Source organism: Argiope bruennichi, chromosome 5, assembly GCF_947563725.1.
Source record: "Argiope bruennichi chromosome 5, qqArgBrue1.1, whole genome shotgun sequence".
NCBI classification, from domain to species: domain Eukaryota; kingdom Metazoa; phylum Arthropoda; class Arachnida; order Araneae; family Araneidae; genus Argiope; species Argiope bruennichi.
The window spans coordinates 9,547,041-9,679,398 of record NC_079155.1 but is presented as its reverse complement, the minus strand read 5'-3'; the positions used below and the strand labels follow the sequence as shown (position 1 = coordinate 9,679,398).

General features: G+C 27.8%; 2 protein-coding genes across 5 annotated transcripts; both read left to right on the top strand.

Annotated features, from left to right (window-relative positions):
- Positions 1 to 12,384: 12,384 nt before the first annotated feature.
- On the top strand, positions 12,385 to 53,005 carry LOC129969099 (pancreatic triacylglycerol lipase-like). Its single transcript, XM_056083508.1, has 8 exons — positions 12,385 to 12,479; positions 20,007 to 20,257; positions 29,642 to 29,788; positions 33,450 to 33,558; positions 34,166 to 34,273; positions 36,157 to 36,279; positions 39,464 to 39,636; positions 52,739 to 53,005. The coding sequence occupies exons 1-8, from the start codon at positions 12,410 to 12,412 to the stop codon at positions 53,003 to 53,005; spliced, it is 1,248 nt and encodes a 415-aa protein (XP_055939483.1). The 5' UTR covers positions 12,385 to 12,409.
- A 5,147-nt stretch (positions 53,006 to 58,152) lies between these two features.
- On the top strand, positions 58,153 to 75,806 carry LOC129968167 (pancreatic triacylglycerol lipase-like). 4 transcript variants are annotated; one of them, XM_056081988.1, is made up of 9 exons: positions 58,153 to 58,234; positions 60,288 to 60,429; positions 61,372 to 61,509; positions 66,209 to 66,456; positions 68,105 to 68,251; positions 68,906 to 69,014; positions 71,789 to 71,905; positions 72,977 to 73,099; positions 75,390 to 75,806. In XM_056081988.1, the coding sequence occupies exons 3-9, from the start codon at positions 61,410 to 61,412 to the stop codon at positions 75,647 to 75,649; spliced, it is 1,104 nt and encodes a 367-aa protein (XP_055937963.1). In that variant the 5' UTR covers positions 58,153 to 58,234; positions 60,288 to 60,429; positions 61,372 to 61,409; the 3' UTR covers positions 75,650 to 75,806. The 4 variants fall into 4 exon arrangements, with proteins under 4 accessions (XP_055937963.1, XP_055937964.1, XP_055937966.1 ...); XM_056081989.1 differs by having other exon boundaries at positions 61,320 to 61,509; XM_056081991.1 differs by having other exon boundaries at positions 60,288 to 60,442.
- The last annotated feature ends 56,552 nt before the right edge of the window (positions 75,807 to 132,358 follow it).

Sequence of the window (132,358 nt, the reverse complement as noted above, 5' to 3'; positions counted from 1 at the left end):
TGCGCAATGACATTAGCATAGCACAATGTACAGAATGATTGCTAGCCTAAATCATTATAAAGTCGAAAAAGCATCTAATGATTTGAAATTCGTTGACCCACTAGTTAATTAAACTGAAATATCTAATAATTTTTTTCTGTCATACGAGAGATATTAAAACTTTCAAATTGATCATTCTAGTCTTGTTCTTTTGTTGCGCAAGATTATGTAAAGGTGAAATTTATTAAAATTCATCAAATATTTTAGTGGAAGTGAAAAAATTATATTGGAACAGACGATTTCTCGAATTTTTTGGTAAGTAACTACGTAAAACGTCGATTTTTGAAAAAAAATTGAAATTATTTTCATTTAAGATTTTTAATGTTTGAACAGTTTTCTTTATAAAATCGTTTGGATTTTTTTTTTCTAATTCCATTTTTTGAGAAATTACATTAATTTTTATATTTACAATTATATAATGCTATTTTACACCTTTAAATGTTATTTTTTCACGTTCTAATCTTTGATAATTTCTTGTATAAGATTTATAAATTAAAGCGTGATATGATAATTTGTCCTAAGTTGGCTGTAAAGAATGTTATCGAAATGCTAAAAAAACTTTAGCATTTCAATTAACGTTTAATTATTTAAAAAATATATAAATACATTTTTTTATATCAGAATTTAGAGTCATTTGAAACAAAATATTCTAATTTCCTTTTCTCGCTCTTTTTTTAGTATCTTTATATTTTGTTATTTCGATTTTTATCGCTTATTGTTCTCAGAAGTTAACCTTATCATGACAAACAATAAGTAAAATTATAATATTTTGCATTATTTTGATGGTTTTATTTTATATTTTTCTTGTTTTAATTTTGATAACATATATATTGTTACTGGCATGGTCAAGCGGGTCTTGATAGTTATTTATATTTTTGCAAAACATTGTAACAAAAAAAATGTATATCTAGAAAATAACTTTATTTTAGACATTCAATTTAAGCTAATGTCATTTCTTTTCAAAGGAGAAAATGGCAATTTAGCTCCATTTTATTATACTTTCAAGCACGCCCTGTAACATAAAATAGTTTTAGAACATTGCTTATTGTATTCCTTTTACTTAGGGAATTATTGTTGAATAGTATCAAGGACTCATTTTTTGAGATACTTTTCATTTATTGCCATGATCAAATAACTGAATTCATCATCGAACTCATGATGGTGAATTAATTCTGTGTCGCCATGCTAGATGCATATGTGAAACCAATCATCGTTGAAAATAAGTGAAATAAAAAAATCGGTGTTCTAGCAGGAAAACGTATCCAATTTTCCCACCAATTTCATATGAATTGCTTTTATAAAATTATTTGAAAAAAACCGTAAAACAAATTCGTCTCTGTAATGTGTAATAATTCACTGTAAAAATGCAACGTAACTATTGATTATAAGGAGAATTTATGATGTGTAATATAATCGTCTATATCATGATTCTGCATTTTTTTTTAATTCTTTATTTTTCGTTTGGCGCGGAATTGAGACAGTAAAAGAAAATAAAAATAATACCTCTTTTTATTGGTAATATTCTGCTCAGAATTCTTTTTCGGGAATAAGTGAGATTTGAGCACAGAAAAAAAAATGTGTTAAGAAATTAATGCAATAAAAAAACGCATGATTGAAATGCAAAGATTTTACGCAACTTATATATTTGTAACATAAATGTTATTTTTTAATATTTCATTTGAAAATACGACTGGAATGTTTACTTATGAAGAAGCCGATTTTTTTTTAGGAATCATCACTAAGCAAATATTTTAAAAGTCATTAATAAGCGATGTAGCATAAAAAAAAAAAAAAAAAAAAAAATGCACTCTCCTTTAAAGGTAACAAAATTTAATTCAACAAAAATGCATAAATGCGATTTATTTTATTAAAATTAATTTATTTATTATTTTAAATACATGATACCATGTTAATACATGATCAGCGAGCATTATTTTATGATCAGCGAGCATTATATGATTAATAGTAAAGGTTTGTTTCAGCAACATAATATTGTTTCAATTATTTTATCAAATATGTGGGTACAATCAACAAATGCAATGTGTACATTGTATTTTTTGTAACTGCTTGAGCATATCCGCGTAATCATCAATATGAGAGAAAGGATTCATGACCTCATAGAAGTATTTTCTAAATCAAAATACAAAAATTTTATATAGCTGCCGATATGATTGAATATAAATTTCACTACGCATAACGAAGAAATAAAATGGCTGATGTGAAATGGATAATTGTTAGCTGTACAAACATCTACCCGGTAAATACAACAGTTGTAGAACCACGTTTTTATCGTTATATTGGAAAGCTGACTTGATTTAACTTCGATAACAATCTTAGCATATTTGAAAAATAATGGAAACCGAATACCTCAGCAATCATAATTTTATCGAATTCGTTATAAAATCAAAGTATTCTATTCGTTCTTATCTAAGATTGAAACTAAGGTTTAAGGCAATCGCAAAATGTTCAAAGTTCACTCCTAATCAATTTAATAAGGATTGGAAATGATTCAAGACTAAACAACAACAAACTATTTCGATACTATTATAGAAAAACTGCAGTATATATATTTACAATTCCAACATCAAATATCACTTGGAGAAATTAAAGCTTCGAAACCATAATAATAATAAGCAGATGAATGCAATAAAGGTGCGTTTGTAAAAGGCAATACACAACTTTTATTCAATATATATATATATATATATATATATATATATATATATATATATATATATATATATATATATATATATATATATATATATATATATATATATATATATATATATATATATATATATATATATATATATATATATATTCATAAAAGAGAACATATATATATATATATATATATATATATATATATATTCATAAAAGAGAACATATGAAAAAAATACATGCTTTATGATAGGAGAAGCATTTAGAACAAAAAAATCTGTTCCGAAGTCAGATCCTTTACAGAGTTCCATCTAAATCAAAAAGAGAGGTGCAACCTACATCAATAATTTTTTTACTACAATAGAAATGCAACTTACCTAAAAGGCAAAATGTTTTTAAAGAATAACCATGCAGAATAATCCAGCATAGCAACAAAAGAGTGACCTACAGATATAGATGAAAAGTTAATCTGAATTGCACACATTGGGGAGCTGCCGCATTACATGTGAAGGTTCAGGCCTGCGATAAAAAAAAAGGATTCCATGGTCAACTGCCAAAAAAAGGATGATCTTATATGGTGCAAGTACATAAACACTTATACAAAATAGAGCCTTTATGTAGGGAATAAATAAATGACCTTTATATAGAAGTCTTTTATATACCACCGACTATGATCGAATCATTCCCTTAGCAACTTGTTACCGTTACTTTAGTATTTCATACATCTAAAATTATATTGAAAATATTCCATTTTAAACAACACCGTTTTTGACACTTCGTAGATATTCATCTCCAACATCTCAATTTCTGGAAAGATTCAAGAGTGACATTTCAATCTGTCGCCAAAGATTTTATGTGTGGAACGGCTTATAACAGCTCTAAAAATGACAAAAATGCACAAGATAGTTTTATTAAAATACTCGCTTTTGTCCGTTGACTGCCGCCTTTATTCCCGTTTTTCTCCGAAGACAAAAGATACCACAATCGATGGGAGTTTTAGGAAAGAGAAAAGAAATTGACATTTCTTTTTTTTTAAAAGAGCATACGATAGAGTTATAAGAAAAACTTAGCCAATAATAAAATCTAAAAAAAATGGAAGGAGGAAGATCACATGAACAATATATTCCCACACAAAATTTCCCTTCTATGTATCCGTGTTTAGTTCCCGAATCACATCAAAAAATGAGTGAAATGTTATATAAAATGTTTAGAATGCACATATAAGGGTATTTTGAAAGAAAAGAGCTATCTCAGTTTATCAAAAAAGAAAGGAAACGAAGAGAGAGGAAGTGGCACGGATAATTTGAAACATGCAGATAAACATAGTCTTCTTAATTTGTTGCTCACATAAGCACGATTTGAAGAAATTCCCTTTAGGTGTATGTACACACTTAAAACTTCGAAAATCGTTCAAAATATCGAATATTTTTTTATTGCTTCAAAATGTTCTCTGATTTTTTAGCTTTCAAACGATACCAAGATGTTGTCAATATTCGAAATATTTCTCGAATTATAATTGGTTTTCTTGAAGTAATTTCACTAAAAACTCTAGTTTCGGTGTTTTTTAAACTCATTTTATGAAGAATGATATTTTTCCATTATGTTGCTTCATTTAAACAATCATAAGTCAACAAAAAATTAACCAAATGCAATTATTTATGTATCAAAATAATTTGTATAAGACAGTGGATGTTTTGTGCCTCAATCAAAATTATATTTAAAGAAATACATTTTTAATAGCTATTTAAAAGTTAAAATAACAGAAAAAATCTCGCTTTTTCTATTCCTCGTTGGCAGAAAAATTGTTAAAAAAAACTATATATTTTTATAATTTGATTGAGGCAGACAATATAATATTATGCCTAATATAATAATATTAGGCATACTTTTCAACTAAAATTGAGTGTCTGTACATATTAGAATTTAAGATATGTTTCAAAAAATATGCTAAGTAGCTCATTAAATATTATTTAATTAATTAATAATTAGTGTAATATGGTTTTTTTCTCACTGAAATGAGTTTAAACATATATTAATGACCTACTGTAAAAAAAAACTGGATTTTTAAAGTTTTAAAAAAAAAATCTTCTAGTGTGTACGTATACCTTAAATTGCAGTGTTTCTTCATCTGGGTGAATGATACTATGATTTTTAGAGACTAATTTTCAATAAATTGTTAAAATGTTTTTCATATTTTTACTGTAATAAGAAAAAAATGAAAGGAACAGTAATGAAAATGCATGAATGATTTTGAAACTGCAGCTGAATGAACATTCACAAGGACTATATTTTGTCACAAGTAATATACAATGCAAAATTGTCTATTTAAGAAAAGAAAAAAGATTATTTCAAGCATGAGTATAGAAAATTTGATTTAAGTCGAAGTAAAAAAATTGCATGTCTACAGATACAGGCGAAAATATTGTACCTTTGACAATTTCTTTTTTTTTAATTAGTAGTATTGGCTGCAGATGGAAGCTCCGAATTTTTTTTTGGGGGGGGGATGTTAAACGAAAGGCATGAATTAATGGCATGTTTTATGAGACCAAAACTTTTTACCTCTGGTAATGTAGCTTTGACTTCAGTTACAATGAAAGCCAAAGTAAAGAAGAATTTTTTTATCACCTAAAACAATCGGATTTTTTTTTTTTTTTTTTTTTTTTTTTTTTTTTGCTAAAACTGAAGATTTTATACCTATGAATAAAACTAATGACAAGATTCCATAGTTTTTAAAAGGTTAGTTTCTTTTAAAATATATTCATTTTGATACTATTTAATGGATGGAGGAAAATCTCTACTCAATTTATGAATATAAAAAAAAATATGCAATTACTTTTGCATTTTTTCTTCGAATGCAATACTTTGCAATTCGAAGGAATGAACCCTCATTTTCAGATTTCATACTTTACATGGAAAAAAAAACTCTTTTTGGAAAAACTGCAGAATTTTTTTTGTAACCTTTTCAAATTTTTTTGCATTTATGTGCATCGATTGATTTCCAGATTTTCAGGTTTCTTATTAAAAAATCTCTGCTTTACGATCTGGCCTTTGATTATTTATTCCCTTTTTGATAAATCACTCAGAAGTGTTTGGTATTTTCCAATAATATAACTAAAGAGGTCGATAACATATTTAAACTGGCAGATTATTCATTCAGAATCTGTGTAGTAGTATCTATAATGGCTGAATCCAATCTTGAAATTTTAAAGAATCATCATTCTATTAAACATGAAAGCTAAAAACTATCATCATTTAAATTATCTTCATAGAAAGAAACAAAACATATAGCAATGAATTCTTTTATTATGGTATTTAGAGTCATTGGCTTATTAAAAGCAAATCCAGGCGATTTATTTACATCATGCATGATGACTGGTATACAAATGTTAGTTTTTATATCCAGTTGTTCATTGTTTTATAACAGAAATATTAAAACGGAACAAATAACTCCTGTAACTCGTTTGCATTGAATAGACATGAGAATTAAAGAAATTAATAAATACGCAATTTTGTTTTTTTCATCCCAATAAAAGAAACGGTGAAGCGAGTTTCATGATTTTTAAAAATGTGTAGCAGATGCAACAGGTAAGAATCTTCTTTGAAATTGAAAATTCCTTTAATGGAGGCTATGGCTTCAGTAAAATTTGTTGCTGTCTTAGGGAAAGTTGTCCTTCTATCGCTTCTTAAATTCTAGTGGCTATTGTTTCCCAGACCTTCTGTTTGAAGTTCATGATGTATCTACTTTTATCGTATCTTCAATGGCAAACTCATAAACAAAATACTCTGCTTAGGATTTCTTCAAACAAAAGTCATGTTGGAAGCGATGAATGCCTAATATGAACTCCTCATCCTCGGTGATTAGTCCTTTTGTTTTAGTAAGACAGCCAAAGTATATTAAAATTTAGTAAACCTAATTGTTATATTTCGTTTAAAAGGAAGATTAAAGTTGGTATTTTCATCTAAAAATCTTTTGATATCTCATCAATGGCAATTTGTTTTTCTTGTAAAACTTTAAATGCAGTTATCATTAGTTTTTGATTTATTGCCATTATAGTCTTTCTTCTAGGAATGATGGTGAAAGACTTCAGTAACTCTTAAAATATCATTTTTATAGATTCTGCATAGTTTTTTTTTTAAAATACAGATTGATAAATATTACATTCACTAATACCAATTATTTCTTTTATACTACTCTTATTTGAATTGTCACTTGGTATTTAATTAAATAATTTATTCTATTCAGACGTTAATAAAATTAAGTATCCACTAAACTTTAGCAGACAAGACAATCATACAGCGCTGCTAAACTATAGCATATCATCTGAGTAGATAAAAAATACTTCGTTGACAAAAAAAAATGACCTAAAACGTTTTAAATGTCTATAAGAATTATTAAATTATCCAAATAATAGAAGATTTATATTTTTATTAGTTTATGCTTACCTTGATTTATATGACAAATGAAAATGAATGCAAAGAAATAATATGATATGTAGTTCAGTATTCAGAATTACAACATCAAATTATAGAAAAAGTATGTCAAAATTTTGAAATTTAGAAAATGTATTTAAACCCAAGAAATGGTATTTAAAGTTTTGAAAGAACAAGGTCAGCAAAAAAGTAAGCATATGCGACAATTTTTAATAGGCATAAGAATTAAATCTGTTTTAGGTGGGCCTTTTAGATGTACATTTATTTCTTAATTATAATTTCAGTCAAGTTCACTTGATAAAAGAAAAAAATGATTTCATTTCATTTGTATCCAAGTTATATTTTAAGACACACAAATTAAAACATTTTTTTTTGTGTGTGTAAATGTGAAATTCCTCAATATAACGCTTGAGTCACTTTTTATACAAGAAAATCTCATCTGACAAGCTAAACAAAATGCGTTTCAGTAATACAAGGCACGATACAAGGAAATGGAATTAACCACAACCTGCACTGACACCCTTATAAATTTACCACAACCCCTAATCAATTTCTCACCTGGGAAACAGCCTAGATTCGGCTAAACCCTTTTCCCAGAAGCTAATAAATCAAGGTCGGTCCTGAACTCAACGATTTAATTTCGGACTCGACTCTGAGTCGCTTCTAAAGTTTGTGCTTGCCTCTTGTCACTCTTAACACTTCCAGTTAAATTTGATGCATAGTCAGACTCCTTTCCCAGTTATAATGCAGCCTCGTCGAAACCCGTATTTCATAAAGTCGTGAGATCTTGTTAAGGAGCTTTCGACTTTTCCATTGCGATGTTGGAAGAGAGAAATAAATAATACCATGGAGTACGTTGGTGTGTCACACGTAAATTTTAAGTGTTGTTTCGAGAATATATAGCTCCCCTTGAATTGAGTATGAACAATTCTTCTGCGAAATCAGTGGGCGAAGATATGTACTTATAATTGTAGCTCATTAAAGGAGTTTTATTGGTTAAAACAGTCTAACATAAAACCATTGTACTTTGCTCACTTATTTAAGAAAAGTAAGTTTGTTTTACATTAAATTATTTAACTACGAAAGAGATAACCGATCAAACGTTTAAACTAGAGCATATAGTTTCGTGTAAAACTTAATTATTAACACTTAACTAAACTTAATTATATTATTTTTTGCATTATTATTTCATATGCTTTTAAATAATATTTGGTGGAAATCATAATTGACCACACATTATCTGCACAAAAATACATTGTTCTCCAAAACGTATCATAGTTTATATTAACATTCTGAGAGCTATAATTCTGATTGCCTTGAAAAATATACATTTTTTTGTAATATTGTTATTTATTCTCCATTTCAGAGATTAGATAATTAAAGTTACATACTCATTATTTTATATTTTATAATTAAATATAGATAAATATCAAAATGATTTATTTCAATGTTTAATGAAATGGATTAATATGGAACGATTTCTCAATACTAGTAAAATTAATAATTGAAAGAATATATGAAAGATATATTATGTATGAAATAAATTTACGAACGAATGAATAGTATAATGTATTCAGTCCAGCATATTAAAAATAATATTCATTAATCTATAATAAAATTTTTCTAGTTAATATCGAGAAAGATAGTAAAAAATACTGCGAATCATCGAATTAGATATGCCTTTCTTTATTTGCGGAGTCTTCAAAATGCATCCATGACAATATGAAAACTCTTTTCATTAGTAAACGCATTTGCCGTTGTACTGTCTCTCTACAGACAATATATATATATATATATATATATATATATATATATATATATATATATATATATATATATATATATATGAAGAATATTTAGTCATTCCTGCTTGTTTTGTTTTCTTAAAAGAGATTTCAAAAAACTTCTAGACTAAAGAGTAGCTTCAAAGGAGCGCTAAGGCCCATCGTACATCACTAACGGTATATGTTTTCTAAGAGGGTAACTATGTAATTTTTTTTATTATCTACGGGCAAGTAAATCTTTTGACAGTAAATTAATCTGGTTTTCTGCAATTTTTTTTTCATTCTTATTCTTCAATTGCTGACATTTTTTTGAAAGCTTAATTATTTTTACCTTTACTTATATATTGTCTCATAGAAATTCAGTTACAATGCTCTATTAGAGAAAATGGTGTCTTATTAAGAAATACCAATATTACTTCTTAGTCAATACCACACATGAAATCTTATTCAGCTGAAGTAATTTTATATAAGCATATAACTAATGGAATGATTTAGAGCATTTTTTTTTTAAATTAAGAACTAACATAAGTGAAATTTACATAAACCTTTATTTAAATTAATAAAAAATGAAGCGACCTCTAGTACTACGAACTTGAGTCATTTGAGCTGGTAGACCCATGCTATAATCATTCAGTTACAGTGCAGTTAGCGTAACCGCGACATTTCTTTCTCCTTATTAAGCACAGTGACCAGTTGTTTAAAATAGTTTATGAGACAGATCTCAAATTTATAGAAGAAATAGAATATAATGCAGTTTTCTATTTTCTTAACGTACTGTCACATGTGTCAATATCTTTCATCATAACGACTTTAAACTTTGTCCTGTTCCTTCGTTAAATGGACGTTTTTCCAATTGTCTAGCTTTTTCTGCATTCGTAATCAGATTTTGGACATAATCATTAGCATATTCATCAAGATGAAAGTGCAAAATGAGTTCCAACGGTCATTACATCACGCCGATGAACTAGAGAGAATGACTTGTACACCGTCTGTTATACTTGGAGAACTTTTTCGCAAAAATAACAAAGCGAAAATATGCTGCTTTAGTTGTTTCAATCAACATCAACGTATATGCCTAGTAGGATTTTCTTTTACGTTTCTATGAGAAGACTCTCATCCTATGATGGTATGGTGTAATGAGCAAATAACATGTAATGAATAGGTTGTTTAACTTTTTTATGATGTTTGACAAGTATGATCGACCGCTATCTCTGAAAATGTTTTTGAGAGATGCATGCTTCACCATCACGTCTTTTATAAGGAGCTTTTCTATTTCTAAATCTTCAACATTTGTTAAATCCTCTGTGACTGCAAATCTAGTAAGGTAAAATGTGCAAACATTAATCCATCTATTATCTTGTGATGTTAATGGAAATCGTCCAAATTAATTCATGCCTATATTAGCGAACAGAATTTCTGCCTGGAAAATCTTCTGAAGCAATTCAAAATTTGAGGTGATGAGTTTCTCCTTTTACACTACTTGTAGTGTGATACTTAATGACGAACGCTACAGTATAATTCAGGCCGGAATAGCCTCCGTCGGATTCCCTTGGAAAGTATCTTGGAAAACTTTAAATGCCAAAAATTATCTAGAAGTTCCTAAGATGTCTGTTCAAAGATGCATTAGTACAATTAAGAGCCATTGGTTTTCCAAATAATTTTTTCCGCTTTAGATTCCATTGAAATCTATGAATTTTGTTGAATCTCTTCGCCCATTAATGAACTCCCAGTGTCTTTTACTTTTAGGTCTTTACTTTGGTTGTCTTTGAAATTGGTTATGTTATTTAGGAATAGTATATCTTTAGAACTTTCTTCCTCATACCTGGGCAATGGGCTCCTACATAAGCAGTTGGCGTCTTTGTGCTTTCTTACATTCTTGCACACCACTTTCTAATTGCATTTCTGAAGAAACAGAGCCTTCTCGACAGCCGTTTGGAAGGCTCTTTTAGATTCCCCAACAAACAAAATGAGTGGTTAGTCACTGCGACTGCAAATGGACGACCAAAGGCGTATCTTCCTATTTCTTACCACACTGTATGTAGACAAGAATAGTCCTAATACTACGTCCATTTACGTCTGTATGTATATGGTATTTAATTCCTGATTTAAATGAGCTAAACGCGATTCTTTCGTCAATATAGTTTTGAGAGATAAATGTCAACTGATTTTCTTTTTTCCATTCAAATTTTATGTCTTGCTTCAATAATCCATTCAGTGTTTTCGTTCAGTCATCAAAATTATGTATTAATGAGTGGCAATAATTGCATATATATATATATATATATATATATATATATATATATATATGTGTGTGTGTGTGTGTGTGTGTGTGTGTGTGTAAAATTAAGGCCCACATGGCCCTCAAGTTTATCAGAGTTAAGTGTAAAACCAGTTTTAAGGAAGCAAAGAATTCTCGAGTCAACCCAATGTACGGTGTAGATTTGCTTCAAAATAACTCGCAAGATGTTTGCCCAAAACAAGGGCAGTATTTAGTTATATGTACTTGTTGTATATAATTTAACAGTGTCTCAACCTACAATTGTGGGGAGGAAGTACATACAAATCCCCATTATTTTGCAAGAATACTTTATTATTTTCATAAAACATATAAACACACACAAAAACGCTGGCCGTGGAGGAGGTGGAATTACCGTCGGGCTATTTGCTTATGGTCGATAATATACGCACATAAAATTTCTTATTTGAGAAACACTTTCCGAGGAAAAGGGATTTTTAATGGCCAAAACTTTCTGTGGAATGGATGGATCCCGTCTCCGTATATTAAATGGTTTAAAAATGTTTGTCTGCTTAGAATAATACAACAATGATCAAGGTTCAAGATCAATCCTGTACTTCATATGAAGGTATTACAATATACGACACATTCTTCAATAATCAAATTTAATTTTTCTTAAATATCCATTGAAGAAGAGAGGGGAATATGAAAATTAAAATTATGAAACATTTTCATTCTAAATATATATTTATTTAAATTGAAGATTTTTTTCCTTTACTTCGAATTTACATCCTAAGTATGTTTAACTGAAAAAAAAGGCACAGGTTTGCAGGTGCCTGTTCATAACAAGCTTTGAAAAATATTTTTGTTTTTGAGTTATTTATCGATATAGATAAAAAAAATCACGACATATATCTTTTAAGATTATATCCTTTGAAATTTATATGAGAGTCTTACATTTAAGTGCAATATCAGCACTTAAAGATTTATCAAAATTGTAGCGAAATTAAATAAATATCGCTTCAAACTGATGATTCAGTAAAAACAATTATTTTTTATGAGTTTTCTGAAAAAAAAACTTCTATTCTTATGAAAAGTCGATAACATTTGCCCTTGAAAAATAAAATATGAGTTGGGATTTTTTTAGATCTTAAACTCAATTTATAATATAAAAACATTGCTTGCTTTTTTTGACTTCATTGCATTGCTTTTCATTTTTTAATACTTAAAAAAAATCTCTTTAACTTTGCAGACCATGGAACCTAAAAGATTAATGTCACTAATATTATTTATGAACTTAATGGCGATATATGGAACCAATTCAGGTAAGCAATTATATTTGATTATGTGTAGCACTTGTTATTTTCTCAGATATGAAATTTAATTAGATCATATGCAATAAAAATTAAAGAATTTATTTTGAATTTTTCATTATTAAATTAAATATATTTTTAATATTAATTTAAGTAAATTTTTATAACTTGTATTTTTAGTCAGTATTCGATTTTGCTTTAGTCGCTGTACCTTTTAATCTCCAAAAAAATTTGTTTTGCAGCCCTCAATTTTATTCCATTTATTTCGTAGATGTAATATTTTAGTTTAATTAGATGCGATTAGAGCAAGCACCCTACTATTTTATAAGTACTTTGCAATGCACATGTAATTTCTTTATGTGGAATATATTCGAATAGAAAGATCCAGACAAATTAGAAATTACGAAAGTATAATCTGACATATAGTAGCAAGATGATTTATCCTGGATTCTTCTCTCTTGCTTTTGTTTTGATTCAATCAATCATTGCATTCTGAGCGCAAAGTGTAATATTCAACCTTTATTATATGTATTAAGCCTAAAATATCATAATGGTGTGAAAACATCCTAAGTTTTGAAACATAGTACAGGTTTGGATATAAAAAAATAAATTGTATTATATATATATATTTTTCTTAGTCGTACGAGATACACTTTGATAATTCAAAATATAACAGTTTTAATGCATTTTGCTATACACAGGAAAATTATAATTACAAAATTTTATTTATAATTAATTTGTAAAACCAATTTTAAAGAAAATACTGTAAGGAATTGAAATAATTTAAATTTAAATTTAAATATTTTGAATTTTAAAGTGATGTAAAAGAAATTTCAAGTGAATATACACTTCAAACATATTGAGAAATACATTAAAATATATCAATTTATTTTCATTTAGTTAAACTGCCGAATACAATTTTGGAAACTATTTCTTAAGTATAGTCGAGAACATGAGAATTAAAAATTTGTCATATTTAACTGCCGCATATCCAACTAATTGCTCTGTGAACATTTCGAAAAACTTTGAACGATTCATTTGTATAATTTATGGATACAAACGCAGATTCAAAGTATTATCAAATAAAGAAACTCATTCCTCTTTTGTATATATACTTGCAAAAATTTAATTAATAAAATAAATATTAAGGCAAAATTTAATACAGAATTTTATTGATTTTAAAATGTGCATAGTGCTTATTATCGCTTTATTAGATACTTACTGCCTTTGGCAACCAGTGATTCGCCGGTATTAATAATTGCTAAAATTTAAACTACGTGTTTTCTGCAGCTTGGTCTTAAAAGTTCGGTTAAAAATGTATCTATTTTTCAAATTGACAGAAATATAACTCATACTATTTTAGATTTTAGAATCATGGCTCTATTCTCTTCAATCGATTTACCCTGCCTCTAATTTTCAGTCCATATCCTTATAATACAATTATCTCAATGGGGGGGGGGTCAAAAGTATTTCCGGCATGTGGTTAATATTCGCCGCCTGTTCAGTACAAAAATGCTGAGTGGTTGGTTACCCACTAACGATGACGGAATGTACTTTATATGGAAGGGTGAGGGCACATAGGACTCAACATTGTTTTCTACAAATTCTGTCGTGGTATTCCGATCATTCAGGTTTATCCAAATGTCTTCAGATGGTACGAAGTAAAAGTTCGTGGTTATACTTATAATTATATTGTATGAAAGAACAACCAAATTTAAATGGACTTGGCATAGCACTCTTTAAAATATAAAATTTTTGTAAAAATCTTTCCTAGATGCAAATTTCCATCTTATGAAGTATGTACATGAAACGTTTGGTAGCTGCAGATTAATTGGACTGGAATACAGAGCGCCAAGGCTACATACACATTCATCTTTATTAATAGTATGGATTAGTCGCCTCGGGTAAACTTCCGATTCACCGAGTTTATTGGTTATATTTGATTCAGATAAATTGTTTTGATATAACTTAATTTCCATGATTCCGCCAAATTGTCTGATATTAATACTGTCTTATTTTAACTGTCTTACTTACGTTCCCTTTATTGTGCACATGAAACTTTCTAATGGAGACCAATCTCATGACATAATGATGTCATTAAAGATCAAAATAATATCTTTAGATCTTATAAATTTCATGGTACTGTAATTTTATTTTCTTTTACTTCTGTTATACTACGCATATATTAAACAAAATCCTTCTTCTTTAGTTTTGAACAACGGAAAGAAAAACATGCGATCAAACAGTTTATAAAGCAATGATAAGTTTAAGTTTAAGTTTCAGTTAATTTATATATATACATACACTCATGTCCAAAATTAAGGTCACAAACAAAAAATATGCGAAAAATGAAAAACTATTCACTGTGTTGCCACGAAATGTGGCACAGAGGTACACTACAATGGAAGAAAGAACATAGATACATAACAACATGGAAAAGATTATTATCGGGAATTAAGAAACAGGGTATGTCAAAAAGTGTTACATTATGAATCAGAGATATAGCATTTATCTCGGGAATAGTCTGTCTAATATGGAGTGTGACCATTGTGCACTGCTATACAGGCTTCATAACAAGCTTTCATACTGTTTATGAGGGTGTCCATAAATGCTTGGGGCAACAAAGCCCATTCTTCCAAAAGCGCGGCTTTTAACTCTTGGAGGGTTTTAGGAGTGGGGTTACGCTGTGCAATGACTCTTCCTAGACCATCCCAAACATGTTCAATAGGATAGAGATCCAGAGACCTCGAGGGTCTGTCCATACGTCAAATAACCTCTTCCTCAAGAAAATCATAAACGATCTGGCTCTGTGTGGACGCGCGTTATTGTCCATAAACGTGAAGTGTGGGCCAAAATCGCCTCGTAACAACCTCACATAGGCTTCAAGGATATCATCCCTATAACGATGAGCATTGACAGTACCCGCATCGAGGGCGTGCAGTGGTGTACGATTGTCTAACATTATGCCACCCCAGACAAGGATTCCTCTGCCACCAAATGTGTCGATTTCTTTTACTAGGTGGGATGATAGCGAGTTCCTCGCTCTCTCCAGATGAAGATTCGATGAGTGTCACTCTGTGATGTAAATCTCGACTCATCACTAAAAAGAACACGCCCCCATTCTTGCTGTGTCCAAGTTTGATGTGTTCGGCACCACAACAACCGGGCTTTCCTGTTGGATTTTCTATTTGGAATTGAAGTCAAATTGACGCCCTCAACTGGTCTCCGGGCAAAAGGGCCCTCACTGCTAGATGTCTGTATACTGTTTGTCTGGAAATTCTTATTCCAAAGGTAGCAGCAAGGTCACGAGCAAGTTTGGGAGCTGTTGTCAGCCTATGCTATCGTGCGCTTAATGCCAAATAGCGATCCTGTGCAGGCGTCGTTGTTCTGTGACGGCCTTGGCCGGCCTTCCTGGTTACAGTACCACTTGTTTGGAATTGATTCTACAACCTGGATACCACTTTCGGTGCCACTTGTAACCATCGAGCCACCTCCGCTTGAGACTGCCCAGGTTCAAGCCTGCCAACGGCTCTTCATCTCAAGGAATCGTCTAAGCGATTATGAGAACTCCTTCTCACTGGAAACAGTTTACATTCTTTGCTTTAATGCAATATTCATAAAATTGCAGGCAAAAATCCTAGATGCCTAAACGGTCTAATTTCAGTAGATCCTCAAAAACTAATGCTAAACCACATTTTTTCCCACAACAAAGATTAATATCGTGTTACCGGACCTTCACAATATATAATATATTTTTTTAAATATATATATATATTTAAAAAAATACCAAGATTCTGCATAAATTCCCAAGATTATTAAATTTTGAGACGGTGATGATTTCATTTTTGTGCAGTAATATTTTAAAATGCTAACGCGGAAAACGCCAAAATTAATTTTCATTTTTAATTAATTAAATTTTTGAAGAAAATCGTACAGAGGTGTGTATTTCCATCCATTACGGTATATGAGTACAAAATTTGGTAATTGCAGATCAAACGGTCTAGCCTATAGAGCTTCATTATGCACAAACTCACATTCATCTTTACTAATTATATAGATGATAATAAAATCAAGTTTTCATTATTTATTGTTTGAGTGATTGAAATAACTCAAAGTAAATTATGCACTCATGTTTCAGTTATTAATAATAGATGTAACTTCTTTAATCCGTGCAAGATGTTTCAGTTTCAGAAGATCACTCTATCTCATTAATACACGAATCATTCCTCTGCAAATACTACTTTCTTCCAGCAGATTTTTTAAAAAAAATATTAAATTGATATTATCGAAAAATGATTATTAAAATTATTTTTTGCATCATAATGTTTACAATTCTGAAATTCGTATATTAAATTACGATAGAAATAATCGAACTTCATGGACTTTTGCTAACAATGAATATTTTTAAGAAATGATTGCATTAATTAAAATAAATCATAAATGCAATAAATTTATCAATGTTGTTTTGTAATACAAATTTTTATTTATTTCAAAACAATTTGTCAAAATTAAAATAACTTCACAGAAGTTCATATTTTCTTTATTTTCTAAAATTATTAATATTTTATTATCATAAAATGATTTTATTCATAGGATATTTAACTTTGTTATATGGCTGTAAATAATCGCATTATGGGGAAAAATAATTTTATTTTTTTAAAAATACTAATATAAATAAGTCATTGCGGATATGTATATAATATATAAATATTATATACATGTATATGTATATAAATATGTATGTCCCATATCCCATCCTCGTCGACTGGGCAGATTTCAACCAAGTTACCTTATTTAATCTTCAAGATAAGGGAAAAAATATTGTTTACTTTTGAAAGTGTTTTAAAAATTTAAATTTTATTTCATTAGGATTTGACCGAAATTTCACCATTTTTCTGCTATATCATCTGAGCAAAATATTTTGAAAATGAATAATTCAATATTTTTCGGAAATCCAAAAAATCCTAAATTTTGCTATTTCAATTATACCCTTTCCATTTTAAAATGGAAATTCGTTCAATTTTTATTAACTTTAAAATATTTAAAAGCATTAAAATTAATGTTAACATTATATTATTTTACCACCATTTTTTTTTAAATTTCTGATCAATTTTAAGGTTCTAGTGTAGATTTGGGTGCCCCTTCGACTGGCGACAAATTTCAGTGATGAAGCACTACTTCTGGTTTCTATAATATTTTGTTTCCAATGACGTTACTGTTGGGTTACCGACCGAAAATCCCCTTGGCGCCGATCTTGGCGTCAAAAAAATTGACAAAAAAATGAAGGGGCACCCAATTAATAAACTTTTACCCAATTTTAATATATATATATTTTCATCAGGTTTTAGTTTGTTTCAGAATAGTGGAAAGCAGGCATCGCTCAAATAGTGACGAGAAAAAAAAGTCCTTAGTAGTAAATAAAACAGATATACGCTGATAGCAGCTACTTCAGGCTATAAGAATTTAAACGATATTTTGTCTTTATTCCGCAGCCACTTTGAATGAAATTATCCAAAAACAAATTGTGTCATCACAAGGTTAAAATCTTGGTCTTTTAAATGAGCCTTTATTATTATTTTTTTTTAAATTTTGCATTTTAAACGAGTTGAACTTTCAGTTCAACTTTCTGTTTGAAATTTGTTTCTTGAACTCTTTAATATTTTCCTTCCTCTAGCTGAATTCAGTTTTTGGATGAATCGGCGAATCATCTTCAGAATTTTATAATATTATTCTGTATCTTTATCTGAAACGTTGAATTTAATGTAGCTGTAGTTTAATAAAACAATCTGAAATTCTTATATGATTTATTTACATTTAACTGTTGCCATACGTTAATAAGAGCGGTTTTTGAGCTCATATGATAGCGTTTTCTAAACGGACTGAAATGTTTTCTGTAATAAATGGAAATGCAGAAATGAAGTATCATGCATTTACCAATCTTTTCAAATGAATTTTTCTGCACATAATGGCATTTCTCTTATGAACGAATTAAAAATTTGAAGAAATTATATGTTGCATAATCAATAGTTTGCAAAAACAATTGGAATTTGATTATAAATTAATTGATTCGCGCAACATTTAGTTGTAATGTCTCGGTTTTGGGATTCAAAGCCCGATTCCTTTAAATATATGCTTGTACTCGATTCGCTTATCTAGTTGCATGGTGTGGAAATTTGGACAGAGGACGCTAATTCAGACCTCTCCCTTTGGTTAGCAGGGTTCAAATTTATTAGCTCCGTCTAGTAAGAACCTTCGTATTGCTTCAATTTGGTTAATTTATATAATCAAAATAATCTTTCATATTCACAAAATCTTCAAATTAATAATCAGCAATAACCAGAAAGCCTAAAAGTGCTGTATTAAAGACCTATACAATAGATTTTAATCTGCCTACTGGTTATCTATCTATCAATTATATTGCGAATAAATTAAGGTATTATTGATATATTGATTACTGTAATGTTAGGTTAGACTACTAAAGTTTTGAATAATGATTAAACCAACGATGCTATCACAATTGCCGATATTCAGAATAATTTTCTCTAACCATGTATTATAACTTAGTTCTGTTTAATGATAATAAGTCTATCGAATTTAAACCTGTATTATGGTATAATAAAGCTGTCATTTACCGTAATTAAGATAGAAATTGCCATGTGTTTACTTTTAAAGTATTATCAATTCCTAGCATTAAACTAAATATACCCAAAATAATGTTTCACCATTCCAGAATTTCGCAATTTTATAGAACCTGCAATTTTATATGGTAGGAGGTTTTGAAGCAAAAATGAAAATTTTCCTTTAAGCAACGATGAAGGAAAAGTCACATAATAAAACTGCCATTTCTCTTTTGTTGTGACTTGACTCAAGGTGTGTTTTTTTATTGGATTCATAATATCTGGTGAATGAAGATGATTTTTTTTCTTCAGATTGTAGTTATTTTCATGTCAGTAGCCACTTATTGCACCTTTGCAATTCCAAATGTTGCACATTTCTAAAAAAAAACAAGAAATCAGTTAAAAATAAAGCGATTGGTAAACTCTGAATTACTGTGTCAAATTCTTGGGATACGTAATAATTCTTTGATTTTGCGATTCTCTAAAGAAGAATCTCGATTGTTTATCCGGTAAAAAAATCAAACACACGATCATTATATAGTTAAATGCTTTAATATTTTTAAAATGATTAGTTAAAGGATTTAAAACAATAGCTTGATATTTTTTAATAATTAATTAAGCACTGTATTCCTTTCCTTTTATAGAAATCGTATTGCTAACAAGACTCCAAAAGTCATACATAGAGATATATTCGCTTTAAAAGTTGAGTTAATTTTTTAAACAAATGACTTGATACAGACTTGAAAGTAAATGGATGTATTTCAAACAATTCTTGAATAAAATTTTAGTTTTGAATTTCTGAGAATGTGCATTTTATCAGTTTATAAAAATATTTTATCACGATTGTTCCAGACCGAACGTATATGTTAATCTAAAAGGATATGATAAATATGAATAATAATTTTTAATGTTGTTTTCCTAGTTTTGCAGATTCTTGGAATAAATGGAGAACAGAATGCAAGATCTGAAGTAGAGAACTTCGCAAATGCTTCTTTTGTTCCTTCAAATAATAACAATTCCATTCAATATCTACTCTACACTCCAGAACAACCCGAAGAAGTCTGTTACTTCGAACCCAACGATGCAAACGAATGTGTGTTTAATGTGACTTATGAAACCAAAATTCTGGTACATGGTTACACTGTACAGTTATTACCAGGAAACTATTTCGAGGTGAGTAATAATAATTTAATTCATAAACATTAATTTTTGTTTGTTCGTATTTTATGCGCTGCCGTACCATTCATCCGATGGCGATAAAATGTAGCCAACGTATTGCTTGCATTTGCACAAATGTTATAGACATCACGCAATTATTAGCATTTATGTTGAACATAATAAAATTTTCCAACGAATCGTCTCTTACGTTTCTATGATTCAACATTATTTTTAAATTGTCATTCGACAAAACACAAACAATAAATGGCATATGTCATTTGGATTTAATCGCATATACAGTGTCACACAAAAGTGATGGGACACTTGTGCTTCACAAAAGGAAACTGTAATAAAATAAATTTTAAAAAAAATGTACAAATTTTTTGTGGGTATGTTTCTCACTTAAATTTAGTAACAATTATTACATAACATACATTTTGTCAAAATATTAAAATATTAATTTAATAAAAATACAATTGTTTAGAACGGAGCAAAAAATAGCTCACATAAGTGATGGGACACCATTATATATGCTACAAAAATCGTCTCAAAAAAGCAATAAAAATATTTTTGGTGGTTCTATTTTTACTTAAAAGCAATTGGCAATAATTTTTAAAATTGTCTGTAGTATTTCTTTCCAGTTTGTTTTGGAATTTTGGTGTTTCTTAGCTTTGTGCAATCATGAATGCTAAAGGAACAGAAACTTCGCCTGAAATTCGAAAATTATTTATTAATTTGCATATTGAACATGGAAAATCTATTAGAAAACTTCTGAAACAGTTAACTTGTGTCATTCAACAGTTTTCAATATTATTAAACGATATAAAAAGAATCATATTATTCAGGATAAAAGAAGACCTGGCCGACCATCAAAGCTATCCAATGGAAATCGTTCGGAATATTAAAAAAAAAAAAAAAAAAAAAAAATACAAGAAAGAGTGCTCCTAAAGTTGCTGCTGATTTACAAGCATTATATGGAATAATTGTTAATCCTGAGACTATTAGAAGGGCAATTCGATCTGCTAGATATCACGGTAGAGTAGCCAGGAAAAAATTCTTCGTAAGTGATAAGAATAGAAAACTCAGACTAGCTTTCGCAAAATCCAACATAAATAAGAATTCTGATTACTGGAATAAAGTTATATTTGCTGATGAGAGTAAATTTAATATATTTGGTTCTGACGGTAGAATCTTGGTGTGGAGAAAACCAGGGAAGAATTTCGCAAACAGAACTTGGTGCCAACAGTAAAAAATGGTGGAGGAGGAGTTATGGTATGGGGGTGTATGTCATCCGCTGGAGTTGGTAATCTTGTTTTTATTGACAGTATAATGGATCAGTACAATTATATTGACATTTTAAAGCAAAATTTGAAATCCTCAGCACGATAATTGAACCTTCATAACGATTTTAAATTCTACCAGGACAATGACCCCAAGCACACTGCTTTGAACATTAGACTCTAGCTGCTGTATAACTGTCCTGAAATAATAAAAACACCACCACAATCTCCAGACTTAAATCCCATAGAGAATATTTGGCAAGAATTGAATCAAGAATTCGCAAACACACCATTTCTTCAAAACAACAATTAAAATCGGTGCTTCAAGAAGAATGGGGTAAAATCACTCCAGAAGTCACAAAAAAAAATTAGTCGAATCCATCCCACGAACATTAAATCATGTTTTAAAAGTAAAAGGAAATCCAACAAAATATTCAAATCTTTTAAAAAGTAAAATTTTTGGATAAATATTTGATGGAAAAGTAAGTGTCCCATCACTTATGTGAGCCATTTTTTGCTCCATTCTAAACAATTGTATTTTTATTAAATTAATATTTTAATACTTTGACAAAATGTATGTTATGCAATAATTGTTACTAACTTTAAATATGAAACACACCCAAAAAATTTTTGTACATGTTTATTTATTTATTTTATTACAGTTTCCTTTTGTAAAGCACAAGTGTCCCATCACTTTTGTGAGACACTGTATATCAAACAAAATAAAATTATTGCCATCGATGCCAATGAATATGAGTGACATGAAATGGAAAATATTTAGTACAATCACTAATTTTTTCTCTCTTTTCGTTAATGTATAGTCATCTACACAAGATATCGTCATTTAGCATGCGCAATATTTCGACCGCACATATTATTCATAGTTTATCACACAAATATAAAATATAATTATAAGTACCGATGCCAATCAAGTTTAGTTATATTGATATTTCGGTTATGCAAAGTTCATCGTTTAGTAGATCTGCCATCGCAGCTTGTAGAAATAAGCGAATTCGAGCTTCTCAAACAAACGAGGAACTATCAAGAAGAAATAAAGCATTACGTTTACAAATCGCAAATTCACGTGCTTCAGAATATCAAGATCAAAGTTCAGGTGCTACCTGATCAGGAACTACAGAATCCGAAAAACAACATACGGTAAGAATCTATGCAACTACCCTTAACGGGAACTTGAATGAAGAAAAGGTGCTCATTCCATGCATTTCCATTATTAACACCGACATGTATTTTGATTTCAAACGACTACAGTTCCCCATTGGACTTGCATTCTCGATGACCATCAGCAAGGCTCAAGGTCAAGCATTTCAAATATGAGGATTGAACCTAGAAAATCCATGTTTTTCACATGGCCAGTTGTATTTTGGATGCTCATAAGTTGGACAGCCGAGACATTTATTCAGTTTTTTTGAAAGCGGAAAAAAAAAAAAAAAACGACTATCTTAAAGCACTTGAATAATAAGGTAAAAAAATGGAATAAATATTATTTATACTTCTCCTTTATATATCATTCAATTTCAGTGAATGTATTCATTTGCCACTCAGAAAATAAATATCATTCCTAACTAAACAAGATAGTAATTTCAAATTTCACACGAATTTCCAAAAATATTTCTTCTACGGCAGCAATGTACCGGGTAACAGTTAGTATATTATATAAACTTAAGGGAGGGAAATACAAGCTACATCTGCATACCATTTGAAAAGTATTTAATTTTCTCTTTTCTCTGATGCTTTTCTAGAGTCTATTCGACCTGAAACGGTATTGAACAGCTTGTGAAAGGTATCAAATTATGTTATAGATACTTCCTGAATTTGCTGAAAATGTGTTATTTCTCTAACGTGCTTCTTTTACTTATATATTTTCTATGAATCTTTTTATGTTGCAAAAATGTATTGTTCGGAGATGTACGATCGGTTATTGTTTTCTCTTTAGAAATTGTACTGTATTTCTGAATTCCACTAAAAAAGATAAAAATTGAAGCAAAAGAATTGTAATAAGTCTATTCATCAAGAAATAAAGTCACATAAATAAACTTTCACATTTTTGAAAATATTGGCAAGGAATCCAAGCAAAAATTTTTGTTATGCATATGAAAATGTTATTATTGGTGAACAATTAGTTCTTTTCATAGCTGGTTTCGTCTTGATATTAATATAAAATTAAGATATTGGATTTGTGCGATGGTAAAAATTCATTTGTTCTAAAAGCACACACTTATACAGGTTACGAACCCCGATCAAAACCAGAAAAATACACAATCGGTAAGTGATCTAACATACATTTTTATGGTACGTAAAATTCACTTCCAAGAAACTTCGTAAATTCCCGCTAAAATGAAATGTTACTATGCCTATACTTCTAAAAAAAATAAACCAGATTTTGTTGATAAAATAACAAAGAAAGATATACATAGTGTAATTTAAAAATGCGCGAATTACATTGCAGAAAATTACAACAACATACGAAAGCACAATGGTCCATAAATCAGTTAGTGAAATATCATACCATAACCAAAACATATTACTAAATTATAACATTATAACATCTTGATGTTATAATGTTATAATTTAGTAATAAATTATTTTTGAATACATACCTTTTGAATACATACACATGTAAATGGAGAAAAAACACCTGATCTAAGATAATATTTTATAATAGTTTTGATGAAAACTCATTTAATTTTTAGACATCCATAATTACCAAATAAAATGAAAGCATATTCACAAACTAAAAGCTGTTTTTAAAAGAATTTGGTATTCAAACAATGACAATACATAGAATAAATTGCACATAATTAAGTTAATCATATTTGATAACTCCAATATGGAGTTATCATAACTCCATATTGGATAACTATGTGTGTGTGTGTGTGTGTGTGTGTGTGTTTAATGATATTTTAAACTTTTAATTTAAACCAAATTAATTTCCAAAGCTTATCTTCATTTAGCCCACAGTAATTTCATTTTCTTATTTCCTGATACAATTCCATTTTCTTTAATTCAATTGAAACTTGTAAAAATTACTGCGCATTCACTTCTAAGTATCAAATGAAAGTGATCCCTTCGTTGCCCTTGTCAAAGGTCACCACGTGTATTGAATTGGCTCTTGGGCAGAAATTACGCAAATTACACGTGTGGCTATATTACACAAGTGATCATTTGTTTCTTCCCGTTTTCCATGCCTGCCACCCGGAATAGAATAAAGCGAAATTAAAAATACAAAGTCTCTTCACTGCTTGTCAAGAAATTTTATATTAAAATTTTAATATTTTTCAATTATATCTCGATTTTTCATTAAACTATTTTTTGTTTATCTTAAAATGTAATATTTTTCTGAAAATAGAGCAAAAGTTCAAAAAATTTATACTTGAAGCAATGGTTATATTGATTGAGATGAATTTACATTCGTATATTAATTGCGAACAGAACAACAGGTCTGTGCACTGCAATTCTGAAAAGTACCACTCACGATTTATATATATTTATATATATATATACACTGCTTGATAATTACTAAGGAACTGTTACGTTTCTCGGAATAATTAAGTATAAACAATGATTGAACAAATGAAACTAAGTACATATTTAGTAGAAGTTATTATAGTGCAAAATGGTGCAGATATCGACACATCGAAGGATTAAAAACTTTAAATTAAAAAAAAAAAAATATGCTCCTTGAATGATTTCCAAACAGCCCCACAAAAATTGTTCTTCAGATCAGAATGATGCAGACATGATTACCTTAGTAAGATGTGGGATGACCACGGACACTAATGCACATTTTGCATCTGTTCTCTATTCTCTCCACTAAACCATCAAGGAGATCTTGGGGGAAATTGTCCCACTCCTCTCTCAAGGTGATTTTGAGCTCTTGCACTGTTTGGGTAGTGATGATTCTTTGTGAAACACGTCCGCCAAGAGCATCCTAGCCATGCTCAATGGGATTTAGGTCTAGAGAGTAAGCAGGCCATTGCATACGGACAATATTTTCACTTTGCAGTGTGCCCGATACCTCAACGCTTCTGTGTAGCCGTGCATTATCGTCCATAAACAAAACGTCTGGACCTTCAGTACCCTTAAAAAGATCAACATGATCCTGAATAACCTCTCTGCATTACCTTTGAAATGTGACGCTTCCTCGCTCAAAGATGTGAAGCGGTATTCTGCCATTGTGCATGATGCCTGCCCACACCATCATGCCTGGGCCGTACCGAGCACGTTCACTAACAAACTGTTGGGCATAACGTGTTCCACGCTCTCTTCACAGTAATTGGTGGACAGAATCACTTGTCACACTGAAACGAGATTCGTCTGAGAATATAGCTCTGGACCAATTTTGGATATCCCAACCAACATGTTTCTTACACCAGCGTAATCACTCATGCCGAAGGCTTGCAACGGCCTCTTGCAACGAACAGGCTTTCGTGCATACAAACCAACTTGATCTAATCGCCGTGAGATGGTTCTTGCAGAAACATGCGTACCGGTAGCAGTTGCAAGGTTTGCAGCTATCTGGCCAAGAGTTAAATTTCTGTTCCTTTTGCTACGAGGGCTATATAACGATACTCTAAAGATGCGGTATTACTTCCACGACCCCGGCAAGCTTTTACAAAGCATTTCCATCTTTAACGGCCTTCTTTAATCGCGAGATGACACTCTTTGATACATCCACTGCAGCAGCTACAGTGGTGACACTTTGACCTGCTTCTGGTCATCCAACTGCTCACCCACGATCGTAGGCAAACAAATGATGCCTTGCTGACATTTTACTTTTTATTATTGAAAGAACCAAACAGAATTTCAGAGAAAAAACTTATAATATCCTGCACTACTTTGGGTCAAACATCAAGCAGCATGAATTTTAGTATGAATAATGAGCTTGTATGGAATATCTTTTACACAGATAACGAGTCCTGGTCTACCACGCCCTCTCAACTTGAATTTATTTTTATTGGTCAGCTGTCTGAGACGCAATTTTGCATAAATCACTTGTTTCTAAGCAATTGTCAAGCAGTGTGTGTATATATATATGAATAATCGAGGGTGATATTGTGATCGTTTTTCTTGCGTTTTCATTAAGTACTACTAATATAACTTCGACAATCAACTACAAGTGGCAGCTGATTAAATATTTTTAATCGTTAATGAAATTATTTTATCGATTTAAAATTTAAAAAAAAAAAAACTAATTCTCTGCTTTGGGATCTCCTATATCAGAACTTTTCACGATGCAAAACTTAATTCAATGTATTAAAGGTAAAAAGAAGATATTTTCATATTTTATATAGAGCAATGTTCAGAGAATACATATAAAACTGCATAAGAATAGATCTCATAAATTCGGAGGTAGTTTTAGCAGATCATTTTATAATTGCACGAATCAGATTCCTCTAGGATAAAAATTGGAATATTTCCAAGTAAAGCTTTGCATGATTATACTTTTTTTTCTTTTTCTTTTGTGTTGAATTTGTTTATCTTTTTTTAAACAATAGGCTTAATTCACATAAAAAATAGAGTTACAAGAATCTTTTATTTTAAAAATTTAACTTTGTTAATTTTAAAACAAATGCTTTGATAATTTTTATTCCCAATAATGTTTTACAATATACATGTTTCCAATTTTTTTAGTAAATACGTACTTTTACGGTATTTTTTATATTAATAATATGCGTTTTTCCGTGCTTCCAGATCGCCTCCGTTTGTTGATATCATTTTTTCGAATTAATCATTATTATCACTGTTAACATCATTTTTCGAATTTTGACTTGGATTAAAAAAATGTTGAAATTTAAAGATAATTAGACAGTCTAGATTCTCAATAGTTAGAGGCATCACAATGTTTATTGCAAAGATGACATATAATGAGGTCATTAGTTTTTAAAATTATATACTGAAATCAACTGAGTGTTATATTTGCAGGCCCATTAAACGCCAAAACTCAAAATCATTATTTGTTTTCGATGCAAACAATACAAGTTATTATTTTGACCACTTATAATAGTAATTTAATGTAAAAGTAAGGAAATTGTATTTACCTTTAAAAATATAGGGTGTTGCGTTGGCGCAACGTCAGCAGGAAAAGAAATACGAATGTTGATCGTTATCACAGAGCACTACGCCGCATTTTCTTCACGTTTTAAAAACTAGAAATTTTTGTGAACCTATTAAAGGGTGTAAAATAGTCAAAACACTTCTTTAAAAATTTTAATTTATTAAAAACTAACAAATAAATGTAGTTTACAAGCTTATTATGTAAGAATAAGGTGATATAAATTTCAAGTATGATATGATTCACTACAATTGTGGTGTAAAGTAACTTCACAAACATTGCAGGGATAAAAAGTTTGGATGTGGCAATACTTGCAACGTAGTCTTCTACTGTCTGTAGACTTAACAATAAAATGTCCTTCGGATATTGGTTTTGTAAGGCTGAATTTGCTCGGACGCCCTGTAGCTGATCTTTTCTTATTTAACTCACTATCCAAGGGTGTCTGTAACAGATGAAGCACAACCTCTCGTCTAAAATCCAACAGTGACTGTTTAATTCCTTCTTCAGAAAATCTTGATATTCTCCAAGCATTTGTTATTGCAACATCGACGAAATTTGAAAATATCGGCCACCACCATCTTTTGTCACGGACCCTTATTCTGTAATTGGAAACAAAATTGTCACACAAATCTACAGCACCTATTTTCTGATTATATTGCTCAATCCAGTGAGGTTGGGCTACTAATATTTTCTTCTGATTTTCCAGTACGGAGAAATATTTTTTAGTGGTTCAATTTTTCCAAACGTTGACCCTATTGTCACAACAGAGTTGTCGTTCCACCGAACAAGTATCTTTTTGTTTTCTTCATATTGAAAAAAAAAGATTGAAAATATCTGCACTAGTTTTATATTCTATGATTTGTTTGGTACGATCAATTAAAGCTTTTTCTTCATTTTTTGGTTGAGACCGATCAATTGGTTCCTTTCTTTTCCATCTTAATTCTTCCTTTTTCCGTTTTTGTTTTTGTTTTTTTAGCAGAACTTTTGGGAGGATCTAATTTCATCTTTACATGAACTTCAACTTCCCCTGCAATATCTCTAAGTAAAACTTCATTATCGTTATTCAAAATATTTTCATTACCTTCTTCATCACTAGCATCTACTGTTTCTGGACGTACGACAACAATATCGGTCTCATCTGCATCTTCGTCATCGGAATTTTGTTCGAAAACTTTTTCCAAAGCTTCTTCAACCGTAAGATATCTTGTTCTTCGCATTTTAAACCACAGAGGATAAAAAAGTTGCTACCAATAATACGCACAGTACTGAAATGAAATCTTTCAAGGAGGATAACAGTCTACCCCCTTTCCGCTGACGTTGCGCGAACGCAACACCTTTTTTTTATTTTCCCCTCCTCCCCCACAGAAACACATGCTTTGTGGAATGTACTGACAAAGAGTGACCTTGTCTAATGTATTTCACAACCAAACCCCAATTTGTTTTTATTTTTTATTTTTTCTAAGAAAAAATGAGTTTGGAAATTTGAACAAAAAAAAATGCTTAAAGTAAAACATCGATTATTAGGTGTAAAATAATTTATTTAAGACAATTTTTTCACTGATTTGTTAGTAGTGCTATTCTTTAACATAAAACTGTAATTTATTCAAGAATTTCTTTGTTATTTTTTATATTTATTTATATTGACCGTCGCGTCAACGCAACACCAGCGGTTAATGGGTTAATTAGTGTTCCATAACCTGTACAGAAGAGTACTTTTTTGCCGCATCAGAAAACAATAAATTCAATTAACTCACTCTTTGCTTTATTTTAGAAATTACTTCTGGTCAGTTATTTATATCATTGAAGAAATTATATTGTGAAATGAGGTTGGAAATGTTTGAATTAAAATTTCTAGCATAAGGCATTTGTACTATTGCTAATGAGTAAAATATGTTCAAAAATGAAACGCGAAAAGATTTTACTCAAAAATAATGATACAAAAAGTCGGTTATGCATCTATAAATAATTTTTTATTAGATGATTTATTCAATATCACTCTTAAGTTTTATGAGGTTGTATAAAATTTTATTTTAACATTTTCTTTAGCAAATCAAAAACAAATTATTGAAATATAACAGCTATAATGTCATCATTGTAAATTGGACCAACTATAATGGACCTTCATATCTTTTGGCCAAAGCAGAAGCCTATCTAGTGGGAATCAATATTGGAACAATGATAAACTTCCTTGTGGTAAGTTTTTTTTTAATCGCATAAGGGATTATTGCATAATAATTTAAATAGAATTATTATCACAAAATATTTGGTCTGCATGTTTCTAATGAACACATTATTTTTTAAAAAAAGCCTTAGTACTGAACTAGTATGATGTATTTTCTTTTGTGGGCCGCTGTGATCTGGTGGGGATCTGGTTTCGGTTTCGGAAGCGAATGGTTTCAGGTTCGAGACACGATTCGACTCAAGAACCGTCGTATAAGTGGGTCTGGGGAACGTTGACGTCCAAACGTCCTTCCACTGATGTGGTGCTCAAGTTTGGAGAGAAAAAGCCCATCTGAGATCCGCTTCGTCGTCTGATTGCGGTTCAAAATTACGAGGTTCATCCCAAAATAGCTGTAGTGTTGCTTTAAAAACGGACCTTCATATAACTAAACTGAATTGAGTAAACTGAAGTAAGTAAACTAAGTAAACTGAATTATGAATTGAGTGAATATAAATAAAGTTACGATCTCAAAAATCGACAGTTTTAAAGCTGTTGGTCAGATTGACTTGATATTTTAGCAGAACAATTGTGAGGCAATGGGACTTTGTTTGGCGAAAGAAAAAAAAATAATTCCAAATGTGCCAATCAGGGTTAATAACTAGAAGTGGATTCGGGAAATAAAGGGATATTTTGTAACCAAAAGAAAACAATAGAGTTCAGGGGTTTACTAAAAATTTAATAGTGATAAGACAAGAATACATGTTTATAGCGACTACAGCAATAATTCCAAAAAAAAAAAAAAAAAGAGTTTCAAGGAACAAACACCTTAGTGAGGGGCGGTTAAGGCATAAGTTGTTTGGTACGCCTTCCGCCTTGTTCTGCTACTAATTGGAAGTGCAAAACGGATTGCTCTATAACAGATCGGAGAGTATCAGTACTGATATAATGGATGTTATGTGTGATGCTTGCCTTCAAATCTGCTAGATTCACAATCCACCAGCTGTAACCATAATTTTTCAGATGCCTCCAAATCCAGAAATAACACAGGTTTACAGAGGATCATGGCGGCCACGTTGTTAGAAAATGGGGGCTTATAATCCTATCATCTCCGCAATGAGCACTCAGCAACTGTTTCCGAGGAGTAGCAATGTGCGAAGGAGCGCCATCTTGCATGAATGTTGTGCGATCCACACATTGACGCTGCTGAAGGGCTTGATGGAAATGGTTACGCAAAAGTTCTTCATACCGCTTACAAGTAACGGTGCAGGTAACGGGAGCCGCACATGGGATCTTCGCGAAGAAAAACGAACCGAAGATAAACGCAGCCGTTATTCCGCGCGACAGAGTGACCTTTTAAGACTGAAGAAGTAATGGTTGTAGCTGGAACGGATTCTCGGTCGCCCATATATTGCAATTTAGCGTATTTACAGAACAGAGCAAATGGAAGTGACCTTCGTTAGATCACTTCCATGGCCATCCGTTGTCCACTTCCCTCCGGGCAAGAAATCGTAGTGTAAAAGATTCACATGCTTACAGGTCAGCAGATAGCAACTGCTGCACATGAGTTATCTTGTACGGATAACAGTGCAAGATGTTCCGTAGCACCATGCTGATCGGCATATCTAGCATTCGGACAACTCCACGAGCACTGCTGATTCCAGCATGACTTTTAGTCTATTCTTGTAACTTTGTAGCCACATCTCCCACTGCTGCAACCGAAACTGGTTTCCTTTCTCTATCCCGTTTCACGTCAAATGAACCTTCTTCGAATTTAACAATCATTTTTCGCAGAATATTTGTGGTTATTGGCCGGAGTTTATGGATCTTAATGTCCGAAATTTCTTGATAAATGTAGGTGCACAATCATCGTTCTTATAAAAAAAGCTTCAAGAGCAGAGCGCGATCCTTCATAGCCAGAGTCATGATGAAGTATTCAAGAAAAGAGCTAGTGCTCTGCATTTTTATGGCAATTATGCCTATGGTGCGAACGTCGCGTATAAGTTATTCGCATATATCCAGACAATGTGAATCCTGACAGTGCAATCTATCAGCACATTTTGAAACTATTTTTTTTTTTTTCCTTCACCAAACAAAATTCCATTGCCTCACAATTGTTCTGCGAAAATATTAAATCATTCTGACCAGTAGCTTTAAAATTATAGGTTTTTGAAATCATAACTTTAATTATAATCACCCTGTATTTTCTCTTGGTGATTAAAACTGCTATATTAATAGTGTCCGTTGACAAGAAAATATAAATGCTGGGAATTTTGTACAGTGTGGTTTCAAAGCCTTGAAAGCAGAATATTAAATAAATTATAGTAGAAATGGATTTGATTTGATGTAAAATATAAAATATTTCTTTATTAAAAATTGAATATTGTAATAGAAATAAAAATAATAAAATGCAATCCGTGATGTAAGTTCAAGGGTATAATCTTGAAACTAATTTTAAAATCTTTATATATACTTTCAAAATCCCAAACAAGGTAAAATTCCTTTTATAACTAAAATAAAAATGTAGCTTTTAATAGTTATAAACTCATAAAATAAACTTTATAGAATAATATAAGTTGTTGAAATTGTCAAAGGATACATAAATGATTGAAAATGTAATAGGCAACACTGACATTCCAAAAGAAATCTAAATTCTACTACTTTACCTGTGTTGCTGCCTTGTTGGTGCTTTTTGTGAAGAATGTAGCAAACTTACGCTGGCTTCGCTTCAGCGATAAAATTATTGTAACCCTGCTGACATGGGATCAGCTTTCAAAAACAGTTTAGTACTGAGTAGTCGTTGCGGGGTCGTCGAACCTCGTTGAAATAAAAAGTTGGCTTTCGAATTGTCGTTTGATTTTAAATAAGAATATAGTCCACTTATTAAAAAATTGAAATGAACCAGCTTAAACTGATGGTAAATTCGTACCAACCTGCTTTCCACTATTTTACGTATTTTTCACAAGAATTCTTAATCCGAGTTAAAGCAGTTATTCAAATTAAGAATATCGTATCGATTCTTAATCAGGGATATACTGTGAAAATAATCTATTCCCATTACTAAAGGAATAGATTATTTTCAATAATCAACAATTTCTAAATAATCAATAATTTCAATAATTTCTAAAATCAATAGAAATCACACTATACATGCTGAAAGCGAGTTTTCAAAACAAAGTTAACCTTTTAAACTCGGAAAAATAATTTGATGTATATTTATTCACTTAAGACATGGATTTGTCCATCACTCCAAAAAATAAATATATATGAAATCGTTTTAATTTATATTTTCTAGAAATATTTTACATACCTTCTTACAATTTTATAGGTATTTTTAACAATAAAAATTTAAAAAATAAAGAAATAAAACGTCAAACGTCTTGAATGGTGAGTAAGATGCCACATCTGAGTGCAAAGGGTTAAATATTACCTAAATTTATTCCAATGAAAATGGTTTTAACTTTTATTGAAGAACAGTTGATATTTTTTTTGATCATGCTTATAAGAGTTTCTTGAAAGTACGCATGGTTAGTTATTTACCACAATTAAGTAATTTTCGAATTGTTTTAGTTTTGTTTTTATCACTGTATATAAAGAAAATGATGCTTATTCATTAGATATAGGTTGAAACTAATGGTACTATTCAAACTAAATAAATTATGCTTTATGGCATACTATATTTCCTGCTGTTTTCAGTCTAACAAAGGAATGAATCCATCAAATGTTCACATAATAGGTCACAGTTTAGGAGCGCATGTGGCTGGAGTTGCAGGAAAGCAAGTGCCTAATTTAGGAAGGGTAACAGGTAAATATTTTATCGGACAAATATTTTTTAAAATATTATATTTTAATTCTTCATAAAATTAAAAAAAATTATCTTCAATTATAAAATAATATTTTAGGAAATAATACGTCACGAGCTGTTTGAAGATAATGGAATCATTATTAACGCCAGCATACTTAATTATTTATGATATTAGCATCTTACGAATAAAGGCACAAGCATACAAATAAATTAAATATTGCAGAAAATATAATAGAACAAATTTTTTTACAAGTACGTATCTTGTAGTTCTTTAATTTACTAAACGTCATTTGAGAAATGAGGCGGATAGAAGTATTTAGTGGAATTGGCTGAAATGCAACAAATGGGATTTCATGAGCATAGTAAAAAATATATATATAAAAAAATAATATAGCAGCATTATGTTACAAAAATGTATGAAAAATTACAGATTTCTGTTCATTCTTTTCTAAATTTTAAAAATTACTCTGATTTAATCTTTTGAACAATATAAGAATATGCATTTTGTCTTCAAACAAATATACACTATATTCTGCATCAAAATATAGTGTAAACAAATATTTGTATCATGAAACTATTTGCAATAAAAAAGTTATTTTCATTTCAGGTTTGGATCCAGCAGGGCCATTCTTTACTACATTTATAGAGTTTAACAGATTGAGCGTTACATCAGCGAAATTAGTAGATGTAATGCATACCAGTAATTATCTAACAGGTAAATCAGTTTTCCCATTTTAGAGATCACATTAATATTGTGATGTATGACTATTTATAACTTTTCCGATAACTTCCTCCAGAGAATATTTTAATTTCGAAGTTTTATTTTCTTTCAGTTTGCTAGTTATTTAATTATTCTAATGCAGTCATTTAGTAGAGAACTAGGAAATGAATTTTTCCCTCTTAGGTCTAATATGATTGTTCTTACTGTATATTTTGTTTTAATTTCACAGGTAATTAATCACAGTTATGACTAATTCCATTTTATTAGTATTGTCAAGAGTATATGCATCATCTTTTACGATAAGAAGTCAAATTACATGATAAATTATGGATATAAATTGTTTTAACCGCGAAGTAATTGAAAACTCTGTCAGTTTACAACCATATTGGAACATGATATTTGTCTAAAAGACTCATGCGATATGTGGACCCCTTTAAGTAGTGCTTCTAGGAATTCTGGATTGCACTTCGTTGAAAAATGAATAAATATATGAACTTATGAGAACCTAGTTGTAGGTCGTATTCAGTAATTCCAAAATAAAGTTCTTAAAAATTAATTTTATGAAAGATCTATGCACTTAAGTCTCATTGTTGCCTAAAAAGACCAGTACCGCTATTAATTCGGAAACTTTGCATATAAATGTAAGTTGAGGAAAGCAATAAATTTTCTTTTGAAGTGCTTTTTAATGAATCGTATGGTTTTAACTTTAAGATTCATTTAAGTGTTTCTGTGGGCAAAATATCAAATATCCTGCACAATATAATGCTTCTCTTCGTTTAATTTCATTTTTCTATTATATGAGGCTTGTGATTTTGTGTGGTTCTAGAGTTTAATGAAAAATTATTAGTCTCTTAATTAATTTAAAATTAGTTTTAGCTTATGTAAATTCAGATATGTAAGGGAATTATATTTCTTACGCTAATTGTTTCCAATTTGATCAAATTTTGTATCTTTTCTTAATATATTTATACATATTATTTATAAAGGAAATCATTAGATAATTTGATTATGTAGTAAATCTAAATGGCATTCACATTTAGGGTGCAATTGTCTCTTTTTTTTATGGTTCCCATTGGAATATAAAAGCTAAAATAGAAGTGTTTTTAATAAGTGGTGGTTTATTTGAATTCATTGGGACAGAAATCAACATAAGCCTTATACATATTGTTAAAACTATTCTAGGGATTTTCCAATGCGCGTTAAAAGTCAAATTATAAATTTGGATTTGAAGAAATGAAATATTAAAAGATTTATAAGTGGTGCAATAGTATGGGATTATTACGAATCTGGCCAAATTATTGCTTCAAAAATTGCTGTAGTTATAATTCTATAACTTTAAATGAACAATTCTTGTGCATATATAAATTTATTTCGTGCATCTAAAAAAAAAGACTCTAATGATTTAGATCAAATTTTATATTTAGATAAGATTTTGCTTTTTTAGTTCATATAGATGCGTTTTTTCGAAAAAATGTGATTTTACACACACATAGTTTTTTTTTTGTTTATATATAATTAAATATTGACATTGTGCAATACATAAGGCGCTTCGGTGTATCGTCGGTGGAGAAGTGGTTAGGGCCTCGGACTCCCATGTATTTTTCTCATGTTCGATCCTCTGTTTGAAATTTAATTAGATTTTATTTTTAACTTTAAACGAGCCATAGGAAAGGATTTCATTTACGATCTTACAAAAAAAATGCAAAGTGAATCTGGGACTCCCAGGTACTGAGTAAATAATAGTAAGAGCATTTAAGTTTACGTTGTATTTAACACGGAAGTTTCTATTATACACCACTTTCTTCAAAAAATTTTTTAAAAAAATCATTTTTTTATTCCTGTAGTAAATTTATGCAATGTACAATTGTCTTTTTCAGGCGTAGGCTTAGGCATGGGCGATGCAATTGGTTCTATCGACTTTTATCCAAACGGTGGAAATGAGCAACCTGCTTGTCAAATGGGAAAGGAATTCCGCAATGCGGATGCACAAGTTAATGTAGGTGAGGAAATTAATTTCATAATGCAAATATTCAAGATAAAAAGAAGATTTTGGATATTAAGTGAAATATTCTATTTTAATACCTTGATATACTGTATATACTGCTTTCAAAAGTGATATTTTAAGACGAGAAAGACATCGATTTTTTTTCATATGTAGTTGAATAAATGTAAATTAGTTTTCATAATAGTATAAAACTGTTTAAAAAAGTAATATTTTAACATGAGAATGGCATCGAAATTTTCGTTGTTTTTTTCCGTATGCAATTGAATAAATGTAGATTAGATGAACATAATATTTTCCTTACCACACTAGAAACTTCTTTCATTCTTTTAATGCTCAATTTATAGCAATTTTAAAAGAGAAGAACGATGCTGCTATGAATAATAAGAAATTCCATTGAGAATTTTCTCTTTTAATAATTTTTGCCTATACACTCAGAAACATTTATTAACCGACAAAAGACTATTAACCATTTTTCTTGTCCTTTTTTACTCTAATCATTTTTAACGAAGTATATAAATGAAAAGAATTCTTCAAATAAACGAAATTGATACAATATATGCTGCTAATGCAATATGTTAGATGTTTTTTTTAAATAATGTAATTATTACATTCCCTTCTATGTTTTTAAATAATTCCCAATACTTTAAACATGTAGTCAATTTATTATGCTTATTTTCAACAAAACTAAAATAAACACAATATTATAATATTGTTACGAACCTGTGATGCGGCTTCCCAGCATAGCTGGTTCCATAGAAGGCCCCATAGCTTGGCTACCATTTGGCGACTTTGGCGCCAAAATAGATTATACTCGAAACATCGAGAATTTTCCCGACCCGTCGAGTAGGAACGGAGATACGCCTCGAGCGTTCCTGATTGGTTGAGAGGTGTCTAGCCCCGCCTCCTGAGACCTATAAAAGGAAGCAGCCACAGCTGCCGGGCAGTCGTGAACCGGGACGGTGAATTGAGAAGAAGTCGGAAGCGGCAGAGCAGAGTAGTGCGAACCAGTGTTGAGTCGATTGGTGAATTGAGTAGTCGGAAACGACAGAGAAGAGTGGTCGTGGACCATTGGAGTCGGAAGCGACGGAGAAGAACTCGTCTTCCAGGGACTAGCGGAGCAGCGACGGAGTAGAGCTGCTGTATATACTGTTGTATGCTGCACGTCTCGGCTGAAGATAATCGCCTTCTGTGCTGTATATAGTTGTCGTCTTTGTGCTGTCCTGTGTGTATTCGTGTAAATAAACGTCGTTGTTTTATTTTCTACTGCCGCCTGCTGATTGAGTGTTCTCCACACCATATAACTCCCACTATCCAAACGAACCCCGGAAAATTCCATAACAATATCAAGACAACTTTCTATTATTTTTTACTTCATATTAAAATCTTTCTATTGCTCAAAAACAAAGTGATAGTCAAACAGTTTTATTACAATGTGTTAAATATTATTAATCTGTGCTTATTTATTGAGTTTAATTTATGTATACATTAAAAAAAGATTAAATTCAAAAGTGAAAAATTCAAACAACATGATAAAATAAAAATTGCCTAGGTATCACGAATGACAGAATTTACTCTAGCTGTTTTCTGAGATTGTTTCAACAATATTGAAATTTTTCTACAATATTCTAATTTAAAATAATTTTAAATGAGGTTGGTTTAACATCTAGACTGATAGTTAGGGTTTATAATGTTGAAAGTGGGAAAGAATCAATGTGCCATAAAAATAATATAAATCAAACCCAGTCTCTATAAAAAGTATTAATATGCCTGGTATTATGCTATCTGCCTATAAAAAGTATTTTCTAGTTCCTTCTTTTCCAAAGCTTTTGGAAAATATTCAGCTTGATTTTTCCATAAATCTGTAAAGAAAATTTGAATGGATGATTTGGTTTAATTCCGGATGTAGCTAATTAATAGAATTGCTTTTCGGTTTTTATTATAGCCATATTAGCAGAGGCATTTCGTTGAGATGTTTTTAAATAATTGTTCTTAAAATATATTCTTTTTTCATTAAGATAGGACGAAGAAAGGATATGATAGTGATTATGATTAATATATGATGATGATAATGATTTGATTGATAGATGAGAAAAATTGATTGATTTGATGATTGCATTTACATGATTATATTGATTTGATGATTAGCGTGATGATTATATTTACATGATTGTATTAATGATGATTGATTGATTGATATTTTGATTATTTTTTCATGATTAGATTGATTTGATGATTGTATTTATTATATTTATGTGATGATTTATTGATTGATGCGGTGATTATGTTTACATGATTAGACTGATTTGATGGGCGAGTGATTTATGAGATGATTCAGAGGGGAAAACGCTGATGCCAATTGATTTAATGTGCATTAGTCACACTCTCATGGCTGAGTTTTGGTGGGAAAAATTGTTGGATCAAACACGGCTGTCTAAAAACAGTAGAAAATCTTACCAGAAAGTAATAATTGCAAAAAAATCTAGATAGGTAATAATGGTCTTTGCACAGGCAAGAGAAAACATCACATACCATCCCAAAGCCAATCTTTCTTCTGATGATGCTCAGCCTATTGCATCTATATTTTTCATAAATATCCAGTTAATGTTACGCAGTACCTAATAATTTTTTATTCATTTATATTATTCTATATATTAAATAAGCCGAAAATTACACATACTAGATATTTTTCAGAGTAAAATGCAATTCTCATGAAGATGCATCATATATACAATGTTTATGAAATAGTACTATACATGCAATTTTCAATCCTCTGTTGAAAGTTTTTTTTTCATTCTTACCGCTATTCACTTCTATAACCATAACTAAACTAGATAGCTTACGACAACATCAACATACGAGCATTGATAAATTTTCGTAGTAAAGTTTATTCATCCAAATATATTCAATGTATGGCAAAGTAAAATAATTTTACACTAAGTTATTTATGGCTGGTACATTACAGAACATTATTGAATACAAGGATGATATCTACAAATTGATAATACATATCAAATATACATCTGTCAAAATATAGCATTAAAAATAATGACTGTAAACTCAGTTAATTAGACCCGAGAAAACAAAGTTAATTAATTTGTAATAATTAAGCAGTATATTAAAAATTTTATGACTTTTTGTGTTTATGGGTTATTATTTTGAATGTATGCTCTTATTTTCAGTTACATCACTGCTGACATTGGCGTCTTGCTATCACAACATAGCTCTTCCTTATTTTATGAACTCCATTCATGAATGCAAATATCTCAGTGTGGAATGTGAAAATTACAAATTTTATTCCGAAGAAAACTGTGATTCTGATACAAATCCTATTAATAGAATGGGCTTGTATTGTGTAGAGATTCCAGGTCTTCCATCTGAGTCAAAATTTTACCTGAATACAACGGCTAACTCGCCATACTGTGAAAATGAATAAAAAATTAAAGACGTGCAATTTTGGGACAAAAATAATGAAACGTAGCTCTTTAAGTTGGAAGATAGTATTTTACCAGAAATAATTTTTCATGTTTACTCTCGATTTCTTTTAATACATATTTTTCATGTATTTAAATGTATAAAATTTGACTTGGACTTGTACATTTGATAGATAAAATTACACCAACAATAGTATCGACATGTTAAAAGAATTAGAAGCAATTTGACTGATTCAGCATTAATGTGTGAACCATTTAAAGGAAAAAGACGAGTCCCATTAACAAATATATTAAATTCTTTACTGCTTTATTCTACAATTTTCTTTTTAAAACTATAACATCCTCATTCGAAAAATTATTCTCCATTTAAATTATAGGGAATTCATTAGCTGGAGCTTAATTAGATGTCCTACAGGAACAACCTAAATTGAGTAGGAAAATTATATAGTTCAACATTTTGTATAAATGTCTCGAATGTTCTGCTATTTAATTTGAACAAATTAAATGATTTAGATTCTCAAAGAAAATTGATCAAGTAATAATGCTCATTCTATAATCTAGCGAACATATCGACGTAGTGTGAAGAGAATTCTTGCTGAGCAATACTGCGTTTTCAGACAAAATTTTTACTTTCAACTGAAATCCAAAGGGTAGCAATAAATGTTCATGTCATAACTAATTTTATTTTATCCTTTATGTTCATAAATAAAGCTGTTTTATCCTGTAAATAAAAGGCAGCTCCTTTGTGTCATTGTGGATGATTTGTTTCTTTCACAGTCTCTTCTGTGTCTCTCATTTTGCTGAGGATTTCGTATTGTAATTCTTAACAACAGTGAAGCTTCTATTATTATCTCAACATTTTCACTTCTCATCCACTTCTGTCTCAATTTCTCGTCCATCTTCTTTCTAACAAAACTAACGGAAATTCAGATGAATGTTAAAGAAATTGCGACAAAAAAAAAGATAAATGTATTATGCTTGAATAAAAAAGGAATCTCAAGAAGACATAAAAAGAAATAAAGCACAGTATTGAGAGTAAAATAATAGGAAGAGAAAAATAAATAGTACTGCAAGGATGAATAATAGTAAAATCAACATGGAAGGAGACAATACGTAATATTTAAATCATAAAGTTGAAAAAATACACTAGTTGATTTATAAGAAGAAATTAAAACAAAAGCTTAAAATATGCACATTATATGAATTGTAACACTAATTTCAAATAATGCACTAAATATAGTTTGTAACAATAAAATGAAATACAATTTGAAAGTAGATGCCATTTTAAAGAATGTGACTTTTTAAATCTGTGTTTTTTCATCTAAATCAATTTTCAATATTCATTTTATCAAATGGAAATTGTGATTTTAAAAAATAATTTCATACGTACAACAATCTAATATTCCTAGTAGCTGACAATATGGGATATTCTTCATAATGTAACTAGTTTTAAGCCAATATTATAAATAAAGTTTTCCAAAATAAATTTTGAAACATTACTATTAATATCATAACATTTTAGGAATCAAATATTTATCTTTATCTCAGGCAAATAATGTTAACCATCAAAAAATTGTCATATTTTAATTGATTTTATTTCATGTTTTATAAATATGTTTCTGTAATATAACTGCAGCGACAATATCAGTTTTGAAGGTTCCGTCAGATTTCCACTATAACATATCAATATTAGCTTCTTATTTTTATTTTAAAGAATTCCATCATGACAATCATAAGCTCAAAATTAAGTAGAAATTTGAACCAAATACAGTTAAAGGAATTTGGAAGGTGTAGAAAAGTTATTACATAAATACATGAACTCCAATGTACTCTATGCATAACGGACTCTTCCTTCTTATTCAAGGTTGTTCAACATAGAGCTTAACTGAGCAACCATTTCGCAGCTAGAAACAGATTCCTGCATGATAATCATCATGACGAATAAAAATAAACCTGAATTTTTCCAAATGGAGATAATTACAATTTTATATCTTTGAAACAAATTTAATATGATATTTTACCATAATAACATATAACTTATTACCATAACAACGTAATAATTCTATGAAAACTATCTTTCCACTTCGGAAATAATTCTCCCAACATCTCAGAAATTTGATGCTAATTCGGCAATTATTTGTTAGCAATAAAGGGACTTGCGAATCTCTTTTTTCATTTGAGAGAACATTTTTTTAAATGTTATCTTATATAGAAATTGCAGCAAACTAAATTCTTCTGAATTACGAATTTCACTGATTATTTCTTGTTTATTTATTTAGTTTATGTATGTCTTTTCCATTTCCATGTTCTTCTAATTAAATTGGCAATAACTTGAAATTTTTACAAAATCAAGCATAAAAATATTTTTAAAAATTATTGTCATTAAAAATAAATAATTGCTGCATATATATTTATTTTAAAGAAAGAAAAGAGCTTCTTGGAACATTTTAATAATATATGCTTTTGTAACAGGATATGAGGTGTGATGCCTTTTCATATTTTAAGTATTTATATTGGCAATGCTATGTAATTATGTGAATTATGTTAAGTACTTTTGCAATGTCATGTAATAAAGTATTTTAAAACTTACAAAATGAAGTATATTATTTAATTTATGAATTTAATGTAATTAATTGATATAAACATTGGAAGATTTCTTTGTTGATGAATATCAGCATTTAGTATAAATTATAAAATTAATATATTTTTATTCAGTTAATTTGGTCCTCATGGATACATTAAAATTTTATACTACACTATATGGTCATTAATGCTATAAATTTAATTTCTCATACTTTTTCAATGTTTGTTTTCAAAATACTTCTGTTTTACTTTATCGGTTCATTTTTTTTCAGATGTGCACCCTTTCTGGAATAATTAAAAAAAAATCACATCTCAAATAACTTTATCATATAATAAATCCAGTCAATTTATTTACTTTTAATTCTACAGATAATGTTTAGTTATTTTTAATAAATGCAATCTGTTTTTCTCAAGGTTTTTTCAGAATATCTTTTTTTTTTTATCTGTAAGCAATTGAGAAATAATTATAAATAAAACGTTTCTGTCATTATTAGCGTCTGCATTGTTTAAAAAAATAAGTACTAATTCGTCTTCGCCAAATGTTTTTTTTTAATTAATCAGTATTATCCATTCTTTTATCAGTATCCGCACATCTAGATGAAAAAGTTTGTCACAATATGAATATTCGACGATATAACTAAGAGGACTCATTTTATTTCTATCTTTTGTTTCCATTTTCACCCCATGTCACTTCCTGTGTTTCCTATTTTCCGCTTCCGATATATCAATAGAGCCATTTTCCTTTAAAGATAGTTTTATATATATATATATTGTAAATACTGTATATAACATTCCATTCATTTTCTGTTTAGAACTAATGAATTTCTAAGCGGAAAGCGGAATGTGGTAGAAAACTGCTTCTTTTCTTCCATCTCTATTTTTTTTTATTATGTTGCAGCTTTAATATTTATACTCTTTTTTTTCCTTTACTGTAATGTCAGTTTCTTTCCTTTTCCCAAAAGTCATATCGATTGTCATGTCCTTTGTCTCTAGAGAAAAGCGGAAAAAAGAGATACATTGAAAGGACCCGTTTGAAGAAAGTGATAAAGTTTAAAAGTGCTCTCTTGTGCTTTTTCTACCTTTTTTATGACTGTCATAAGCAGTTCAAATGTATCTTACATGAAAACTTGAATAAAGTGTTAAAATGCCATACTGGACATTCTCGGAAATTGTGATTTTGGAGAAATTGATTTTACCAAAAAATATCAAATGAATAATTTACTAACATTTTTTTTTTGTTTTGTCTTCATTGCGCACGGTTGAATTTTTGAAGATATCTATGTGTTTTTAGAAATAAATGTGTCCATATTAAACAAATAATAATATCGATTAGGAAATCAACTCAGGAACATCATAGCAGAGTTATGTTTTATTTTTATCAATATAAAACATAATCATGCTATAACATATATTTATAATATCAATATACATAAATATTAATACATATACATATGTTAAAGCATTCACTTTTAAGTATATTAAAGATAGGAGGCTCACAAAACTGTGTCTAATAAGAGGAATTCGATATTTTATAAAAGCAGTTATTAAAACAAATGAAATTATTCTTTTAAAGTTAAATGAAATGGAGATTAGAAATAGCAATGGAATAAATGTATCACTGAAAAAATATTCAAATTTTAAATTTATGTAAGGTTCATTTTTATGTGAAAACAACATGTTTATTGATGAAAACGTTAAAATATGGATTTACTTTTAATTTTAAATTTGACACAATTTTAAAAACTCTTTTTTAAAACACACATAGAAAACTAGAATGAATTTCTGTTTAAATTTGAGAGTTCTTAAAAACAATCTGTCGTGTAGAAAACTGTGCAAATTTTTAATACTAATACTATTGTATCATATTGCAATTTGCAAATATTATGCGAGCCTACATATACCGCTATGGTAAAAATTATCTTTGATACTGTAATATTAGAAGCATACAGTCATGTTAAAACCTGCTGAATAGATTTGTTTCATACGAATTGAAAACCCATACAAATTTCTCTTTTTATTTCATTTTTCATCTTTTCTTGATGAATATATTTTGAAAAACAAATTTTTTAACACTTGTTGCTTAGAAGCTTTCATTATATGGCTTTTCCATCAATGTATATTTTTAAGTTGCTAATTTCCAAAAAAAAAATATATTATTACTTTCGCATTTGAGAATATATAAAGAATATGAACTAGAAGGTAGTGTCTCTAATGAATACGAAATGCATAAATTATTAAAAGCCATTTTAATTAAAAAACTTTGCTAATTTTTCGTAATAGTAATTTGTTTATTTCCTTCATTCGCAAATATTAAGTTTATTAAAAGATGTATTCGGTAAAAAGTATGATCACTTTTACCATTTTATTGTCTTTGATCTTTCAAACAGATGTCTTGCTAGAACTTTCCAGTCGAATTGTAATAAAAAAAATCGTATCTGCCTCTCTCTGCATAAAAATGAAGACCTTGAGCAAGGTCAAAAATTCCAGAAGTATTCAGAATTTAGTTTTCAGGGTCCCATACTTAACATTTGTGAGATTCCTATTACAGGGTGATTTTAAATAAAGAAGCTATCTTAAAACGCTTAAAAAAGAACCATTGATCAGAAAAACTTGAGATTCCATCATAGTATACCTGAAGATTGGAAATGTGTTTTGCTAAATAAAAAATAGTTCAAAATTTGACAGACAGATGACAAGATACTCGTTATAAGATGCTAAAAAGGATTTTATAAAAATGTGTTAATTTTAAAATGTTAATTAAAAAAGTGACCATACCGCACATCATACTTGTGATAAAAATACTGAGAATAAGACGTTCCTATTATTTTGCGTCTCAGAATGTATTCCTGACTTTATCATTAAAGGATCCGGCAATCTGCTTGATAATATTTTTACAAGAATACCGTCTGTGCGGGAATTTCTTTTAAGAAATTCTAGGCGTTAAAGGTTTAAAAAAGAGGCTCTGTTTCGATGACTGTATTCAGTTTGAAAAAGGTGATTAATACATTCCATAAGATGGTTTCATTTGATGTGAAACTTGGCAGAAGGAGGAAAGCAATTGGTTCAACGTCAGTGTAGGATATGGCTACAGTTTGACTGGAAGCATAAAGCAGTGCTTTGAGAACGCCCTCTTGACTACAAATATCTCAAACATTAGACATAGCACGGTTAGCGTGGGTCGTAAAATTGTATATAACATCTTGCGATTGTATCTAATCAAAATTGCACAAGTTCAGGACTTCTTGGTATATCCGGCATATCCATTCAAGTAGTTTTTGACCTGCACTTTCTTGATCGAATAATAGTGGACAATACAATGCCATGGAACACTTTGTGGAAGCTCATTTCCCTCCCCAAAGTTCTGTTTATATTCAAAATTGTACAAAAAAATAAACATATTCAAAACTAAGGATAAATATTTTAAATCAATTTTTCTATAAATATGGTTTTTCCAAAAAATTTTGTTTTTCAAAGACGATTACTAAAATTCTATTTAAAACATAGAATGAAATTTGGTATATATTTCGTTATGAGTCTATCACCATAGTTTTTTTTTCAATGGAGTGGACCAATATGTAAGTGCAAAGATGCACTATTCTATCTTCATGCACCTTTTAAGCTTGATAAAAAAATTTAAAAAAATTAATAATTTTACAAAATTTTGAATTTTTTAATAAACATTTTTAATGATTATACCTACAGAATGATATACTTTTTTTGGTTATTTGTTTATGACTAAAATTATTTGAAAAATGTCAAATTTAGGACCCAAAATTTTTAATTTTCTCAAATATTTAAAAATATAATTAAATGATAATTTATTTCTATAGATATATTAAGCTGTTGCTTTAATATTATATGAAAATAGAAAATATTTCTTCCAAATATTATAATGTAATAAAACGCCTCAGAACATATTCGAATACCTGAATGCAAATAACATATTTTAAGGTATAAAATTCAGTATATTATTATAATACTGTAATCCATTCCATTTTCGACACATGAATAAGAAAATTGAATTTGACGCATAGAGTGACAAATTAAATACTAGATGACTTAGACAAAAGCGTCAAGTAATTTTGTAATTAAAGAATGTCTTATACATTATAGGTCAATGTTTAAATAGAGCATGATATAAATGTCAATCAGAATTTAAAATTAAAAAAAAATGTTTGTAAACAAATTATGAATATATCCATAAGATTATGAATAATATCCATAAGATCCAATGAAATTAAAATCAATCCCTATTGATAGCAAAGAGTTGATCACCAAATTCTATCAAAAGTTAAGTTATTTAATATTTTTAATAACGAAACCGACATTCTGAATACATTTAATATTGATTAGTTAAAATTAAAGAATAATAATTATAATTTTTTAAAATATCAGATCATAAAGATCATAAAATATTGATTGCAAAGTAAAAAATTGACTAAGATATCATTCAAAGATTTGTAAAAATGAAATTTTAAAAAGATCTGTTGAATTTTTTTCAGATAAAATTAATTTGTTCAGATTATTTCAGATGAAATTATTTTTTTTCTTTCTTTCAAAAATATGTTAATAACACTCTATTTACTTTCTGTTTCTACTACGTACAAATGAAAATTACAAATTTAACGAAGGGGAAAAATTCTTGATAAGAGTTTGACAAAAAATTGCACATCATTTTTGTCGTCATTTATAATCGACAGAGAAAGTCGTTGTAGTTTTATGTTACTGCATGATTTTGTCCTGTTTACCATATTTCTTTTCTTTTTTCTTTAAGAATTGATTTCATTTTATGATAAATGCAATTCCAAAAAGACTGCAAAGCATATTTATGAAAAACATGTATTGTAAAATTACAATTGCAAGATGTCATTTTTTATTGCTGTGATTATATGTAAAATATGTTTCTATTAATACCGTTTCTCACAAAAGAGATAATTTTACTTTTTAAATTCATTCTAGAGGGGTTCCTATTCTCCATCCCTCGCATAAAATTATGGACCGCGGATAAGAAAGTGGACACCTCACAGAACGTTCTTAAACGACATATATGAAATATAGATCCTAGGCTTGAATCTGATATTTTTGCTCAGTTTATCACGAGAATATATATTTTGGTAGAATATATATCTGACAAAAAATTTGACACGAGATTATTGTTGTAATCATCAAATAAAATCGATTTTCATTTATTAAGCAGTGCATTCATGAGTGTTTGCTTTATAAGCATATGAAAGACATGACATTACAGACAAATGACCAACCATTTCAATTATTTTTAGATTTGATATATCTATATTTTAGATGTTAAATCTGTGCACAAAATTTGATCTACCTAACCCTTTTGTTTTATAGTTAAAAAGTTCACTTGTACCCGGCTTGATATACATGTTTCTTGTGAATGGATTTCGCCCAAAATTATATATATATATATATATATATATATATATATATATATATATATATATATATATATATATATATATATATATATATATATATATATATATATATATATATATATATATATATATATATATATATATATATATATATATATATTGGGTTGACATTTTATTTCTGCTGTCTAGCTCAGACTGTGTTTGCTGTAGTGTGCTCACAAACAAATTGATAGAGAGTCAACGTGTTTTTTGGACAAAGGGAGACCTGAAACATGGGGATTTGTCAAAATATAGAGTTCGCATTTTTTGAAGATTCTCTGCTTCTTCTAGATTTCGTGTACGAGAAAGTATAAAAAAATTAGCCAAATTAATAATTTTATTGTATAAGAATATTAGTAATCTAATTATTCTTGCATCATAAGAAATATTAAATCTAAATATTATTATGATTATGTAGAAATCACAAATAATTATCACTTTAAGTAATGTGCAGCTTTTAAATCATCTAAATACACTTTTTTGTAGAATTTTGAAATGATGAAAATGTAATTAATGCATTTGTAAAATTTACGTGACTTAGTGATAAATTCTTTATCAAGATGGTAATGATAATATGTCCTTAACATTTACACGAATTTCAAGTAACACTTTTTTTTAAATCAGCATATAATTAGAGGACTACAATTATTGTATGCCTTTCTTAAACTTTAATACCGATGCATGCTTCTGTGCATGATAATGGAAAGAATCATCATCATCAATAAGGATGGGCAAATATGTGATAAAAAAGTGAATCTTGTCTTTTTGAAAATGTATAACAAAAACCTACCAGTAAAATAAAAAAAGAGATAAATTCATGATCGTATTTGGACTTTGCCCATAAAAAAATTATGGAGCCAAGAGAAAATTTTTGATTGCGGAATAAGCGTGTATGTGAAATTTTAAGAAAATGGTCATAGGAAATATAATTTAAAAAATAATGAACATAAATGCACTCTAAATAAATAGGGAATAGCGTTGAAAAAATATTTCGTAAATTTCAATCTAGAAATACTCAAGGAATTTTTTCATAGGAGGTGCAATATTTTAGGAAAAGACTAAAAAACTTTATGGATATGAAAATAAATGTATAAAGGAATAATCCATCATATTGAAGACAATCTCTCAAAGTGGTATCTTTAATGAAAGCAATCGCCCAATTGTAGAAAGTGTTATGAGATGGCTTTGTCGCTTAGGAAGAACTCTTCATGTCTTCAAATCAGCTTCTCTGAGGAATTGTATCACCGTCTTAGCGAATCTGCTAGCAATTAGTCTCACACATTATGTGGTTTATAGGCCCAGAGTTGATTGTCTCAGCTGAAAGGAGACGATAAAGGCACAGGTGGTAGCTTAATGCACAAGATCCCCAGTTCCACCACATCCAGTTCCGAACTTCCCTTACCTCTACCACTGCTTTGTCGGTCAGGAATCTTTCTAAAAGCGGAGATGTATTTTTTCCCCTGAAGTATTTGAATTCCATTCCATTTGCTATACATTAATGGAAAATTGTGTGCATTTTTTGTTAAAGTTACTGCATGAAGTAGGACGATGTATTTAAATACCGTCTGCGGTACATTATTCAGCTAAATTGTCGTCAATTTCATTCCCTCGATATCTAATTTACGGCTTTATCCATTCTAGGTGAATATTTTTACTTTTTTTGAGTAAGATCTCACTTGATTTGACTTAGGTGAAATGCCGTGTAAGATTTCAGGCCTTGTAATCTTGGTTCGTTATCGCTCCAAATATTACCTTAATTCATCAGGCGGCTTGTCCATTCAACTTCGTGTTGCAGTGTAAAGAGTGTGGATTGCAAAACTGAATTATTTATGCTAAGTCGCGTCTACTGCTGCTAATTCTATTTGCTAAGTGTGTTGCCACTGTAAATAGATTTGCATTATTTGAAAACATAACAAGATTTTCCTAAATCTTGTCTATTTTAAAACCACCCTCAAGGAATATTATAAAATAAATGTTTAAAAATTATTACTTATTGTTATTCTTTTCTGCAGCTCAAAATGAAATGTCTCATTTTATTGGATATAGTTTTATTGTTAAGTATTCTTGATGTTGAATTATATTCTCAGATATCTTCTGAATTTTACATTTCTAACTACTTTGGCAAAGTCATCTCTTGCTGTCCTTGGAGCAGAAGGAGCAATTTAAGGTTTTAAAAAGTGTTGTTGCGGAAACTGTGCGATAGCATTCTATAGCTTTCTGGAAAAATTCCATCTGAATTGAATTACTGAGCCGTTTTTGCTATATATGAGAGAATAGACTTTGCACTTGAACACTGCAGCATGGAGAACACTTCTGGAAACGATGTCTGATGTTTTTATTTGATATTTAAATGAGTCTATTATCTTAATTAGATTTCGATACGTAAAGGTTATTTTGAGTTTAACCCTTAACTGGGGAGATGCATTACTTTAGATCGCTAAGGACTTACTTTCAGTTACCCCTGTTCTATTTTTAGCTCAATAGAATGGATTGACATTGCAGCTTCTTGTTTCGTGACTTTCACTACACGTTCAATTTTTCAACCAATTTCAGAGGATGATTTTTAAAAAATATTTCCACTATTTCTTTGCGTGACATTTATGAGACCGCGTCTCCCTTTTAGTGTCCCAGTATTATACAAGGTTTTGGTGATAGCTCTTAAACTTGGTCCTCGAAATATTCTACTGATTCCCTTATAAATCAGATTTCCGGAAACCTTTAAATGAAGCAGAATGTAATTTTAGTGATAAGGATAATTATACAGATTTTTTTTTCGATAAGCGTTTGCATTCCACTGATTCTGATATGTATGTTCAAATATAATTAATATTTTTAGTAATAATATATTTTGAAAAATTTCTAAAATATATTTATATATAAAGAAAAATATATGCAGATTATATTGGTTGACTTTCATACTAATAATTTCATTACAAAATTCCATTTGAATATAAAGAAAAAGCGGTCTCGCAGACCGCACCTCCCCAGTTAAATCCTAAATTTTCACCCCCTCTCCCAGTTAAGAATTAAGATTTTGGTGATGTGCAACCAATTTAGAATTTCGTCAAAGGTGGTAATTTGATATTTAAATGAATTTATTTTATTTCATCATTCTAAATATTTATTATTTTCTCATTCTAATGGAAGATTTCTTACAGTTTCCTGATGCGTAAACTGTACTTATTTGTTCAATTCCTTTAAATCAAAAGGATTTTCTAACTTTTATTGTTCAGATTTTCTCCTCGTGAAAGCTCTGGTTATAAAGGAAATGTCAACCGTTATGTCTACGCTTAAAATTCAACGATTTTTTTTTATTCAGATCCTACATACATTATTTAAAAATTTTCTACTTGTAAAACACAAATTTCTCTCACCATGTCATGACATTGAAAGACTGGAGATTGAAATAAGATAAATGTCTTCATCAGCTTCATTTAAATTAAGAATTTTAAATGAAATAGGTATAGAACGTGACAATGGATACTATCGATTGAATTATTTACATACGCAGACTCTAAAATCATGATATTACATAATATATGGTTTCATGCATGGGCATTACTGCTCTAAAATGATTATCCTTCTCTCTGCAATTCGCCGGCGCCAAAGAACTTATTTGTTACTTTAATATTTAGAAATTGAAACAATTATCCTACTCAAATTCCATAACATCATTCTAAGGCTATATTATAAATTTATAGATCAATAACTTATCTTTTGATTGAATGATGTGTAATTTCTGCATAAAGACTTTCAGAGCTTCATTATATAGCATCAGCTATTACGGCAAAAAGTGATCTCAAATGGTATTATTAATATGTGCATTTCAAGGATAAATAAATTATCTAAGGGTTTTAATTATATCGTTAAAACATCTATTAAATTTAAATTGTTAGAATTCTCAAGTTTATGCAAAAATTGTGAAAATTTATTTTTATAATAATTAATAATCTAACATTTTATTCCGATATTTTTTCTTTAAGTATGCAAGGGTTATCAATATATTGAAACATCTAACATTTCAGTTGAACTATTCAAAAATTGAAATTATAAAAAATCATTTTGGGGGAACCAAACTCTTTTTATTTCACAAAATATTGTAACGAACGCAGAGCGAGGAAATGTAGTGTTTGGCGAGGTTTTGCCGAAAAATTAAGCGACAGTCGGGATGATTTGGCGAAAGGAATGTTCGATGCTTTTCGCGCAGGCTCCTGAAGCGCCTAGTTTTTTCTCCACCTCTATATAAGCCGTAGGGCTACCTCATCGGGCGTTTAACAAATCCAAGAACTAGAAAGCTGGTTCTCAAAGTGGAAAATCGCAAAAAAATACCTAAAAAAATAGCAGTGTTTTTCACATAAAAAAGGAAAACTACCCCAAACCTAATTAAAATTAATAAAATTGAAATCCCATGGTCTCAGGAAGCTAAATACCTCGGTTTAATATTAGACAAAACCTTAACTTGGAATCCTCATCTTAGCTATGTCAAACAAAAGTTCCGTGATAACGCCCGTAAATTATATTCCCTAATTGCTCGGAATTCAGAAATGACTATGGAAAATAAGTTACTTGTTTATACAGCCATGCTAAGACCTGTCCTAACGTATGCTTGTCCAGTGTAGGCATACGTAGCAAAATCCAACATAAATATCATAGACAGTTGCCAAAATATAATCCTTATACAAATAACAAAAGCGAGATGGTTCATGAGAAACGACGATATAAGAAGAGCCCTCAATATCCCTTCAAAAAAAGATTTCATTAAAAGCATTGCAGAAAAATTCTTTCACGACATAATCCAAATTAATAACGAAGCAATAAAAGAGATAGAAATTTATCAACCAAACAAAAATAGTAAAAGACCCAGACTAATTCTTCTCTAATGTAACCAAATTTAACCTAATGCTAATACTCACAAACCAACCTTCTCATCACGACTACATTAATTTTAAATAAATATTAAATTAACATTCGATCATAAAATCCCCCTTACATATCGCAATAGCATAATCAAAGTTCTCATCAGCTGTACCGTAATCCTTCATTGGACAAAACCCTAGACAATATTCCAACCCCTGGACACATCCCATACCAAGGCAAGATGCATTTTCGCTCCTCCTCTGGAAAATCCACCAGGATTGGACCTGCCTCCTACCAAAGACTCAAGACTAAATACACTCCAACATCGAACCAAGTTTACACTCAAGAACCAGACTTCATGTACTCCAGCGAATCTACCAACCCAGAACTCACCATCATTGATTGTAGCTAACAGCGCTTCGTGCTGTGGAGATCACAAAATCTTTCGGCTACGTCATCGGGAGTTTAATCGCGAAGTGTTCTTTCGCGCTGTGTTCGAGTTCGCTGCCGCTGAAAAGCTATCTGTTGCGGCATACGTTTACATGTCTTTGCGTACTGTGTTTACTGTGTGCAAGTCTGTATTGCGCTGTTAGTTGTCGCTGACTGCTGGATTGATTTCTTTGAGGTTTTCCTTCGTAAACTCTTCCTGTAAATACCTGTATATAACTGTAAATACATTTGTTTGTGCTGTCCTCGTAAAAAGTCCGTTCAATTTGAATGCACTACAGTAAAAAGGTAACAATATCAATTCAGTGAAACTCTAAGGGGAGAACTGAAATTCTCTTTATAGATTGAATTCATAGATTAAATAGATTAATAGAGTTACTTAATATATAGATTAAATACATTGATAGATTAAATACCATACATATTCTGACTAAACAGTGAAAATTCCCATATGTTTAAAATCGTATTTCAGCCAATCTTAAGGCAGAATACGACTAATAATGGTCTTCATCCATAAAATATAATAGTATTTAATGTAATCTAATATTATATCGATTGCATCTCTAAATTCAAATTTCTGCATTCATTAGCCGCAGTAAACATGGTTGAAGCTATTTATTGGGAACCATTTAAAGGCAATGTTAGTTAGTTTAAAGGCAATTGCAATAAGGCAACTAGCGAATTCTTATCCCAGATTTTTGATTTGTAAAAATGGGTGAAATGTTTTTCTGAAAACAGAGATAGTTTTGAAACGTTCCCAGAAATGGAAAATTGTGGTGGAAAACTTCACAATTATTTTAACAGACTCTGTTCGAATAAAGTACATTTGTAATAAGTGCAGTTTCTCTCTATTCACGATATAGCTATTTTCTAATCAAGTAAATTCAAACTAAATTTTAGTTTTGATTTCTGAATTGAATTAGGTTTTATTTCTCATTCTTAAATTCTCACGCTTTGGGAAAAAAAAAAAAAAACTTTATTTAGTTAAAATTAATGGAAAACCCACTCAACCTTTTGGGAGTTATGAAACATGTAATTCTTTTTTTCCCTTCTCTCTGCCACTTTGTTCATACTTCTTCCTGTCTGTTGTTTGAAAATTGAACTAATTTTTTTTTTCATAATTTTGTAAGACACAAAATAAATCATTTTAGAAAACTCATTGTTATAATTCTTTGTCAAAAAATATATCATGTATCACAAACTGACCACTCCAACTCACCGGAAGGTACACGGAAAAATTTGAATGGCCGGACAGCCGCAACAGCAATATTGGTGGGAACTATGTTTAAATCCTAAGGGCCATCCCCGCCCATGATACAAAAGGAAGTGCAACCCGTTCATCGATGGGCGGAAAAATATATCATGTATATGATATATTCTTTAATACTTGAGAAAACAACTATATGAAGTTTTAATATAAATTCTGCTCAAATTCCATAACATATTCTGCAAATATGTACAGAATATGTGATAAACCATTACATATTCTGTAAATATGTGATGGTTTATCTATTTGAAGTTCCACTACTTCTTTCCCCTTGCAGTTTAATTAGTTCATTTATTTCTAAAAATTAGGATCAACAATTAGATAACACAAGAAAAAACACAATTAATAAAAGAGTCTCATTGCATAACAGAAAAAGTTGAGTATTTTCAATACAAGTAGAATCATCCAAAAGGTGTACATTCTTTTATATGAATTGATTATGATTTTTAAAAGCATAAGAATCAATAGAATTGGTTTATGTAAAAAATTTAGTCAATTCAAAAATACATTTGGAAATGCTATTATTAATCAGTGTTAAACAAAGAAAAAAAAATTCAATTTTCATATAAGTAAGAAAAAAAAACTGATACTTAATAATTGTTTAAATTTTTCACAGATACAACTTAACTGTAAACCAATGGAATAATTTCACATATATATTCTAATTTTTGGTCTGAAAAAGTAGGAAATTCTCAACAATTTAAAATATTTTATATTGTATCATTTGCTATATAAATGTGTTTAAGTTTTTTTATGCTTTAATGAATGTAAGCATACATGATTTGATATGATGTTTTCTCAGTATATTTTCTAATTTTGTTAAGTATATATTTAAAATAAAAGCATGCGGATACAAAGACTGAAAAAAACTAATAAATTAAGTTTTTAAGATAAAAAAAATAGTATTCTGAAATACGATTTCCATTAAGATCAAAATTCATTGTAATGAGAGAAGAAACATGTTTGTAATTTCAAGAAATACTTTCTTTTTTTTCAAAGCTAAAATATTTATGCGTCGTTCTTAATACAAGGTATAAATTATCTTAAAATCATGCACAAAAATTGTATGGACGCCTTAAGAATTCATTATCATTGTCTTAATGTGAATGTTCCTGTCCACTAGACAATTACTGAAAGTAATTTAGACAGAGTTATAATATAATGAATTAATTTTATTATTAAAAATATTAAATTATCTATAACTCCTTCCTAAGGAAAAAAAATTGAACCTGTTCAGCATTTATGTTTATTTGAACTCTTGTTTAAGCATCTATGATATCAGAAATTCAGCACATACATTTCATTCCCAATATGCCCAAACGTTCACGAAAAAACGTGAGTGTTTCAATTCAGTATACGCAGTTGACTGATAGACATCTGGTATCCAAGAAAATGGCTTTTTGGATTCATATCGAAACATAAAGACGCTTAAAAAAGATTATACAATTCTTTATTATGATTCTTTATTAACTTATTCATATATAATTTACAGTGTAAATTAATGCTGATTATTCTTCAGTCTTCCAGCAGATAACAGAAGATAAAATGGTTATTGTAATTTAATGTTAAGAAAACTGATCTTAGTAAAAAATCATTTTCTTTTTTAAACTTTTAACTTTTTTCCTAATAATACTTTATTATCTTTCAATTTTTATTCTAGGTTTTCAGCGTTATTTTTATATATACAGGGTTGTTATAATTAAATTTTTCATACTCAGAGGGTTGAGCGAAGCGTTCTAAGATCCAGAATGACATGAAATTTGAACCACAGATATTTGAGATCATGCATTCGAGATTTATTAAATAAAGTAAAAGGCACAGCAATCGTTGAAGGGAGCATTGATTAATGAGTAGGCGACTCTCTCTGAGTGTTTTGTGATGTTACAGTTATTTATTTTAGATTTGTTACTTGCATGCTGCTGCTTACTGCAAGTGCAGATCTTTTGTACACTACAATTATGATTTGTTGTCTATGTGCTCATGTTTCCGTATAGAATAATGAAGCATTATTTGTTATTGAAACTGTTGACCTGTTTCACAATACATCTGTTGCAATTAACTCTGATTTTCGGATTTTGATTTCCGAACCCCCTTCACCATTAGTTCATGGACTTTTGAAGGACAATATTTGGAATTCTGTTTCTGTTGTCAAATATAAAAAAAAATATATATTTAAAATGTTTAAAAATGTGTCTGGAGAAGAATAAAAAAGTTTTCTTTTTAAAAAGGAAGCTTTAATGGTTTAATTTATGAAATTTAAAGGGTAAATTAAAAACTGATAGATTTTCTGCTTTTTCACATTCTTCGGGCAAATACTTCTCCATCCAAGAGCTGGTAAAAATTTCGGAAAAGTAATTGCATACAATGAAGTGAATATACAAACCATCACAGTGGCTATAAAATTGAGAATCAGGAGGAAAGGACTGCGCTTCTGTAAAAATTAAAAAGAATACCATAGAATGAATTTGAATAGAATGAATTACAAGGAAATACAATTTTATACAAGGTTATGAGTTTTTTTGTCCAATTAGAGCATATGTCCCATGTTATTGCATAAAATTCAAAGATACAACATTGGATCATCTTTTTTTTTCCGAAATATTATAATACCAAATAATAGGAAATAGTTGAAATATAATTTTATATGTTTAATTGAATGGATTAATTGTTTAAGAGATATTATATTGTCATATTTTTAAGATTATATAAAAATATTCTTATTTATTTCTCTCGGAAAAACCTGATAGTTTTCTCCAAAAAATTAGGAATATTTTATTTATTTTAGAAGTATATTCAAATATGTAAGATTTTATGCAAATTATGCAAAAATAATCTCCTTTTTATTAATGTGCATACCTATTCATTCATACAAATAAAATTTAACTATAATTAATGTAAATATTTTTTATACTGCCAAGGACTTAATTACAATTGTCTAGTTTTCTATATCTCTTTAGAAACTTCTATATTAATCCCTAATTTTTTTATCTTAGTTTTGAATTTTTATTTATGTTTAAAGTTTTCAGATTTTGAGCCAAATTAAAGGAAAAACTATCCAATATAATTCGATAAATAATAAACACTAAAAAATGAAGAGAAAGAAAATTTATAAAAGTATATAAATTTACCTTTTTCTTAACAAGTATGATTTCTACCTTATCAGCAGAAAAGATCCAATTTTATTACGTATATTTTGCTGATGTTCCTTATTAACTTACTTATGATATTAAATATTTTATACATTATAATGAAAAAAAATGTTCATATAAAAATGTAGCAATTTAACTGTTTATTGCCCCTAAAGCTAATAGACATTTTTTTTATATATATCCAAGTCATTTCTTAACCCTTTTTAAGACTTTTATAACCAAGAATAATTATCTCCATTTTATTTATCTGCCTTAATCTCTTGTTGAAAAACAATATATAAAATTACATAATTTTAATTTCCTAAACTAATTTCTTAAAAAAATTAATATTGGATTGCAGTTATTTTTTTATGATCAATGCTTTTATTCATAAGTAGGTGACACTATTTAGTGATAATTACCTGAAATGAATTGCTAGTAACTCAATCTAGTATAGTTTGAATACTCTTGCTTAATATATTTTTCGTTAGTGATGAGAATTTTACGTAAATATTTTCTGTGATCAATACACATTGATAAGGTCACTGCCAATGATAGCTAACAACCTCTCATTTGAATTGATTTCTGCTGACTTTATTTGCTAGTCAGCAATTTACCCATTTTTATGCAATATCATCTTATTTTTTTCTCCATCTTACTTCCACTACTACATTAAGTTTTTAATTTTTTTTTATGAAGATATCTTTTATATGTGACTGAAATTCATAGTGTGCTCAATTTCTTATTATTCCAAGTGACAGAAATAAACATGATAAATCGTAAAGAATAAACCACATTCGTAAGGTAAATATAAATTTCTTACAATTCTATATGAATTTCATAGCAATGCTTTATATACTTTGGATCCTAACTTCGGTAAAAAATTTTGGAATTTCTAAGTTTGCTATTTCCATATGCAATAGTAATTTTTTATTCTTCATCATTTTTTTATACTTCATCATCAATTTTTATAATTCATCAGCCTTCTTATGAGAATATATTTCATAGCATATATTCCATAATAAATACAATTCTGGCATCCATAATAAATACAATTCTGGCATCCATAGTAAATACAATTCTGGCATTTAAATCCATCAAAATTCGTAATGAATCTTGGAAGTACATGGGTAAGACGAATTCAATTACATTAAAGTTTCTACATTTCGCATTTGATTATAAAGTACCCATGATAATAGTTTTCATGCTAATATCGTGCCATTATGTCAAGCGATTGTTTTAACAAAAATTTTATTAAGACCTCAATTAAAATTTGCTTAAAGTTATTGTTAATTCAGATTCCAATCAGTGGAGTATTTTAAGCATATAATTCTGATTGCATAGTAAATAATACACACACACACACACACACACACACACACACACACACACACACACACACACACACACACACACACACACACACACACATACACACACACACACATATATATATATATATATATATATATATATATATATATATATATATATATATATATTTCAATTTCTAGTGCAATAAACATTCTTGGTAATTTTCATTGCATCATTAAAAAAAGTAATCAATCATCTTTTTCATTTTCTACTGTCAAAGTACAATTTCTGTAACTTAAAATTGTAATGCATATATGCAAATCAGAAAATGTGTGTTTCGGAAAAAAAGAAACTAAATTTTTAATGATAAAAATTAAATTTAAGAACAAATTATATTCGTAAAATTCTTATTTAGTTTTTTTATAATGTGCATTTATAAATCGTTTAATATGACGGCATTAAAAATGTTGCATATTCGAAGTATCTAAAAAGTGTGCATTTTTTAAAAGTACTTTGTAAAAGTAATTTTATCTTCATTTTTATTAAAATCATTGTTTAAATGTATGTCGATTGACTTTTTCTTATGTATCATTACATATGGCAGAGTTAATGTAATAATGCTAATATTAATGTGTAAATTAATAATACTAATACTAATGCTAATATTTGAAAAAATAAATTAAATTTGTACATTTAATACTTATAGAATTACATTTTACAGTTTGTCACTTATTTTAATGTATAAAGTTTTTTTTTTTTTTTTTTTAAATTTTAAAGGCTTAAAATAACCGCTGAATTTCCTGTAACATTTTTATCAAAAGCTTTTCATTTATGAAAACCGTTATTTTTTCTGAATAAATTAAATTATTTAAAAATATTTGGAATTTTAAAATAATTAAATATTTTGAAACACATGTTAGTTGTTATGATAAATCAAGGAGAAAAATTGTAAGCACCGTTATGCCATTCGATAAGAATAAATAAGCAAGCCAAATTTTTAAATTAAAAATCGTAAAATTTAGAGAATAGAATGTTTGTTTATTTCAATAACTGTCAATAACTCTGTATGCAATTTTTTGTTACTATATGTATACAAATTTTGATATTCATTGCCATACAAATTGGTAAAATAGAAACAACGTCATATTAGTAGATAAAAACACAAGTAGATTTTAAATTAAAAATTCTTCTTGAAAAGGCATTTATAAACATATCTAAAATAACATTCATATTTTAAGCGAATTTCATGATTTCCATGATCCTACTTTTACCCTTTTACAGCTGAATGAATCAGACATAATATAAAGAATAATTATTCCAAATTATTTTATTACAATTTTTTTGAAAAAATATTTCTCCAAGATCTGATAGTTTAAATCTTTTTTCTTTAGTTTCTTTTTTCCCTTAAGTTTTATGATCTTTTATTATTCAAAAAACAAGGAACCAGTAAAAAAAATGCTTTCTTTTATTAACTGCTGTTTATATGAATTTATTAAACTTGAATGACATAATCATTCTTATAACATTCATTCTTTCAGCTAAAAACTTAACTGATTTCAAAAGCAATTACTAGTTAATTTAACTCAGATGTTTCCGTCTCCTCTACATTGTTGTATCAATGCAGTAGTTTCAGGTGCAGTGTATGGGGCAGGATTTAGTATAGAAGAGGAGATATAGTCGGTAAGCATCTTAAGTATGTGATCATTGTAATTAGTATTTCGAATGCAAATGATTATAAAATATAAACATAATTGTATTCTGAATGTTTGTATATTTGTTAATATTGAATAATTAAATGAATTATTTTATAGAACTTTATGTTATTTCTTATAATAACCATTTTATATTAGTAATACTGATCATGATTTATTACTTGTTTCATAGCATATTTATTCCATGAAACAAATAATTTATCATGATCAGTAATTCTCTGAAATAACTAATTTTCCCATTTTAATAGTCCCATATACGATATTATATAGCGCAGATGATTTCAATTCAGATATTTTACAATCTTTATTTTTGGAAAGAATTAAAAAAAATAAACAATAACTGTTTAATATTTATAAAAGGATTCTAAAAATGAAACAGTATACATTGAACTGGTCGCTGTTTGTCATGTATTATTTATTGTTTTGAATGTTAGTCCGCTTTTTAATATACTCGAATAACTTATAAAATATATCTTTAATTATGTTGAAATTTGTTTATTGTTTAATGTTGTAACAAAAATTAATTAATTAAATTATTTATTATATATATATATATATATATATATATATATATATATATATATATATATATATATATATATATATATATATATATATATATATATATATATATATATATATATATATATATATATATATATATATATATATATATAAGATTATTTACCTTTAATTTTTCTTTAACTTTTATTTCATTTATTAAAGCACCGAACATCAAGGGATTAATCTTTACTGCGTGCAAGGAACATAAAACTGTATTTTATGATAAGGCTTCTTTGAAATTTACTTAGCTGCGTTGATTTTACTACATGTGCATAAATATATGCCCATTCACAGGCACTTGTGGTTTATTCAGAAAGAGCCAATTGGAATTTTCTTTCATTTGCAGCAATCTTCAATGCCACACATTGGTAGAGAATTTCGTCAATGAGAACAAGAGGAATTAACATGAGGGTGTTCAAATTTCTGTTAGCTTTTTTCATTATTGTGGATAATATTTTCTTTTCCTATGGAGCTTGCTGTTACGGTAAAGAATATTTGTATCGCTATAAAATATATAATATAACCGTTTATTTTTAATTTTTCTATCTTGTTATGTGGAGTTTGATAGACTATTTGATGTCAATATATGAATTATATTCATGATGATTTGGAAAAAAGTTTGGTGAAATCATAAATATTTAAAGAATTAATTTTATGAATTCTTGCAAGATTTTTAAGTAACATTCTATGATAAATTTAAATGAAATTTCTTCGTCAAATTTATTGAAGAAACAAATTATGTATATTTTTATTTTTAATAATGAATAAATGTAAATTTTTTTTTTAAATAAATGTTAAAAAAAAAAAAGAAATTGTATTCTGTCAAACATTTAGCTGCAATAAGCAACCAAGATAAGAAAATTATAAAAATTGTGTTTAGTTATTTCATTTTTAGTTCTAATTTCAAGATTTGAAATTAGTTTAAACTTTAACATATCAACAGTAAGAATTATTATATCCTCATTCTTTTCGTATGTAATCATAATACGGTTTCAGCTTTTAAAAAAAAGTAAAACCAATTATTATTTTACTAAGGAATAACTTTTCTCGTTATGGAATTTGAAATTCATCTGCTATTTTAAAAATAAGAATAATATGTAAACATTTCTTGAATTTACATTTTTTTCCTGTCAAATAAACAATTATTTTTCTCTTGATGAATTTACTCCAAAAAGTTACTATTTTTTTGTAAAAGCACTAAGTTTTAAAGCTTGTAAACTGTGTCTTTCAAATATCATCTTCACTCGCAAATCGATTGTTCTTCTAAATGAAATAAATTATAATATACGTATATTTTAAAATATCTTAAGTAAATTGTTTCGTGATTCATTAAAACCCTTTTTGCTAAGCTTTGAAATTTATGTTTCTTTTTTTTCTTTAATCTAAACTATTGAATAAAATACAAGATAAATAAAAGAATTACTCGAATATCACAGAATATAGAGTACTGCATTTATATGTTGGATCTTTGTTTTAGCTGTTTTGGAATCACATTTCAAAGATTTTAGTTTTCATAAATAGAAATTTAAAAATATATGAACATAGTTTTATTATTTTTTTTTAAAAAGTGCTGGTTTACTGTCATTATAAATTTACTATTAATTTACTATTATTTCATAATGTTTACTATTAATTGCAATTATGAACATTATAAATTAATTTTAGTATTGATTTGCAATGTTCATTTCTTTCCCCTAACTGAATTATTTGCCCGAATCTTTAAAACTGAAAATCATCATGATTTACATCAGCAAAAATATTTATATAAATATGACAATTTACTTTATTCTGTAAATTATAAATTAGCTGTCAATTATAAATTACATCTGCATTTTTCTTCTCTTATTTCGACATATTTTAACACCATTCATTCGATACAAGATATATAACAAAATAAAAAAAAATTGCATCATATTATCAGTTATTTTATTACGGTTTACATAAAAAAAAAAAAAAAAAAAAACCATTTTTTAAAGATTTATTGAAATATCATCTTTTATCGAAATGGGTTCCAATTATATCTTCAAGATTTAAAAATATATTGTATTATCTATTTTTTAAATTTTCTTTCGAGTTGAGAAATAGATTAGGGTAAACGCTTTTTTAAAATTATGAGACAAATGTCATAAAACTTCTAAGGTCTCTTTTTTTTTAATATTTCACCACTGAATTTTAATGAACATAATTTTTTGCGATACTTTTGATTGTGCTATTACAAGATGCTTCCAGGTACTACTTATTCGAAAAATGAGTATGAATTGAATGGATATGCACAATAATTATGAATAAAGATTATTATCTATACTTATAATAAAGCTCAATGTGTGTGTGTTGGCGCTCTACAAGCCAGGTCATTTGATATACAGCTATCAAATTTGGTACATGTATACCTTAGAGGTCGGGAATGTGCACCTGGGGTCCCTTTTTTCGAAATTTTAATTAGAATTTTAATTATTAATTAAAACCTAACTTTCCCGCCAAAAAAATCTTCCATTTTCCCCACCGACAACTTTTCCGCCAAAAAAAACTTACATTTTCGCCACCACCAAATGAGCAAGGCTTTCGTTTTTTTTTTCTCCCAACAGTAATGAGACTAGGGTTAGTATTTTTCGGCGGATTATTTCAAACGATTCTGTTTATTTTCTTAATGTTTGATGCATTTAAAATTAAACATTCTTAATTAATCGATCCTTCAGATTCATTCTGAAGTACTTTTGAATTAAAATAAAACAGAATAAAGGAAATTAAAAATTTCTAATCCGCATAGCGTTACCCCAACTGGCGTAGAAAAAAACCCCACGTATTTGCGTTACGTAACTGGCATTGAAAATTCACGCATGTGGTTTGTGTTCTGAATTCCGCATTGTGTTGACGAATTATTATAACGGATGCGGACTGGATTTAAATGTTTTTTAGGTTCGTTGCATGCTTTTGTAAGTAAAATGTATTTATGTTAGTTATATTTTTTTTGTATATGCTTATAGTTTTAAGTGTATCGTTTTTTAAGTAGTTTTCTTAAAACCTGTTTTAAACCGTCTATTTTAAACGATTCGTTTCATTTTCTTAGTGTTTGATGCATTTAAAAGTAAATATTGTTAATGAATCGATCTGCTCATGATGAATCTAAGAAAATTTTGTTGACAAATTCTTGAGATAATACGTAAATTGAAAAAGATATTCTTTAGTGTCCATAAAGTTTAAACGCTGAGTGACTCTATTTTCATTAATCAGATTATAAAAAAATTCTTTGTTTCAGTAAAAAATATTATTATATTAATTGTAGATTAATTCTTTCCACTTTAATTTAAAGCATAAATTCTACGGGTGCTAACAGAAAATTAGAGAGATACATATTACGTTATGACTGAAGGCCTTTATAATATTATGAGTGAATTATAAGATTATCAAAATTTGAAGTTTTAAAATATTTTGATGAAGAAGCTATTAAAGTAGGAATTGCATAAAATATTTAAATATAAAAATTTTAACGAACATTAAGATTGGCGAACCGGCTGGTCGACAAATTCTTGAGATATTACATAAATTAAGAAAGATATTTTTTAGTTCCCATAAGGTTTAAATTCTCAGTGACTCTGTTTTCGTTAATCATGTTATTAAAAAAATTAACATTTATTGACGAACACGAACACACTGATTTTCACCGTTACTCTGATTAGATGTTATAAAATCTGAATAGATAAACATAAACGTGTAAACAGCTGTGCGCCGGTTTCTATGGCAACACAGCTGGAAAGGGAAAAGAAGTTCCTACGACAGAACATCTGCTTTACACAATTTTATAGAATAACTTTTCCCCTTTTTCGTTTCATTTTTTTTTTAAATTACTTATTTAATAAGAACACCTGCTTTACCCAATTTTTTAGAATAGTTGTTTTCCCCTCTTCGCTTGCTTTAAAAAAACATCTATACTTATATATAAAGTTCAATGTGTGTGTGTGTGTGTGTGTGTGTGTGTGTGTGTGTGCGTGTGTGTGTGTTGGCGCTCCACAGAAAAGACCATTTGACCTACAGCTACTAAATTTGGTACATGTATACCTTACAGGTCGGGAATGTGCACCTGGGGTCCCTTTTTTTGAATTTTTAATTAGAATTTTAATTATTAATTAAAAGCTAACATTCTCGACAAAAAATTATTCATTTTCCCTACCACCAAATGCGTATGAGTTCAGTTTTTTCCCCCCCAACAGTAATGAGGCTAGGCTTAAGATTTTTCGGCTGATTATTTCAAAGGATTCTGTTTATTTTCGTAATGTTTGATGCATTTAAAATTAAACATTGTGAATGAATCGATCTTTCAGATTAATTCTGAAATACTTTTGAATTAAAATAAAACAGAATAAAGGAAATAAAAATTTCTAATCTGCATAGCGTTACCCCAACTGGCTTAGAAAAACTCACGCATTTGCGTTACTGTAACTAGCGTTGTAAATTCACGCATGCGCATTGTGTTCTGATTGTTGACATGACAACCAATATCAACGGACGATTTAAATTATTTTTAGATTAGTTGCATGCTTTTGTAATTAAAGTGTATTTATGTTAGTTATATATTTTTTGTGTATGCTTATAGTTTTAAGACCATCGTCTTTTAAGTAGTTTTTTTTTAACCTGTTTTCGACCGATTATTTTAAACAATTCGGTTTTTTTTGTTTTGTTTTTTAGTGTTTGATGCATTTAAAATTAAACATTGTTAATTGATCAATCTGGTCATGATGAATCTTAGAAAATTTTGTTGACAAATTTTTGAACTATTACATAAATTAAGAAAGATATTCTTTAGTGACTGTTTTCAATAATCATATTACAAAAAAAATACTTTGTTGCAGTAAAAAATATTATTATATTAATTGCAGATTAATCCTTTCCACTTTTATTTAAAGTATGAATTCTATGGGAGCCAACAGAAAATGAGAGAGATACATATTACGTTATGACTGAAGGCGTTTATAATATTATGAGTGAATTATATGCCTATCAAAATTTGAAGTTTTAAAATATTTTGATGAAGAAGCTATTAAAGTAGGAATTGCATAAAATATTTAATTATGAAAATTTTAACGAACATTAAGATTGGCGAACCGGCTGGTCGCCAAAGGCGGCTAGTAAGTAATAATATAAGTTTTCAAGATTCGTTTGATTGTTTATTTACACAATGATTTCAGGTACCAAGGATTTGAAATATGGCATACCTGCTGGATGTTATTCAGACTGCAATGAAACGTTTGCAAAACCAAACAATAATATCTGTTCCGTTTCTTATCTTCTTTACACCGGAGATAACATTGACTCGCCATGCTACGTAGAGCCTAAAAATGAAGAATTTGATCACTGTGCATTTGATCCAGGTATAGAAACTAAAATTTTGATTCATGGATATTCAACAAAATTATCACCTGGGAATGTCTTTGATGTAAGTATTATAAAAAATTTTGAAGAAAATTATCTTTCTTGAAAATTTAATATTGGAATTTTAAATGCGTGTGGGTCGGGATAACCTGGTTGATAGGGCGTTGGGTTCGCACCCCTTGGGTTGTGAGCTCGAACCCGGCCGGTCGAAGACTCTCCGCGTGTGCAGTGGCTGGCGCACGTATAGATCTGTTGTGGGCATAAAGTCCTCCATGTAGAGAGTAATACCACTGGGAATACTGATTCAGAGGTGATCTTCCTCTGATTCAGGTCTAAATTACGATCTGTGGATGAGTGAAGGAAATGCATGAATGAAGTCCGCCCCGTCAAAAAGGTTGTGACGCGTGAGTAGCTAATACGTACTCTTGACCATAGATACGGCTACAGAAAAACAAGAGACGTTCTCTCGGCGTAAAATCTCTGACTTCGTCAGCTGAATTATCTATGGCAAATGCCATTAGAAGCAGCAACAATAAATGCATGTATGTATATATCGCGAGACTCATAACAAAAATTTCTTCTAGTTATTCATATTTAAGGAAAAAAAAACTCTTTTAATCTCTATATCTGCACTATTAAATTTCGACTAAAATTTTTATTTCCAAAATGATTGTTCTGCCAAGTGTCTACCATGTAAATGACTATGATCGTCCACAAAACAAAAGTCACTGTAGCCATAAAATTAAAACCATCAAAGATCGACTATGTCATTTGAAAATCAAAATCAAATTTTTCACTTTAAAACATTTAAAAAGACTCTGCCAAATTATCACTGACCACACTTCCCACCCACAACGGTAATTTTCCGATATGTTAAACGGTACATATAATGTAGCAAAAATGGAGATTCACTTGCAAAGAGAATTTTATCATCATGGAAAGAGGCTCAAGTTGATGAAGTCAACTCACTAGTTGGTCCTTTCAATTCGTTTGAATGATCATGATGAAATGACGAGATTTTGGAATACATATCATCATGCATCTCCCTAATATATTCTGCGTTTCAAATGTTTACGTTTAATTTTATGAATGATAGCTAAGTAGGGTCCGCCTTTTTGATGATTAATACAGCGAAATTAAGAAAATCCTACTAACAAATTTGATAAACCAAAGATTCAAACTTAAATCTGCTGAACATGCCATGAAAGCTCTTAAATGTATAACTGTAATTGATCATGTTGTTACGAAAGTCTTTCAAAAGTTGGGAAATGCGCTGTTATAGATCTATATACAAAATACAAGTGATAATTTTTGCTATACGGAATCGTAACAGTCGTAACTGTTAACACTTTGAACATGATGTTTGATCATTCATCCGCAGAAGAAATCTTCCAATGATTATTGATTCATTCCATTAATGATATAAGAATAATTTTTCTCTTACATATATTGGAAGAATGCAATCAGAATATTTCTAATTTTTTTTTGAGAATTTGAAGATTTATTGATTAATTACTACTTTCTTTGATTACTTACTACTTTGATTAATTAGTATTACTTTCGATAAACATAATATCATTTTGTTTAAAGAATAGTAAGAAATATTATTGAAGATAAGCAATGTTTATTTTATCCATTATATCAGTGTTTTATTTTATGGAAATGTCTGTTTTCAAGCCTAATATGCAAACTATTATTTCTTTTTAATTTAGCGGATAAAGAATAGTTTATTGTCAATAGATCCCTACAATGTTATTATTGTTAATTGGACGAATTATAATCAAGGAATATACAAACATGCTGTAGAAAATGCATATTTAACAGGAATCGAAGTTGGAAAATTCATTAATTACCTAACGGTAAGTTAAACATTAACTTTTGCTTTCTATTTTGAGTATTTTTTTGAAAATGAGGCATCAATTTTTATCTTGCCCTAAAAGATATAAAATAAATAATAAAAATAAAAGTAAATAATTAGTTAACGAAAAGTTAGTTAATTAGTTAATGAAAATATAATTAGTTTCTCTCTTCTACTAAAATTAAAAATGTCATTGTTTCAATTTCATTGCTTGTTTCATTGGAAAAACTTAGTTCAGTTTAAATCAAATATATTCTAAAATATTTTATATTATCAAAATATAAATGTTTTATACTTGGATAATATTAAATATTTTATCAAAGTATCATATAACTATAATTTTTAACACTATAAATTCTTTAATATCGAGAAAAGAAAATTTAAAAGGAGAAATTATGAAATTATTTATGTATTTTACTTTGTTGTTTAAGATTTTTACATTCAAAATTTTTAATTTAGAATTTAATGCTTTTAAATATGTGATATCATATATATAGAAGATACCGATTTAATACATAGTTTAAATAACTTCATTAAAAAAATAACGAATTCATAGCTACTAATATTTTTTCAAATAAAACATGTTTAATGAAAATTTATTTTTATGTCTTAATTATTTCATATTTACGCATCACGATTAAATTGACTTTTCTAGAAGGAAAAAGGACAAACTGCAACAAGTATTCATGTTATAGGACACAGCTTAGGTGCTCATGTAGCTGGAGTTGCAGGAAAACGAGTTCCTTATTTAGGACGAATAAGCGGTAATGCGATTAATAAAATTTTTATTTAGACATGCGCAGTTGTAAAGTGATTCACTTATGTTGGAAAACAAAAACTTTGATATCAATAAAAGAAAAAACAAAACTTTCAGGATTCTTGCAAAGTAAATAAATAAATAAAAAAACAGATTTGCAACTTTACTTGATATGTTTTTTTTAGATTTATGTGATACCCCATTTTTCGAGAATCAATGTAAGACTAAGACATGAGTAAATGAAGCAAAAATGACCAATGAAAACTTCAGCCAATAATTTTTTAAGAAGCAAAGTAGCATAAATAAAAGCATAATTTTCATTTAAAGATATATATTTAGAATATAAAATAAATTAAATATAATTTTATTTTTATTTTCAGTTTTATCCCGTAACTAGAGACTTAGATATCCTCACGCGACAAGAAACATGGAGTCAAAATGACTCCATGTTTGACTCCACTGTTATTTTTCGTTTTTTTTTTTTTTGTATGTAAATATCATTGGAATTTTTTGGAAATCTGGAAATTATGTATTTACTAAATATATTACAGATTTTAATATTAAAAATTTCAAATGTTATAATATTAAATGTTGGAAGGACGTTATAAAAGAAACCTAAACAATCTTTTAATGAGTATTTATTTCGTTTAGGTATTACGGAATTACACTATTGTTAATAACTATTAGAATTTAACAAAAAAATGAAGAATATAATATTTTAAATATTATTTTAAGAATATTTCCTTATTTCTTTTACTTTATTGAAATTAAAAGCAGTTTCAGAGTCATGGAGTCAATAACTCCCTAAATAGCAACACAAACTTTGAAAAAGAATAACGCGGTCATATGTATGTGTTCATACTTAGACTTTTGCCAATATACTATTGAAAAAACAACTTGAAGGTACTGAGGTGATGATGGTATACAAAGACAAAATCTCATTTGATCATCAGAGCAAATGAACAACGAGGAGTCATTTTGATTCTTCGTTACGTCTCCAGTTACGGATAAAGCACACTGCACCCCTTTCTTTTGTGTTTAGTAAGAAAAGTTCTCATCTTTAATAAATTAATAATAACTGAAAAGGTTTAATTTTTTAATGTATGAATGGAATTAGGAGATATACGTAAGAAAGTCAGACCTTCCATTTTGGTTCAAAACCTAGTAAAATACTAAAATTAAAGACTAAGGAAATTTTCCTGAAAAATTTTAAGTTATTGCAAAAACGTATACAAGTATATATTCGAATTTACATTTCTTGCTGTTAATTTTTAAATCCTCTTCATTCTCGTAAATTCTGTAATTTTTATCATTTAGTCAGACGGATATAGCGATTAAGTCTAATAAACTATTAACTTAACATGCTGCATTTATTTAAAACTTTATACTATGCTTAGCATTTAATTTTTTTTTTCGGAATTCTTTACCAAATAGTATTTTACGGTTTTTCCGTTGAAAGGCATTCCTAGAATATATGCAAATGAATAAATTTTAAATTTCGTAACAACATACTCGAAAACCTGTTCTTTATAATTTAATTACCTGCTCCATATCTATGTTTACTCGGCTTTTGCAGATAAAGTATTTATTTTCGTACAAACTCAAAATTTGGAATAATACTACATAAAATAAAATGCTACATTTTACTAGGAGGTATTATTTTGTGCCAATATTGACATTTCGATCTCTGCGAGGAGTTTCAGAGTTTTCTTCTTGATTAAAAAATGTATATATTCAATACGAAAAAAGTAAACACCTTAATTATCTTGAAGAAGTAGTCTCGCACTTGCAATTATCTTTTTATAGCATGAAAATCTGTGTAATGCTTGTATATTATGTACGAATTTCTAAAATGATATTGACAATGTCAGCAAAACGTAACAAATATTTGTTCTTTTAAATACAAAAACAAAACGAATTTTTGCGTTTATGCGATGAAAGCGATAGGAAAAGGGAAATGATAAAAGCGATTGTGTATAGAGATTTTTTTCATTCCGTATCCATGTTTGAATCCGCTTCTAATAATTATATTTTTGGTTAATTATTTTCAGATTTTAGTTTAAATAATTCTTTAAAATCATGTCATAAAACTATTAACGAACTTTTTTTTTTTCATTTCAATTACCAACTCGATAATTTTTTTTTCACCGAAACTAATACACTTACTATAACATGGAAAATTAATTTTACACATTAAACTGTAATATGAAATATTTTAATACACCATTTTAAATGGAGCTTGGAACCTTAGATAACACGTTGAAATATAATACATAAATTTTTGCATAATTTGCAAATTCCATGTACTTTAATTTTTTCTTTATATTTTAATTAGGATGAAATAAGCTCTGAAACATTATTCTATAATGTTGATCATACTAATAATTTAGAGGAACTCACTTTATTCTTAAGCATCGATAATGATAAGTAAATCAGACAATTCATATTATATATATCAAAAGCAAAATGCTGAAAAAAGAAAGTGAATTATTTTTGAAAGTCCGTAAATCTTAATAATTCATCTTATTAAACACCAGTACAGTAAATTATCATCTTAGAATAACTGAAATTCTACTTTAAACAATTTTTTTGGAAATTCGTCTTACATTAAAAACTATCAGCATATACTTTCCCTTATTTCTGAGAATCTACATGAGACTATATTACGCCATATATTTTATTTAAATAACGAGAATATTTATTAACATTTTATATTTTATATTTTTAGAAGAGAACTATGTTAATCAATGTAATTACATAAAAACTTTTTTCTTATCATAGGCTTGGACCCTGCTGCTCCGTTATACAAATTAAATGTTACGTATAATCGGTTGACTGGTTCAGATGCACTTTTTGTGGATGTAATTCATTGCAGCAATGGAGTGATTGCAAACGGAGGTATATTAGTTTCACACTCATTTTAGTTAAAATTATTTCATTTGAATGGCGATAGAATATTATGTTGACAGAAACCGTAATGTCTTCAATTTGATTGTTCTCAAAAATTCGTGATAGCATTATCATCATCCATTATTTCAAAATATGCAAGATCGGTAGTGTTAATTATTTCTGTTTTATTAAACTGCATAAAATATATGAATTCAACTGCATATAGTTACACAATGAATATCATATTTGCATATCTACAAATAAAACAAAGAAAGTCAATCAACTAGCAAGATCATTATTCATTAAACTTTTATCAAATTATCAGTTATTCTCTCTCACTCTCTTATTAAAAATAAAAACTGTAACAGTTTATATATATATATTTGAAGAAGCATAATTTTCATTTATATAAATCAGTCAAAAGTCGGTCAAAAAATAAACTTTAATCGCTCAAAAATAAACTTAAAATTAAAATTAATTATCAATAAGCAATAATATTTATTGCTTATTACTACATAATTGGTATCTGAAAATATATAAGTTCAAAAGGTTGCACTAACATTATTTGTTCAAATAGTCAATGTCATAAATAATCCAGAATAGAAGTTTTGAAAATATATAATTTAGTATAAGTCTGAAAATATTTTTTTCGATAAAATGCTTTTAAAATAAAATTGTTATTTTTGTCTATTTTATACTTTCATTTAGAACAATGGATTTTTAACACACAAATAATCAATTGTAATTTAACTTTACATTTAATGACCCATTTATTTTCAAAATTCATCATACATTCAAATTTTAGTTTTAATTTAATAAAAAAAATAAATTTGGATTAATTTTATTAAATTTGATTTTGTGTGATATAAAAATACATACAGTGCAAAATTTGAAGAGCAAAGATTTTTATGGAATTTTTTAAACATTTTATTTAAGTAATCAACACGATTTTACCACAAAATTGTCTTAAGTCTCCAGAAAATAATTTCTATAAAAGATAAAGATTTCTAAGATAAACTATTATATCTACTAAAGACTTGAATTTTATATCTGCCATCATTTTTTTCTTTTATTTTTAAGGGGTAGGATACGGAATTCCGTATCCCATTGGCAATATCAACTTTTATCCAAATGGTGGAATTAATCAGCCGGCATGTGTATTAGGAAGAGATTATGCAACTGCTGATTTGGAAGTTAAGAAAAGTAATTTTTTTCACTGTGTTTTATGCTATAAAAATAGAATATATTAAGAATTGATAGTACGTTTTAATTTTCACATATTTTTAAGCTTGTTAAAATTTGTTATGCCCTGTGAAATATTTATGACAATATCTTAAAATAATATTCTAATGTCACTACAAGTTGAATTGGAAAAAAAAACAATTATTTTTTAACTATGCGAATAGATATTATATTTATATAGTGCAGTTTTTAAAAGTAAGTTGAGCTATAAGCTTCTAAAACCTAATATGTATTCATGAAATGCAAAATGCGATCACAGTCGCCAGAAAGATTGTTACCGTTTAACACTAATTTTTTTATATAAATTTATTTTTAGAAAAAAAAAACTATTTTAAACACAAAATAAATAAAAAAATCTTTTTTTATATTTATTATAAGCTTTGAAATATTTCTGAAAATATCTTAAAGATTCCATTATATAGTATTAATTGCGGAATTAAAATAAAAAGCATTGTCTTAAATTTTATGAATTTTTAATTGTTTCCAAAAATAAGTTGTCCTCTAGGATTTTAAGACCAAAGTGTTAGATATAAAACGCAAAAAAATAATAGCAGTTTCTAAAGCAGCAGATACTTCTTGGTTTTCAATTTTTATTTTATTAAAATCTGCTTATATTAAAAAAAAGCCCTCCTTCTAAAAATGTAATAAAAAATGTTAAATCTTATCTTTTCTCGAAAGACACTTAAGAAAATATATCTTAAAATATCAACTATTCAACTCTCGACTTGAAACAAAGCTTTCTTTAATACATGAATAGGATAATTTTGGATAGTCTTTGTAATAATAGAATATTCTATAACAGAATTGATTTGAACAATCCATTATGGAGAATTTTTCACTGACATTCTATGCTTTAAATAACCTTGGTTGATATTGTGCATATATCTGAAATAATAAATTGACTTTGGTAGCATCCTATTCCACATTTCAATTAAAGTTTTGAAATTATTGTTAAGTATCTCACAATTAACAGCAATTTATTTAATCCTGCACACGAAAAGTGTAAAACGTAGCGAGACTAGCAAATAAGGAGGTGCATCTTGAAGCAAGCAAGTAATTGGGGTTTCTGAAAAGTGCACATTTTGGAGAAAAGAAACGGGCTTATTTGACTTGATTAAATTTAATATATTTATGAATAATTTTTTATGGAAGACACAAATATATTTTTAAGATTTTTTTTCGTGAATAATTTAGTTTATGACTATTTTTTACGAATATTATTTCTTTTTTTAGAAAATTTTATTAAATTCAAAATGATTTTAAGCAACAAAAGATTTTAAAAATATCTTGGAAATAAGAATTTTAGCAGTTTTTGAAAACTTATTGCGAATATTGGTGTACATATGCATTTTTTAATTAGTAAGCATTACCAAACAGAATAGGAAAAATACTTTGCGTTAACGTTTAGATATAGAAGGCTTAAAAAATATTAAAAACGGTTTAAAGATATTGATAAACAGGCTTCAATAAAGTCATTTCAAATAATATGAAATAAGGTTAAAAATTTCAGAAAAAAAAAGGATTGTATATGTACAACAGAAATTATGAGTATAAATAATAAGAATACAAGATGGATGGCTTTATAAAATATTTTCGCTCTTGAAATATATTTCCTTATTGATATTTTTTGCATTTTAGACATTTATTATATTTATCGATAATCATCGCATTTTTTTTTTGATGTTACAATATTGTATACAACTATTGGAATAATTTTAGATGGATTTTAGAATAATATTGGGATCCATTCAATCTTAACTTTTTAGAACTGTAATACTAAGTGAGAAGAATTTTTGTGTGTGTGTGTTCTGAATGTTTAAGTTAATATTATGGTTTACTCGTCTGTAAATTTTATTTCAAACTTGTAATGTATCTCGTAAGTGACGTCTATAACACTTTCCACAAATAATTTCTGAAGAATACAATAGCCATGCATGAAAATAACGATAAAAATTGAAAGAAAAGATTGGATCTTTTTTAAGGGCATACTTAATTTTAAAATATAAAAATAAACCATCGAAGAATTACCAATATAATAAATATTATTTTCCATTATTTTCAAAATCAGATAATGTTTTACAACTGTAATATTAGTATTGTAGTATAATTTGGTGATTGCAAAAGACTGATTGATTTTTAAAATATTTATTTACTTGCTTTATAAGTTATTTAAAACATGCACACATTCCTTAAAATTAGAGGCATAAACATTATTTAAATTTCAAAAATGTTGTTCTGTATATTTTTTTAGTTAAGTCAAACGATGATTTAATCAGCTGTCGGCACGACATATGTCCCATATATTTCTGGTATTCGATCCAAGACTGCGTGTTCCTCAGCAGAGAATGTTACAACTATAAAAGATACAACATGGAAGAATGTTTCTCGGAGTCACATCCTGTAGCTGTAATGGGACTGTACGCAAAAGATATACCAAACATTCCCAATCATTCTAAGTTCTATTTGAATACTACTGCAGATCCACCGTATTGTTTAGAAAATTGTGACTGAATCCAAAATGCTTAATTTTGGAATAAAATGATGAAGCAAAGATACAAGTGCCAGAATCTATGTGGCATGTTGAAATTAAAATAACAGAACTAGTATGCTAATTTTGCTATATGATTCAAATGATTCATTCTAAAAAAATAAAAATAGGATATACTCATACGTTGTCATTTCTTTTTGAAATCAAAGCCATTTTTTACAATTCTTTATTCTACTGTTTTCAATATATTTCCAAAGATTTATCTATCTGTATAGTTATTGCAAACAATTTCATTTTCTGACGTAATAAGTCAACGTGTATGTACAATCGATAATAAGACCTTATACAACCTTTTATTAAATTCCTATTATTTTCTTCTTACTGTATCGACGCCATAAATGTTGAATTTTAAAATCTTTGATACATCAAATCTGGAAATCGAGAATGGATATAAGTAGAAAGCGCTTTAAAATATTTTTAACGGTAGGAAATAATTATCTTTGAGCTGTTAGATGTTTTTGTATTATGGAAAAGATGGGCATAGTTTTAAAATTGCACCCAAGTTAACTCAGTTTTTGGATAACTATAGAATAATCTGCATTATGAACTCTTATAAAGTTTATTTTGCAGAATGTAAATAAAGATAAAAATTAAAGAATAATTCTTCTAATCCTACATTATAGTTACGTTTTATTCACTACAAATTTTATCAATTAATGATACATAGTATGATAATAGTAATTTCAGAACTTCTAGCATTCCTACAATATTTATTATATATTGCAAATTGTCAAGTAAGATTTTATTTTCTATAAAAGCCTCGGTACCATTGAATAATTAGTATTTGCAAAACGAAGCGCTTGAATTCAACGAAAGAATAAAGATGCAATTTATCAACCAAAAATTTTAAGATTCCTCGTGTTGTGGATAATTCTTAAGAGGAATAAAACTTGTTATGAATGGCATATTTTTCTTTACATGTACGGGTAATTTATAAAATAAAATTATTATATCAAAGTGTAATAGAATATATATATATATATATATATATATATATATATATATATATATATATATATATATATATATATATATATATATATATATATATATATATATATATATATATATATATATATATATATATATATATATATATATATTATATATACATTCTTCATAAATAGAAACGTTTGCTCATAATCACTTCCACGTAAACGTTTGATTAAATGTAAACGTTTGCCTATGATCATTTCCAATTGGATAAAGTGTACTATTTTAGAAACAAATCTACCTTTAAAATAATTTACTGAATAATGATTGACTTGCATAAGTAGTCTCAAAAATGATACAATGAATAATAAATGATGTATTATGAAAAATAAATTTCCTTCGCATTTCTTTATGTAACTTTCCTAGGCACTTTCTTGCATAAATTGAATGCATATTCATTTAATGGAAAAACTGTATAAGAATTGATTTATTCATACATTTTTCTTTGTCTTTTGTGAACTGAATAAAGTCTTGAAATAAGTGTCTCGTTTCCTTACCTAAATAAAAGGACAATATTTCAAATTTGAAACACATTAATGTATCAATGCTTTTTAAAATTCAGTTTAAGCTAATCTTAATTTATGATTGAAAAACGGAAAATATATCTGAAATGAAAAAAAAATTATTAATTTTAGATAACCGAAATTAAAAATTCTGATAAAAAATATGGAAACATCTATCTGATTTCAACGTTTGTGATTGATATTGAGACCTAAAATTGGATATATGGCAATTAATTCTAAATTTCGTTAAATACATTTTCAAAAACTTATTTTTAATTATATCATTAAGTAAATTTCGGAAATTTATTTGCAATAAACTTTTCAAATAAATATTAATTTTGCTCTCTATATTACCATAATATTTATATTTTTCCATAATAAATATTCAAGAGGAATATTTTATGGGGAGAGCTTTTTTTATGTTTTCTATAAAACAACATTCAGATTTCGTTCCATATTTTAATAATGACTGTATCACACTTATTCATTCCTAAACATTCTTAAACAGTTTCATTTATCATTTTTCTTTATTTTAATTGCTTTTAGAAAAAAGAAATATTATTATTGCACAACTAAATGCATACAAGCGTTGTTAGACTATATTAAATTCCATAAAGTTGAACTTTCCATAACTTTTGATAAAATAAGAGCGTGAAAGGTGAAAGGTCTTTCATGGTATACTTATATTGCTTGCAAGCAACGGTTAATAATTTTTCTGAAGCAGTTATGGATTCTTTTACATATTACAAAAATTATGTTGAAAAAATTTTTCTTTGGAGTTCTTAATGTAAATATTTTGAAATTTTTAGGCTTACGAATTTTTTGTAAATTGCAAGAAGCAAAAATTGGAGAACGCCCCTTATAAGGATACCAATTTCGTTCCATTGTTAATACTTCTACAGTAAATACTTTAGAATTTTTATCGAAAAATCGAATGTTGACTGTTCGAAAATATTTATTGATATTTTCTCCTTACATAAAAAAATCTAAAAGTAAACTTTCTAACACTTTCATATTATTTTTCCTTTTTTTTAATTAATGATTTTTTAAATTTAAAAATAATTTGGGGCATCAATTTTAATGATGACTGAAGTAAAATCAATTTTATTGTTCCATTAAATATTCTTTAATCCAATAGAGGGATAATTTCGAGCTTATATAAAAAAATACTTTAAATGCGTGAATAAATATACTTATTTGTATATTTGTTAACGAATCATATATTCATCAGCTAATCATAAAAGAAGAAAGAGACTGGGGGCAATTTTCATTAAGATATAATTTTCAACTTAAAAGATATATTAAATTTTATCTTTAGGATGAAAATAAAACATATCAGCCAATGATGATGGAAATTTTCTTAATTACATTTCTTTAAACTTTGACTCAAAAGTGTAAAATTCTATGCATGATTCTGGCGCATTTATGTTTCTGAATTTTCCTTCATTATTATATTATAAAATACTTTTGAAGAGAAAATTTGTGACCTATGCTTTTTCTTTTAAAAAAATTAAAATAAAGGAAGATGTGCAATAATCATTTTAATTGTGTAAAAAAATTTAACAGTTTAAGTTTGGAAAATTGAAACTTTCAGAATTAAAGATTCGGTTATGAAGCAGGATTTTTTTTTCTTGTCATCCGAGAGGAGGTGTTCGAATAACAGCATTGTAATCGGAAGGTTTAATTAGGGAAGTGCAATTTGATTAAATGACAAAAAAATTATAGCAAAGCGGGAGAACAGTCAGTCAATGATGATAACACGGTAATTATAAGCTTTAATTTTATCTTTTATAATCGGACCACCTGCAAATGGGAATGAAGGGATGGAACACCTCTCCTTTTTTTATATTATCTTGTGTGAAACGGATATTTATTGTTACTTTTTGCCACATATATATTAATTGTAGACAAGCTAAGAAATTAATGAAAAATACAAAAATTATGCAATTTCAATTATAAAAATTATTTATAAATTTAACTAAAAAAATAAGAAAAAAAAATATGAAAATGTATTTAGAGAGCGCTAATGCTGCTACTACTAAAATACAGATGAAATTAACCAAATTTGTAAAAATATTAAGTTAAGCAAAAAAACAACAACAAAAAAATGATGAATCCGGCCTGAAGACTTTCTCAAGGGTTACTCTCCCACAGAAAAATTCCCTTGTTTGAATCCCTTCCTGAGAGTGACCCTTGAGAAAGTGTTCAGGCCGGATTCATCATTTTTTTCTTATCTTTTTTTATTATTTTGCTTAACTTAATATTTTTACTAATATGGCTGTAGAGAAGCTAGTAATACGTTGATAGTAATAAAGCGACACATATAATATATATTATTAACGAAAAAATTAATTTATTCTGAAAAAAAAATGTTTTCCACATGTTCCAAAGAGTTTTTTGCCGATCTAGTTTTATCGAAAGTAAAAATATAGTAACTTGATTATAAGAAGTAATCCTTTGAATTGACTCAGTTGCAAAGATTTAGTCCATTAGGAAAGAAGCAGGTTTGATATCCGAAGTCTCGAATAAATTATCTTTAATTACATAATTTCTTATGATATATCACTTTAATTGGAGAAAGAAAAGACATTTCTAACATTACCTGATATTAAAAATACACTGTTCAGAAACATCACGTAAATAGTTTGGTTAATGATTTTGATCACTGTTTCTAAATTATCATTAACAAATAAACAAAGTAACTTTGCTTGCATAATAATGCATGTCATTTTCGGTACACAATGGCCATATCCTCGAGTGGTTGTAACAAATTGCAGATTTCGCTTGCAGTAAAAGAGCATCAAGACTTTCAGTGAAACAAATGAAAAGTATTATTCTAATGATAAAAAACATCAAGCTCAAAGGGTTTTAGCTTTAGATGTTAGAGAGCTTTTAGAAAGGACAGAAAGGAGATTTGTTCGCCCTGATATCCTCTTCCTTAAGAGATCGGTGAGAGAGCACTTGAGTACATAATACTGAATATCATCTTTATCATTACCACAAAGGCAAACGCAATTCCGAAGATTGAACCTTCTAAGTTTATTTGGGATACAAAGCAAGGTTGATTGCTATATGAAAAAGATTATTGTTTATATATTTAGAATTTTTAACTTGTTAAAAATTCTGAAAAGTAAATATAACTTTCTCTTTATCACCTCAATGATTTTACCATGCGTTTATTAGAATACTTTTAAGTAATATTTTAAGTGAGGTATTCGAAATAATAAGGTGTTATCTACTTCTATTTTAGTCTAAATCTCTCATTCTTTTTTTTTTCTTCCATTGATTTTTTCTTTCTGTCTTCTTTCTATCGTTTTTCCTTCTTATTTTCTTACTTTTTTAATTATTTTGTTTAATATTTTTGTCCGCATTTTGCTTTAATGTCTTTTTCTCTTATTTTGCAATGCTTAATTTACCAGCAAAATTCTAATTTTTATTTAAAATAAATATTATTGAGATCTTTACCAGTGTAATGCCATTGTTTTACATATCCATTAATTATAATATAATTCATACTCATTAAATAAAATAAACGCATACTCATTAAATGTTTAGTAATTTTTTTAATTTTCATAAGAAATCTGAAATCTTTCAAAAATTTAATCTCTTTTGAATTAAAAACATTTAAAAATATAATATTGTATTTATTTTAACCATCTAGGCTGAATTTTAGCTTTAGATTAATTAATATTTTGAAAAAAAAGATTCTTGGGGAATATTAATAGATTTAAGGCTTTACAAAATTAAATATCAACTGTGTTTTAATAATTAAATAATAATTTAACATAAGTACGATTATTCTATTCCGTTTCCTGTTTAAAACAGAAACACGTTTGAGAGAAGTTCATATTTTGCATGATCAGTTTCGAATCACTTACTTTTAATGAAAACGTAAATTCATTATTTTAAAATTAATCCTTTTGTATTGTGTACAAACATTAATTACGAACATTTATACGAAAATTTAATTAATCATTCAATATATTGTAAAAACACTTTTCATAATTTGAATAAAATTAAATTAGGGCAATTAATTAAACCTATTATTAATTTTAGTATATATATTTAAACTTACATCATGTCGAATTATTTAATTTGGAAAATATCAGCACAAATGATACAAGACCAAAACTATGAGAATTATTATGGTCATTTTTTATAATTTTACGAAGATCCAGTAATTTGCAAGATAAATGAAAGCAGACTGTTTATGTTTGTTCAAGACGTCTTCTGCTTTCAACATTTATATTATTATAAATTTCTCTACATTTTTAAAGATATTTTTATTAATTCTACTTATTAAATGTATTTTTTTATCTAAAATAATTCAATTTCATTTTTTTTCTATATCACAGATTTTTTTTGGACCATTATATTTTAATTTATAATTTCGATTTGGATATTTTAACGAATATTACATCAAATTTCAGGAGTTCAGAAGTATATCTGTCGCCAACAAACTAATTTGTTTCGCTGTATATCGGCTTTTCACTCAAGTAAATCGATGCTCACCATGCTACTTTGTAATTAAAATCGATGAAATTTAGAAGAAGAGAAGCGAAAATTTCAATTCACGATTGTCTAATAAAAAATTGAAGTACGGGAACCAAAGTAATAGCAAAAAATTTCGTTTTAAAATAATTTAATAAATAAATAGTTAAGGCCTCGGATGAAAAACAGCCACCCAGATTTATTCAGGCAATGTTCATTTTCCAGTCAAGAAAAGGTATAATTGGAAAGTAATCAACATACTCTTAAGAATTTACCAATTCAAATTTTCAGAAAATGTCTATGTATTTAAAAAGAAAAGTAAATTTTAAATTTACAATGCAAAACTCCACTTCTTCCCCCGAAATGATTTTTCATCAAATTTCAAAACTACATGAAAGTTTTTGGGCGAAAACAAAAATTTATTTATTTAGGTCTGTTTGTTTCGAAATTATGAGCTAGAAAATTTATACTATCTAATAGAATAAAAATTTGAGTTTTTTTCATATCTTTCAAAGTATTGCATTTAATGAGCTGGATTTTTTTTTAGTTGGAAAAAAATTATTCTACATATTTTGCACATATATGTAATAATTAGAAATTAATTTTTACTAAGCATTATAAATTTTGAAATTATAATTTATAGTTTTGGTTTCGCAAAAAATAAAAGAAAATGGGCAAAATTTTATGAAATTTTAAATCATTCCTGCCAGTAGTTTTCCAATATTTAAATTTTTTTGTATTGTCCTTAAAACGATGCAATTATAGACGCATTCACAAGCCTCGAAATGTCTATAGTTTTTTTTTATTTATTTTATTTGCCATACAAAAGCTACTGATGATTCAAATATTATTTTTTACCATGTTGTAATTAAAGAACATAAAAAAAATTCAGAAAATGTCAAAAAATATCAAGTTAAAGTAAAAGGAAAATGTTTTCGAGTGCCATAATACTTATTACTAGTTTCTAATTTGAAAACAAACTATTAATAAAATATTAATAGTAAAATATAATTAAAATAATAATTAAAATTAAAATAAGTAAAGTAAAATATAATTTAGTTTATCAAACATACTAATCAAAAATTTCTATTTATAATGAATACAAAATGAACTTCATATTTTGTTATAAGAAAAATATCAATTTTGTTTATTTCATGCATTTATTAAAAATGACTTAAATCTCATAAAATCAATCTGATGGAATTGTAATTATTTTACTATTGTTTGTAATCATAAGGTAAATAAAAAATTCATATATTAAAACTTTATTGGATCTTGCATTTATTATTATTTTTTTTAATGTAAAAGTATCTCATCTTTATTTCATATCCATGCGAAAATGAAAAAAAAATAATAATAAATAAATAAATAAATAAATACATATTTTCATGATTCACTGAATATTGAGGAACATTTCAAATTATAACTATATTTTGTTATAAGAATTAATTCCTTTATTATGACTTTTTCAATTTATATTGAAATGAAGGATAGAGCTGATGAAATAAAATTTTAAAATGTTAAAGTTGAATCGACATGAAAGAAGAAATAAATAAGCTTCTAGGATAATGAATCTTTGTTTTAACGTTATTTTTATATTTAAAAATATTTTGTCACAAATTAATACACGGAATTCCGATTAAAATTCATTATTAAATTATTACAATTCTGATGATTTGATACTTACATCGAAACAAGAGATTATAAGTGACTTTTGGATGTTGTTTTAAATGTTAAATAAACGTTTAAATTTGGAGTTATTCTTTATTTCACTTCAATTATATTAATAATTATGATTAGTGAAATAATTACATTACTTGAATTTAAACGCTATTTTTTGTGTTTTTGAAAATAATTTAAAAATTTAAAGAATGTATGCAAACATTAACTTATATATGTTCTTAAACTTTTAAATAATTATAATATATTTAATAAATTGCATTTAGATTTATTATTACGATTGTTAACTCATTTCTTTTCTGCGGAATGTTATGCCATCAGTGTTTGTACTTTCAATAAAAGATGACTTTGCTTTTTTTTTTTTTTAATATTACATAATATAAATTGTCAGTGGATTATCAACCTCTAATTCAGCAACACAGCTATCATATTAACATGCATCATTTCTTTCGATTTGGTAAACACTTATCTTCAAATAGTATCTTTCAACATGCTCGTCTTAGCCGCTTTGTTCAGTACACATTTGACTTCAAGAATCCCCTCAGTCAAAAGTAAAAAGGTATAATATAAAGAAATCTGGAAAGCCATGAATGTGGAAATGACTGGCTAGAAACATGCTTATTTCATATTTTAAATGTTGTAGGCGTAACACATCACCAGTAAAATGGCGACTGTCAACAGGGGCAATATCTAATATTATTTCAACATTCTTCCTGGCAGAGAAATTGTCCATTTAAGTAATTACGGTATAAGTCATATATGATTTATGCCGTAAACTGTTTACGGTATAAGTTTAACTGTTTAACTGTTTGCTGACGAAGAAACCCTTTAACAATGTATTTGAGATTTTTTTTCGTATACAACAACTGTGAGCTTTATCAGTTACAGAAAATGTGGAACATAATTTATATATACAAAAACGTTTTCTAAAGCGAATCGTGCTGGTATTTTGTCTTGAATAAAATTAAAAATTTGGTGTACAAAGAAGTCACCAGTTTGAGTTTTTGAATGCATTACAACTTACACAAATCTATATTGAATGTATATTGACTTACATAGATCATCGAATAAAATTCAGAGGGCTAAGATAATATTAATAGTACTGGCCATTCTACTATACTATATATTTACTATATCTACTATGCAACATCTAATATTACTATAATATTCTTCCTGGCAGAAAAATTATCCATCATCACGGTATTAGAAATCGCGATATAAGCCATATCAAGTTTTAACTCTTGGCTGATAGAGGAATCCTTATGGTTAGTGGTAGGTTAGAGGATAGGGAAGGCTGACAGAGGAGGATAGAGGAGACTGATAGAGGAGGATAGAGAACTGGCTGTTCTACTATGCGATTAGCAATTGAAGATACTTAAGATTGGGTAGCTTTTCAATCTGAATTTAAAAAAAAAAAATAGCTAAAACTTTTACTACGTTTCGTTAAAAGGTTGAGCTGTCAGATCCGTTCCCTTATTTATGTTTTTAAAAAATTAAATATTTCGTTTTTAAGATGTAGGAACGCTTCATGAGATGTAGGAACAGACATAACACAAATAAAAAAATTATGGATTACGAATAAAGCAATAGATATGATAACACGATTACGACTGAAAGGATAACATGTTTAGTTCACTTTTGCCCTGGTAAAGAAATGTGTGCCCAAAAATGCAGTTATATAAGAAAGATGTAAAAAAGATCAGGAGCTATTATTGATAAAAAAGAAATAATTATGACCAAATATATTATAAAAAATCCATCCCATTTTTAAAGCCTCTTGCATTTTATTACATATGTGGTCTATGTTATAAATATAATAATTAATCCCATAAACATTTATTTATAGCATTTACGACGAAACAATCTTTTTGCTAAGAAATAAAATCCATTTAAAACAATTAATTTTCTTAATCATTTTTCACGTCGTTTATTTTCCTTTTCAGAAATATAACAACTTTACACGAAGCAGAATCTATTGAATATGAAGCGTTATCTGCAGCCGTGATTGAAACGATGTGAAGAGTGGGCAAAGCCAGTGCTGAATTTTAAATTCTTTGGATTGATTCGTGTATTTAAAGTACGCATTATGTTTGGTGGCAATATTTGATACACACTTTTATAATTTTAATATATCTGCAATGATATATTTCACAAAAAGTTGATATTTAAATTTTGACTTTATAAAATTATCGTATATTTTTCCACCAAAATTTCTCAATACAATATCTTAAAATTTTAACCATAAACCATTTTGCTGTATCCATCCAGTCCATCACAATTATTTGGGTGACGAATTGGCAGTCACAGAGACAAGATACATACGATGTTTTCATAATCATTAATCCTCGCCAGAGGAGAATGAATGACATTAACATTCATTCTCCTCTGGTTTTGTTGAAATGTCAAGATCATCAGTAAAATCTTTGAACCTTTCCTTTTCTGTGAAATATCCATAAATCCACTTCCAATTTCCATGCATTGTCTGGGGATTTCTAAGGGTCTCACCTAATTTGATTTCCAGTTTATCCCCTAAGTTCAATCGTCGACAAGAGTGAAACAGGTGAACAAATACAAATACCCTGCTTTTATGTGTGAGCATATATTCACGGTTTGAAGATTACGTCTCTCAAGTGATTAATTACGTCGCCAACTGAGCAAAGAGTGCACTTGGAAAAGTATAATTTCAAGGTCCTATTTTAGTGGATTGGTTGGTGCATTTAAAGAATGGACTATGTTTGATGCATACTTTAATAATTTTAATCGATCTGAGAAGATATAATTTTGCAAAAATAACTGTTTAAATTCTTACTTTACAAAAGCAGCGTATAATTTTAGTTTAGTCATGTGCGCAACACATGAAATTTATTATTAAATTTTAACAAAAATATGTAGATAAGAAAAATTAAGGATGAAATTAAGTGCTCAATTTTGCTTTTATAGTATAAGGAAAATATTCCAAACACGTAAAAATTTCTTTTCAGGTTCAGAAATTTTAATAAAAAGAATGAAATGAAATATACAAATACGAAAAATATACAACATTATAAAGACTTATGTTTTTGAAATTTAATGAATTGAGTTTTATTAAAAATAGTGAGAACAATATATTAAATTAGAAATAAAAGTATTTAAGAGTGGAAATAAAGAAAATCGGGTAAAAGACAATATCTTGCGAACTCTCCTAGGATACACAATGTATTTCGAAACTCCTGTACTTTCACACTTTCATGGAAAAAGGCATGTCATTTTTTAACTGAGAGAAAAAAATAATATACATAGTCGCATTTCAGATTAAAATTATCACAAATTTGAGCAGATGAGTTTTTAACGAATGCAAATTGTATGGCACATCAGCAGTATATGGCATTTGTAGACTCCCAGTGACCATCTAGTTAGGCAAAATTACTGCAACCACAAAAAAAATTCCATAAATTCTATATTATGTAAGTTAAGCAGTTCATTGGTTCAAGTAAAAGACAACCAAAATTTATCTTTTAAGAAGTAAGCAATAAAATTGGGCTTATGAGATATATGTCGAAAATGGAAGGATTTTAAGGCAGAAGAGCATATATGACATATGATGATCATGAGATTTCATACAAAATGACGCGTCGTATAATTAATTCACTTTCTCTAGCCTGGTGTGATGAAAGGTTTAGAGCTCCAAGGTACACATAAAGATGTTGCCAATTCTTTAAATGATCATGGATGTGTGTGCCCAGCTGCGATTTTTCTCCCTACTCTCGCAATTCTATTCCACATTTGCGATGCCCGATCAAAATGGAAAAATGTTAATCCATAAATAACGAAAATTAGAAAACTCTTGTATGCTTTGTATATTTTCAGTTTCCAAAAAGTCGATACCTCAGCCACAAGTCAAGGGTTACGCGTTATTTACTGAGAACATAAATCAAGGACAGACAAATAAAATGTAAAAGGAAACATTTTCTTAAATTGTATAATGTTTATTTTGAACTTTTCTATTCCTATGAATATTTGTGCAGTGAGAAAAGTTACCCGAACGATGACTATGGGACGAAAAAATTATATATTTAAATAAATTTTAGAAAAATATTTTTAAAAATTGTTCGAGTAGCAGAAGAGAACAAAGTTGCTTATATTACTAGAATTGCGGTAAAAATATAAGCTATCATTACATTTATTAAGATATATTAAAATGATCATCCTTTATTAGGAAAAAAAAATAGCAAATTTCATTCTCACTATCTGCAAGTTATAAACTTTTGTATTTTACATTATTCTGGCAGCGAATTATATTTTGAACTCAAAAAAGTATAAATTCCTTAATGGAAAGAAATAAAGGAAATATATTAAAAAATTCGTGATTTTTTTAACTAAGTATGTTAATATTTCAACAAACAGGTATTAAATTTGTAGAAGCACATATTTGCAATTTATAGGCATTTTATTTATCAGAATTTACCTAAGTTATTTATTTTCACGTTCAGTTCTAAATTTTTCATCACTATGAAAGATTAACATGAAATTGTAAAGGATAAATAAGTAGTAATCTACCTATTCTCCCTGCTGTCTGTTTTTCTGAAATAAAACTTTTAAACTTTAAAATAGATAAACTTTTTTTAAATATCTTACTTTCACTAATAGTTAACTTTTGCTAGATGGCAAACCTCAGTTATAAGGCTCAACGTAAACTTTGCATCAAAATTTGATATTTAAAATCTTATCGACAACAAATGATTCATTTTTTTCTTAGTAAATTTGTGCGTTTACTCTAGATATACGCATTAATATATATATTTTTTTCTAGAGCTCTAAGTTTAAATGCTTAGTGAAATATTTATTGCTATTTTTATTTAGAAAATTTTTAAATGAATGAGTATTTTATAAACAGCGCATCTAAATCAACATTTCATTTTTAAAATCACTTTTATTCAATGATAGTTATTACGGATTTTCTATTAATGAAAAATTATACGTAGAAATACTTGAATTTTAGACCATTATTTTTAATTCCATTTCTTTGCATGTTGTCATAAAATTATCTAATAAAATGTATTTATTGATCAAATGTTCATTTTCTCCCTTTCCGCTTTTGTATTTTACAGTTAAATCAATGTGAAATTACTTTGGAAGTAGCCATAGAAACTGGGGTAAGATTATTTTCTTTTAAGAACAAGTTCCAATACAATATGAACTTTATTATTGTTATTAGGAAGCTCCAGCATCCCTCAGCCAGCTTTCAGTGAAATACTAGGTAAACCCTAAACGCTTCCCTCGCTACAGTGATGACACCATGCGGTTCAGTACATAAACTATAAGAAAGCAATTACAACTTAGCAGAATAGATTTGCTTCTAAGCATTGGCTTAAACTAGCAAAGAATAAGATATTTTAGTCCTGTAATTGATATTTTTTTTGCTTTGCAAGCATTTACAATTTAAATGCAGCAGTGAACAGAAATTATGAAAAAACTGGATGAATAAGAAAAAAAAAAGAGTTGTGAATGATAATTTAATTATATAAAGAAATATTTCTAAAAAAAACTATTTAGCCCTATTAATAAAAATATAAATATACATTTTATCACAATTATCATGGGAAAAGAAAATTATCGTTGATCAAACCAGAATCAAATTTGTCAGTACTTAAAAAGGTCTTATAAGAAAGTTATTATGAAGACAATTTCAGCAGGCAAAAGAATATAATTAAGAAAAATGACAAAAATGTATGAATAACAGTAAATACGGAATTTTAAGATAACAATTTGATTGCATTTGCATAAATGATCTCTGTCAATTTCCTAAAACAACTGATAATTTATTGTTAAAACATATACAGTGATATGCTTATATGTGAATTAGAGGTTTTATATATCCTATAAGTTATATTCAAGTATTTCTCCATTCACAAATCTGAGAAACCACTTTAAAGTATTAAGTCACCACTAATAACATCAATTTAACCTATTAAGTTTTCTTGCATAGACCAACATAAAGCTGGTCATGCACAAAAACTGATTGATATTTCAATGTCGTTTTATCAAAATTTTAATTTTGGGTTAATTTTTCAATATGTGATGAGGATTTCCTTGATATGAACTCCTTACCATATGTAAAAAAGTTAATAATAGATAAATTAAATAATGAATAGTCTTGTCGCGGTTCTATAATTGGCTGTTTGAAGCTATAAAGTATTTCAAAGTGCGACAGAAAATATGACTATTAATTTTATTTTTATTTAGCCTTAACAATTTTAACCTTGCCTCATTGATTTAACCGCTTAACTGTGGACGTGTGGTCTGTCAGACCGCTAGCGATGGATTTTCACGCCTATTTTATTTTTAGTCAATTGAATGGATTGATCCTGTAGTTTCCAGTTTTGCGACCTTCAAAACATGTGCACTTTTTCAACTGATTTCAGAGGATGCTTTTTAAAATAATTCATTTTTTTTCTTCGTGGGAGGTCTCTAAGACCACATCTCCCTATTAGTTTCCCAGTGATAAACAAGGCTTAGCAGATGGCGCTAAAATTTCGGCCCCGAAATATCATCCTACTTACTGATCCTATTATGAAGCAGTGCTCCAGACACTTTTAAATGAAGCAGAAAGTGATTTTAGTGATAAGGATAATTGCACAGAAGAGTTTTTCGATGAAAATTCGCATTCAACTGATTCTTATATGTATATTCAAACATAATTCATTTTCCTAGTGATAAGGTACTTTGAAAAATTTATAAAATATATTAATACACCAAGATATATATATATATATATATATACAAAATTTATAGGTTGATTTTTATATTAATTCTTAACCTGTATGTTTAAAATGCCCTAGAAAACCGTGCTATAAAAGTCGCACAAACCTATTAAAAAAGGGTCATTTTTACCTATTGTCATTTTTTTCATATAATTGTTGAATTTTACATTATATTATCTTCTATATACCTTCATATACTGTAAAAATAAATATGATTTAAAAAGTCAAAAGTAATATGATATTTCAAGAGTGTTATTTATTGTAACATGTAATTTGAAAAGAAAATGTATGTTCCAACGCATTTACTTTTTTCAATGATAATATATTTTGAAAAATTTCTAAAGCATATCTATATATCCAGAAAAATATCTGCAAAATATATTGGCAGTTTTTTATACTAATACATTCATTAGAAAATTTAATTTGAGTGTAAAAAATGAAATGCGGTCACGTAGATTGCACCTCCCCAGTTAAGTCCTAAAATTTCACGTCTCTAGTTAAGGGTTAAATACAGGTATTCACTAAATAAATGCTGCAAAATTTGTGCAGTATGTAAAATTCATTTCTAATATCAAACATGAGCAAATATAATTTACTGGAAACTCTACTATCTTCAACCAATTTTGAAAATTTCACTCAATATTTTACGATAAATGTTATATCCAGATTTACACTCTCCTTGGACATCATCTTCACATTCCTTGCAAGATTGTTAAGAAAATTCTGATTCTAGTAAAAAAAGTACAAATGGATTTATTCATGACAAAAGATAATCGTGATTTTAGTTATTCCTCACTCATTAATCATGTTATCAATTTAATAGAGACAACATGTATATGCGGCTCTTAGGTAATTTTTCTATTTAACGATGATATTTTATGCTGTATTTGATTACAGATTTAAAGTAATAAGTTTCCATTCCGTTTAAAGTATTAATTTATATGCTTATAGAAGCGAAAGCCATTATAGCATTATGAATTGGATATGTAACGGACAATTGCGGGATTCATATGAAAAACATCATGACATCTCTTTCATCGACTCGGGAAAAATAACGCAGGCAAGTACACCTTATATGCCTGAAAACATTTTGCATATTTATCGACAACATTTCTTCCATTCATCACAATTGTACAATCAAGTTACAAGTTTCTATCAATCATCTAAGATAGTTCTTTTCGGTATCCCCATTTTGATTGCGGACATTATTTTAAACTTATTGAACCTCAAGGTCACAAATTGTTTGTCCCTAATTATTTCAACACTATTTATTAGAATGGCTAAAATGCATGCTTATCTCTTAGAAAAGAAGACTCACATTAAATCTTAGTAGTTTGCTAAAATGAGAAATATAAAGTCACGCACTCCATTAATCCATCGATTGCAGTAGATAGTGTCTATATATAAATAGATTCTTTTTGACAAGTTGCTCAATGGACATATTTATTCAGGAGTCATCATTATTCTTCAAATTTCGAAAAGAGGGAAGAAATACCTTAAGCTAACAAAAGAAATATGCCTGTGTTATGCAAAAATGACTCTACAGTAATACAAGATGCACGACTTCATGGATACTGCGTAAGTGCGAAAATATCTTTTTATCCTTTATTGGAAAATGGGATTAATTTTTGCTAGGACATCTGTTGATAACTCTCTAATTTTGTTTAATGTAGCTATTACGATGTGGCGGATTTTCAGAATTATAAAAGAAGTCTCAGGCAGCTTATCCCTTTTACATAGAATAGAGTTGACTTATTATCTGTTATCGAAAAAAAAAACAATAAGCTGATCGAATCCAAGTGATGTGCACTAGATATGAGTATAGCTATTTTGCAAACTGCGATCGATGTTATAGCTCATTAATTTCAGATAGAATATGTTGCTAATAGTATAGTGGAAAAGTAAAACCATTTCGAAACCCAAATTTATTCATTGAATTGATAAATAACATTAATTCAAAATAGTCATTATTAAATGGCTGCAACTTTTGAAGTATCGTCTTGTACAGAGAAATTTAAGAAGATAATACTGACGAAAAGGAAGCATGGCAATAAGATCCCGGCTTATATCCTGGCTCCTATATTCAAAACCTCATTTCAATAAAGATCCGTCATGCATGTGGGATGGTGCTCATAATGTTACATATAGAAAGGTATACATCCGCCCAAAGATATGGCGGAGATTCTCAAGTCGTGAAAACCGACTCGGGTGTTTTCAGTTTTAAAATAGTGACGTTTTCGAAACAACACACATGGTGCTTCGAAATTAGGCGAAAGCTGTTTATTTATTATTAAACGAAACTCAGTTTGAAAGAATGGCAAGAAACATACATATGCCTCTCAACATTTTGAATTTTCTTAGAAGAACTTTACAAATATTGTTCGAAATTATATTACCAAAATCTTCTTAAAAAATAAAATAATTTTACATGTTTATTTTTTTTGAAAATTTAGTTTTAATATTTTATATGAGTCGTAGACATATTCATATATATATGATGGAAAGGTATATTTACTGATTGAACAATATCTCAAAACAAATGAGTTGTCATACCTTTGATGTTTGATTAGAAAATGCATTTTCGAATGAAAGCTTCTTTGATTGCAGTCTATGTAAGACGAAAAATGTCTTTCTGCAAACATTCGTATAAAGGTTTTGTTAAACTCCTAGCACATAAAAATAATAGCAAGTTCCAAGATTATCTTGTGCAGAAATTTAATGTACTCAGCAGAAGAATCTACATAGCTGCAACCAACAAATAAACAGAAAAGACCTGAAGGATTATAAAATAGGGGTAATACATAATACTAGCTTTTTAGAATGGATAGAATACAGCGTTAGAATATCTTCTATGAAATTTCAAATAATGATGTATTACGATTTTATTATGAAAGAAATATGAGCATAATACATTTTGCTTCTGATTTTTATCGCTTTAAATATAGAATTCTTTTTTTTTTTTTTAGAATCAGCTAAATATAGCAATGTTTTCATATTTAGCTCATTTATCTTCTGATTTATATTCTCTATTTAATTTTCTTAATACTTACTTATTTTGAAAATAAATGTAATTATGGATTAATTAAAAAATAATTAATTTACAAAATTAAAAATTCAAATTCAAAGAATTAATTAAAAAACCACAAACAAAGACAAAATATTAAAATTTATTTTCTTATAAATCTGATTCTTCTCATTTGATATAATTTTCTTGAAGAAATTAAAACCAAAGATTCCAAAGTTGCCATGTCTATACTTTGGACATGTGCACCTAGTAGCAATTGTTTTGAATTTTTAATTAGAATTTAATAATTTAAAAATTAAGCAAAATGTCGGCGTTTTCCCGTTATAACTTCCGAAAATATTACAGCACAAAACTGACTTTGCATTAATTTAAAGTTCAAAAAATTATCTTTTAAAATTACCAATGCTTCAACCTCTAAATTAAATTTCGATTTTTAACAAATTTTTAAAGAAATAATTTAACCTTTGTTTTCAGGAATATATTTCACACAAAATAAAAATAAAATTTAATCTGCATGAGGATGCCAATGGAAAAATTGGCTTTTATCAACATATTGCCATCACAATAACAGAAGTTCAAATTTAAAAAATAAATCAACTATTATTGCAAATTAAATATATGAAAGTGTAATTTTCAGCACGTGATTGTATGAAATGAAAAATAAAAAAAAATTGAAATATGATATTTTCTAGAAAGTAAATGGAGGAAATATTTTTAATTATCTTTTGAAATATCTATATTATTAATTCAATAAAAAAGCTTAATTTAAGGCAAACATGGTTTAATATTTATAGGATAACCACTTTAATCAGAGCCCATCAGGTAATTCGGGACATACATCTGCTAACAAAATGGTCTAAATGAACTAATTCATTATATTTTATGTAACTTGAGTCAATAAATGCTTCGATGAATTAAGAGTTTTAAATTTTTACTTAGGTCCTCCGCCCTTTGAATCATATTTAAAAATTATTCTTGTGGCGAAAGAGTAATTTTTTAGTTGTTGTCGGATCAACTAAATCAATCACTAAAACTGACTAATTTATGAAATTTGAATATTACTCTTTTATAGAAACTGGCAATTTTAGACTACCTTATAGATCGTCCCAAAGAATATACGCCAATCTTCTGCCGGGCTTTCTTGACAGTGATTGACCTGTGATTATAAAAATATTGATTATTCGAAAATTGATATGTAAAAACTTTATAAATTGGTCCAACTTGATCGCAGAAGATAGAAACATTTATTTATTTATTTAAAAGTTGAAGTGTTAGGAGTATTTGTCAGAATATGACTCCTTAGGACAAAAAGACTGTGTAAAATTTATATTTCATAATTTTTTTTTCATAAGTTGACAGAAATAAAATAAAATATTTTTATTTATATAATTTAAATATTTTGAAAGTAAAACTAAATATCGAATTTTACGATGGATCAGAGAAATTTTTGTTGAATAATTCTTTAAGATATTATATAAAATGCGAAAATTACAAGGCAGTGCACATACAACTTCAATGCTGAGCGACTCTGGTTTGAATTTTCATATTTAAAAAAAAATGGGGTATGAAGATGGTAAGAAGTAGGTGACTACTGAGTATGTTAATAGGTTCGCAAATTTGAATATAGCATACAAATTTTCGAAATTTGTAGATTGGTTGTGATCTGAAAACTCTCCCATTTTTTTCCCAAAGTGAACAACATTTTTAAGTTCACTTTGTAAGTAGTTTATTGTTATTGATGTGGTGAAGGTGATTAGGTGTGAAGGACAAACAAAAATTGATTACATATCTACGTGCCATCAATATAATATGAATACATGAAAAATTGGACTTCTTATTGAAACTGTGAGATATAATATTTTGCATTTGTTAATTATTTTAATTATATAAATAATCTTCTAATTCCTTATAATCCTGAAATTTAACATTTTTTTATTCCGACTACCATAAAGATTATGCTTTTTGAAAATTCTTAAATTGACACATTATACTATTTTCAGAAATCGATGGCAATAAATGCACTTTGTTAGTTGTAAAAACAAAGTGTCCTAAAATTAAATTTCATATATTTTTAAGAGAATTATACTAGTCAAATAATTTAAATAGAAATTATAACTTGAAAATATTTTTTAACTCGGTTTTTAATTTTTTACAATAAAAACATGATGCATAATTTTCCTTGATTAAAATCTATCAAACAATGCTAACTTAATTGTAAGCTAATAAGGCGCAACATTTTTTGGAAAACTAAGTTAACTGCTCATAAGTCATAAAGTAAAAACTTTTGTTATAAAGATAAATTAGGAACATTATACATCTGAAGTTTATTTTAGGGGATGAAAAGTATTAGTTATTTTCAATCAAGCAAGATAAATTATTTTTCTTGCTTTTCAGGTCCATTATGTCTTACTTTTAAAAGTACAACAAACTTATAATCTGTCGCTTATAGTTTTACCGGATTATGCAAGAAATTTCTTTTCTTCCTATTAAATAATTAATTATTTTCATTTTAGATACTAATGTAACTGTTTTTAATGCCACTATTCGCACTCTGAGACCAGGACCGTAGATTCAAACCAACAATACATAAAAAATCAGGTAAAAAATAGAATGTTCGATTTTAATACTGGAATGCAATATATAGAACATTTTTTTAATATCTAAATATCAGATATGGGGCATTGTCATTAATTTTAATTAATAAGAAAAATGTAACATTTATAAAATTATTCTATAGGTTTTATTTCAGTAATATATTTTTATTGTTGAGAGTCTAGTTCATCATTTTTAATAAAAATAAAGCTCGGGATGCAAATGCAGTAAGCATTGTTCCTGCAAAAAAAAATCGATAAAATTATATAAAGTAGAAAAAATTTCTTGTAAAACTATATAAATGTGCTCTACTTTAATAGTTTGTCTTCGTAATATTTCTAATGAGAAATCACATTTATATTTTTCCATTTCAAATTATACAGTTCCAGTAACTTGATATTTATATTCAAAGCAAATAATTATTATTTATTATTATTTCTTTTCTAAGCTTTTGTAGGAAATTGGAAGGCAAAAAGACTATTAACTAAATCCCGTGTATAAATCTGGTTGGACTACCTTTACACTAGAGAATAATTATAAAAATGCGATCATATTTTCAACATTTTTAAAATAACTTATATCATAGATGCTCAAATTGTCTGTAGAAATTGTCTGCCGCAGTATTTATTAGCAATTATAATTGGTCGCCCTTGCATTGTTAATTTCTGGCATTTTGCCAATCCTGCTAAGAATTAGATGCCATTAGTTCAGTAGTGATGGCTTGTTAGTTGATAAATGTAAAATATATTCACATAGAAATTTAGAAACAAATGGATACTCCTGTATGTAGTTTCGCGAAATCGATAATACGACTCCCAGCTCCCCTTTCAAAAACTAAAAGGGAAGATATTAGAGGAACAACCATTATTTTTTTTTAATTTAACATAATTTGGAATCAAATAAAAAGTGAAAGTGTTCAGTATTATATTTAAAGCGATCTAGTTATTTTTATAGTCTAGTTATTTTTTCTTTCACAGTAGCCTCCCGTTTCAACCACTGTATTGTGATCTGGCATTATTTTGATTAGGATATATATATTCTAGTATTGCCAATAAAAGGTTTGAAAATTCTTCATTCCATACTTTAAAACTTACAAAAAGAAAAAATTAGGTAGAGCCATTAAAAAAGTGCTATAATTTTAAGAACAGTATTTAATTCATACATTTAGATACTTAATTTTTAACTTTAAATTTACATATGAAAAGTAAAAATAAAATAGCTTGCAGAAAGCTTTTAAATTAACATTGGTAAGTATTACTAATGATATATGTTATTAGACATTGAAATATTTTATACAATTCGACAAAACGAGAGGAATTAATAAAAAATTCAACGACAAAAAATGTTTATTATATAGCCAATTTTCTTAATTTTAAACGGGGGTTTAAAGCGGTGTGACTTAGAAAGTACAATGGAAATAATTTTTCACACTCATTTCACTCTCTTTAAAGAACAATAGAAACATTTTAATAGTGCAATTAATCCTTCTAAGTATTAAGGAACATGCTGACCAAATTTCGTTCGAATATAAATGGCGAAATAAATTTCCTATATATTTTATTAACGTAAAAATACATTTCTTACATATTTTATTAAATATGTTATATTCACTCATTTTATTGCAAACCAATTTCTTTTCGAAATATTTTTTTCTTTGTTGAAACAATTTGTTAATTATTACAATCCTACACATTTATATGAAATTCATAAATTCTACAGTTGCGTTGATGAAGATATACCAGATAAAATGTAAATATTTACATCCAAGATGATTACGCAAGTAGTTAAATTTATAAGAACATGCCAGCTTCATCACATTTTAATATAATATATTTATCATCACATATAATTTATCAGTAGTTTTATTCAATTTATGTGGCAAAAATGGCTTACAGTTATAAGATCTACCTAAAAGAATCTGTGAAATCCGGGCAATTATATTTTAAATACTGTATTAATTTTCGTCAATTTTTATGAAAAAAATTAATTTATGAGAAAAAAGCGGATAAATTAATTTACTATAATTCATTTTTTTGTTACCATAATAAACTTTTTATTCGCTAAACGAAAAGTGTCGCTTGTTAATGGTATTTTTATATAGAGTTAAATATATTATAATTATTAATATACTTCAATTAGTTCAAACTAAATTAGTACTTCGAGATTTTTTTTGATACTTGCAGTACAATTTTCAGAGTTAATCTAGGAGGAATAATATATAATAAAGTAATATTATGTGGTTATAAAACAAAATTCAAAGCAATATATTTAAGAAATATCAGTTTAAGGAATTTCTGTTAAGAAATTTTAATATATTCAAGATAATTTAAAACAAGTAAGCCCATTTATGAAACTAATATCGGTTACATATCTTAAGTTCTTAGAACTTATCATATTTAATTTAAGAATAGAATGAAGAAATTTGATAAAATCAATTTATCAAATATTATCGACTCTTTTATAATTTCCATCTTTTAATAAAAATATTAATAGTGGGAAAAATCTTTAGAAAAACTCTTTTATGTGAAAATAGATTTTCACAATTTATTATGGATATGGAAAGCAAAAAAGAAAAAATTACTGGGCAGCTTGAAGCTCTACTGAAATATTAAAAAAAAAAAAAATAATAATCATAGTAATAGTGTTATATATGTTTTTCACTAATTTTCAGAAATTTTCTTTTCAGGAATTTAGGAATCGAAAATCTTTGAAGATTTAGCTTTTAAAACATTTTTTTTTTTTTTTTTTTTTTTTAATAATTACAGCTGGAAGTTATATCGAAGGAGCTTTAGAGATATGCAAATTAAAGGAGTTTAGTTTAGTTTAGTTATATTAACGTCCCGTTGTGAAGTAACACTAGGGCTATTTTGGGATGGTCCTCGTAATTTTGAACCGCGGCCAGATGACAAGAACGACACCTCAGCTGGCACCCCCTCTCCACACCACACCACACCAGAGGGAGGACGTTTGGTCTGTGCAAGGGTTCCTTAATGTGCAACAGACCCCCTAACACAACGGTTATTGCAAAATAAAGGAATAATCATTTAAAACTTTAAAATATGGCAATATTCAAGAATTAAATTCTTTTCCATGCATGGATTAGTAAAATTTATTTATTTATTGAAGTTTTGTGTCTCCGAAGAAAGACGGAATTTAGCCAAAAAAATTGCAATACATTTCCAACATTATTCCATCATTTCAACACATCAGCATATTTTACTAATATATGATTCACATCTATTGAAAAATTCTCCATAACCACCGATTAAATCAGCATCTGCCGATGTTGAACCTTAAAAATGAAATACTGCATCTTATCAAATAGATTCGGTGATCTTTTTTTTACAAAATGAAACAACTTACAAACTGAAACAGAAAAACGCAATTAGATGTTCAATGCTAAGGAAAAGAAATGTTATTAAAAAAGAATGATCATGTTTAATGTTCCATTAGCATGTATACTTCTCAAATTATACACAGTGTAACAGATCTGAAATAAAAATAATTTCTATAAAACAACTTTTTTTTGAACATTAGAAGTCATTAAATATTTTCGTAAAAATCAATCTTTGTTTTGAAGTGAAAATGACTACAAAACATATTTTAATGAAATTATCGTATAATCTGTAAGTAAAATTTTCTGACACATGCATATAAAATGTTAATAAACTTTTATTGAATTCTTTTTGAGACAGAAAGTTACCCAATGATCGCCAAGTAAATTTTTTATTCTAGAGAATTGCATTTTAATTTTATTTCCACATTAATTCACATAATTTTTTTTAAAAGCAAATCCTTTTGAACGAAATTGAGTGGATAAGCATATTTTAGCTAAGTGAAGAAAGCGTTAATATAAATATTTTAAATAAAATTATTTAAAAATTACCAAAAAGAACGTAAATCATTTACTTTTTGTCTAAAATATCACATCATTTCATTTATTAAATTTCATTTATCTATTAAATTATTCATTTATTAAATTTTATTTATCATTTCATCTATAAAATTATTATTTAATATATAGTTCTACCTCACCTAAAAAAGAAGTGGGAACTCAACTGACATCTAAAACGTTGGGACTTCATTTTCAGACAATAATATAAATATGCTCACTGAAAAGCATTTTTAGTTTAGTCAGATAACTTGGAATTAAAGCTCGCATTTTCTAAATTAATTATTAAAATTTTTAATGATAATTAGTTAGTAGCATCAAATTAAACGTAAGAAACTCCCAACTGAATCGACTGATCCATATTTTTTTTTATTATTGATTTTCATTTTGGGGCATTGTATTCATATAAACACTGTTTCCAAGCTACCTTTTTCGAAATATTAATTTATAACAACATAATAAGTTAAAACTTTCGATTATAATATTAAATCCAGAGCTTCCACCCTTTGTACCTTGTTTTGATAATTGAAGAATTTTAATGCACTTTAATCTCATGAATATTATTGCATATTTCCCATTCGCCAACTTTACTTCCAAAAATATCGAAATAAAATTTATGCACCAAGTGCTTAATTTTATAGCTTTCGCTCAGGAAAAGAATTCTATAAATGGTTGGAATGGTTCAGAGAGACTACGAGAAATACGAGGAATTTCGAATGGCAATTTTCTTCTCGAAATTAATTCTTATAATAACAGTGAACTTATTTCCATTAGAATGCAAACTGTTTTAGATACAAATATAATATCAAATTAGTAGCAATTATCCAATGCTCAATTTATTGCTAGCATTATCGTCAATAATATTTGCTTATTCCCAAAAGCGTCATTCCAAAACATTTAAAATATTCATTATGAGTAAGCAATTATTGTAACAATTGTTTTGGAATAAAATAAATAATTCTAAAAATATCAGATTATAATTTAACATTTAATATTTGATATTTATTTTCAGAGCAGATCTCTTATCTTCTCCAGCTTCAGCACCTAATTGACTAAAATTTTGTTTGGAATAGTAAAAGTTTGGTTGATCTTAAAGACAGCATATATGTTATTTTTAGCAGACATTCTAAAATACATTATTATTCTATGTTGTTAATATTCTTGAATACTTCTGTTTTTCATTAATTCCTTTATTACGAAGAATATTCTCATTCATTTTGAAAAATCATAAAAAAAATAATAATAAACTCTATATGCTGTGCATACACAATATCATAAATTAAAATTCGAAGAAGAGGTTTACTCAATGAAAAAGTGTATGGAATGCACTTCTGAAAAATGTGTATTTTCTATTTTTGTGCTAAGCGAATTAAAATAGTACTACTACGGCCATTTTTATTCGTCTTTATTTGTTACACTCTTAACGTGTCGATTATTTATTTTCCAGATTGGATATAGTGATCTAGATTTGAATCAAGAATTTCTTTAAAAACATGAAGAAACAGGTGACAAATTTTAACGAAGTTATATAATAGGCCAACGAAAAAGCAGTTTTTCAAGGCTGGACTTGCCACGGATGTATTATTTGTGCCTTATAGTTGTCAGCTGTTTTCACAGAAATGTATTACCTCTATATATTCGATGTATTGCCCATACATGAGTCACTTCTGACTGAGAAGATCGCTATATTCACCGGAGACTCTGGTACCCTTGCGGCATAAGTTTTCTCCTTTTTTTGGAACCAGAGTGATATGACGAGAGCGATAACAAAACGAATGTTAGAAGGAAACAAGTTAGACATACTATGATGAACCTATCACTTATTTCAGTCCCTGCTATTTGCGACCTGAGTAGTACAAGCTAAAAAAAAACATTGAAAATGATATTAAATAATATTTGCTTTTTAAAAAATTGAATGATATTCTTTATTCCTAGGAAACTGGCATGGACATATATCTCTGTCAGAAATGTCAGTCTTTCTGAATACCTGCTACGATGCTTATCAGGTTTAACATAGAGCAACGTTTTGATCTTATCTTCAAAAGAAGAAGTCAAAAAGTTATGTATTTACTATGTATTAAGACAAAGCATTTAAAAAAAAATAGGAGTTAATGGAATGTACCTTCTTTTTTCAGGAAAGAAATAGGAACAAACAACACATGATGAGGTTTAGAGAGAAACATTTTAATTCAATTCGAAGAAAGTTACTGTTATATTAAGACACGAACGCTGTCCAAAAAGGAAGTATTTTCTGATACCTTAATGCCATAGTTGTTAGCAGGTGGAACTGCTTGTCCATGTTTTGAATCTTGTCTTTGACGAACTAGTCTAAGAATGAACATTATATAAGGTATTATTATTTATTTTGTGCAATTCTAAATGGAATTCTATATGTACGCTTGTAGTGATTGGAGTTTGAAGCGTTAGGAAATAAATGTTCATAGATGGCGCTAGACAACTAGCCCGAGTGTAATTAAAAGAGTGATGCAATTCGAATGTTGGCTCTTGGAGAAGAAGGAGTTACTGAGCAGAGTAACTCGAACGAATCTGCAATAAATTTGCTGTTAAGTTTTCTATTTGCCTATTTATTCAAAGCACTCACGAACCAGCCACAACAACGCTTGTGCATATTCTATAAATATATACATTCCGATTCTGACAAGTTGTAAGAAAATCTTATGTTTTTTATGCTAAGGGTTATTTGGTGCTAATCAAAGTTTATTGCTTCACTCAAGAACTTCTTGCATCTTCATGGCAGTATTAACAGTATTAATCGCCTTAGTTTCGTCTCTGCCTTATTTTGACTTACAGCTAAATAAAGTTTTATCGCATTGTAAAGGCTATAAAAATAAATCAACATTTATTGCAATGCTAATACGATTGACTACAAAATATTAACCCTCCAAGCGGCAAACCCGGAAAAAGACGGAATATTTTCTCCCTTCAAAACGGCGGACCCGTCTATAGACGGAAACAAAAACTCCCTTAAAACTGTCACTGCCCGTATTTTTACGGGTTCCAGTTTTTCCCTTCCCCCAATCTCAAGCTGTGAGATAATGAGAAGGGAATGTGAGATAAGGAAAAGTGAATCGTTATCAGTGGACGATGTGATTGATGTTTTCCTGCTCGCGCCCTTTTAAGCATGTTAAAATCTCGCTTACGTTCTGAGGCGTTACTTTTCAGATTTTGATAATAATTACGTATCCAAAATGAAATTTAAATAACGAGAATAAAATTGAACGTATGAAAATATATACCTGGAATGAATACATACATAAACGTATTATTATTAATAATTTGAAACATAAGATTTTAAAGCTTTCTAGCATAAGAAAATAGTTAATGTAAAAAATAAATAAAAAATATAAAATTAAAATTTGACAAGTTTCTTTTTTTATAGCGTGCTTTCATTTAAGGATTTTAGAATTGACATTGCTTATGCAACTTATTTTTGAAAATAAGACACTAAACTTATTTACAGAATTTACTTAACGAACGAAACTTTTTAACTTTTAATGAATTATTTTTTTTAGTATTCATTAATAAGTGTATTTCAAAACGGGGAGATATATAGAACCAATATATTAAAGTGCGATTTTGCGGAAAGATTAGTATTCGTTACATTAAATCCTTATTTTTATAACGTAATAAACTATATATGAAAATTGAATATTTGTTTCATTCTTTAAACCTTATAGAATTTCACACTCTTTGACGAATTCGAGCAAAAATGTAAGCATTGTAGAGATATAAGTTTCATTGTTTTTATATTTTTCCTCTGGTTTTTAATAATATTTTCAAAGTTAATATAAGCGCAGTTTTTATAGGTTCTATTTTTTGTATCGAAATATTAATCTTATTTCACTGTACAATCTTATATATACATCGCACGATTCTGTTTATATGAAACTGATTTATATTGACATTTTTACTCTTAATGCTGAGTAATTTAATCCACGAATTTTAATCCACTTGAAAGTGAGTGAATGTGTGAGTTAAATGTGAGAATTAATAATTTTAAAATTGTTGCCATTATTTTAACTCCTTGATCTAATTTTATCTCATATGTTAGCATTTAAAAAAATTTTAATGCGTACAAATGGCATTTAGACTATTTTCTTCTCCTGTTTGGTCAGTTCGAGTTCACTGGATGTGATTTTTAACAAACAAGACGGGATATGATCTTTGTTTTATTTTATTTTTGATCACGAGAGTAAAAAAAAATTCGGAAACTCCCACTTCCATTCAATTTGAAATTCTTTATTCTTAATAACCTTTAGCTTCACATTTTCATTTTTTAAAAACAGAACTAGTTGGAACAAGGGTGTCAGACATGAAGGTCGCTTGCGAATATTTCTATTAAAGTAGCGAATATCTCTAATTATAATGAATATCAATGTTCGTATTGGCGATCTCCAGATCAAACTGTTTGACTTAGAGCGAACACACTTCGCCATTAAATAATTAGAAAACTGTGAATGTTCACCTCGAGATGAAATTTTCAAAATTTTTATTAAAACTTCTGTTAATTAAAAATTATTTAAAATTTTACCATTTATCAGCGATAAAATACGAAATTATTCTAATATAATTTATACAATGTGTCATTTATACATTTGAATGTATCAAAAAGAAAATTCATTCTTTGAGGTAAAATTAAGATCTTGAACTCTTAGTGTCTTATTTATTGAGATGCTAATTATGGAGTATTCTCTTCAGCCACATGGTTTATTTGTATTTCAGTAAAGAAATTTTTACCCCTTTGCTTTTAGCTTAGATCTTTTTAACCTTTTAACTAAATCATCATCAATGGGTAAAAAGCCGGAATGAAATATAAGGATAACAATGAAAACGTTTAGTTTCAATTCAAAAATAAAATATATTTTTAAAATATGCTAAAATATTTTTAATTTAATTAAAAGTGGGAAAATTACATGACACAAAATTTCGCATCATTGATAAAAAAATTTGAATTCACAATTAATGTACAAATTATTTTTCTACTGTGATATTTTCGAATTAACTTTAAAATTTTAATAATTTTTATTAACCCTTTAAAGGCCTTTTTTTTCCTAGTCATGTTGGAGTAAAATGTTTTTAAAATTAAAATTGGTCCAGGAAAAGTAATTCATTCAACTAATTAGATCAATTTAATCTGATTTATTAATTAATTTTTCCAATTAATAACTAAGAAATAAATCAAGACACTTCATTTTATTTGAGATAAACAATTGAAACCTTTAACCTACAATTGAAACCTTATTGAAAAATTCGTAAGAATTTATGCCAACTCACATAACTTTATTCAAAAATTGTTGAATTTGGTGATGAGCATACTTCCCTTGTCCCTTGAAAGGGTAAATTAAAATTTTAAAGAAATGATTCCCACTGTCCAAAGTATGTAGGTGAAGATTTTGGTAATTCTATTTCAAATTTTCTGGTCTGAAAAGTACCAATACAACCAGACAAATAATGACACGCACACTCGTCCATCTTTATTATTAACTTAGACGAATGTTTGTGCGTGGCGTCTATTAGAGCTTCCATATATCTCTTATTTCAAGATGTTTTGCTGAAGAAAACATTTAATTAAAAATTTTATATTGGCTAGTAACCTCTACGTAACACATGTGCTGGCTGATCACCGAAAGCAATAAATAATGTAAAAGTAATAAGTAAAAAAGATCAATGCAATTGTATTTGCAAAGCTTTTAAATTCAGATTTTTCTTTTTAATGATTCGTTTACCCCACGGTTTGTCGTTATCCGATTGCAAAATAGTAAGAGCTTTGATTCTAACCCGAAAAACTTAAAACTGAGATTTTTCAAAAATTGTAATTTATTTTAAAACAGTACTTAATATTCTGTAGGAACTTGATTTGAAGGTATTCAAAAAATTCCAGTTGCAAAAGGTTAATTATGAGTCTAAATAATCTGTATTATTTGAGTCATTTTTCCAGGCCAAATTTGTATCATGAATATTGCAAAGAAATATTTTGACAATTATTTTTATTTGTTACAGTCATAAGGCGCATCGACTAGTTATTTCAGCATTACTGAATAACTGGCCAATTAGCTTTGCCAATTAAATATTGTAAAGTATATTTAATTATAAAATTTTAATCATGCAGATAAATACTGAAAATCGATATATTTGAAAGTGAAACATCGCAATGAAAGTGAAACAATTCCCTAATTACACAATTATTTTTTTGAATACTGAAGAAACAAAGTTATAACGTAGTGTTACTTATCGCAATTAAAGTTTTAAACACGCATTTTAAAATATTAAAATAAATTGGCAATGCGCTGAAAGGGTTTTTTTAAAAAATTAAATCACTTGCACGTAATGTCGAGAAATAATTTCACAGTACCACGGAATAAAATAATTTGCGAAACATATTGCAATGAAAAAAATATTAGACGAGGACTTTCAATTTATAAAAACTAGACAAGTATCAAAATAAACATGATAATAACTTATTCCTAACATAAATTTTATATTTTGTTTTATAAAATAATCGAAAAACCTCTAAAAAAACCAATCACATTTTCGCATTTTCAATCGATGTTATTGTCAATCTCTTCCTAAGCACTGAAAGAAAAATGCTCTTAGAAATCGAAAGACTACGATAAGAAACACCTGCTACTCACAGCATGAAATTTGCTAATCACTTCCCACCTGCAGAGCTGAACTGACCGCAAAAGGGGAAAGCAATCTTTTTGACCAAACCGCGACATTTTTAAGGTTGAACCTGTTATTCTGGCGTGCCGCTTTCGGTAAGGATAGCAATCTGAAAGCCGCCGGCAGGAGGGTTAACTTTAACTATTTGAATTCTAAGTTTATTTAAACAATGTCATCGACTTCAAAGAATACTAGGATTAAAAGAAAAGGAAAATGTGTATAGAAAAATAAAAATAAATGTTAAGGGTAAAGAACAATTGCCTTATTACAATATCTACATTCAAGGCAAATTTGGAAGCTAATCGCAACATTTGAGGAATTTAACCAATTTTCTTATCTCGGAAAACAAATGTCTTATTTTTTGAAGCTTGAATAAAACTCTGAGGAATTAAAAAAATAATCTAAACATGATTTTTATGACTTTTTTTGTTTTTGTTTTACATCAACAGATTCAATAACAGCTGAAACTGGTAGTATCAAAATCGTGTGCTTGCTCCATCTTGTTAACAAATAAAGAAGAAAACAATATTTTGCAAATGTTCTTTTAAGATCAGTTAATTGACGTTTCAAAAATGATTTTACTTTCCCTGTGTAGTAATTTATTAAACGCTGCTTTATTTATTTTATTAATCGCAATATTTTTTTATAAATCAACAAGTTTCTAACAAGGTGCCAATTCTGAAAAAAAAACAACACTTGGAGCAGGAACAAGTTGTGATTTATCACAATTTAAACGATTTATTTTCATTTGTGTATGGTTAATGCTATTAGATTTTCAATTTTAATTCAACCTTTAAAAAAACCTAACAGAAATTTGTTTAGTAAATAAATAAATAAATATCTAACTCACCCAACTGATAAAGAAGCATTAGTAAAAGAAAACGACGGCATAATTAATAAGCAATGTAAATCAAGAAGACATTTTTAAAAAAGGAAAAAAAAAATTAAGAGAAATATCCGTAAGAGAAAACAAAGAAAAAAAATTAGTGAAGAAGAGGATTATAATTTTTCATACATAAATTCTCAAAAGAAAAAAAAAAATGGTTTTATTTTAGTTTGTCCTGGTATGCATAACAATTCTTATGATATATTATATTATAAACCCATTTTGAAGAAAAATTAGTATTATTTTCAGAAAAGATCGCATAATTTTGAACAATGGCCATACGACGAGGATAGGGATTGAGATGGCACCATCTCTTTCCCTTTGGAGTCGCGCCAAAAGCAGGACGTTGAGCCTAAAGAGATTTAGTGTACAACAAATCCATTTACATGGCGGTTCTTCTGCAAAATCGGATTTCAAACCAGAAACACACTAGCCTCGAGTCCGTGACATAGCAAACAAGCCGCAACGGACCATTATTTTTACAAGGGGAAATGAGTTATATGCAATGCATTTTTATTTTTAAAACTTGACCCATGTTGGAGGCAAGTTTTGAAAAAAATATTTTTGGTGCCAAAATAAAAAAAAAAAAAAAAAAAAGATGTTGAAATCTTTTGATGAATGTTATGAGTGGATAATAAAACTAAGAAATAAAATGTTGTTATAATTGAAGAATCACAAATATATTTAAGAATATAAACATTAATTTTAAAAATATAAGCATTTATAACCCTTTTACTTCTATTAATTATAAATTGAAAACACTTTCATTGAGATTATTCAATTAATATCGTTGAGACAGTTGTAGGAAGAAAATTGAATTATAGTAATTTTCTGTACTTAATTCAATCACTCTATAATTAATAAAGAGGTTTGCAGTAAGAAGTATCACAAAAAGTTACTCCGACATGTAAAGCATACGGTGATTAATATAAATAGAATGACTACATACAAATCAATATAGAGCTCATTAATATAATAAATATAAAGAAAATACAAAATTATGTATTATAATTAAAACAATATATCCTGGCAAATAAAATATCCGTAGTTCCACAAACTACCATAAATACAATTAATCCATTTGAAATTCAGTTAAATGTTCATTACGAATTTATATACTAACTATAAGTCATAAAGCAATGAATATATTATTACAAGAAATAATTTAGCTTAATGAAATAATTACTATAATACATAATACAAAAATATATACTAACAATAAATCATTACATTATCAATTATATATAATACATAAAATTAAATAAAATAGAATTAGTTTTATAGTTATTACAGCAGAATAGGTAACTCCAAAGATACCAACCTTCTAACAAATCTTTAAAAATGACCATGAATATACCAGTAATTCCTTATCCATAATAATTAGCAATTGTCTGCAATAAATCTGGATGCTTTCATAAAAACTAAGGACACCACAATTTTGTCCGAAAATATTCAGTTCTTTTATTTCTGAACATGTTACATCCTTATCAAATGCACAACGGCTATCGTTGACACTACAAAGTATATAATACCTAGACTCTTCTTGTTCTAATGCAGTAATTTTTAATATTAATCTATTATAGGATGCCTAAATGGCATCGCATTCTATCAAAAGTGTTGATGAATGGAAAAGTTGAATAACATAAGTAATATTTTAAATAGAAAAAATATTATTGACAAGAAAAATTTAAACAGCTTACTCGCCCAGTTTTCACAATATTTGAAAAGTTTAATAATATCCTGCCTAGCTATAAATACGAACCAGGAAAAGTTTTATTTTGGCTGAGAGATGGAAAATAAGAAGGCAGAGAGAATTAGAGTTTGCTCTAAATCGTTATATTGTGTAGAGATTGAAAAAGATCATAACAAAAGGACTTAATGGTATAAAGGTAAACATTTTATGTACTAAAAAAGTACATGATACACGCAAAAAGTCAATATATGCTTGGAAATATTTAACTCAACCTTTCTTTGATGGGATAACGTTTAATGGATCATATGAGCTTTTGTTCATAAAAAAGCTTCATTAAGATTTTGTGTCAACTAGGATGTACTTACTACCTTACTATACTATAAATTTATCGAGAGATGAGAATGAAAAAGTTCGAAAAAAATCTGGAAAATGATGTTAGATGATCGCACTGAGGTATGTCTACATAAGGGTGAATCGTTTTTGCATAAACTTTTTAACAAGTTGTAGCAGAGTCGGACTCTTTAAATGTAATTTCATAGGGATGAGTGAAAAGTTTAGATACCATAATCATTGACATTTTTCCTCAGAAGCGCAGAAAAAAATGTTGTAAGTAAAGGGTGTTGAAGATGGATTTATGTAAAGAAAGGAAGCTTGTTGGCTAGACAACTTCCTGTACCAACACAATTTATTAAAATTTAAAATCTTCTTAATTTTTTCAAATTATTCTAATTATGGTTTTAGTTAACTATAGCTATTAGTTTATTAAGTTGATGTTAAATATCTATTGAATTATTAAGCCCTTATTTCTAAATACACTGATACACTAAATACACTGATCAATGAATTCGAAAACTGAGATTAATATATTTTCACGCCTCCATTTGTATAGAAAACAGCCTTTAAACCTAACACCGATTCTACAAGATTTTAAAGTTCATGCACACCCAGAGAATATTATGAATAGGCTTTACAGACCTTCATATCCTGTATTGGATGAAAGAGGAGATTGCTATCGGATTCGAGATCCGACATGTCTGAAACATTTCTATTCAATTAAGTCCTGGCCGTGCAACAGTGAACGAAAATGTTGTAAATCTGATAAATGCACATTCATTAAATCTCAAATGATTCTGACACATTGCATAGTTCCATTAACGCTCATCATGTGTCAGCCACTTTGGGAGTAAAAATGTATCACTTCAAAATGCACTTTGTACAATTTATATACCAGTATATCAAGATATTGCATGGGGTAAATGCACACACATGCTGTACCAGGAGAAACAGTTCCATACCAGCAAACCATGCCCCCCATCTTGGTATTCCAACCAGAGCCTGGCATAAGGCGAACAATGCATGATGCGTTCATAGTTTCATGAGTTTCTAACCAAACACAACCTCTGCCATCTGCTTAAAACAAAGCATAGCATAATTAATCTGATCATACAATTTGTTTCCAATCCTCTGATGTTCAGTTTCGTTTATCCAGGCATGTCTGCAAACAGATTTTGACATTTCGGCCAAAATTGAGACTTTACAAATGTTTATCTATGTAAATAATTCCTCTCCATATCTCTGCGCATAGTTCACAACGAGATCGGTTGAAACGTATTTTATTTGAAGGTTTGAAATATCATCTGTTGAAGTATAGTAAAGTTCCGTTACTGCCGGCGATCATGGTTTTGGTTAAGCATTTTCTAACCATAGTTACCTGTTGGATAATGACTGTGGATTCTTCTTCCAACTCTTAAACACCTACGAAATGGCTACTTTTGATAACCTAGTGAATTAAGCTGTCTTTACAATTGGGGATCCTACTAAATGCTCCTTACTACGAAGCAATTTTTTCAAATGGTGAAAGATCTGTCCTTTTTCTCATTCTACTGCATTTATCATGAAACGCACCTCACACCTTACTTTTACCAGTATTCTTTATGTCGTGTCATCCATCATAATCAGATTTTACATACTCACACTGATAAAAAGTATTAAATGTTTATGAGTACATAGATTTTTAATTCCTTGGGTAGTGTGTGCAAGTCAGGTTACTGTCATGACAAAAATCCAAAGCTGTCTTTATCATAACATTTCTGTGACGAAATCTTTAATTCTTTTTTTCTCAATTTGTTTTCCCAGTTTCATACCTGCTACTAAATTCTAAATAGCCATTGAATGCTAGAAATATTTCTTGAAATATTTTCACTCTCAAAAACATTCGATTAATATTTTCATTGATTGATTTATAAAACTTTTGATTATAAATTTAAAATATAGAAAAAATGGAATAATTGGCATTTTCCCCAAATAATTATAATATGTTTTGGGAAAATATGTTCATTCTGAAGCTACGTCAGAAATGCACAATAGAATCCTTACGTTTACTATGATAATAAATAAAAAAGATGCGAAAACAAATTAAATTATCCACAAAAATAAATTAATGTGAAAATATTAAAGGACTGAATGAAATGTATTATTTAAAATGCCTATAAATGCAAATTTCTGAGCATCAAAAATAATTTAGAAACTTTCCTATTGCAAAATGCGTTTTCCCGTTTCTGTAAAATAAAGCAAATTAGATGTAAAAAGTAGAAAAATTACTGTTAGTTACCGATTTTTCATAAATAGGGTATTAAGATCTTATTTTCATCAAATGCCGATTGTAATATATGATTTCCCTTTAAAAATGCATTTTTAAAGGGATTTTTTTTCCTTTTCAAGATTACAGTAATTTGATGCTGTTAATAGTGAATTTAATAGTGAAAACAAAAATAAAAAAAAGAAAAACAATTGTAAAGAACGAAAAATTAAAGTAATTAATTTTTAATCAAAATCCATCGAATTCTATATTTTAAATTGATTGATATAAAGAACATAAAATTAGTGTACAGTGACATTTAAAGAAATATAAGCAAAATCCATTCGGAATACCTGAATTCAGTCCAGTCTCCTAAAGTTGATGTAAAAACAATATAACAAAACTTTTTTTTCTGTTCAAGGCTATTATTTGTCAGCAGCAAATAAAAAAATGTATTCTGCAAAATCCTGATAAGAGAGTTATTATTCGCATTATTTTTCTTTCTTATATTATAAATATAATTCACTTTCACTCGTATATTATAAATATAATGAAATTTTAATAAAAATTAATTATCTCCACGAGATTCCCATATTTTTAAGAATAATTAATCTTGTTGGAATGTTTAATTGATATATTAATGCAAAAAAATAATAACTTCCTGTTGTTCAAAAAATTTTTTAATGAATAAACCTATGAAAATGAGACGAGAAAACTGCAAAATATAATTGTTCTAGCAAAAAAAAAAGTTTTATAATGAATAAAACTTTGAAAGTATAAAATCGTATGTATATCTTTATATTGCTTAAATCACAATTTCTACAAAGGTTTCCAAGCTCATGTATATTTTTGATAGTGAAGACAGAATTTTTTTTTTAATCCATTCCTCATGAATTTTCGATTCACCATTGTTATGTCATATTGTAAAGATGTTTTGTTAACAAGAAAATTTTTTATATTTCTATTACTTAATCCTTGGCTTAATATTAGGAAATTTTAATATTGTATAGAAAAACTATAGTTGTGCACATATATATGTATATATATATGTGTGTGCATATATATATATATATATATATATATATATATATATATATATATATATATATGATTTAATATTACTCATGCTGCAAAAGAAGCATATGACTAATTTAAAATTCTTTAATTTGACTAATATTGTAAACTGCAAACACGAGCATAAATTTCTTCCTCTACATGTATGCAATCAATTTATAAATGTGCAAAGACGCAAGAATGAAAAATAATACATCTCCCTCGAGGGAATATTGCAATAAATTTTATCAGTAAAAGAAAAAGAAATAATTAGTACATGCAAACTTTAAATAAAATATTACTAATTATCTGCAATGTAAAGAAGTTAATTTTTAAATTTATAGCAATTATAATTAAATGTTTGCTTCATGACTACAAGCACAAACATGATTTCCATCATCTGCATCTATGTAAACAAAATATTATCGCACAAAGGAAGTTTAAACTAAAAGCAATTCATCTCTCTCGTCGCGATATTGTAATAAAGTGGATCTTCTCTGAAAGAGAAATAGCCGGCTAATGCATGCGTGACAACTCTGTAATTGATACTAATTATTTCACAGTGAAGCATATAGTTGTTGGGCTGCCTTTTCCAATAATAAAAGAATGTAAGTGTTCGAAATGGTCTTTTTTCTCCGTTTGTGAATAAATGTTCAATATTTCCAAAATTAGTTTTTCGTTCAGGACTCCGCCTCTCGACCACCCTCTGGGTATCTTCAGAGAAGGGCAAAGAGAGCATGATGAGGCAATAAACTGGAAATTTCAGAGACTTTGCCGATGGCAGTAATTATAATTAAAAGAGGCACGCTCTTTCGGTTGCGAATATTTGGATTGAATTTTCTCGAAATAAGGGAGTTTAATTTCATTACTATCAGAGGTGAAAGTTCTACAGAGGAAGTTAATTTCAGCTATCCAATTAATTGCAATCCAATCAAAATTGTAGTAGGAAAACAAAATTAAAGAGACTTTAGTTATTCAAGTATGAGGAGAAAGCATTTCAGTTTCGATTTACGTAAAGGTTATAATATTTCTGACCTTAAGCTGCTGAAGGAAAGTTAACATTTCCTTGCCTGTTTAGCTATGGATTACTTTCTGAAACAAATTTATTCACCTCATTAGTATGTAGGGTTTCCACTTAAAAATTTTAGTTTTCAAAAATTAGTTTCATATTTGATCTTAATCGTTCTCAAAGCTTAAATGAATTTTAAATGTTTTCTGTAATAGAATTAGCCTGAAACCGAATCTCTTTAAACTCCACTTTTAACTAAGATTATTAAAATCTCTTCGAAACAAAATTCTTACATTCTTAATAGTTAAATTCCCTTGGTTGTTTTCTTCAATAACGAACAGGGAAGGGGCACATAAGTTCTAGAAATAAATTTACAGTGTAATGCCAAATGTTAATATACTTGACATAAATACACTGTTACGGAATCTTTAATACTACATTTCCTCTCTCCAAGTGTTCCTTCCCGTGTTTTCTTTATTTTGGCTGGCAAATCGTTCAGATAAACTTTCCTTCATTTCAGTTTGGAATTTTGTCAACACCATGTACTGTTAATTTCTTCCCTAGTTTCAAAATGAAATGTTATCCAAATTCCTCCGTTAAATCGACGAGTTTGCTAGTAGATGATGTTTGGCAGCACAGTCAACAGGCCTAATAACAAATAACGACTTTATTAACATGAAGACAGAGACGGCAAATACAGAGCCAAGAAGTACACAAGCAATACACATCAAAACTTATAACAACAGCAGCCCACAAATAGTAGTTGGTAGTAAACAACCACAACAGCATACAAAACGACCATATAGAACTCAGCTCGAGGAGGGAATCTACGTAATTAGTAGCTTTTCTTTAAAATCTCTCCAAATGCTTGCAATTTTCCACTGTCTCCTCGCTATAGCTGCATCCAAATGACCACTCACAACTATACGACTGACTGCTCCAAACAAGTTCGATGCAGCACCAACCCTTGTCTCCAAGATTCGGCGCATGGCTGGATTCTCAATCCACTAATTGCTTGAGCACCTCTCAACACTTGCATTTCACTGGACTAAACAAATTAATATATGCGACTTACTAATATATATGATATTACAATACAATTAACAATATCACGGTCAATTATGGATAATGGACAATATTACAAATTAATATATACGATATATGGCTTACACAACTGACTTCGGTTTCGATAGCCATCCTTCTATAGCTTCTAGAGCCGGGCTCAGAAGTTCCTCGAACGATCAGGCATAACTCGACTCCTGTTGATCCTATCTCCAAAATTTCTAAACATTTTAGTACCATACATTTTGTCGCCAAATCCGACGAGAATTCACCAAATGGTCGCCAAGCCCGAGATCGTTGATCCGACTTCCGATTATTATCCAATACAATAGATTGTAAAACTTTCTCACGATGGAATCTACTGTGCAGGGAAGCAACATTACAATATTCATAACAATATCATTATACCAAATTTTTTTTACACAATATTCAATTATTCAAGGGAACTCAAATCAAAATTAATCATTAAAACTTGATTGAAAACATAGTGACCATCAAAAACATGCAGTGCAGAATACAAAATAAAAATCAAGTGGAAAGAAAATATTAACAATGATCTCCAACTGAAACCAGAATATTATAATCAGCATAAGTACAAAATAATAAAAACTGTAAAACCCAGCACACTGGCAAATGTTACAATCTTGATATGAAGTTCTATTCCCATAACAAAATTTATATATGTTTAACCTTACTCGCACAATAATGAATCAGTTTAAGCATGAAAAGACAGAGTTGATAATATTAAAACAGAAATTGTTATTTGTCCATCCGACAACAATGGTGAAAAAAAAGTGCCGGAAAGTGACAACTACTATTTTTTTTTTTTTTTATTTATTCTGATTGATATGATATTGAAAATATGAAACTAAGAAATTGACAAAACAAATATAATTAGAGTTGGAATCAAATATTTCACGCTTTTTCACAGAATGAGCACTGAATGACTATGTTTAATAGAGATAAATTAGTAGAACTATTAAAGCAAAAATATTTCTTTTAATTTTAAAAAGATTAATTGAAAGTACTTACAAAATTTCTCATATCGTTTTATTTTTGACTCTTTTAACACGAAACGTAAATAAAAGTCTTTTTATGTATGTCAAAGAAAATCTTTAAAAAAATATTAACTGAATAAATTGCTATTATATGAATCCTTATAAGCGTTCAATCATAAATAAATCAATTTTTTTTTTGTATAAATGCTAAATAAATTTAAAGAAAACGTATGCAAATCAAAGAAGGTTAAAAAAAATGTTTCAGAAGAATTTTTTTTTCTACAATTGATTTTCTGCGTCAGTATGATGAACATTTAGCTCATTAGTGATAAAATTAATCATTGCTAGGAAAAATGGACAAATGGATTTTTTTAAATGTTAAAGAAATAAGTAAAATTGTATAAATGGAGTAAGTTTTAAATATATACAATAATTTAAACCGAAGAAAATAAGGAACATTTTTTAAAAAAATATTTTAGATTAAAATGTTTATGAAGCTTTCGTAAAAATATATCAGTATGTACTTCTGTAATCAAACAAATTTTGAGCGGATGAAGAAATGAACTAATTTTTCAAAATGGAATGATAGATTTATGTATTTATACAAACAATATTCCAATATTTTTTACAAATTCTCATACAATTCTTTACTTGTAGATCTGCAATTTTCTTCATTTTTATCGAAATGAGAGAAGAATAGTAGAAATGTACAACACCTCATTATACAGTTCTTCTATTCTTCTTTTTTAGTTTTATACGAAACTGAAATTCAATGATCATAAATCAGAGATGCTCTTTATTAGGTTAGAAATAAATGATTATTTAAATGTGTATGAAACATTCTTTTTTTTTTTTAAATTTGAGATTAACACTTTTTTTACTACATAAAATACATTCGTTTATAACAGACAAATTATTAATAAGTTTACAGAATACAATAATATAAATTAGTTCAAAATATACATTTATAATCAAAAGGTCCAATTACTTTTCTCCAGTCTACTTAAAAGTAATGTCTTTTTACTGAATTCAATGTGAATGCATAAATATCAAAATAGTATTTTTGAAAAAACGGTTTCAGAGGATTTTTGATATTTCCGTCAAAGATTTTATTAAAGTGCATTATTTATAAATTTTTGTTTCAGAAATCCAAATTTCTCTATACTTATGAACAAAAGAAAGAACAAAGAAAATATTTCCAATATCCTAACATAATTATAGTTTTTTTCCCCCAAGAAGCAATAATTTGCAGAAATGGAATAAAGTTTTCAGACATTATTTAGTAAAATATTTCAAACTATTATGCATTATAATTTTTGAAGTTAAATTCACTCTGTGTTTACACATAAATAACAATTCAGTGAACAATTAAGATTTCCCAGCATTTATTTGCAACACAAATCGAACGAAAATGCTTTAAAAATCTATAATAAATATATTACAGACTTTCTTAACTAATGGGGATAATTAACATGTCAGTTCAGAAACACAAATATTCGCATATTTATCACCAAATGAATAATAACAGAAAAATCATAAAAATATCAAAAAAAAATTATTCTCAAGATAGAAGACTACAGTAGATTCCTTTTTGCAGGAAATATAAGGGGAAATGTTAGACATTTTACAGGTATTTCCTAATTTTTTTACATAAGTGATATACTGTTAAAAAATTGTAAAAAAAAAAAAAAAATATTTAAACATCACTTTTTAAACCTAAAAACAAAAGAAACTGGCATAAATATTTTCCAAAATCTTATTATGTCATATTTTAAAATAGGCAGCATTCGACTAAGAAAAATACCTAATAAGATTCAGACCTCCGGATTTTTTAACTTGAACAAGTTTGTTTAATATTATATTTTAAGAAGTTGGTAACGATCATTCATCAACGATTACCTGTCATTTTATAATGGTTTAAAGTAAGCTATGAGAGTATTTTGAATGTTTTTATAAATGTTATGTGTCTCATATTAAGAAATTTTAAAGAGGATTTAAATACTTTAGATGATCACTGAAATAAGCATTTCTTGGAATTCTATAAATGTCTTTTATTAAAGTGTCATTCATCTCACTTTATTACGACAAAAGTGTATTTCGTAATTATCTAATTCCCAGACAAAACGCATGCTCGTAAACAATTGTTTGCAGCCAAAGTTAAACCATTCCTTTACGAATACTTGTAAAATAACTTCCAGTATATTATGAAAGAACATCGAAGACGTAAACATATCCTTGCCACAAACACCACTAATTGATTCCCTCTGATGAAAAGTTCGAATGGCATTCCATCTAATTGAAGAGATTAAGCCCTCTTCGAAACGGTTCTTTTTGCTTGCATAAACTCGTTCCAAATTTACCAAAATTAGTTTCTTCACTTGTGGCGCTGCCTATTTGTCGGCATTCCTTATCTAACTCTCTGCTAGGCAAAAATAGTCTTACAATAAATTAGAATTTTGGAAGGTACGCCTTTGGCAGTAATTATAATTAAAAATGCTACGAAAAGTATTAGATGAGAGACCGTATGCAGCCGTTTGGGTTGAGTTTCTATCTTAATAAAACAGTTTAATTTCATTTATTTGAGTAGCTGAAGTGCCTTCACGGAAAGTTCTGGAGTTCATTTTCTGGTAACCAATTATTATTTCTCCACCATGAATTATAAAGGAACGTTATTTTCTACAGAAAATTAAAGATGAATGAAGAGTAAAAATAAGATTGAAAATAAGTGGTTATGTGATAAAGAAATAAAAAGTATTAAACTGAAATTGTTGCGCATATTTAAAAGATGCTTCTAAAATGAAGATTTTTTTTAATTAACAAACATTATGTAATTCGTTACTTCAGAAACATTTTTCACAAACTTTATTTACCTACATTATGTAAACTTTTTATTTTGTTAATGCAACATTCACTAATTTGCCTCGCTTTGTAAGTAAACATAAACTCCTATTAATGATTCATTTAAATTAATTTAAAATTCTCCTACTAAATGTAAATTTTGAAACTCAAATCTTCGATTCATTATTTATTAAATAAGAATTAATTTCATCAATTAAGAACATATTTTTTGTATACAATTTAACGATTACTCTTACTTATAATGATTTTAACTTGTGTAGTTTTCTTATGTATTCAAAATAATGTCTTTTATAAATAATTTTTTTTATTTTTAATTAAGTAATTGGATTGCATTATTTATTAATAAAATAATAAAATATGTTTAGTTTTTCTATAAAGAAATTTAATAAATGAATGTAAAAATGATTAAATTGAAAAATATGAAGCATATTCGGAAAAAGAATGTAATGAGATATTTTTTGTAAGGAATTTTGAATGGTTGTAGTAAGTTAATATTAAAAAAAATATATTCTAAATATCAATATTTTGAATTTCAACAACATATTGCATTTCAAGAAAAGCAAATTAAACTTTGTAGATAGTAATAAATAAAAAAAAAACGTTTCATTGCACATGTTAGAAATTATGTTTCTAAATCTGGAGAGAGCACGCGTGAATCTTATTTAACAGTTTTTAAATATTTTTAAAATTATTACATCACTTTCTAAAAACATTTGAAATTATTAAGCCCTTATTGGAAGCTTCTTTCATATTGCAAGTACTTTACTTTTCTCATAATTTCAAGGGAAATAATTTATTTTTAAAAACTCTCTTTGAAATTACGCCAAATCTATTTTGGCAGAAATTTTTGAAATTTAGTTGGTTATTAAGATTGGGGACTCGAAAGCAATGCTTAGTCAAAATTTCATTCCACATAAGCTGGAAAAGTAAAAAGAGTTACAATGCCTCTAGAACACGCAGTTGAAATATACGCTTTAGGAACATAAATTCTCTCTTTCGGTGAACATAATCATTTTGTAAAGCTCAAACAGCTGAATCTTTTGGAACGAGATTTGACAGATTTAGGTTGTTGCTGCTTTAAGGAAAGGGATGAAATGGAGTATTATAAAGACGATACTAAAATTATTGGCTAGGAGATGATTCAATAAGGTCTTTTTTTCATATCAAGCTCATGCATTTATCTGAGGTCTTAAGTACATTTGATTAATAAGACATAACATGCAAGAATTACAAATGACTCTTCTTTTCTAAAAATTGATCTTTGAAATAACATTAGTTTTGTACTATCCTTAGACTTTGATGCTTCAAATCGATTTATTTTTAACGAAAGCTGTTTGATCATGCGTCTTTTCATTTTTTTAAATATGATTTTCATATTTTACCTATTCATTTAATGCCCTATATACACCTCAGATAAATAAAGCCTCAGATAAATAAATAGTCAGATGGAATTTCAAAGAAATGCAGTAATTTTTAAATTAATCAAATGTATCATGCACGTAGTATATATATATATATATATATATATATATATATATATATATATATATATACAAAAGTAATAAAGTCAAGTCAATAGGAAAATCATATTAAATCAAATAAAGAAAGAATCCGGCCTGAAGACTTTTTCAAGGGTCACCCTTAGGCAGGGATTCAAAAAAAGGGATTTTTTTTTCTGTGAAGGAAGGCAGACAAGACACCCTAATAATGGTTTCTAAATCAACTGACCCTAAAATCCCCTGAAATTAGGCCCAAGAGATATAACATATTAAGAGAAAGGAGAATACAAAACAATAAATTAGAAGAATATATCCACTAATAAGTAAAAATACAATAACAAAAATAAGAATAAGACCAAAAATACCATATAATAGGGTAAACCAGTAACCAAACCAGTAATGAAACAAAAAGGAAAGCAAATACTAGCAGCAGGCAAACAAATTTTAAGCTATCGATTTTGATTGCCGCTTTTTAAACACCACCAAACTAACGTAATTAAGGTTAAAAAAAACAATTGTATGGTCCCATTGTATTGAGTGATCTAATATGCAAGGAAAGTTCTATTTTTATTTTAGGTAAAGGATTAATCCCAAACCATACCTTGTTTAATCAAAAAGTTGACATTACAGTAATTTCTAGGAAATTTATTATTAATTAAATTTTTAATGAGATTGTTTGATGCCTCAATACAGGAATTTTTATTATTGCAAACCCTTTTGATCCGGTTAAATTGTGAGAAAATTAGATCTTTGAAAATTTTAGAGTTTAGATTGGAATGATAATTACAAAGTTTTGTTATTTTAAAGTTGAATTCATTCCTTTCATCGTAGATACCAACTATTGTTTTATCATTAGCAATTCCGATTTTTAAATCCAGAAAGGAAGCCTCAAGTTTATTTTTATTTGCTTCTGTTAGAATTAAATCTTTTAGATAGCAATTAGTAACAATATTAGTATTGTCGAAGTTTATCAAAAGTAGGGCATCAATATACCACCACCCGTTTATTAAATTTTATTTAATTATTTTTTTCTCATAGTAATGTAGGAAAATATTAGCCAAAGCACTTGAGAAAGCTGTTCCCATTGGAATGCCCTTTACTTGTTTATAAAAATTAATTTCATTAAAAAAGTAATTTTCAGTAATATTAAAATTACTTAACTCTAGCCAGTTACTTTTAGGAATAATATCTTCATTAAATATTCGTCATATATAAAAGTACAGACCTTTATTAATTTTTTATGAGGTAAATTGGTGTATAAATTTTCGAATTCATAAGTATTATGTTTATTAATGTTGTTATCGTTAAGAATCCAGTACTTCTTTGTTACTAGAAATTATAAAGTTGTCTTCATATTTGATTTTGTCCAGGATAATTTTTAAGTATTTAAAGAAATGTTTTCCCGTATAGTAATTATAACTGCCATATATATATATATATATATATATATATATATATATATATATGAAAAGTAAAATACTAAAAAAACTATTATAAAGTAGTTAGTTTAAGTCCCGATATAGTTATTTGTGGATTTCTTCTGTTCTGAAAACCTTACATTTCGAATCTTCCTGCTTGCAATTACCATTACGAAGGAGAATGTGAAATGTAACACTGACATCGTCACTTTAAAATTATTCAAGATTGATAAATGAAGAGAACACTTACTGATTTGCACTCATTCAAGGAATGATGGGAAAAAAATTGTGAAAAACTTATTCATGTTCTTTGATGGACTCCACTGAAAATATCTAGTTAAACGAAGATTATTCAATTGAACTTGATTCGATTTTCCTAACACTATACTTAATACTCATAAAAAATCATCAAGTCAGATGAGATGCAAAGAAAATTGATTACTTTGCATCTCGACACAAACATACACATTAATCGAAATGTAACATTTTTATCCGAGACATATATGAGCAGATAAGATAACAGGGGAAGGAACTTGTCATTTTTTCCCATTCTTCGATTTAGAATGATCATTTGTGAAGAGATATAAGCATATCATTTATCTGAGAACATAATCATAGCCTGAAGGGCTCGTTAAATGATGTCTTTCTCACAAATTATATTATTAATCAACTAATCTTAACAACGGCGCTTATAATTTCCCAGGAATGTTCCCAACAGAAACTAGGAGTAATTGGAAAAACAAGTGTTTTAAATTTGGAAGAAAAAACTGAAATATATAGCATATATTTTAAATGATAAGGAAATACTGTTTATTGAATCAGAATTCATTATTTCGACCGTTCCTGACTATCTCAATTAATACATTTTACGGATTTTTTATAGGAATTTATTCTATTTAATGAAATATCCCTGATAATGATTCACATTTTTTGATGGTTTCAATTTGAAGTAGTTTATTATCATTGCATCACTTATTTTTTAGAGAAAGAATTCCTTTTTAAAAACATAAATGACTGAATAATATAGGATACCAGAAGAAAATATCTAAGTTTTTGAAATCCTCTTTGAAATGAGGAAATGAGTGATTCAATTTAGTAGTAGAAAGTGGAGCTCTTACTTCATTTGCTTATTCAACTAAATTTTATCTGACATATACGCTCTTTTAAATAATTGATTTAAGTGATAAACTTTTGGTAACACAACGATTTTCTGAAATTATCATTAACAAAAAAATGAAGTTCTTTAATTAGTGCTTTTCAAACTGCCACATACAGTTGACCACAGTCAACTTTATCAATCCTTCAGATTTGTAAATAACTTTTTTTCACTCTTGCGCCTTCAATATAATCGATCAAACTATACATATCGTTCAAAATAATCATGGCTTGATTTCAGATAAATTCATTCCTCCATTTTGTTTTTTTTATTTAGCGGAGTAAAATTCGTCATTTTTCCCAAACAGCTGTTTTCTAATTGTCTATCATCCATTACGTCAAACACCATCAAATAATGCAAATCAATTTTCATTCGTGAAAGGCGATATATATATATATATATATATATATATATATATATATATATATTCTCAAGAAAATTTAAAAAAATAAATCAAAAAGTAACACAATATCAAGTTTATTTGCTTTAAGCTACTCCTAACAAGCCAGTTAAGAAAAATCTTCCCACTGCTTGTGGAACACCAAATTTATATAGAAGTTTTATATAAAGTTCTAGAAGCTTCTATTACATTAACCAATTAATAACAATAAATTTATATTAACCAATGAATAACAATAAATTTATATTAACCAATGAATAACAATTAATTTATATTAAACAATAAATAACAACAAATTTAAATTAAAGTCCAACCTTAAATGCAATGTTGTGTGGCTGAGATTTGAATCGCGGACCTCACAAATACAAAGCTCATGCTTTACTTCTCAGCCACGCTAACTATGTACAGATCTTCATTTTTGCGACAATATATATAGAGATCATAATAGGGCCTTTAAAAATACCATTTTCAATTTGACACAGAATAATGAGCATTATTGACTAAGAAACACGCTACAATGTTTCTAAATTTAATATCATTTTATATCATATAATCATTTCAAATGCATAAAAAATTTAGAATTTCATTACAATAAATTCTGATTCCAACTTACTCCATGATGAAAAGTATCATGGGTCATGGGTAATTGAGAAACTATCCTAAATCAAAAACAAAAAAATGGGAAATTATTCGTAAATGCTATCAAAGAGATTACACTATTTAAGAAATATATATCATAGCATCTTGCATTGCAGATAACCAATATAAAGAATGGACAATGATACTTAAGAAGGTTTAAGTTTCACTTTTTGCTTATGGTTATAACTAAAGTAAACAAATGTTAAAAATGGCGCTGAAGAAAGTGGGAAAGTGTTTTCCGTCTTCCTCTAGAAAACATAAAACATGTCTTAGGATTTTGAGGTGTATTTTATAGGCATCTCGCCAGATTGATTCCTACTCTCAATTATCTTTCCAGGTCCTGAAAAAGTACGATTTCTTTCGGTTTTTTGATAAATTTGCAACAAAATTTCAGTATTTTGTTGTAATATAATAGCATTTTCTTCAAAAAATTAAAAGTACTTTTAAATGGAATTACATCAATTACATTAAATTTGTTATAAGCAAACCTTGTTAACATGTGTTTTTTTACGAATATATGCTTCTGCTTTATACGTAGTTTCATTTGTGATATGTTTTACATCAATCACGTGAAAAATATATAAAGATGCTTTACTTCTTTACAATATTAAATGTAGATTACTAACTGGACTGTATGCATTACTTTTTTCTATAAAGGTTCGTTTCTTAAATGATGGAACTAATATGTAATCAAGAATATTTAATTATCAGTTCCATACTATTCATGACTGGACGTTCACCATTGAATGCCAACCGAGACGAACAAGAATAATAAAGCACAAAAATCAGAATCTATACAGAAGAATGGTTGCCACAATTGGCGCACTATCATCTAACATAGCGATATTAACAATATTTTTGTTCCATATTTAACACTTCTGATTATAATAATCATTTAAAAAATAACTTCTGTTGATGCGAGTTTATATTAGATTTATTAGAGCAGAAATGATTATTGTTTTGGTTCACTTCCAGAATATTTTTTCAGAAGAAATGCTAATAAATTAGTAAAATTTATCACTGTATAATTTGATTAGGAAAATAAAAATGGATATTTGATTATAAACTCCATGGATATTTGATATAAAATAAATTGATGTACAGTGTTATGTGAATATGCACATTAAAAATGAATATTTCTTCTAATATATCCATTTTTATTGGTAAGTTATTTCTGTGTAACCTTATATTGATATCTAAACTTATTAACCCATTTTTCCTTTCAACAAAATTACGAAAGGAAATTCTCTTATCCATTTGAAGATCTTTCTTGGAATGTGAACATATAAATTGATTATCTGTCAAAACTATTTATTACACAAACATGACAGATAAAGAACTATTGCTTTATCAGAACGTATTCTTACTATTTTCAAATTGAAATTGACAATTCTTGTGTTCTTTTTACCTTTTAAAGTAGGAAATGAGAGTTTCTTTTAAAAATAAATATTTTCTGCACCTGAATCTGTTTCTATTATTATTAATATATTTATTTATATTAATTAGAATTATTAACATTCCAGATTTCGAAAATTATGGATAAACAGTTTAATAAATAAGAAATGTTGACGGATGTAATTTGTCTTACAATTTTATTATTAATTATAAAAGGAAGACAGTAATTACTAACTTTAATACTTGATTGACTAAGGACAATAAAATAATCTTTATTACATCTCAAATTTTTCCTATTTTAAAATCATTATGTTATATTTTACTTTTACTCTAAATTACGTTTTTGGAATATAATTCATAACCTATATAAGGCAGTTAAGGATGTTGATTCATTGCGATAATAAAATTTCAGCTTGTTAAAGTGAAGAAATTTATTAGGAACTTATTTTAAAATATATATCGATTATACTGTTTTCATTTAATTTTCGGCGAAGTAGCAGATGCTTTCTTCAGCTTGCAGAATTTCCAAACTATTTCAGAGAATCGCAACTAATCAAGAGTTTACAAAACTTTTATACTATTTAAGCAGAACTTGAATTCTTAGAAGGATTATTGTGAAATTGAAATCCACTGCAATCGGAAATCATGAAAAAAAATCTTTCAATCTCTCTATATAAATTGGTTCCTCCAAAGTACTTCAATGTGATTCTTGGAATGGTAAATATAAATAGAATTATTGGTAATACAATGGTGTTCTTGAGAACCGCAATTGCCGTTGAAAAATAATTATATTTGTTTCGCTGAAGTGCAATTCAAATTGTGTTTATCTTGAAAGAGTTTATATAAAATTTCCAAGAAAATTCTGATTCTTATGTTTTTCGTGTAATTTGATGATTTCTTCGGAAAAAAATTAAAATTTGATTATTTAATTTTCTGTATTGAAATTTATGTATCTGGTCTAATATATACTTTGAATTTGGTTCTTTATCCTTTGAACGAAGAACATATAAAAATCAATTCTAATAAACAGTTGATTAAAAATGTCATTTTATTATTTAAAAAATTAAACCTCGTTGTCATTAGGTATTTTTCAAAATAATTGTCTTCATCAATTTACTTTTAATGATCGTTTCATTTATTGAAAAATACAGTCTGTAAGATTATTACGCACCTAATAAAAAAAGAATGATTTTTATTGTTTGCAAAATTATTATAGTTATGTCATTATAGTTAAAGCAGAAAAGTGCTTTTGTTTTTCTTTTTCAAGTAGCCGGACTATAAATTCTGTCATTACTTCTGATCGCACGCAGAAACAATTTCTTTTCCTTTCTCTATCTTTTATTAGAAAGCTTGATATTTTAAATATTGTAGCAACATCATTTTTCTAATATCATTTAGGCCCTACCTTGTTACCTCCTGCTACTGCTGTAAGCCTTTCCAGCAATAGCTTATGCGTCAAATTAAGTATTAAAGCATAATTAAATGGACTATATAATCAAAAGGACTATATACTGAGAGATTAGGTTATTATTGGGATGCCAATGAATTAATTGAATAGCGGCACAGAATCTATACAAGTCCGTAGATTTCAGAATATATATATATATATATATATATATATATATATATATATTAAATTAAAGCAGTAATTAGTTGTCTTTCTGAGTATGAAAGTATCAATTGAATACATGCATTATTTTCTTTCCCTAAGTAGGTTGCATCCTACAATAAGGATTTACTGTTTAAAGTATGGGATATCACATATTTAGAAAAAAAATTTATTCATCGTTTAGTAAATATACAGAAAACTTTGGCTGTCTCAAATATAATTTTATTGCTGTAATGAAAGCAACTTTTTCATCTAAAGGGGAAAAATATATTTATTAACAATTTCTTATTTCTGGAGAGGGTTATTAAATGATAATTTTAATAAATGCAAATATAATGGTTTAGACCAACTTTTAAATCAATCGTTTTAATGTATAAACACCATAATGAATTGAACATAACTCTTAACCAAGTTTAGTGCAAAAGTAATCATTAAATTTTATTGAGTGTCCCATAACACATAAAATTATTTGTTTAGCATTCATTGTGATCGTTGTTGAAAGAATTGATGAACAGAAACTTGTAAAATACGTTGGTATTTTAAAAGAGACAGTAAATCCATGGATATTCCGACTTATTAATTTTTTAGTATTTTTATAGTTAATGCACGACGCAAATATTTGTTGATTACAAATGAAACTAATATTCAAAAAATTAAAGGTAAATATTTGCAATTATTTAAATCTTTTTATAATGTTGTTGTAACTCTGCAATTTCTTTTAAATTTCACATCGTTGAGCCGTAGCTATTTATACAACGATGTATATGTAGAATCAAATTAAAATAGAGACATTAGATATTTTTTACTTTGCCTTTTCTAAAATTCAATCATTCATTTAAATCAGAAAAAATAACAAAAATAAACTTCGATACTATTTTATGTTATTTTGAACTTTATTTAAAAATGAAAAATAAACGTTGTAATTATTTTGTAATTTTAATATTTTCATACATGAAACCAGGAAACGAATTCTGTTAAATAAGCAATAACCACTTTCTGAAGAATGGGTATGAATATATTTGATAGGAAAATAATTTATGAATTTCTGCCTTTATAATGCTCTTTCCTTCAATTTTATTTATTGTTGTAAGTTTTAACCAAGACTTTATTCGTCTATAATACATCAGAGAATGTTCGTTAAGAAAGAAAATGAAATTTTAAAATTCTTATAAGGAATTTCGCTAAGAAAATATTTATTTACCCCTTGTTTGTAAATGCCGAAAAAGCAAAAAAAAAAAAAAAAAAAAAAAAAAAAAACGGCTGTTTGCTATTATATGTTATAAACCATTTCATGAAAGCAGTAGAAATTTGCAATATCAAAGTCATAGAAGAAAAGAAACATGTTGCAATCTTTAAAAGCCGTTATACAATGAAATAAATAAATTTCAACTGTTTAAACTATTAATTGATATATGAAATTAGATAAATATTTATTATAAAGTAAATAATAAACCATACTATTTTATTCATAATTGATTTCAAAATAGAATTTTCATTAAGAATTTTAAAATAAATAGATTTAATTCAACAAATCTCAATATTATAAAAGGAAACGAAATGAAACTTAAGACACCAAACTGATAAAAAGTTATTCGTTTTTTTTTTTTTTTTTTTTATTGATAAAATTTAAACATGCAAAAAAATTATTCTGAAAACATCATTCAGAATATATTGAAAAAAAGAAAAAAAATATCTATAAGGCTTATAATTTCGTAGCTTATCTTCCTTCTATAAAGATATGAAAAACATGTATTAGTTTTATTTAATTTCATATAAAAAGACCTGTCTTCCAAAGAAAAAAAAAATCACAAGTGAATATTTTTTTCAGTAAAAACGTAAGATGATGTAAAACCCATTAGCTATTCCAAGCCTTTATCTCATCAGAAGGACTATTTATTGTCCCCAAAGCTATTAAGCTTGATGGATTACTGAAAACGCCATGACAATCTCTCTTTTTCATAAAAAAGAGATACTTTTTTTTCGCAATGGTTTTTTGCATGCTAGTGGCACTCATTGCATATTGAGATCAGAGAAGCATTCATTAGCTTCCTTTCCGACTATTAAAGTATTGATTGCATGTATGCATTATTGTCTTTCCCTAAATAGATTTTCCAATCTAAGAAATTTCTATTTAAGACTATGCATATTAAATACAACCTTAGAATAAAACATTATTTTCCCCTAAAATACATGGCGATATTGCAGTTACCCGTTAGTTTTTTTATTCATATTGTAATGAAGATTCTAACATAATTTTTGAAGTATCTATTAGAAATTGAGTTTGGTATACATTTGTTAATTAAAATGACTTTCTGCATATATATCTAAAATATTGGTCGGTTTTAATGCATGCTAATAACCAATGGGATTTGGTTTTAATAACAGAGACAACAGTATAACTAATTCATTTAATATAAAAATTAATTCTAAAAAATGATAATTGGTAATTTTAATAATTAATAATTTTAATCAAACTGCAGTGAAATAGGTTTTGCAATTCTAAATTTCAAAAATATCTTAATGCTTAAATATTGCAGAATTCTAAAAAGTTTATCCTACAGTTTTTAATTTTAATGAATTTATGAGAAGTTATTTTCTAGATGTTCAGTCACTAAATACAACACTATCACTAAATATAAAAATTTTAGACAGTTTGCACAGTGTAAAAGCAGTGCAAATTAAAGTACAATACTTTGTCTGTTATTTATTAATAAATAACAAACAAAAATATCAATAAATAACAATAATCAACAAAAATTAAATAATAATATCGATAATAGAAATTATATTTTGGATATTCTGTCAAAGTGTTTCAATGATTTATACTATGTATATATATATATTTAATTTTTAAAGGGAATTTTTAAAAAATGTGTTCAAAATACACCTGTAAAAAATGGGAATTCATAACTTTTAATTAATTATGATCTTTAGTATCTTAATACACTAATAAAATAAAATAGAAAATAGATATAAGTAAAAACGTGATATACTATATTTGTATTGTAAAGCATAATCAAATAACTAAATTAATGGGGGAAAACCTGGGAATTAAAGCATAAAATTAATTTTTAAATAAGCTAGCTCAGAAAAAATAAATGACAAGTTCTATTCACAAGTCAGTAAAAAAATTGTTTCTAATTATTAATAAATGTACCTGCATGTGATAAATATTTCAAATGAGGAAGCAGACTAATATTTGATTAAATTGGATTGATTAAATAAGCTAAATGAATCAGATCTCTTTCACCCTGGTAAATTTTTTTGATGCAAGAAAAATGTTTTCGCAAATATTATTCCAAGAATATGTTGATGTAATAAATTATAATTAATGTTGAATGCATCTCAATTTCGTTATTTAGAGTAATTGCTAACATCAACTGAATCTTTTCTTACAGTTTTCGCATTTGATAAGAGCAAGCTGTGAATTTAAATCTATAAAGAGGCCATGACTATATAATATATAATATATAATACATTAAATATTATATATTTTGTTTAATATGAGTTATTCCAGATTAAAGAATCAAGAGTAACAAACTAATTTGTACTAAAGAAATTTATTTTTTAGTGTATACTATTTATTAATTAATGTATGTAATGTAATGTAAAAGGAAATTTTAAAATATTCAATATTAAAACAAATACAGCTGTGAAATGCATAATTAAACTGTCATTCAAGCATATAATATCAATTCATCTATGTTCGGTTTCATTGTCCTAAATGCATCTCCCACATACACTCATAATTTGATTTCAAATATTTCAAATCTAAGTTATTATTATTGCATGCGAATAAAAAATAGGATAATGAAGCAGTAAAGCTTAAAATAACTACATTTTTGTTTCTGACGACAATAGGCATTTGGATCAAAAAAAGAATTTTTTTGAGCGTGAAGTCAGTAAATATTTCTATAATATATAAGAAAAATAATGAAAGAATAAAAACTGTTTGTATCGACTATACTTTATAATTCTACATCTATTACAATTATAAAATAAATTATAAAATTGTCAAAAAATAAAAAAATACAAATATTTTAAATTTCATATTTAAGTTAAAATTTAATTTTGCATAAAAAATTATGACTAATTAAAAAGAAAAGATTTTATTAAAATATAACTAAAAATAAATGCAATTTTTTTCTGAATTATTTTTCGTACAGGGAAAGACATTCCATCTTCTCTTTAAACAAGGCAGTGATTGAGTTCTGTTTTAAATATTTTTCTGCTTTTTTTGCTAAAATGTATTGATAAAGCAACATATTAGTTCCATCCTATCTGTCTCTTAGAATTCCATATTTTTAAAATCAATTAATATTTATTAAATTATATATATATATATATATATATATATATATATATATATATATATATATATATATATATATATATATATATATATATATATATATATATATATATATATATAGTGAACGAGACATAGAATTAGAAAAAAATATTCTTTGATTGCTTTGTCTATACTTGTTCTACCTACACACTAAGATAATTGTATTTTTATCTACACATGTTTCATCTACTAAGAAAAATAATTCCGAAAACACTGCTGTTTTATATTACCCTGCGAAGAGAAGGTTTGTCATTAATCTGTTAGCAGAAAAGGACACTTATATGATAAGAAGAAATTTTTTGTTGTATTTTTATTGTTAAAGCTATAATCAAGTCAATGCAAAATTTATCAAGGTTAAAAAGGTCTTTGTTTTCCCATGAAGGATATTTTTACCACTTTTAGAAAATATTTTTTTCGTATTTGTTTTTCAACTTTGCAAAGGATTGAAAAAGTCCCAGAAACAAAAGTTGGATAAAAAATGAAGACATAAACATCCTATTTTGCCTTTCATTTGAAAAATAAGAAAGATTTGGAATGGAGTCAGATATCAATCCGAAGGTAATTCACGCCATTCCGCATAATGTCTCAACATAAATACGGAAGAGAAATGACCGATTACTTCATGAGCTTTCATGGCAGGTAAGAAAAATTCAAACGGCATCAAAATGGAGCAAGTCAGAACAAATGTGGGAAATTCGAGTCCTGCCATGAATTCCCATAACTTACGAGAGCAATATTTTTATGCATGCGGGGGACAGTGCAATTCATGAAACATTTATTTAAAGACCCGTTTTGGTCTTTTAAGAAATTCTTGTGATTTTATAAATTCAATGCACGCTTTTATAAAATGTACCTCTCACATTATAATGTAATGTCATTAAAAAAACAAATATATGGAATGGGAATTAAGAAATCGTCGCTAAAATAAATAAAGAAATAAAAGTGACTTTTTTTTTTTTTTGTAAATGTCAAAAATACGATACAATAAACCTTAAAAAGGAACATATTACATATTAGCGAGATATTAAAAAAATTTCATTGGCGCATTTTTAATTTTTTAAGGCAAAATTCTACATATGTTTATTTAAAATACTTCTGATTTTTTTTTTAATTTAGAAAGTTTTTTGTTAATTGTTCTTTATTTTTACTTTAAATTAAACAATTTTTTATGTATAGAAATTAAAACATGTTTGCTTTTATTGGTAATGTATTATTTATTTTGAAAGTCGGATTTATCAAGTAAAATTAAAGTGCACTTTCAATTGTTTGAGCCACTGTATGGATAAGTAACTCAAATATTTTGTACAATATAATGAAAAATGCAATTCATGATAATATGAAACGGAAATGAAAATATTATCAATTTAGCATTGTTTGATTCCTTTTGCTTTGGTAAATTCAACCGAAATTCGACATAAATGTGTCTTGACACCTGGAAGGATTAACTGCGCTTTTAAGAAGTTTTTA

Excerpts from the sequence above, each read along its gene's own strand:
- LOC129968167 (XM_056081988.1), top strand. The coding sequence starts at position 61,410 with ATGAGAACAAGAGGAATTAACATGAGGGTGTTCAAATTTCTGTTAGCT. Across the intron at positions 68,252-68,905 it reads AATTCATTAATTACCTAACG|AAGGAAAAAGGACAAACTGC; the intron begins GTAAGTTAAACA and ends TGACTTTTCTAG. Across the intron at positions 73,100-75,389 it reads TGATTTGGAAGTTAAGAAAA|TTAAGTCAAACGATGATTTA; the intron begins GTAATTTTTTTC and ends ATATTTTTTTAG.
- LOC129969099 (XM_056083508.1), top strand. The coding sequence starts at position 12,410 with ATGGAACCTAAAAGATTAATGTCACTAATATTATTTATGAACTTAATG. Across the intron at positions 12,480-20,006 it reads GATATATGGAACCAATTCAG|TTTTGCAGATTCTTGGAATA; the intron begins GTAAGCAATTAT and ends TTGTTTTCCTAG. Across the intron at positions 34,274-36,156 it reads TACCAGTAATTATCTAACAG|GCGTAGGCTTAGGCATGGGC; the intron begins GTAAATCAGTTT and ends TGTCTTTTTCAG.